This window comes from Pituophis catenifer, unplaced genomic scaffold, assembly GCF_029215685.1.
Source record: "Pituophis catenifer annectens isolate HBS135680 unplaced genomic scaffold, rPitCat1.0.hap2 SCAF_4, whole genome shotgun sequence".
NCBI lineage: Eukaryota > Metazoa > Chordata > Lepidosauria > Squamata > Colubridae > Pituophis > Pituophis catenifer.
Window position 1 is genome coordinate 22,804,953 of NW_027256884.1, and position 144,179 is coordinate 22,949,131.

Consider the following 144,179-nt stretch of genomic DNA (forward strand, 5'->3'; position numbering starts at 1 on the left):
GTTGGACAGTGAGGAGGTTGAGGAGGAACTTGGGCCAGTCCTGGGGTCTGGGGAAAGCTCGGATGTCGGCTCTGTGTTGGAGGCAGAGAGGGAGTTAGACAGCAGTGAGGCAGAGGAACAGCTGGAGCCCATTCCTAATGTGTGCATGCACAGAGCTGCCAGAAGACAAGAACAATTAAGAAAGCAGGGTTGACTCGGGAGTAAGGCCACACCTTGGAGATGATTGGCCCTTCCCATAGGACATAAAAGAGGAGCGATGTGGGCTTTTGCAGGAAGCAATTAGTTCATCTCGTTTCAAGTTTGGAAAGATCTGTTTGTGACTCTAATAGACTCGGTGCCAAGTTTGGCCTTGCTCTGCATATGGAAATTGGTTCTCTGGCAGCGTTCCAAGTGAGATAAGGTGGGGGTTGATAAACATTCCTCTGAAAGACTGTTTGCCAAAGCCTTGTTGACTGTGAATGAACGGAATTCAAAGTCATGTTAATAAAAGAGGTTTTCCCGGGATTAAGACTTTGCTTCATGCTTTCTAAGGAAGCCTAGGTCAGAACAAAGGGTTCATGAATGGGCAAACCGAGGCCAGAAGTCTACATATAGCCTACAGAATGATTTCAAAAGTTTTCTTCTGCCCATAGAAAAGATCAGATAAGGTCAGATAAGAACACTCTGTCATTTGCTTGTAATGCATTCAGGAGAGAAAAAGGTGGGGTGAAATGGAATATCAGAAAAAGATAGGAGAGTATGCTAGAGCAAAAATCAATGTTACCGCCCATTTTGGGCTTTAGATCTATTCATTTGTTCCTCAGCCGAACCTAGGGATTACTCATGAGGAAAGGAACAAGGGAGCCTTTCCTGCATTATAACAACACTTGCAATTGCTGGGGTAACCTAATGGTGTGATATAATAAGTGGATGTGTCAGACTGAACAAAACTATGTGTCAAAAGAATCAGTTAAACTTTTTTGCAAAAAGAACAGTAAGACTTGTACATAAATCAGTTAAGTCATCTGCTGAATTTCTTTCTGATCCTTGCTGTAAATCATCAAAACTAACACATAAAGTACGCAGATTTCTCATCTGATATAATTATAATTGCTAGACTTTCTGTTATTCACAACCTGAATTAGAGTTCCGTTCCATTCTAACTTGAATCGCCACTTCAAATATATTATTTACTTAAGGAATGGGGAAGGAAAACCAAAGCCGTTTGCTGAAATCGACAAACAGCCACAATGACACTTTCTTGTACTTTCTTGACACTAGGAGACAATTAATTTTAAATCTGTAAGGCCAGTAATGCTAAATTACTTTTGAGAACATGGCAATACTGATATAGTGCAGGGGTGGGCTTAAAATTTTTTAGCAAGGGGTTCTCTGCCTGGTTGCTGGGTGGGAGTGGCCATGGTGGATGTGGCCTAGTCGGCCTCATGCACCACAGTGTGGAGGGGGGTGGTTTTGCCTTCCCTGGGCTCTGGAGGCTTTCCTTGAGCCTCTGGGAGCACGAAAACAGCCTCCCCAGGCTCCAGAGGCCCTCTGGAGGCTGGAAACGGGCCCGAATGTACAGTAGGTCCATTTTGCGCCCTCTCCAAGCCTCCTCGTGTGCCCTGCACTTACCTGCATCCAAAATGGGCTGCGTGGGGACTCCTAGGAGGGGCAGGTGGGATGGGTGAGGCCATCCAGGAGTGGGATTTGGGGGTTCTCCGAACTGTACAGAATCTTATCTAGAGGTTCTCCTGAACCTCTGCAAACTCCCAGCAGCCCACCCCTGATATAGTGGCAAAAGGGTACATAGCATTTCCATAATTTTAATGGAAAGATAGCATGTTTAACTGTGCATTTTTCCAACTTGAACATCCAGCAAAGCAGAACTGATTGGATTTCTGTATTTAATAATTTCTACAACACATATACATTAAAAAAAAAGTCTGAAGAAATTTGGTATTCCTATATACATCAGAGGTTATAATTGGCTCTAATTTGTGAAAATTCCCTCTCCTTCGTTATGGGTCTATATCTCAATAATTGCTGTATAACATGTTTAAAAGATCCACCTTGAAAGGCATTAGTTGTGCCCATGTTAAATGTCTGGGGGGGAAAAGATGGATTGCATGAATAATTCATGAAATCTAATTTAAATAAGACTTCTGAACCATTTGATTATTAGGCACCTTTGAAAATGATCACAGAAGATCATTTGCTGACAACAGAACACTAGAAATTACGAGCTGACATTTGCTAAATTGGGATCCTAACAAAACTAAAAGGTGTTATTCAGAAAAGTAAAGAAAAATACATACATACAGATGTGAGAAAAAAACATCTTACAATAGTTCTTAGGTTTTAGGAGTCATTGCTTTGCTATAATGAACTTGCTATACCTTTCAACTGTCAGCTTTGCAATAAAGCTTTCAGAATTAATGTATCCACACAACTTGTATTAATGTAGTTTAGAATATTGTCAGAATATTCATGAATTGGGATAGACATGGCAACAGGTTAGCCATTGGGGACTGGCTAGAATAGGACATGGTAACAAGGTCAGCCAATATAGCCATAGCAACTAAGTCAGCCAATGAGGGCTGTTTGGGAGCTGAAACAGCTTGGAGCCTGGACGTGGTTTAGGCTTAGCTTAACTGCCCTGTATAGAGGAGGTTCTCTTTGTCTGTATTAAGCTCTGTATTAAGCTCTGTGCTCAGCTCTAAAACAAAACTAGTCTGCTTTGCTGAATTGAAACTGAAACTCTTCTCTCCTCTGCCTGTGTTTGCTTGTACTCTCTACCATGTTAGAAGAATCTGCTGTTGGTGTTGTATATATTATTATGTATATAAAGAGAAGTTAATGAATCCTGCTGAATCAGTTATCTGTGTATGCTTTCTAGATGTGATTTCTGCAACAAACTCTGACAAATATTAACAAGCCCTCTGGTTGACTCACCTAAAGAAATGTCACCCTCCCTAATTTCTAGCATTTTTCTTCTAATTACAGAAACAGATGAAGGAGGAGGATGGATTACCTATATTTGATAATAGTTTCTAAAAATTCTCATTTCCCCTTGCAAATGGACCTACAGAAGCTATTCAAGTGGATCATTTTTAAGCAGAATGCTGGCTGGTTAAAAATAGAAAAGAATAAAAGATTTTTTTTAAAAAAAGGAAGGCAATAATCTCACTGGAGGACAGTACAGGTAGTTCTTGGCTTACATCCATTTGTAACATGGGAGGTCTTGGGTGGTTTACCTGCAAATTTTGCTAAAGAAAACATATTTCTATCATAGAACTGAGTTTAATTTATACACCATCAGGCTGCCAGATGACAGTGAAAAGGTGGAGGTTGCCTGCCCATTCATTACAACCTCCTACTTTGATAGAAATTGAGTTCTAAGGGGGAAAAAAAGATATTTAGGTCATAGGGAATAACTCAATGAAGTTGTTAACTTAGTATGTGGCAGTTGAAAAAAAATGCAAATTCCATGCCATGGATCATTATGAAAGTGACTGAAAAATGAGCTGCCAATATTGCAATGCTATTATGCAAAGCCACAGTAGGTCTGCATCTAAGAAATTCTGGCTGTCACATTTGAAAATAGATACTATAGACCTGGAAGATGTGCAGAAATGGGGATCGAAACGAGGGTGACACAAATACCGTCTGTACAAGAAAAGGCAAGGGTGTTTGAGATTCCAGCTCAAAAAACAGGTAGCTGAGGAGAAACAAGATCAAGGTGCATAAAATAAAGGTGTTGTCCCTTTCTCAAAATACTGGAGCTATGACTCATTCAAATAGAGTTGATTGGAAAGAGATTTAGAATAGACAAATGAATTTTGTCTTTTATTCCATTCATACTTGTCTTGTGGAATTTATTATCATAAGCATATTGATGGCCACTAACCTGCATAAAAGAATGTCTTTTCTTTTAGTATGTCTATTCGAGTGCAAAGAAGGACTGGAGTGACATCATTGTTCTAATATTTGAGGGGCTGCCACAAAGAGGAGAGAGTGACGCTATTCTCCAAAGCACCTGAAGGCAGGACAAGAAGGATGGATGGAAACTAATCAAGGAGAGAAGCAACCTAGAACTAAGGAGAAATTTCCTGACAGTTAGAACAATCAATCAGTGGAATGACTTACCTTCAGAGGTTGTGGGTGCTCCATAATTGGAGGTTATTAAGAAAAAACTGGACAGCCACTTGTCTGGAATGGTATAGGGTCTCCTGCTTGAGCAGGGGGTTGGGCTAGAAGACCTCCAAGGTCCCTTCCAACTCTGTTATTCTGTTAAGAAGAGTGAATATATTCATGAAGAGCAGATCTATTTGTTTGTTTGTTCAATTTCTATGGCCGTCCATCTCAATCAATGACGTTGAGGGCTATTAAGTCTTGACAATGAGTATTAGCTTTAGTTTGGGGACAGCACACCTCCAAAATGCCAATGGCAGAAGAGAGATATGTCTCTATTTCCTATTGGAAGCACCCTAGAGCAATGGCCCCCAACCTTTTGGGCACCAGGGACCGGTACCGTGGAAAGAGATTTTTTCACAGACAGGAGGGACTGTGGTTTACTGTGCTGCCTGCATCCCGCGGATGGGGTTTCACTTGTTTGTGCGGTCTGGTTTCTGGCATGCCACAGACCAGTGCCTGTTCATGAAACAGGGGTTGGGGATCCCTGCCCTAGATGCATATGGCTGGCCATATGAAAAAAATATGATGGATCATGGATTGGCCTAATCCAGCAGAGTTGCTCTTACGTTCTTAAGAAAGTGTGCCTATACATTTTCTGTATTGCCTATTGACAAGCAAGTTCAAGACCAAATCCACCATAAATGACATCATCACTAGAAAAAAAACAACCTATGTATTCCCTAGAACTTAGTTTTACTGATTTCTTATTTGTTTAAACGTCTAATACCACCTGCATTTTATAATCTGAAAAGAATCCTTCCACCCTACTGCCCAAGGCTTTACAAACCACCTACCACTTGAAAGCAGCCATTCAGTTCAACTCCTTAATTCTAATCCTTAACAATAACAGCAAGAACCACAAGAACAAAGGAATTTATTCTACCCTCCAGAAAGCTTTGGTGAGAATAGTTAAGATGCTTATGGCTTTACTGCTGAACCTGATTTCATATGGAAGCAGCAATTTAAGGAAATGGTACGCTTACCTTTCACACCATGAAAACAGTAAACACGGCCTATCACATTAGATTGCATAATCTTTTGGATCCATTCGCGATTCTGTGACCTAAGAAGATTTGCCTAGAAGTCAGATTTAAGAATGAAAGAGACCACCTGCTATTGTTTCTTATGATCTGATAGATGTGAAGTAAGAATTTAATCAACTCGCCAGCAGCAAAAACCTTAAGTAGTTATAAACAAATTATAACTCAAAATTCTTTGAAAATCAAGGAAACTTTTTAACATTAAATGGGATATAAATCTAGCAAGCAAATGCATATACATATCTGGTGTAACATATTGCACCAATTTTCTGTGCAGAGAGAAAATTACCTGTACTTTTCGGAGTATAAGATGAACTTTTTCCCCCCTTAAAAGAGGGTGAAAATGTTGGTGCACCTTATACACCAAATTTTTGGCCTCCAGAAATCCACCCCGCACATTCCATTTTGCCAAAAACAGGCCTGTTTTTCACAAAAACAGGATGCGCAGAGGGTTTGGGAGACCTGCAGAGTGCTCCTGGGGACTGGGGAAGGCAAAAATGTGACACATTGGGGGTTTGTGATGCCAAAAATGGGCCCGTTTTTTGCAAAAGGGGGCCCATTTTTTGTGAAAATGGGGTGTGCAGAGGTTTTGGGAGGCCTGCAGAGTCCTCCTGGGGGGCTGGGGAGGGCAAAAACATCTTTGCGAAAAATGGGCTTGTTTTTGGCCTCCCAAACTCTCCATGTGTCACGTTTTTGCCCTCCCCAGCCCCCAGGAGCACTCTGCAGGCCTCCCAAACCCTCTGCGCACCCTGTTTTTGCGAAAAAACAGGCCTGTTTTTCACAAAAACAGGATGCGCAGAGGGTTTGGGATACTGAAGCAGTTGTAACATCCAGGTGGCCTTTAAGGGAGACCAATCCCCGCTTTGCAGCAATCCAAATAGAAAGTGACCAAGGTATGAGTGACCATAAGGAAGGCCTCCTATCCAAGAAGGGCATAATTGGTGTGCAAGATGCAGTTAATGAAGTTAGGCAATTTTTCATGTATCAAACAATGTCTGCCTCCATTGTCTTTTGTTTTAAAGGGACCTTGTCAGAATTTGTTGTAGAAATCACATCCAGAAAGCACACACAGATAACTGATTCATCAGGATTCATTAACTTCTCTTTATATACATAATAACACATACAATACCAACAGCAGATTCTTCCAATGTGGTAGAGGCAAAAAACACAGGTTGAGGAGAGAACAGCAAAGATGAGTTTCAGTTTCGGTCAGCAGACTAGTTTTGCTTCTGCAGAACTCAGAGCTTCAGTTTCTGGCTCCTTCCAGTTTCAGTTTCCAAACAGTCGTCATTGGCTGACTTAGTTATTATGCCTATTCATTGGCTGACCTTGTTACCATGTCTCTGCCAGTCATGAATTCTTTGACAGGCCTTGCTTTGAGACAAAGGAAAAGAACATACCAAATGTGGTGGATAGGGAGAATATGGTACCAGGAATTGGAATTCAGGAGAGATCAGGGCCGTTGTCTGAAAGTTCTCCAATTGGCCAAGCCACCCAGGTGCCACTAGGAAGTCCAATCAGTTTTCCCCATCAGTCAGCTGATCAGCCAATTCAACTTGCAGTGAGGGATCCAATCCCAATTTTTCCACTGCTGGTAATGATGGGAAACCAGTGGTTTGCAGCAAAGTCACCAGGAACAAGAGACGCAAACATTTACCAAGTTCACTGATGTTCTCTGTGTTTGAAGATAAATGTGGGCGTTGTGTAAATGAACGGGAAGATGCATGATGAATGTTCCTGGAGGTAAAAAGTTTGGTCACGTTTATCACTGATGAAAACTTCAAAGCATTCCAATATGTTTGACATCATTTGTGTACCTTGGAGAAAACTCTTCATTAATTCTTCACAATAACAAGGCATAATATAACAAGAAAAGGGATGTTTTGGATGTTAGACTGAGTGAAAAAAGCAGGGGGGAAAAATATATTGAAGCAACCTGATTGTTGTACTGGAAAGAGTGCAGTCAGTTCCTATATGTGAATGGAAATGAGCTACGTATCTGTCTCTGAACAGCATTTGGACATGGTCCCTAGTTGCATTTCTTTTTTTCTTAAAATAACGGCGGTACCAAGTGCCTGCTTGACTGTTGAAATAGCCAGTTAAAAATTATTATTATTCTGAAGAAGCTCCCTGTAAACTAGTGACCCATTTGAGCGACTGTAGTGACATGCTCCACAGGTGACCAGGCTTAATGTTCCTCTCAAGGGCTTTTAATAGGTAAGCACAGTCTGACTGCAGCCACAGAGAAAAATGGGACAAGCAATCAGGTTGCCATCTTCTCCTACCTGAGAAGAATCCAAGAAGGGGAGTGGGAACAGCCATCTCCACTAAAATGACACTGGAACTTTACTTTTTATCTCTTTTCTTTATGAGGTTAGTTAACAGGACAAAATAAAAGAACCTAAGCTAATAAGAATCTTCATAGAAAAAATAATCCATTATCATACCGAAGTCTGCAGACCAAAAGAAAAAAAAGAAAAAAATATGGACCTTGACATGAAGGATTTGCTGTGTTCTTCTAACTAAAAAACATCAAAAGCTCTCCCAAAGTCTTTGGGTATTTTATGATAGAACTCATACAGAAAACACATTAAAACCTTAATAATGCTTGCTTGCTTCCCTTTTCTCCTTTTTGATCATTTAGTGTTAGAGCCCGACAAACAGGGTTTTTTTAAAGTAGAGTTTGTATTCTGTAGAAATTGAGTTTTTTTGGGGGGGAATACTTACATCAATGGTGGACAAAGTTCCACATTACACACATACACATTGCGCAATCCATCTATTTTCTCTATGTTTAGTTTCCAAATCAATTTTTAAAATTAATCCATCCATTCATTCATTCATACATACATCATTCATTATCCCCAAATGCCCTACCAACTGTGCTCTTGATTTTTGGCAGTATTAATGATAGAAATCATCAATTTCAACATTTTGAGTAGAAAATAAATTGTAATGCAAGCCAAAAAAAAAAGAATAGGCATAGTAAAACTTTAAAGAGAAAAGAATTATCCCCGTTTTCATTAAACAAGCAAATAAATAATTTGATCCTTCCTTTCATTCTAGTGTCCCAATAAAAACTGGTCAAATATACATTTCCAAGAGGAAAAAATATATTCATTGGTGCCATTAAAATCTTTCCTTTTAGAATCAATATGGCAGGGAAGGCTTCTTGAAATGACTAAAATATGAAGAAAAGAATTCTCTCTTCTTTCTCACCTTGAAAAAACCACCCCTCCATGCCTGCTATTAGCAACTGAAAACCAAATGACACAGAAACAAGTGACACATTCAGCACAACATTCCGTTCGGTGTTGAGGCTTGATCCCAGCCTCTTAACTGTCAGGTTTCCAAGTGATGAAACCAGTGGTGAAATCTGAACCGGTTTACTACTGGTTCTCTGGCTGTGCATGCACGCTGCGCACCAAGGGAGTGCTGTGTACATGTATGCACAGTGCACACCAAGCACCAAATGCAAGGTGCAGGTGCAGTGCATGCCAAAAGGAGGCATGGGGTAAGTAGAGCAGCTTGTGTGTGTGGGGGGGGGAGTGATCAACTGTGGTGCACAATCTTCAGAGGATTTCTTTTTTACTTTTAAAAGCATTTTTTTACAACCTATTCGTAAAAAAAAAATGCTTTTAAAAGGTTAAAAAAGGCTCTTACAATCGCATGGCACAGCTCTGATCTTCAGAGCCTTTTTTTTTTTTACTTTTTTACTTTTTTAAAGCATTTTTACTACTGGTTCTGGAAAACCAGTAGTAAAAAAAATGCCGAAAAAGTGAAAAAAAAAAAAAGGTTCCCTGAACCGGTAGTAAAAAATGTAAAAAAAAAAAAAAAATCCAATGATCAGCTGAGCGACACGCGGTCTTCGGAACTTTTTTTTTTTTACTTTTTAAAGAATTTTTAACTACCAGTTCCAGAGAACCAGTAGTAAAAAAATGCTTAAAAAGTTGGGGGGAAAAAAGTTCGGATGATCACGTGTCGCTCAGCTGATCATTGGAAATTTTTTTTCTTTACACTTTTTACTACCGGTTCAGTGAACCAGTAACCTTTTTTACAACCGGTTCGGACGAACCGGATAGGACCTGGAGCATTTCACCCCTGGATGAAACCCATTCAAAAAGAAATAGGTAAAGTCCATCTTCCAAAACAAATTTCTTTTATTTAGGTAGGCATCAAATTGGCAAGGTCTGTTGTAATTCCGGATCTGACACAAACCGGAATTACACCACATAATATTGTAAATTAGAAACATCCCTCAAAAGTCACATTCTCCAATAAACACTCAATCCACATTTCACACTCCACCTTCCATTCTCACCAGGAGAAGCCTCTGTTCCCATGGGAAAGAAAGTCACCTAGCCAAAACAATCCTCAGTCTATTCGCTCCTTCCCCCCACCTTAAGAATATGGCGAGCCTGAAAACCCCCCTTACATAGTAAAGAGAAAGAAAAGGCATAAATGAGTATAACAGAGAGCAAAATAAAATGGCTACACATATGTCAAATTTGGGCACAACAATATGGTTATAATAAAAGTCAAGGAACCCAGTGAAAAATAGGACAAAATTAAATCTAAAGGAGACCAATTCTCGGCTCTTCTGATCCGCGACCGACACCAATCTAATGGCAACAGGTACAGTTACCAATTAAGGGATGTGTTGGCTCAGTGGCTAATACGCTGAGCTTGTCGATCAAAAGATTGTCAGTTCAGTGGTTCAAATCCCTAGTGCCCCGTAATGGGGTGAGCTCCCGTTACTTGTCCCAGCTTCTGCCAATCTAGCCATTCGTAAGCACGTAAAAAATGCAAGTTGAAAAATAGGGACCACCTTTGGTGGGAAGGTAACAGCGTTCCGTGCGCCTTTGGCATTTAGTCATGCTGGCCATATGACCACGGAGACATCTTCGGACAGTGCTGGCTCTTCAGCTTTGAAACGGAGATGAGCACCACCCCCTAGAGTCGGGAATGACTAGCACATATGTGCAAGGGGAACCTTTACCTTTACCTCTATAGTTACCAGCCTTAGAATTCACAATCAAGATATGGAAGTGCTAATAGCTTCTGTTTTTTTATGATCAACTATTAACAACAAGCAATCAAGAAATTCAGTGCAGACTTGGTAGAGCAGCTATGAAAACCTTGGAAAATATATTCAAATGCCATGAAAAGCCAAGTCTTATAACTCACCTAAATAACAATAGACAGGATCTCAGAGGAAGCTCATTCTGGAGGGCATTCTGCTATGACAGAGACAGCACACGTCATGGATCCTGATGGATGACATTGCTTAATCAAAGGAACCCCAAGGGCAGCAACCCTTCAAGATCAATTTGGCCAGGCAGACACTATGGGAGCCTGGCAGTCCCTCAAGTAAGCAGGCCACATACTGCTTTACAGATAACAACCAGCATCTTGAATTACACATGGAAGCAAAGTGAGAACCAGTGTGTGAACTCAAAGAACTCAAAGTGTGTGAACCAAAGTGTGAACTCAAAGAAGAGCAACTAAGATGATTAAAGGCCTGGAGACAAAAACATATGAAGAATGGTTGCAGGAATTGGGAATGGCTAGTCTAGAGAAAAGAAGGACTAAGGGGTGACATGATGGCAGTATTCCAGTATTTGAGGGGCTGTCACAAAGAAGAGGGGCTCAACTTATTTTCCAAAGCTCCTGTAGGCAGGGCACGAAACAATGGATGGAAACTATAACAACATAGCCAAAAAGGCATTAAAGGGTTGTAAACCTAATCTTGCATAGCTTCTTCTCCAGTAATATTACACTACTGACCAGAGCATACAAAACATTTGCTAGACCAATTCTCGAATTCAGCTCATCAGTCTGGAACCCGCTGCATATCGGACATTAATACAATTGAGCGTGTCCAGAAATATTTCACAAAAAGAGTCCTCCACTCCTCTGCTCGTAACAAAATATGCCACCAGATTTGAAATTCTGGGTTTAGAAAATTTAGAACTACGCTGCCTTTGGTATGACCTAAGCATAGCTCATAAAATCATCTGCTACAATGTCCTACCTGTCAATGACTATTTCAGCTTCAACCACAACAATACACGAGCACACAATAGATACAAATTCAAGGTAAACTGCTCCAAACTTGATTGCAGAAAATACGATTTCAGCAACAGCGTGGTCAATGCCTAGAATGCACTACCTAACTCTATGGTTTCTTCCCCAAACCCCCAAAGCTTTAACCTTAGACTGTCTACTGTGGACCTCACCCCATTCCTAAGAGATCTGTAAGGGGCATGCATAAGAGCACCAGCGTGCCTACCGTCCCTGTCCTAATGTTCCCTTTAATTGTATTCATTTTATGTACATTCAATTCATGCTTACACATATATATTATCTAATATGTACTCGACAAAATAAAAAAATAAAAAAAAAATAAAAAAAATAAATCAAGAAGAGAAGCAACCTAGAACTAAGGAGAAACTTCCTATCAGTGAGGACAATTAACCAGTGGAACAGCTTGCCTCCAGAAATCGTGGAGGAACCTCATCACTGGAGGTTTTTAAGAAAAAACTGGACAGTCACCTCTCTGAAATGGTATAGAGCAGTGATGGCTAACCTTTTTGCTGTCACGTGCCAAAAGTGGGGGGAGCACGGGGAGGTCACGCACATGCGTGCCCACACCCATAATTCAATGCACACTGCCCCCCCTCCCCGCTTTTGTACGTGATGGCACGGTGGGCCTGGAAGGCCTGTTTTTCACTCTCCCCAGGCTCCAGAGCCTTTCTAGGAGCCTGGAGAGGGTGAAAACAGCCTTCCCCACTCCCCCGGAGGCCCTCCAGAGGCCGGAAATGGCCCGTTTCCCAACTTCCAGTGGGCCCAGTGTCACTGCGTTCTGTGTATTTGCCAGCTGAGCTTCCATTCTGAGCATTACGGTAGCCTGGCCAGAGAACCTTATCTGTAGTAATTGAGATAAGACTGGTCTTGTGAGACATTGGACTACTGCACATTTCTACATTCTTTCTTTTCTAACTTCCTGAACTTCCTTTATTCATCTGTGTGATAAGACTGCCGGTAAGATGTAGTTAGCTAGATTTTTTACTTTTATAATAAAATGTTTCTTAGAATATATACTTTGGGTTTTCTTTCTTTGAGAGTATACACCATGGAAAACAAGATCCATTCACCTCTAATTAATTACAGTTTCCCCAGGGGGGTAACGAGGCTGATTCACGCTTCGACACCCGGAAGGCCTGAAAATCAGCTGGCCAGCATGCACATGCACATCAGAGCTGAGCTAGGGCAACGCTCGTGTGCCCACTGGTATGGCTCTGCGTGCCACCTGTGGCACACGTGCCATAGATTTGCCATCACGGGTATAGAGTCTCCTCTATAGGGGACTAGGAGGGGGTTGGACTAGAAGAACTCCAAGGTCCCTTCCAACTCTATTCTATTCTGATTCTAATTCAGTGCAGCTCATGAAGCAGAGGTGTTACATGGACATACATGCCAATCATTGCTTGTGCTGCTGTATTCTGGTCCAGTTGATGTTTCCAAGTAGTGTTCTAGGGCAGGCCTATGTAAAGTGTATTGCAATGGTCAAGTCATAAGGTGACTATGGCTTATATTACTGGAATGATATTTTCTGTAATGCTCTAAGGAAGCAATAGTTGGACTTTGAAGGAGTAAAGTCTCTCTCTGTCACACACACACACACACACACACACACACCAGTGGTGGGTTGCCCCCAGTTCGCATCGGTTCTATAGAACTGGTAGTAAAACCAGCGGGAGGCTCCACCCACTGACCCCGACGTCATCAAAGTGCCTCTGCTAATGCGTGTGGCCCCGCTGCAAACTGGTAGTAAAGGTAAGTAGAATCCACCCCTGACACACACACTCACACACACACACACACACACACACACACACACACCTATCTCAAGTTATATAGAAATGTTACAGTGGAGCTACCTCTACTTACTAAATCTGGCTGTTTCTGAGAGGTGAAAATTGCCCTTAATTCATTTGAGGATTAGAAGTTCGGAAAGGTGGAAATTTGTGCTCAAACTCCAAATGAAGTCCAAACTATGCTTTTAGCCAGAAAGCTTCTACCTTCAAGCTAAAATGTATAAAAATATGATGAAAGGCCATAAAAATCCAACTGCACTTTCCGCCTAATTATTGCTTCTATCCTACCATACTGCATGCACAATATTTGCATGATAAAAATACATACCATTGATTCTGCCCAAGTGAACCTTTAAATATTCAGGTAGCTCTGTGGTATACAAGCTACATAAATTGTGAGCATCCACTCCTTGTCGCACAAATATAGCTAGAAGGCTAGACGATGAAGCTAAACTGTTGCATCCTGCAGGTAAAAATAAATAAATTCAAAATCAATTTCGGAGTATCCTACTCACAAAAGCATATCTATTTATAATCGAGGCTGTGGATTATTATAATGTCAGGGTCAGCCTCTGTGGTTTGCCATTGGTCTAGCGACAAATAAATGGTTCAGTGAGATACCAAGGCTCTTTTATGTTTCCACGTTGTTATTTTATTTCATTTTGAATCATTCAATTATCCGGGCTATTTTAATGCACACCATACAATTTCCCAGATCTAAAGTAAATAAGTAAATAAATAAATAAATAAAAGCAGAGTGGTACTAATTGCAGTGGATGGAATGGCATAGCTTATTGGGTTTGCAACCTCGGTGTGCTTCAAAAGTTACATAAATGCCCAGCACTATAAAAAGAAACTTCAGACTTCGGTATTGCTCAGCACTGAACTGCGAAGTAGAAAGGCGAGAGGTTGCTAGCTAACAGGTGAAGGAAAACGGGATGCTCTTGGCACGTATGTTAGCAGCTGCTGCCTTAGCTCATATGGAAAGTTTGTCCATATCCATGGAAACATTCATTTTTGTTCATCTACCTGCTGCAAATACAAGCTACATGTCCATAGCCTAAGTCATATCTCCAAGGAGTTTAGATCTGGGACCCGGCTCCTGTTCGGAAGATCTTATTATTATTCCTATTGCAATTCTCCGTGCTGCAGACACAATTCAAAACCATCTCAGGTAGATTTTTCAGCAACATGCAGTGATATGATAGGAAAAAGAGACACATTGAGCACATTGAATGAATGATATGGTGACTTCCCACGCTGGAACTATATTGCCTTTAAATTTCAGAGCAAGAGAGATGAAGAATGTAAAGTGATCAGTGTAAAGGCTGATACGTGTAAAAAACTGTTGTGCTTTCTTAAAGATTTGAAGATAAACTAGAAGCTCACCAATTCTGCTGCAGTTTGGTTCAAGAATATACTTGGACTAGACAGGCAACTGTCTTTCTCTCAATTCTAAAGGGGCACAAGAAATGCCCAGAGTAATATTAGTATTTTTCCTTTATTTGGTGATACAGGAATTGGCGATTTAGGGTGAAAAATTGAAACTTCTGTATGTGGCCAGGAACCATGTTGGGGTCAGTGGGCGGAGCCTCCCACTGGTTTTACTACCGGTTCTATAGAACCGGTGCGAACCAGGGGCAACCCACCAGTGGTCCAGGGGTCATGTGATCCATTTTTGCAACCTTCTGACAAGCAAAGTCAATGGGGAAACCAGTTTCACTTAACAATCATGTAGGGTTTCCTGTCTAAGCAGGGGGTTGGACTAGAAGACCTCCAAGGTCCCTTCCAACTCTGTCTATTCTATTCTATTCTATGCTATGCTATGCTATGCTATGCTATGCTATGCTATGCTATGCTATGCTATGCTATGCTTTGCTACACTACTCTACGCTACTCTACTCTATTCTATTCTACTTAACTGCAGTGATTCACTTAAGAACTGTGTCAAGAAGGTCATAAAATGGAGCAAAACTCAAATGTTAACAAATTTTTCACTTAGTGACATAAACTTTGTGCTCAATTGTGGTCGTAGGTTGAGGACTACCTGTACATCTCCCAGTGTCATATCAATCCCCAAACACACATTCTAAGAGGCATTTTCTTAAAAGCTTCCTATGTACTCCGTGGGAAGATGCAGTTCTTGTGTCTGGTGGCTGAGCTCTAGGAGAAAAGTTCCTGTACAGAATGCTCACCTCTGAAGCTTCTATTCTGGCACTTTTCAGTGGGTGGAGTATCTCAGTAAACGCATGCCTTAGATAGTACATTCTATTTCAAGTAAGTGGTCTGGAAAGCTGCTTTTGTAGAGGAGCTGACATAGCAGTAGCCATTTCAATCAATCAGAATAGAGATGGGAGAGATCTTGGAAGTCTTCTAGTCCAACTCCCTACTCAAGCTGGAGACCCCACACCATTTCAGATAAGTGGCTGTCCAGTCTTTTCTTACAAACTTGCAGTAATGAAACACCTACAACTTCTGAAGGCAAGTCGTTCCACTGGTTAATTGTCCTCGCTGTTAGGAAGTTTCTGCTTAATTCTAGGTTGCTTCTCTTCTTGATTCGTTTCCATCCATTGTTTCTTGTCTTGCCTTCTGGCACTTTGGAAAATAAGTTGAGCCCCTCTTCTTTGTGGCAACCCCTCAGATACTGGAATACTGCTATCAAGTCACCCCTAGTCCTTCTTTTCTGTAGAATTGGGCCATTCCTGCAAGCGTTCTTCATATGTTTTTGTCTCCAGGCCCTTAATCATCTTAGTTGTTCTTCTTTGTACTTTTTCCAAAGTCTCAACAAAGTCTTTTTTGTAATGTGGTGGCCAAAACGGGATGCAATATTCCAGATGTGGTCAATTGAGACCCACAATCAGTCATTTTCAATTGAATGCCTAAAGATTCCCTTGAGCTCAAATTGGCCCGAGTGATACATTTTGGCTTGATCCCTTCCCAGCCCCTTGTCTTAAAATGGCCCTGTCTACAGGTAAATGGAAGGGCCTTATAAGCACCATTGACCTCTAATAATCTTGAGTCTAAACATGTTTTTCAGATTTTATAACCCCCAGGCACCAGGAAAATACAGTTTGGAGAGGACGTATATAATTGGGTTTTGTTGGCATATTTATTTCTGTTTTCTTTTATTTCCTGACAAGAGTAAAAAGTAACCCAAATCTGGCTGAGTTATCACCCTCTGATTTTCATTCACATATTTTGTGTGTGGCAGAAGCGATATTTTAAATGAAAAGACTTTGGAGAGATAACAAGGAGAATAGTTTTCAAGGAAGGTCATTTTTATTTCATAAACTGAAAATGTCAATAAAGGAAGCTTGAATTTTGGAACAATTGCTTAGTCTTTGTGGTGATAACAAATGAAATGGAAGCATTGTCCTTACTCTTCCCAAAGAGATTCACAAATTCTAAAATAATATTTTTAAGCATGAAAAAAATATAGCATTGAAACGAATAATCAGCTAAAAGAAAATTCATTGCGGTTTTTAATGTTCCATGAACAGTTTGAAATAAGAACTTTAATTTTAAAAATTACCTAGTTTATTTGTCTAATAAGTGGTCTATACCAGGGGTCTCCAATCTTGGCAACTTTAAGTCTGGAGGACTTCAACTCCCAGCAAAGCTGGCTGGGGAATCCTGGGAGTTGAAGTTCTCCAGACTTAAAGTCACCAAGGTTGGAGACCCCTCGTCTATACTGTCCTTAATCTGTCTAAGTATGAAACACAATCAGATCTAAGCTTTGTTCCACAGAATATAATCCCATCAAAATTCCCTTTTTATAAAACCTGAACCCCTCCCTCCCCCATATAATTTTTCATCTTCACAAAATTCAAATATTTCTATCTTTATATAATACTTTCAGTGAAAAGCTATTTGATACTTCCTAGTTTGATATTTGTTCTGCACATAATCTATCCACTTTTTCCATTCCCATTCATAAGTCTCTTGTGAGCGATCTTTTAAATATGCTGAAATCTTCACCATCTCTACAAAGCTGGCCATCTTCAAAGTCCATTCCTCGATAGTGGGCAAAGCTTCATTTTTCCAATATTGACCTATCAATAATCTTGCTGCTGTTATCATATACAATATCAACTTTGTTTCATCCATTGTAAAACCCTTAACTATACCCAGTAAAAACAATTGTGGGAAAAATTGAATTTTTTTCCTCAAAACATTCTGCATAACCCACCAAATTTTTATCCAAAAAGCCTTCACTTTCTTACAGGTCCACCAAACATGATAATATGTAGCATCTAAACAATCACATCTCCAACATTTTGGCTGAACATTAGGATACATACACGACAATTTCTTAGGATCTAAATGCCATCTATAGAACATTTTATAAAAATTTTCCCTCAAATTCTGCGATTGTGTAAATTTAACATTCTGAACCCAAATTTTTTCCCATGTTTCCAACATCACTGGCTCTGCAAAATTTTGTGCCCACTTAATCATACAATCTAAGCTTTGTTAATCAAAGTGTCTAAAGCACGTAAAATATTTTCATGATTTAAAAGTAAAGTAAAGGTAAAGGCTCCCCCGCACATGCATGCTAGTAGTTTCCAGCTCTAGGGGTCCCTATTTGGTCTCTATTTTTTCTACTTGCATTTTTTACGTGCTTTCGAACTGCTAGGTTGGCAGAAGCTAGGACAAGTAACGGGAGCTCACTCCGTTACGTGGCACTATGTTGTGGCCCGCCAGCGGCCTGCACAGATTGTGGCTGATCCTAACGAGGAGGAGGCTGGTGTTGCGTCGTGCCAGCAGCCTGTGCAGCCAGCGCTCAAGTCGGACAGCGAGGAGGCTGAAGAAGATGTGGTGCCAGAGGCAGGGATTCAGCCAGGGCCTTCAGATCCTCCAGAGGCTCCTTCAAGTGAAGAGAGTGAAGTGGAGGATCCTCTTCTTAATGCACGAGCACGCAGAGCTGCCAAAAGGCAGGAGTGGTTACTCAGGAGGAGGTCTCCTCGAGAGTAAGACTTGGGGCTAATTGGCCACTCCCTTAGCCTATTTAAGTTTGCACACAGCTGGCAAACGTTGCAGGAAACAACGTGTGTTCTTCCGGTCGTTCGTTGAGCATTTGAGAGTGAATTTTCCTTGCAAACCTGGTTTCTAGGCTAATTGCCAACTCTTGTAAGCCTTTATCTAATCTTTGGAATTTCTGGCAGGCTGTTAAGGACATTTTTAGTAATAGCCTGCATTTGAAAAAGACTGTGTTTGTAGTAAACAGAGTTGTTCAGAGTTTTGTGTGTGCTACATTTCTTGGGTTCCGTAGCTGGGGCAGAACACACTAGGGATTCGAACCACTGAACTGCCGACCTTCTGATTGACAAGCTCAGTGTCTTAGCCACTGAGCCACCACGTCCCTTGATTTAAAAGTAGCAATGTGCAATTAAATTTAAGAAGCTGCTCCAAAAATAACTTCATAGTGCCAAGGGTGAACAAACTTCAATAAACCCTCTGCACTTCTTTTCAAATGGGAACAATGAAATGTAACTGATAAAGATCTAATTTTGAGGTTAGAAAAGGTTGGTTAGACTCGTTATTATCACCACCGATTTATAGCAGTCTGGCTATTTCTGACTTTTTTTTTTGTTCCATTTACTATGGTAAATATAGTCCCCTGTGAATGAATTGGAGGAGTATAACCAAGGTTATCTCAGCGTTATGGGTACTGAATCCCTAAAAGTTTATCTTTAACAAAGATTCAAATTAGACTCCACATTTAAATTTGCAGAGCTGCTAACAAATCATCCTCTGGAATCTATTTGTAATTCATCAAGAGATGCTATCTGCTTTTTAAAAGAATTAGTTTTCACTGTGAAAATTATTTAATAAATCTTTTTTCCTCCAGTGTTAAACACCTGCCATACTTAGACAAGACAAGGTAAGGTAATAGAATCTGCATGTTTGCTGCATTTCTGGTTAAACGTGGATTCCCCCACCCCAAACAAGCTAACAATAATTCTGTAGTTTTGCATAATGACACTTTTCCTGCACTGTAGATCAAGAATATGATCTGTAGCCTTTAGGAGCTACTGAGTTTTTCTTGGCATCTTAAATATGATAGTTTCTTCTATAATAGAATTATATAATAATTCTGCCTGAATTACACCAGAATCTACTTGTTTGCAATGCTAAGATGAAGAACGCATTCATCAATTCCTGAACTGACAAGTAGCCCCATATTCTATTAAAAGGCCATCATCTAAAAGTTAAATGTTCAGATCACCTCTCATTTTCAAAAAGCGATCAATCTGATCCATGCCCAGTGCCAGTGGTGAAATCACACATGCGCAGTGCGCGCCAAACACATGCTTTGCGCAGAAAAAGAAGGCTCAACAAGGTAAGTAGAACAGTGAGGGGGGAACTGCTGTGTCGCGTGATTTAGATTCGCTAGAAAACAGGATTTCCTGCTTTCTAGCGAATATAAACCGCGTAGCACAGCTGATAGTCAGAAATACCAGTTCAGATGAACTGGTAACTTTTTTTAACTACTGGTTCGCCCAAACTGGTAGCTTTTTAACTACCAGTTTGCCCAAACCGGTGCAAACCTGTAGCATTTCACCTCTGCCCAATGCTCAGTCTTATTTAAGATTGAGAGATAGATTAGGTCAATGAATATCCTCCCAAACAGCATCTGATTCTCGGAAAGGTTTCTTTTCCCCTCGTCCACTTAAAACTGCTGTTTCATTTGCGGTAAATAATTGAATTTAAACATTTGCAGACAGTAGCATGTCTTTGACTAAAGCCTATTAGCATTCATTGTTGCTAACAAATTGAAGGGGATGAATCTTCATTTCATGGGCTTGTTTACTTCTGATCCACTCAGATGCTCATTTTGATCTCGTTTCTCAAATGATGCAGTCTTTGTTGTTGGGTAGGTTTTAAAAATGAAAATAAAAAGAAAGACAGCCTGTCCGTGGTAATTGCTTCAGATGTAAGCTGGTGGAATCAGGTGTCTGCTAACAGAAAAGCAGTTTACAGTTTGAAAGATCTGATAAGTATACTTGGGTTCTTATAATTAAACCAATATGTTTCTCAACTCCAGCTTTCAAGAGAAGATCTTAATTATGTTACACGTCTATATAATTTCCTCCATTTTGTATGTGTTTCCATAACCCTCCTCCCCACTGTATTCCCCAAAAGTTTTCCTCAGTGATCCTTTCAGAAAGACATTAAAATACAGTGATATTTTCACCCTATTCTTCTACCCCATTGCTGATGCAAACGTGTAGTAGGTAACTATTTTTTAATTGTTCAGTAAATGAAGAACATGATTTTAACTCTGCAGATTTGTTCTTTAAGTAAAAGTAACTTTCAGATATGAATAAGTGAATAAAGAGAAGATGATTTTTACTTAAACTTTATTTTAATATTTTAAAATCTTCTTTCATGTTTGGACCCATTTTTAGAATTGAAGTATTACTATTGACGCAGGTACCATTTAACTTATACCAATGCATTTGGTATTTTGTTGTCTAAGTGCACAACCTTATATTTTTTGCAGTTGAACTGCATATTGTTGGGTAGCGCCTTTTGAATCTTGAGAGTGTCTTCTGAGGTGTTAGAAATTCCTCTCCCCCTTTCCATGAGCTTGCATCATTTGTAAATGTGTTTACTTGCATCATTTGTAAATGTAAGATGCTCCTTATCCCCCTCTTACTAAAGACATTTAAGAAAATTTTATTTTTATTTTTTATTTTATTTCAAATTTATATACCGCACCTTCTCCCGAAGGACTCAGGGCGGTGTACAGCCAGATAAAAACATACAATACAAACATTAAATACAATTAAAAGAATATATATTAATTTGGCCCAGTTTAAAAAGACAAACCAATTAAAATATTTAAAAATATGTTAAGCCAGCCCGGCTTGCTGAAAAAAGAAAGTTTTAAGGGCACGGCGGAAGGCACCGAGGTCTTGGATTCTCCTTATCTCTGGGGGCAGCTGGTTCCATAGGGTAGGTGCCTCCACAGAGAAGGCCCTCCCCCTGGGGGTCACCAGCCTACATTGTTTGGCTGATGGCACCCCGAGGAGTCCCTCTCTGTGGGAGCGCATGGGTCAATGGGAGGTTGTCGGTAGCAGCAGGTGGTCTCGAAGATAACTAGGTCCTATGCCATGGAGCACTTTAAAGGTGGTAACCAACACCTTGAAGCACACTCGGAAGACCACTGGGAGCCAGTGCAGCTCGCGCAGGAGAGGTGTTATGTGGGAGCGCCATGCAGCTCCTGTAATTACTCGCACAGCCACATTCTGGACCAGTTGGAGCCTCCGGGTGCTCCTCAAGGGGAGCCCCATGTAGAGAGCATTGCAGTAGTCCAGGCAGGAAGTAACGAGAGCATGAGTGACCATATTTAACGAGTCCCGATCCAGAAAGGGATGCAACTGGTGAATCAGGCGGACCTGATAAAAAGTCCCCCTGGCCACGGCCGTCAAGTGCTCTTCCAAAGACAGCCGTGAGTCGAGGAGGACACCCAAGTTGCGAGCCCTCTCTGAGGGGGCCAAAGACTCGCCCCAAATAGTCAGCGATGGAGTCAGCTGACTATATCGGGATGCTGGGAACCACAGCCACTCAGTCTTGGAAGGGTTGAACTTGAGCCTGTTCCTCCCCATCCAGATCCGCACAGCCTCCAGGCACTGAGACATCACTTCAAGGGCATTGTTGGTGTGGCCTGGGGTGGAGATATACACCTGGGTGTCATCCGCATACTGGTGGTACTTCACCCCAAAGCCATGGATGATCTCACCCAGCAGCTTCACATAAATGTTGAACAAAAGGGGCGAGAGGACCGACCCCTGAGGCACTCCACAAATGAGAGGCCTCGAGGTCGACCTCTGCCCCCCTGCCAACACAAACTGCGACCGGTCAGAGAGAAAGGAGGAGAACCACCATAACACGGTGCCCCCCATCCCCAACTCTTCCAACCGGTGCAGCATGATACCATGGTCGAAGGTATCAAAAGCCGCTGAGAGGTCTAACAGGGCTAGAACAGAGGAGCAACCCCTGTCCTGAGCCCTCCAGAGATCATCTACCAATGCGACCAATGCCGTTTCCATGCTGTGCCCAGGCCTGAAAACCCAACTGGAACGGATCTAGATAAGATGTTTCCTCCAGGAATTGTGGAAACTGTCGTGCGACCACACTCTCAACAACCTTCGCCACGAAGCGAAGGTTGGAGACAGGACAGTAGTTGGCCAATACTACCGGGTCCAGGGAGGGCTTCTTGAGGAGAGGCCTCATCACCGCCTCTTTCAAGGCAGTGGGGAAGTGACCCTCACTCAATGAAGCGTTAATAAAATGTTGAAGAACATTAGACTAGTCCTAGGTAGAAATTCTGAAAAACTATATTCCATTTTATCAAGAAAGAGACTATGGTCAACTTTGTCAAAAAAAAAAAAAAATATTGAAGTCTAAGTAATTTTCTTTTGATCAATTAATCTGGTTATTTTGTCAAGAAACATAATAAGGTACTAATGTCAATCTGACAAATCTATAGTTTAAATCTAAATGCTATTGCTATTTTTCTTAGAAGTTTCTTTCCTTTTCAGTCTTCAGATACTTCCTCTGCACATCAGAGACTTAAACTCACTCAAAGTAGCTTGATGTTCTCTTACCAATTCTTTACTTATTTTAACCTGAACTTCTTTTCTACATCCTTTTGTATTCTGAAAGGTTGGACTTCAGCAAAAAGACAGATGCAAAATAAGAACTAAGCAGTACAACCTAAGTCCTGTTGAAAATCTCGCCTTCTTCTTCAGCCAGCAAACCAACCATTTCCTTGACTTTCCTCTTATTCTTGCACATATTTAAAACACTTCTATTGTTGATGGTGGTGATACTGTTCATTATAAATCTCAACTCTCCGATTCAGAGCTTTAGGCTTCATAAATCCATTCTTTCAGATTAAGATTATTCTCTGATATTCTGCTTTGTTGCAGCTACCTTGCAGCTACAACGGTTTCATTGGATGTCCCATTTTTCTTTCTCTTTCATATCACTTCTGATTGGGCCTTAATTATCTTATTTTGTTACTATTCATTATATCATTACTCATTATTATTATCCTTTCCCCACATGGCTGATGCCTGAGGAGCAATGTTGCTGGTTTACAAAAAAGCAATGAAGTGTTCCTGAAACACTTTTTACTATTATCCTGCCTGTAGTAGAAAGAGATATACTGCAATTAATACTACCACAACCAAAGAGACATTATCTCAATAAGCTCATTTCAAAAGGAAACAAAATTTCAAGATCACTAATTCAAAGCCTTTTTTAATCACAAAATCAAAGGCTTGTTGAATTCAGCATTAAGCAACCACACATAATATACACATACATTTTCTATTCTTATGGTTTTTGTTCTTTTTAAGTTCAATAGCTGTATGTTTTTATTTTTTTTTTTAAATGTTGATGCCTGTAAAAAACATTGATGTCCACATCTTCACTTTAGGAAGGGTGTTAAATAAGTAGAGGTTTGGGGGGGGGAGAGAAAGAGAGAGGGGGGAGGGAGGGAAAGATTAATCACTCACTATAGATGAGTTATTGAACCGAGAAACTAAAGCTTTACATCTTCCCACTTCAATTCTCTTCAGCCAATTGGAGGTCAAGAAATCAATAGAGCCATGATATAGCCACAGTATGTGTTAAAAATTGATTCATTTTCAATACGTCTCACGTTATGTTTTAAGGTAGGGTGTTTCCCCCCCCTCCCCCAGAGTTTATGTCAAGTAGTATCTCAAAATCACTGCCTCAACAGACTTCAGTTGCCATAAAATCTGACCTTGAATTGATCCTTGAGTTAAGCCATCCAATCTCTCACAATTTCCCACAATAGATCATCTAGTAAATAGTTGGAATTGAAAATCAATAGTCCAGTGACTTTTCTAAAAAAAATTAAGGGAACACTTCTCTCACTTTCTTAAACCACTATAAAACTCATTTCCAACTTTACTTTGTAATACAGAGGGTAGCTATTGTTTAAGGAAGGGGAAATCAAAGAAACCTCTTTAGACTCATCAAAGTAGGACTGGCCCATTCTACACTGGAAAGAGGCGATTGAATCTTGAGAACTCTTATTTTTAACTTTCCACTATATATAAGAAGTGCCTGAAAATACTTTCTGTAAAATGATTTTTTTTTTCAAATATCACTTAGAAATGTGATTTCCCTCAATTTCAGCCTGAATTAATGTAATCCATTTTTACCAACTCTTTCTGTTGCACCATTTTTCTAGCGTTTATAATGTTAAGAGTTGTGATTTTTCAGAATGTGCATTGTGAGAGCTTTTCATTCTTTATTTTTCACTTACCATCCTATTCATTCAGATAATGTCAAGAGATATGCTTTTATGGCATCAGGATTTGTTTTTAAATCTGCAAACAAAGATTTTGCACATTGTTCTGCATATTTAAAAAAAAATCCTGATGCCAGCTTTGTAAATCCTGATGCCAGCTTTGTAAAAATGTTCTGGGTTTCTAGGCTGAGTTAGGGTTTGACCATTTCCAATTCTAACCAGTTCACAGCTAGGTATAAGTCATATTGATAGATATGTATATTGAGTTCACTAGAACTGGACTGCAACAATCCAGATTGCCACAAGAAGTAGAAGGTGTCAAGGAGTTGTGTCCTACTCTAGGGAGTGGTACTCATCTCCTTTTTCTAGCCAAGGAAGCCAGAGTTATCCAAAGAAGCTTCTGTGCTCATGTGTCTGGCATGTCTATATGCCAAAGTACATGGAATACTGTTACCTTCCCACCAAAGTGGTGCCTATTTATCTACTTGAGCCACAGTGGTGCAGTGGTTAGAGTGCAGTACTGCAGGCTACTTCTGCTGACTGCCTGCTGCCTGCAAGTTCAAATCTCAGCAGGCTCAAGATTGACTCAGCTTTCATCCTTCTGAGGTGGGTAAAATGAGGACCCAAATTGTTGGGGGCAATATGCCCACTCTGTAAACCGCTTAGAGAGGGCTGTAAAACACTGTAAAGCAGTATATAAGTCTAAGTGCTGTTGCTACTTGCATCTGCATCAGTGGTGGGTTGCCCCCGGTTTGGACCGGTTCGCAGAAACTGGTAGTAAAACTGGTGGGAGGCCCCACCCACTGCCCCAGATGTTGTCATCGGCGATCTGCGCATGTGCAGAAGCATCTGCAATCCAGTTTGCAAACCGGTAGTAAAGGTAAGTAGGACCCACCCCTGATCTGCATACTTTTGAACTGCTAGGTGGACAAACGCTAGAGCAAGAAGAGGATCTCATCCCATCACACGGTGATTGAGATCTTGAACTGCCAACCTTCTAGTTGACAAGCCCATGATCCAATGCACCCCCTTTCCATAACAAGTAGTGAAGCCTTTCTGTCATCCAATGGTTCTCCAGATTTTTGCAATACAAATTTAGTAAGCCAAGTTTCTGTGAACAAGTTGAAATATTTATAGCATCCTTCTTCCTCTTTTCTTAACTGTCTCTGGAACAGTTCAAGTCTGTCACCAAGCAGAGAACTGGTGTTCACATCGTTGTATATTTTGTTGAATTATAAGATAAATCATTTTTTTTTCCTTTGGGAACAGATGATACAGTTGGTAAATAAACCTGTTGAAGAAGAATTTGATATTGAATATCCTCCGCATTATCATAGAGTGATTATGAATATGATTGTGCTGATGTATTTATTTACATGATTATTAAAGTACTTCAGACCATTTTGTCATGAATTCCACAATTATCATAGTTCATAATTTATTGTAGCTATTATTGATTTTGTGGAGGGGCACTGTAATGATTTTTCTCCTTTAATTTGATGGAAAAATAAGCTGTTTTCTATTGTTTTTCCCCCTCCAAGAGATGAGTAATTTCAGTGACTTTCTCCTGAATAGGATCTGAAGTTATCTCTAATGTTAAGTATCCATCTAGGACCGTGATGGCGAACCTATGGCACATGTGCTGGAAGTGACACACAGGGCCATCTCTCTGGGCATGCCAGCTGTCGCCCGTTGCTCTTCCGGTTTCCGACGTGCACATGTGCTGGCCAGCTAGTCTTTGCGCGCGCAGAAGCACAAGAAACTCTAAGAGCAGCTCCCTGGCGCGCATGTGGCCAGCTGGTCTTCGCACATACCGGTTCTGTGGGTGTGGCTTGGTGGGCGTGGCATCACTTGGTGGGTGGGGTTTGGTGGGCGTGGCAGGGGAAGGATACTGTAAAATCTCCATTCCCTCCACAATCCAGGGGAAGGTTACTGCAAAATCCCCATTTCCTCCCGATCAGCTGGGACTTGGGAGGCAGAGAATAGATGGGGCCGGGACCATTCAGAATTTTTACTACTGGTTCTCTGAACTACTTAAAATTTCCGCTACCAGTTCTCCAGAACTGGTCAGAACCTGCTGAAACCCACCTCTGGTACATGCATGCCAGAAACAGGAAGACCAGATGACCATCGCGCATGCCGGAAATCGGGAGTTCAGTTTCCCGGCATGCGCATGCGCCCTGGGGAACTGCTCTTCCAGTTTCTGGTGCTCCCCTGTGCTGCCGAAAAGGTTTGCCAACACTGACAACTAGGAAGAGGGTGGAGTAATATATACTTCAGGAAGAATGAGGAAGAAATACAGAAGCCATTTGCAGAAAAATAAGACATACTGTACCTGAAATAGGAGGACACATTTGTTATCTATATATTCATGCATTCACAGATAAATGTACAGATGCATATATACATAAATGTTATCCAGTGATATTTATGGATAAGATTTCACCCATTTCTCCTAGAATCAAAGCCTCAGAAAAATCCCTACAATTTCAAATTTTAATAGCGGACATCAACTGTTTTTCTCAAATGTTACCAGGTTTTTTTTTTTTTTTTTAAAAGCCTTTTGAATTATGCAAACATCTAAACCACAAAATGATATTTGCCCTTTTCTAGCTTTTTGAAATATCTGGCTACATTGGATAGAGTATGCAATGATATTTTACCACTTTGTCGTTTAATAGCTGACTATGATATTTAGCAGCTGTCGACACTCGGTGCATGATGCTTAATGATATTTAGAAGCTGTGTTTGACAGTTTATGATACTCCATTTCTGATGCTTACCAACAGATTAGATAACTAAAGCATACACATTGCGAATGCTGAGGGAAAATGTCCCAATTCAGAGTGCAAATTTTATTGGCAAAGGAGGCAGATTTGAACTGCTATTTCAGAAAGATGCTTAAATGGTTGGGATGTCACTTGGTCTCATATTGGTGCTAGAGACCCAAAGCCAGTGGTGGGATTCAGCCAGTTTGGGCTGGTTCTGGCAAACCGGTTGTTAAATTGCTGGGTTGCCTGCCCTTCCCTGCCCCTTCCAGGAGTCCCCACGCACCCCATTTTGATTCCCAGGTAAGTGCAGGGAGGCCTACTAGGCCCAAAATGGGGCATGGTGGTGTGTGCGGCGTGGGCCCCCCACAGCCTGTTTTTGCTACCAGGAGGATGCAGGGAGGCCTACTAGGCTCAAAACAGGGCACAGGGGTGCAGCGCCCCCTCCCCATGGCCCGTATTTTCTCCCAGGAGGCTGCAGGGAGGCCTACTAGGCCCAAAATGTGGTGCGGGGGACAGCGTGCCTCCCATGGCCCATTTTTGCTCCCAAGGGTGGGAAGGAGGCTGAGTGCTGCTTGTCACACCCCCTGGCCATGCCCATCATGGCCACACCCACCCAGCTGGTCATTAGGGCAGAAAACCAGTTGGTAAATTATTTGAATGCCACCACTGCCCAAAGCATGTAGGTCTAGGAACTATATGAAAACAGCACAGTTTCTTCCTCAAGTCCCTTACTCTCTTTTGGCAACAATGTAAGTCTAAATAGTTGCCTGTCATGGGTCTCTTGTTTTGCCACAATTGACAGTGGAGCATAGAGCATAGAACAATATGGTTGGAAGGGACCTTGGAGGTCTTCTGGTTGAACCCCCTGCTTGAGCAGGAAACCCTATGCCATTCCAGACAAACAGTTGCCTAATCTCTTCTTGAAAACTCCAGTGATGTAGAACCCACAACTTCTGGGCGCAAGCCAGAGGTGGGTTTCAGCAGGTTCTGACCAGTTCTGGAGAACAAATAGCGGAAATTTTGAGTAGTTCGGAGAACTGATAATAAAAATTCTGACTGGCCCTGCCCAGGGGTGAAATGCTCCCGATTTGGACCGGATCGCCAGATCCAGTAGTGATGGAGGCGGGTGGTTTGGAGAACTGGTAGCAAAAATTCCTGCCCCCCCCCGCCCAGCTGAGCCGCACAATCATCAGAGGCTTTTTTTTTTACTTTTAAAAGCATTTTTTCTACAAACTCTTCGGCCAAAAAAATGCTTTAAAAAGTTAAAAAAAAAAGCCTTTGATGATCGCGCAGCTCAGCTGGGATTGTCAAAGGCTTTTAAAAGCATTTTTTCTACAACCTCTTGTAGAAAAAAATGCTTTCAAAAGGCTCTGTCAATCCCAGCTGAGTTGCCTGATCTGCAGAGGCTTTTTTTTCTTTCAAATGCCTCTGATGATCAGGCAACTCAGCTTGGATTGTCAGAGGTATTTAAAAGAAAAAAAGCCTCTGCTGATCAGGCAACTCAGCTTGGATCGTCAGAGGCATTTAAAAGGAAAAAAAGCCTTTTTTTTCGCCGAAGAGGTTGTAGAAAAAATGGTTTTAAAAGTAAAAAAAAAATTGGCCAAACCCACCTAGTCACATTACCCCCACCACCAAGCCATGCCCAGAGAACCATCTATTCTCTGCCTCCCAAGTCCCAGCTGATTGGGAGGAATGGGGATTTTGCAGTAACCTTCTCCTGGGGACAGAATGGAGATTTTATAGTATCCTTCCCCTGGAGTGGGGTGGGAATGGAGATTTTACAGTATCCTTCCCCTGCCACGCCCAACAAGCCATGCCCAACAAGCCATGCCACACCCACCAAGCCACACCCACAGAACCAGTAGTAAAAAAAATTGAAACCCACCACAGGCGCAAGCCATTCCATTGATTATTCTCACTCATTTCTCCTTAGTTCTAGGTTGGGTCTCTCTTTAATGATCTGCCAGCAATTACTTCTTGTCCTGTAATGTGCTATGGAGCATGGAAGTAGTTTTGTTTATTTTTGGCAAAATTTGGCAGGAAGTGTAGGCATATCAGCCACCCAATTGGAAACATGGATAGGGTCTGCCTGGCCTCGCTGTTGATTTTCAGCATTGTCCAATGAACAACATTGCTTGTGTAATGATGATGTGGTTGGCCTTAATATTGCCACTGTTAACAACCACAATTGAGGCCAAAATTCATTTCCTAAGCAAGACAGTTGCTAAGTGAGTTTTGCCCCGTTAAGCTAGTAACACCGTTGTTGAACGAATCTGGCTTTCCCATTGACTTTGCTTGTCAGATGGTCGCAAAAGGTGGCCACGTGACCCCAGGAAACTGCAACTGTTATAAATACAAGTCAGTTGACAAGTCTTTGAATTTTGATCATGTGTTCATGGGGATGCTGCAATGGTTGTAAGCGTGAAAAACTACGATAAGTCACTTTTTTCAGCGGCATTGTAACTGAATGGTCACTAAACAAACTATTGTAAGCTGAAACTACCAGTACTGTACTTAGATATAGTAGAATAAAGATTTGGAAGGGACCTTGAAGGTGGTCTAGTCCAACCCCCTGCTCAAGCAGAAGACCCTATCCCAGTCCAGACAAGGGGCTGTCCAGTCTCTTCTTGAAAATCTCCAATGATGGGACACCCACAACTTCTGAAGGCAACCCATTCCATTGATTGATTGTTCTGACTATCAGGAAATTTCTCCTTAATTCTAGGTTGCTTCTCTCCTTGGTTAGTTTCCAGCCATTGCTTCTTGTCTTGCTTTCTGGTGCTTTGGAAAATAATTTGACCTCCTCATCTTTGTAAGAGCCCCACAAATATTGAAACACTGCTATCATGTGACCCCCTAATCTAACCTTTTCTGGACCAAGTGCCCAAAGCACGTGCAAACCCTCAAAATGCAATGTGCGTGCGGCCCCCCGCATGTGCTCTGCCCCTGCATATACATGCGCAGCCCCCCACATGTGCCCTGCCCTCCCATGCATACACCTCATCCCCCATGCATACGCACACGGCCCCCCACACATGCCTCAACCCCCCTCGCAGGCAAGGCAGAGATCCAAAGTCCAGCTGGCTGGCAGGAGGCATGCACACATTCGCAGCGGAGGTGAAATGGGGCGACGGCTCCTGTGCCATCAGAGAGGGCGCTGTGTGCCACCTCTGGCACACATGCCATAGGTTCGCCATCACGGCCCTAGTCCTTCTTTTTTCTAGAGTAGACATATCCAATTACCTATAGCTGTTCTTTGTATGTTTTAGCCTTCAGGCCCCTAATCATCTTTGTTGCTCTTCTCTGCACTCCTTCTAGAGTCTCAACATCTTTTTTTATATCATGGTGATACTCCAAGTGTGGTCTTACCAAGACATTATAAAGTGGTACTAATACGTCATCTGATCTAAATTGTATCCCCCTGTTAATGCAGCCTGTGTTGGATTAAATACATACCAAATAAAAGCATTACTAAATTCTAAAAACAAAGCCACTCAGTTTCCTGTTTAATATGGGAAAGTCCAAGACGTATCAGCCCAATCTTTCTGGGCTGAGGACCAGGTTTCAATCTTGGATGGTAGGCAGAGGTCCATGCTCAATATGCATGGCTAACGATGAAAACACAGGATGTAAATTAAATTAAATTCATATCCTTAATTTAGATTAATCCACATCCTGTATTTTCTTTTCTTGTCATGCCCACTTTTTGAGGTTTACCTACATACAAGTTATCCATTACATCTAGTAGTATAACTCCTATTTTTTTTGTAAACAACTTTTTCTAATATTTACTTACTAACACTAACCAGTGCTATAAAAAGTTTCCATCAACTATTTGTGTCAAACCACCCTGCCAAAGTTTTGTGATGAAGTAATTGGGAACAAAGTAGCCTTGGTAGTACAGTGGTCTAAGGCACCCTGTTATTAAGCTGGTTATTAAGACCAGCTGCCTGCAATTACTGCAGGTTCGAATCTCGCCAAGGCTCAAGGTTGACTCAGCATTCCATCCTTTCTAAGGTAGGTGAAATGAGGACCCAGTTTGTGGGGGCAATAAGCTGACTTTGTATAAATATACAAAAGGATGAAGGCTATTGCTGAGCACATTGTAAGCCGCCCTGAGTCTCCGGAGAAGGGCAGCATATAAAAAAAGAAAAAGAAAGTGTCCTATAAATTTCACATCCCTGCTTTCAATTGTACAGGACTTAATTCAATAGTTTCATTTTTAGTAGAACGGTATAGCATTCTGCTGTCATTTGCTTAATATTGCTTTCTTAATATTAAAGAGAGTATTTCATTTAAATTACTGCTTGTTTCAAAATTATTGAACCAAAACAATCTAAGGCTAATCATTGTGAAACAAAATCACTATTTGGGGGGGGGGATAGAAAAATGTTTATTAAGGATACAGTATAATTTATTTAATGTGGAAATTCTGTTCCCTTTGGACTTTGGTAACATTTATCCTTTACGGATAATCAAACATGAATTACTGGTACTTTTTCCCCCCTATTCTCTGTCTCCTACTTATACAACAAGATTCTGTGTCAGAATACCGAAGCAATTTCTTTTTTAAGTGTATTTAACAATATAACAGGTTTTTAAATTAACATTAATGTTTGCAAAGAGATACATTTTTGTTTTTAAGATATTGTTATCTTCAGTGGTGGGATTCAGCCAGTTTGCACCACTTCGGGAGAACCGGTTGTTAACTTTCTGAGCAGTTTGGTGAACTGGTTGTTGGAAGAAATCATTAGGGCAGAGAACCGGTTGTTAAATTACTTGAATCCCACCATTGGTTATCTTGCATTTAGGTCCTAATAAGAAACCACCTTGTCCTATTTTTAACTGATGGATTAATATAAATGGATCAGAGGTATCCTTTTTATACAATATGTGAACTGCTGACATTAATTAAATAGAAGCTCTCTGAACAAGATGATTTTCTTGAACATAAATAGATGGTTAAAATTAAAAAGAAGATGGTCCATCAGAAGCACGATGGTGGAGAAGGCTATACAACTGAACCATGTTATTAGTCATTCTGAAAGGAACATCTATAATCCCTTAGATTTAAGTTCAGTGTTTTAATAAAATGTTCAGACATAAATTTGCCAATCCAGTTCAAGGATATACTTACTTCAGAAAATGTATGAAATTGAAGGGGCTCTCGGCTCTTCCCTTCTTTTCACAGCTAAAAAAATAACTTGAGCACTTTGTGTGGTTCTCTCCATAGAGTTCAACTGGTCTGACTGTAGAATTGTAACAGGGCAGAAAAAAATCATATTATGATTTATAACTAATGTGAGCATTGTCTTCTGAGGCCCACCCTGCACAGGTCCCACTGACTGCAGACATTCTGAATTCACATTTTTACCTCAGGGTGGGAAAAAGATGCTTCCAGTAGAGCGTCTTCTCCTTTTTTTTCTAGAAAAACAAAAAGCAAAGCCTGCTAAAATAAATGGACTAAATAAAAGTAAACCAGAAAGTTACATCTGGCTCAAATAATTGTTGCTTGGATAGACAGACGTAAAATGTCCAGTTAACATTCCAGTATGTTTATTCCTGATTTTCTGGGTTCATTGCAGTTAATGTTTTGACTCGGATAGCTTCAATGCAGGTGGAATTTAATATTTCTACACAAGCTCATTGACTGTATTTTATGCAAATTGGAATCTCTCTCCAGCAAAGTGCTTCTAAAGAATAGCAAATCTATATCACCTCGGAGTTTGCTCAGAATCTTTCTATTTTCCTATATAGTTTCCTCTGAGTTATTGTCCATAATATTATTAACAATGCATTTTTATCTCCTTCAGAATGATAGTTTTTGCATGTGATTGTTTAAAGGTCCTTTTAAAAAACCCATGTATCTCTGGTGGGAGTGATTTAAACTCCAAAGATTGTTAAAGTGACATACCTCAAAAAGCTAGGAAACTAGGCTAGAAAGTAGCAATAGAATTTATTCCATTTTCACATACTCTTCTTTCTCATTTCCCCAACTGAAACTGTCAGATGTAAATGCCTTATTCTATAATGTGTAAATAATGTATAAACGGGGTATCAAGGGTTAACTTATTCTTCACTTCTTAATGTATTCATAATTCACCACTCCCATATCTAACTCCACCCATTGTACATATATAAGGAGCTGTTTGCCCCCACTTACTTGCTTCTATCTGTGAATATTCAGTGAATATAGAATGCCTAATGTAAATAAAGGAAGATATATTTAAACCTTTAACTCTTACTAAATTTATTGAGTCTGATCCTGAAAATATTGCAACAAGCTGGTAGCAGAGGATGGTTAATTGACTCAATAAAAACCTAAAAATGTCTAAGAAAGATAGGCCCAACACCAGGGCATACAGCAAAGAAATGGAAACAGAACAAGAAATAATCAACGAATCCACAAACGCGATTTCGAGAGAATCCGAAGAATACACCACTGAAGACGAAGAAATAATAGATGAAAATGATGACCAGGAGGAAATCGAAATAGAGAATAACGAACTCAGGTCAGAGATATTAAAACTATTGAAGAGCCAGAAAAACGATGAAAGCCTCATCGCGAAACTCCAAGATATGCTGAAGAACAGCGGAGCAGCGAGAGAGAAGCACATCACTAATGAAAAATCAAAAGACCCAAAAATAGTGAGTGATATGACTACAGAAAAAATTATTGTGAAGAAGAAAACCGGTGATCCCGCGCGAAATTTTGAATGGCAGCCATCTTGGTTTCAACAGACCTCCAGGGTGAGCGAAGCAGAGCCAATCAGAAAGCTCAATTCAAAATTTCTGGCGCGAAAAGCATTACCAGACAACGAAAATGAAAAAGAAGATTCAAACACCTCAGAAGAATCAGAATCAGAAAGTGAAGGTGACTCAACAAACAATCAAATAAAATCAGCAATGAAAACGCTTAAAACAAGGGAAGAATTGATGGAACAAGGTATTTCTATAGACTGGTGGCCATATAACCAAATTAAATCCAGATATAAAAAAGATAAGGAGGAATTCGGCATTGAAATGAGCATAAATGGATTTGATAAGATATGGATGGGTACGGACGACAAAATTTTAGCTAAATTATATAATTATTTATTGGAGTATGATATGGCAGAGGAAGTAGTTAAAGAACCGATGTTAGCATGGGCCAAAAATATAGGACAGAATATAAATTTGAACGAATGGGATTCAATATGGAATAATAACCTTAAAATGACAAAGGCGACGGCTTATAAGGAAAACCAATACAAGCTGTTTTATAGATGGCATATGGCCCCAGCCAGGATAGCGAAGATCTACCCCAATTCGAGCCCTAAATGTTGGAAATGTGACCATCAGCAGGGTACTTTTTATCATTGCTGGTGGACATGTAATCAGGCACAAAAATTCTGGAGGATGATATGGGTGTGGATTAGAGAAATAATAAAAGAAAATTTTGATTTTGACCCAAAAGCTTTTCTCCTGGGAATTTTGAAAACTGAATATGCAAAAAAGAAAAAGTATTTAATTATACATATTCTGACAGCCGCTAGAATTTCCTTTGCCCAGTATTGGAAAGAAAAACAAATACCACCTCAAGAACATGTTATTGGAAAAATATTGGAGTGCGCCGAAATGAACAAATTGACTTCAGAAATTAATGACAGAGAAGATTCAGAATTTTATAGCGTGTGGGACATGTGGTACGAATGGATGGGGGAAAGAAATAAAGAAGGTAATAGAGATTAAATTTTAACTAATTAACAAAATCTATATGAATAGTATTAGATTTAGTCTGAGGGAGCTGAGCACTATTATTTTTAAGTGTTTGAAATTAAATCTAGCTCCAAGAAACAATATCAACAAAAGACAAGCAATAATGTATGCAGATGTATATATGTATATAACTGCACCAATGAACCGAAAATGTACCGATTGTATTACTATATGTTATAATAAAATCTAATTAAAAAAAAAAAAAAAAAAAAAAAAAGAAAACGCTTTTTGCTGCTTTTGGACCAAGACTAAAAATTACAAAGAAGCTAGCGAAGAAGCGAGCGGGCAAGTCAATGCCTCAAGACCTGCCCGCTCCCATTCTGACTACGAGAGCGCCGACGCCCGAACCCAGAGAGCCCTGCCGATACCGCCCCACGCCACAGACCGAAGCAAGCACCAACGCCTTCAAAGGAAGAAGAAGAGCAGCTGCCATCGTTAAGACTCCCAAAATCGAGCCAGAGACCGATTCGTCTGAGGAGGAGCAGAACGAGCGAGCCGCAACGAGGAGAACCTCTCACGACGACTCCATGGAAGAAATGAACAACGCGCATGCGCAAGACTACACAGACGGTCCGGGAAGACATGAACTGGCGAGGAGACCGTGCAGGCTCGTTGCGAGCATCCCCATGCCGTTTTGTAACTTTCTGCATTTGCGAGACCACGGACTACCTCAGGTTGTAAGTAATGGACCTAATAATGTCGGAAACTTACCCAGTGACTTCCCAAAGCTAAGGGTAGATGGCATTAATTTGCAAGAATGGTATCAGCAGCTCCAGGTTGTCTTTATGAAGGAAAACTTACTGTTTTTCATCACTAGTCCCCCAAAAAGACCTTGGACTCTAAAAATAGACTGTTTACACCATAGAGCATTTTTCTTATTAATATCTAGTGTGTCTCCTGCAATGTATCATAGCATTAAGCAAAATCTGACTGTCTCAGAAATCATTCAATGCATGTTCAATTTGTTTCACAGTGACAGTGTAGCTACCACCACAAGGATGTCTAAAGATTTCTTTTCATCTAGGATAAAACCAGGGGTTTCCATAAGTGAGCATTTATTATCTTTAAACAAAATAAGAGCTGAGCTGCATTTAAGGGGGGAGGTGATTTCAGATCAAACAATGAAAAGTGTTATTATCAACTCACTTGATCCATCATGGGACAATTATATGTCACATTTAGACACAGTCAATCTAGGATACTTATCCATAGAAAGTCTATCCAATAAATTAATAGCAGAAGACAATTCAAGAAGGAATCGTTCTAACAATCACATAGAACACAAACCATATAGGAAAGTAGCTTTCCAAGAAAAATATAATGAAACATTTAAATGTCACAACTGTGGATCCAGGGAACACAATAGAAGAGATTGCCCCAAAATTTCAAAAGAAAGACATAGGTCAGAATATAGAAACAAATACAATTATAGACAGTCTTCCATAGATAGACATAGATACAGAAGCCCACCAAATTACAAAGACAATAGAGGGGGCAGAGATAATTCAAAGGATAGAAAATCTGGTTCACTGAATGGATTAAATAAACAAGATAACACTAACACACAGCAGAATGAGAACAGTAATTGGCTTATTGATTCTGGAGCAACTAATCACACCACTAATAACAAAGATATATTGTCTTCATTTGTAGAAGATAAATTTGTAATAAAGGTAGCTAACCAAGAAAAGGTTCAAGTATTAGGCAGAGGGAATGTAACACTGCCAGGTCTAGGAAAAATAGAGGGGGTATTGTTAATACCTGAAATACCTCATAACATACTAAGTGCCATAAAACTGAGTAGAGATTCTGATATTAACATTGTTTTTTCTAAAGGAAAGGCGACTTTAGAGAAAAATAAAATAGATATAGGCACTGTAATAATTAAAGGAGGCCTACCTTATCTAATAACAAAGGAAAAATGGTTGCACAACATTGATTCAAATATGGAAGATTGTATTGAAGTAGATGATGGAAACATTAGCAACAGTGACAATGATGAATGTAAAATATCTCATGATCACAAAGATGTACACAATGAAAAAGAACCAAAAATAGGTAAGCCAATTCATGATGAGTGTGCTCACATCTTACATAGGAAGTTAGGACATGCCAGTTTTCCTGTAGTACAAAAAATGACTGAACACGCAGAAGGTGTCAAAATAAAAAATTGTGAAAACTATTTGGAATGCTCAGTATGTAAATCTACAAAACTAAAGACTAGCCCCAGGCCAAGAAAATCCACCAGATCAACCAAACAAATTTTTGATTTAGTACACATGGACTTAGTTGGTCCACTAACTCCATCAATCACTTATAGAAAACGTTACTTCTTGACCATAGTAGACGATTATAGCCGTTATGGATTTGTCTATACATTAAAACACAAAGACGAAACCTTTCAAAAATTTAAAGAATTTTATAAACGCATAGAAACACAACATAATATCAAAATAGAACAAATTATGACAGATAGGGGATGTGAATTCATGTCTAAAGAATTCTCCCAATGGTTAAAGGATAAAGGAATGCTACATTACACGTCTAGTCCATTTTCTGCGTTTCAGAACGGGATTGCAGAGAGGAAGAACTCAACATTACAAACCATGATTAGATGCACATTGGAAGATGCTGGCTTAAGTAAACAATTCTGGTCAGAAGCATTACATTATTCCAATTACACACAGAATAGAACCTGGTCCAGCATTGTAAATAAAACACCATATGAAGTAATGTATAATAGGAAACCAAAATTGGCACACATGCACATATTTGGAGTCACTGCAGACGTACACATACCTAAGCAACTGAGAAGAAAGGGAGAAAACGAGTCCAGAAGACTCAGATTTATGGGATATGAGACAGGCACTAAGGGGTACAGATTCATTGATAGTAATAACAAATTTATAGTCTCCAGAACAGCTGTGTTCCATGAACAGGCCAACTGGTCTAAAATACATCTTAATGAAATATTTCCAAGTAACAACAAAGATACAAAATCTCAAGAGGAAGGGACTATAGAAAAGCAAAATATCAACAAATATAAAAACAAAACCAAAACATGGACGAATAGCCAACACAAAATAAAGACAGACACACTAACAAAAAAGGAAGCAAGATATTTACATGATAACAATAGTAAACCTGAAAAAACAATTAGAAACACCAGAAATCAGATGCCAAATAAATACAAGGACTATATAATGCATATGGATGGTGAATCAACGACACCTAATACATATGAGGAAGTGTTAAAACTCCCTCGTAAAGAAAAAGAAAAATGGGAATTAGCAATGAAAAAAGAGATGGAAAGTTTACAAGGATTAAATGTATTTACACCTGCAATCGCACCAAAGGATAAAACAATTATTGGTACCAGGTGGATATATAAAATTAAGAACTTAGAGGGAGGCAATACCCTATACAAAGCTAGACTAGTTGCACAAGGTTATGCACAGAAATATCCAGAGGACTACACTGATACGTATTCCCCCACAGTAAGAACCGAGAGTGTCAAAACAGCTCTAGTGGTAGCATCAGCACTTAATCTCGATGTATTCCAATATGACATACAGACTGCGTATCTGCACGCAAAACTAGATAAGGAAATATATGTAAGAGCACCTCACAGTCAATACACAAACAAGAATGAGACTTGGTTGTTAAACAAGAGTTTATACGGGTTAAAACAATCTGGTAAACGATGGTATGACTGTTTAGTAAAAGTACTTAAAACCATGGACTTCAATGCCACCACTGCTGATAACTGTTTTTTCGTTAAAAAGGGTGATGATTACATAGAATTTGTATTGATCTATGTGGATGACATTTTATATATAGGAAAACATAAAGAGAGAAGAGAAACTTTTGTAACTAAGCTAAATGAACATTTCTCATTGAAATCATTAGGCAAAGTAAACAAATATCTTGGTGTTCAAATTAATAAGACTAAAAGAGGATTCAAACTTACTCAGAGAGATAAGATCATAGAACTCTTAAACAAATGCAATCTAAGTAATGCCAAACCTTGTGATACTCCTATGCAGACTGACTTTCTAAGAAATACTGATGAACCATCTCCTGAATTCAAAGATAATACATTTTATAGATCAGTCATAGGTTCACTTCTTTATATATCTAATTGGACAAGACCAGATATCGCTTTACCTCTCAATTTATTATCCAGACATGTCAGCAAACCAACAATGTACCACTGGGAAGCTGTTAAAAGAATATTAAGATATCTAAAAAATACACTAGACTTTTGTTTAATGTTGGAACCTAACAATAATAAAGAACCAAAGCTTACATGTTATGCAGATGCGGACTGGGCTGGAGACATCTCATGTAGAAAAAGTACATCTGGTTATATATTCCTCTTAAATGACTGTCCAGTTTACTGGTACACTGGTAAACAAGAATTAGTGGCCACTTCAACGACAGAAGCAGAATATGTTTGTTTATCTAAAGCTGCAAATAACCTTGTATGGTTTAATGATTTGATTTCAGATGTTTGGAAAAAACCTGCTTTACCTTTTGTTATGCATGAAGACAATAAAGCGGCTATTGAAATATCCAGATCTGACGCCATTGGACAAAGGTCCAGACACATAGATATAAAATTTAAACATGTGAGACAATTATCTCAGGATGGATTTATTAAAGCAGTACATTGTGAAACTTCAGAACAATTAGCTGACATATTGACAAAACCTTTACCTGCTAAACAGCATAAATACTTAACTTCTAAGTTGTATGTTTTGTACTGTCCTGAATCTGAATGTAATTGGTGTTGCATAACGAATCGGCATTTAGAGGGGGATTTGTCAGATGTAAATGCCTCATTCTATAATGTGTAAATAATGTATAAACGGGGTATCAAGGGTTAACTTATTCTTCACTTCTTAATGTATTCATAATTCACCACTCCCATATCTAACTCCACCCATTGTACATATATAAGGAGCTGTTTGCCCCCACTTACTTGCTTCTATCTGTGAATATTCAGTGAATATAGAATGCCTAATGTAAATAAAGGAAGATATATTTAAACCTTTAACTCTTACTAAATTTATTGAGTCTGATCCTGAAAATATTGCAACAGAAACACATTATTATCTCTATGCCAAGTATCTCTCCAGGCTATAGTCAGCAGGAACTATCCCCAGACCTGTAGCAAGGTAAGAAAGGAAGTTAAGGATATATAAATAGCTTGCAGGAAAGGAAGATGGATTGTCCAACTTTTCATATTCTGGGCTTAGCCTTGCCCAAACTGACTTATTATCAATTTAACTTCTGGACACATTTGACTTGTGAAGCAGTCAACTTTGAATTTTCTTTCCAGCATCTTGTATCCTGAGCAACATCAAAAAAGAGGACATACTTTCCAGAAGAAATTCTGGAAGTTTCTGCATGTCTCAAGTATTGCCTCGCTCCATATTTTGGTATCAGAGATACCAATAAGAAATCGGAGGTCATTGGTATTTGCCACCGGCAAGATTGGCAAAAATGTTTAGTAATATGTCTGCCAAATGTTGGAAATGGAATCAGACCCCAGGTACTTATTATCATATGTGGTGGACTTGTATGAAAGCAAGAAAATATTGGAAGAAAATACACATTTGGTTGGAAAAGATGATTAAGCAACATATAGATCTGAAACCAGAAATATTTTTGTTGGGTATAATGCCAGAGGATTATGTTAAAGGGTCTATATATTTAGTTTTATATGTACTGACTGCAGCAAGGATTGAATTTGCACAATATTGCAAAAATGAGAACACTCCACCAGATGAGGATGTAATTCGGAAAATATTAGACTGTGCAGAGATGGACAGATTGACTTTAAAAATAAAAGACAAAGAAGACACAGAATATTACTTGATATGGAATAGATTTTATCAGTGGTTAGAGATAAGAGGTAGAAATTAGATGAAGAAAGATTATTGCTGTATATGAATTAAATATAAAGATGGTTTATAATTATAAATATGCCAGTATAATTAACAGAATTATAAATAAGCTAATATAAAGAGAAACGTAGCCAAAACTATTCTGTTATATTATTACTATTGTTACCAGTATATGTGTTAATATTTCTTTTGGTTCTCTCTTTGTTGTTCTTTTGTAAATGATATACCCTGACAATACACTGTATTCAAAATGTTTATAGGGAAAAAAAAGAAAGAAAGATGAAAGATCAGCTCAAAAAAGAAAAAGAAAAAAGAAATCAGAGGTCACACTCAGTGGTGGGATTCAAATAATTTAACAACCAGTTCTCTGTCCTAATGACCAGCTGGGTAGGCGAGGCTGGGTGGTCATGTGACTAGGTAGGCATGGCCAACTCAACATCACTCACGTCAAGGGGCGCTTCACCTTGCCCCACCTCTTGTGACCGTGGGGTTAAGTGTGAAAAACTGGCAAAAGTCACTTTTTTCAGTGCCGTTGTAACTTTGAATGATCACTAAATGAACTGTTGTAAATCAAGGATTACCTGTACAAAAATACATAAAGCTTCTTTGCTTGCAAAAAGCTGCCCTAAATACCAATCATTAGATTAGAAATACCTGTAAACCAGAGTTACAAATCAGGCAGGGTGCCAGAGCACCTTGAGGAATTAAAAGAGTTAAAATGCAATGATAACTATCAGCAGTCAACTTTTGCTCATAAAGTGAAACCCTTTAGCAGAGAGTTGATTTAAGCTCTCCAGAAAGTGGGTGGGCATATTTGGACTACAAAATGCCAAGCTAAAGAGACAAATTAACAAATTATATAGGGGACCCAGGTTCAAGCCTCCCAAGCTTGTCAGGATCACAATAAAATTAGTACACGCCACAGATACCTTAAAAAAACTTCAAACCTGGTGCCCTGTTACTAAGCTTCATTATCATGAGAGAAAACTAAATAAATTGGAGGATCCACCCCTCTACTTCCTATTTTTTAAAATATCAGTGATATCATGTGATATCAGTGAACAATATCATTGAGCAATCATATGATATCAGTGAACAGTATCAGTGAGCAATCATGTGATATCAGTGAACAATATCAGTGAGCAACCACGTGCCTTGGCCACTCCAAAGCAATGAAAGAGACTCCTGTCCCAAAGGTGCTTTTTCAAGAGGCAAGTGCACTCTCTGGAAACCAAGAAAGTCCAGTTGCCTCTTGAAAAAAGCACCTTAGGGACAGCAACGACTCGCAGAGTAAAATCTGCAGGGACTCCTTTACCTCTTTTTTTTTAAAAGTGAATGGGAGGTTGGGAAAAACAGCACTATAAATCCCAATTCATCCATTATATTTACCAGACAAAAAAGAGAGCATCTAAAATCTTTCATCCTAATTTTTGGAAGTTTGCTTCTCCCAATGAAGAGGTTAAAATGATGTTGGAAAAGAGAACTTTGTATGCAGTCCTGAACTCCTTGGAGATAAGTTGAAAATACAGCTAAAGTGAAACAAATAAATATATCGATTTAGCAATAGCAATATCATAGTGCTTGGCAGCACTCTCTAAGTGGTTTACAGAGTCAGCATATCGCCCCCAACAATCTGGCTCCTTATTTTACTGACCTCAGAAGCAGTGGTGAAATGTAAAATTTGTTCCTACTGGTTCTGTGGGCGTGACTTGGGGGTGTGTGGCCAACTTTTTTTTTAACTTTTAAAAGCATTTTTTCTACAACCTTAAGAGGTTGCAGAAAAGAATGCTTTTAAAAGCCTCTGACAATACCAGCTGAGCCGCGCGATCATCAGAGGCTTTTTTTTTTACTTTTAAAAGCATTTTTTTGGCCGAAGAAGTTGTAGAAAAAATGCTCCTAAAAGTAAAAAAAAAAAAAAAGCCTCTGATGATTGCGCGGCTCAGCAGAGATTGATGGGGGGAGGCAGGGATTTTTGCTACCGGTTCTCCAAACCACCCACCATCGCTACCAGATTGGGCGATCCAGTCCAAACCGGGAGCATTTCACCCCTGCTCAGAAGGATGGAAGGTCGAGTCAACCTTGAGCCAGTCAGGATCGAACTCCTGGCAGTGGAATGCAGAATTAGCCTGCAATACTGCATTCTGACCACTGCGCCACCAACACTCAATTGATTGAATTGATTTCACCTGGCTTTCCTTCTGTAATGATTTCCAGGCAGTGCTCGGTAATTTCTTTTCCTCTGATTTAATGCTTAGAAAGAGAAGAATAGAGCAGAAAGCCTACTGTCCTTTTTAAATAATGATACACTTGAGTATTACTCATTTAAGATATTATCCCAAAGAAAGTTATATTTGTTATGTACAGCAGGGGTGTCATTCACTTGGATTAGATCAATGAAACTTTGAGTGCCATTAGTTATTGACACAGATCTTTGCCAGCTTCAGCACTCTGTGAATGGGAGGGGTGAAAGTTGAGTTGACCCCTTTGAGGATGAGAAAATGTCCTTTCCTTGCATATCACCTCCTCTAATTCTTCATAACTCTGAAGGAAAACATTCCCTGACTATTAAGTTTGATCTTGCTGGATTTACTATTGGTGTGTTTTTTTTTAAAACGATGGCAAGAAGCCAGCCTTTTCTTCAAAACGAAGTCACCTTTTTATTTTATTTAATATTTTATTTTACTCTTTCATGTAAAATGATTTTTACTTAGGGCAAAAGCAAACCCAGAAGCATTTACTGATTCATTTTGTACTATACAAAATAAATCTGACAAGGGCTCCTTTTTTTTGCCAAGGCATAAGTGGAAACAGACTGGTACGAAGGGGGGAAAAAATAGATCATTTTATCTTTTCTTCCCTTGCTTTTAAAACCTTTAAAAAAATACATTCATTTAAATAGTTTGATTTGGGAAACTTCCCAATAGTGCTTTTATTTTAAAAATGCTTATGCTCGGGTGGGCTTATAGAGGTTCCCACCACTCACCATAAAAAAAACATGTCAGATTCTTGTTGCTTTGATAAGATGCTTAGCAGATGACAAGAGCTTAGTTTTCTGTTGTGGCTTTTTTCTCTGTTTACATCTGGAAAATGTTTATGTTTCAAAACTTTTTCACAGAATAAAAAGGAAATGGCAAATTGCCATTGGAACAATCATAATAAAGACATGGGAGGGAGACATAACATGTCTCTCATTAGAGACATAGTTGATACTTGCAAAAAAGTGGCCCTCACTTTTGCAATCAGGCAGGAATATTCTGTGCATATTAAGCATAACCTGATGCCTCCTGAACTCCATTATATGTGCAAACTGATTGAATTTCTTATTGAAATATCCCAGTTTTAATCAGAAAGGTTATACTGTGAGACCACTTGAACTGATGGATACTCCTCAGGACACATCTGCAAGGCATCCCCTCCGTTTCACAAAAGAGCTGAAATTGATCTAAATGACAGGTTATTCATATCCATTAGAACCAGCTTGATGTCTGGGGGAGATACCAATCACTGAGGAACATAGGACAACATTTATATGCTAAAAACTTGAAAGACATAACATGTCTTTCATAACATTTGACCAGTGGTCAAATTCACATCCATGTCACACATTACTCCAGGGAGGAAAAAAAAATATCCTTGGGTTTACTACTCAGTGGACACCCAATAACAGCGGACAGTTGTTGTTGTTAGTTGCAAAGTTGTGTCCGACCCATCACAACCCCATGGACAACTTTCCCCCAGGCCTTCCTGTCCTCTACCATCCCCCGGAGACCATTTAAGCTCATGCCGACTGCTTCAGTGACTCCATCCAGCCACCTCATTCTCTGTTGTCCCCTTCTTCTTTTGCCCTCAATCGTTCCCAGCATTAGGCTCTTCTCCAGTGAGTCCTTCTTTCTCATTAAGTGGACAAAGTATTTCAGTTTCATCTTCAGGATTTGGCCTTCTAAAAAGCAGTCGGGGTTGATCTCCTCTAGGACTGACCGATTTGATCGCCTTGCAGTCCAAGGGACTCGCAGGAGTCTTCTCCAGCACCAGAGTTCAAAGGCCTCAATTCTTTGTTGCTCAGCCTTCCTTATGGTTCAACTTTCACAACCATACATTGCAACTGGGAAAACCATAGCCTTGGCTATACAAGTGGAAAGTAGTGTAATGTTTAATTTCTAGACAGACAAAATGCCAAGGTTCAAGTTTGTTTCAAAGCAACAGTCATGGAAATGAAAGCCCTTCTCCTCAAACATGGCAAGCTGAGTGTGTGCAGGGCATGGCCAAAATAGTCCAGACAGTGACTGCAATGGTGTGACTGAAAATCTGTGGAGTTTTGATTGAGCTACTGCAGTCATCATCTTCACTTTTCTGATTATACTCTGCAGAGCTCTTTGATGCCAGGCATGGACTCTCTGCAGCTAGGCAAAGAATACAGTCATGCACAACCTCTTCAGGAGATCCTGCATTCTTATTTAATAAATTACAGAGCTCACACACGAACAGATACATACTCCTACCAGATATCCTTCGCCCAAATTAATTGAATGGAGAGAAACTGCTATTGATCCCACATTTTTGGGAGGTCCAGAGGTCCGAAGTGAGAAAGTTCTGTTTTTCCATGTTAATGCCAATACCATTGATTGGCCTTGAGCTGATTCCCTTCCATTTTCACATTGCAGGAATATTTAAAGACATAGTTGTTCAGGAGAAGCTTCTGTTGATTTTTAACAAACCATCTATACTTTCTATTTTTATTTGCCTGTGGCTTTTGTTTGCGTAGGTGAGTTTCATTGGTTGATATTGGTATTGATGTTTTGTTTGGAGTTGTAAGCTGCCAAGAGTCTCCAAATTGTGGCGGGGTAGAAATGTGGACAATAAATAAAGATAAATTAATAAACTGATTACAGCCTTGTCCCAAAGGTGTTTTTTCAAGAGGCAACTGGACTTTCTGGTTTTTCTTTGAAGATGTTTCTCTTCTCATCCATGAAGCTTCTTTAGCTCTGACTGGATGGTGGGGAGAATTAATTCTTCCATTCCAGTCAGAGCTGAAAAAGTTTTTTGCATGAGAAGTGAAACATCTTCAAAGAAAACCCAGAAAGTCCAGTTGCCTCTTGAAAAAGTACCTTTGGGACAATCATGACCTGGATGACTGAGAATCTCCATACACATTTGACTACAACCTTGTGCTTAATAAACACCTGTGACAAGTATGGCTTCTATATATGATACAAATAAACCATCAGTGAAATTCAAATTTTTTTACTACCAGTTCTGTGGGCGTGGCTTGGTGTGTGTGGCAGGGGAAGGATACTGCAAAATCACCATTCCCACCCCACTCAGGGGCCAGCCAGAGGTGGTGTTTGCCGGTTCTCCGAACTGCTCAAAATTTCCGCTACCGGTTCTCCAGAACCTGTCAGAACCTGCTGGATTTCACTCCTAAAATAAGCACAGTTAAACTTTATATTTATATTCACATGTGCCCTTTTTAGCTATATCTCTAAAAGAAAATGAATTGATGTTTCTACAAGGTTGTGGCACAGATAATTTTTAATTTCAATTGTGCCTATTGAGGTTTTCAGTCTACCTTTCCTATATGCATTTGTGAAAAAGTATAATTTTGTCCTAGAAATGGAAATCTGCCCTCCCCTTTGTATTATTGTACTTCCATTCATAGTTGTGTATATGGCTTGAAGGAAAAATCCAAGGGCATACACTAACTTTTAGTATGGACTCTCTAAAAGAAATGTATTACAGTTAATAGTGTGCATTCAACTAGAAATATGTGAGAAACAATACATCTGACATTTACTGAAAGTTAACTGTCTGTAATAATAGATCTATCCAGGTCATTTATAACCCACTGCATTATCCAATTGAGTCAAATAACTCACTCTGCTAGAAATAAGTAAGTTTAGGTGGGATGAGGTCTATTATATGTGTGTGACTTGATGGATGTGGGAGGGAGACCCATCTCTGGAATCAAAGAGTGATAGCTTAACCCGAGTAGCTGGTTTAGAAGAGCCCAGCATTAATGAAAAGGTTACTCATTTTAATTTAACCAATATCTTCATAGTAGAAACAAGGTAGAAGAGTTTTTAATTTCAGAATTTAATTTTAATTTCAAAGGGGGGTTCAGGATTTTCCAGGTAAACTCAGAAAGGATCTTTTCTGGAGTGCAAAACAGCTAGGGAAACATGCCATAAAAAGCTAGCAGTTAATTTAATAGCCACAGATGAAAAATGTTAGGCAGGTGAAGAAAAAAGAAGTTTATGTAAAAACAGCACTTTGACTAGCAATAGCACTTAGACATGATAGGGCGGGAGTGGGTGAGTGGGGCCAGCTGATCGTTGGAACTACTGGTTTGCCCAAACTGGTCCGAACTGGCAGCAGCCCACTGGCAGCAGTACTCTCTGGGTGGTTTACAATGCCAGCATATTGCTCCCAACAAACTGGGTTCTCATTTTACCAATCTTGGAAGGATGGAATGCTGAGTCAACCTTGAGCCCTGTTGGGTTCAAACTCCAGGCTGTTGGCAGAGTTTGCCTGAAATACTGCATTCTAACCACTGTGTCACCAGGGCTGAATGCCACAATCGATCAGGTTCACATCAGATGCTAAGCCATTAGAAATAAAACAATACCTTCCTATAGCCTTAGTGTCTGTCACACCTCTCAAGTATCACAGATGCTCTCTGCAAGATGTTTTCTCTGACAAGCTGAACTTTCACTTCTGTGGAGGCGATTATATCCTTTGTCAACAGGTATGTCTGGTTTGTCCTTAAGCCGATCAGTTTGAGAAAACACCCTGAACACCTCAAGAGTTTGCTCAGTGCCTTGTGTGCAAAAGGCTCTAATTCAACTCCCGATATTGAGGAGATAAGAAAAATGTTCAACCTGAAAAGCTGGAGAATAATGGCCAACCACTCTTGTCAGGATTCAGGTCAAAAGCATAAAGGTCAAAACTAGAATAAAATGAAACTCCAAAGGAAATAGTGTTCTATTCACAATAAACATTGTCAAATCATTCAACTTGCAGGTAATTGAAAACAGTAAAATCATATTCTAAGCTGGACTTATAAATTCCTTCTTCTGGCTTTGTAATATGTGAGATTTCTGCTAACTCTCTTCCTTCAACAGCTTCTTTGCAGTGTCACTAGCAAACAAAAAGAGATTGACCTCTTTGAGGCCAGTGTCACCTTGTAAAAATTAGCTGTGTTCCGTCACTCGCTATTATATGAGGTATTAAAATTCCCGATGAGTGGTAGACAACTAGATTGCATTTCAGTACACACACCTAATGGACTTATCCATAAGTAATTTCCATTCCAAATTAAATGTAATCCATTTCCATGTGGATTTTCTGGAAGACAGTAACATTTCATTTAAATTCCTCTCTCTTTCTTTTTAGCCCACTGTTCAACAGTATTTTCCTGTAGTTTCTTACAACACTTTTCACTTGCTTCAGTGCAACTTCCAAACTCAGACATGTTCACTATTTACCAGACACTGAAAATGACACAGTTGCTTTAAGGAATTACAGACAGATGCTGTAAGCACTTCTACACACTCTGAAGCACCTTCTTGCCTTCCAGTGTGAAACTGCACTGTGTATTTTAATTTGTAGTTGAAATCTGGATCAAAATGTTGGAAGAATGCCATAAACATTTCAATAAATCACTCAACACTCCTTCAAGTCAGTTTTGACCATAGGTCTCTGTCTCAGTCTCTCTCTCTCTCTCTCTCTCTCTCTCTCTCTCTCTCTCTCTCTCTCTCTGTGTGTGTGTGTGTGTGTGTGTGTGTGTGTGTGTGTGTGTGTGTGTCTATATGTCTGTCTCTCTCTTTGTCTTTGTCTTTGTCGCTATCTCTCCCTCCCTCCCATCTCTTGAATGAAACTAGTGAAAGCATTGGTTTCTGAAGAAGTGATAGTAGCCAGATTTATTTCTTTGTTGGATTCAATTCCAATAAGATATTCTAATGAAGAGTATGAACACAAATAAACTTGAGCTCAGCCTGAGGAGATGAAAGTACTTTCTCCGAATGGTGACTGTGGCCAGAGAGAGGAAAATCCTACTGCTCTGAAAGAATAGGTTCTTCCATTCTTCATGCTACCTAAATTTGATAAATACTGACAATGATTGTGGAGGTCCTTCTCACTGGCCTATAGCCTCTGAACCCAAGCAAGTGACTATTGAAATCTATAATAGGGCCTTCTTTGCAATGTTGCACCACCAACAGTGGTGAAATTATCTTTACGGGAGCGCTTTCCTAGTATAGGTTCTACTAATGTAACTCGTTAAAAACAATTTTATATATCTGTGCATTTAATGGAATAGTTGACTGACTTCTACATTTGCTAGTCTATATTACTTCATTTCTCACGTGACTTATTTTACGTAACTTACAAAATATCTACTTTTTATCTGAAAGTCTCCCACTTCCCCCCACCCCCCCAAATAATAATAAGAAATACAAATTAATGTAATTGCTGTTCAGTTAGACTGGCTTATTGCTTCTCGTTCTATGAAATTGAGAAATAATTAATCTGAGTGAATACTTAAAGGTTAGCTAGTCCTTTGTCTCAGCTAGAAATATATAGATGATCACAAAGTGGCGGTAGTGAGATCAAAGGTGGGCTTCAAAAATTTTAGCAAGGGGTTCTCTGCCTGGTTGTTGAGTGGGTATGGCCTAGCCGGCCTCCTGCACCATGGTGGTGTGTGTGTGTGTGTGTTTGCCCTCCCCAGGATCCTGAGGCTTTTCTTGAGCCTCCGGGAGGGTAAAAATGACCTCCCCAGCCTCCGGAGGTGCTGGAAATGGGCCCATTTCCAGCCTTCCTGAACTTCCAGTAGGCCCGTTTTTCCCGTTCCCCAAGCCTCCGCACCTGCCCTGCACTTATCTGCATCCAAAAAGGCTATGTGGGGTGGGGCAGGTTGGGCTGGGCTGGGCTGGGCCAGCCAGGAATGGGATTTGGGAGTTCTCTGAACTGCACAGAATCTTAGCTAGAGGTTTTCCTGAACCCCTGTGAACCTCCAGCAACCCACTCCTGAGTGAGATACAGAACCCCCCTTTCTTGCCATCTAATGGTTATCTGAATTTTTGCAGAACAGACATAGCAGACCAAGGCTTGGCTAGTACCAGTATCATAATATGCTCCTTTATGGCCCCCATTGTAACTGACTTCAGAAATCACCAACCAGGTTGGTGTTTAAACTCAAACAGGCCACGTTATACCAGTGCTAAATACATTATTAACTTTATCACTTTAAAGCCCTCTACAACTTGGGTCCAGACTATTTCTTCATGATTTTCCCACGTTCAAGGAAATTTGCCTACAGCTGCTACGGGCTGTTGCCATGGCAACCTGAGACCCTGCCATCTTGGCAGCCAACCCAAGTGTTTCCTTCTGAGTTCAGTGGACTGACCTCTTTCTTTTTCTTTTCATTACATTTTTAAGGCCCTATATTGTACTTTTCTTTAATTTTTAATTGTTGGCTTTAATATGTTTGGTTTTATGTTCAACTATATGTTGCTAAGATAACCGGATGATATAACAAGTTTAATAGGTAAATAAAATTATGTGTTCTTCCAAAATTTTGCAATATTATGTCTTCATCTACTTTCTGTAACATTATAGTGACACTCCTATTAAGCCCTCTCTCACATGCAATGCCTTAAAAGCCTGCCGGATAGTGAAAGTGGGGCTCCCCTTGAAAAGCACCCGGAGGCTCCAACTGGTCCAGAATGCGGCGGCGCGGCTGGTTATGGGCGCAACTCATTGTGCCCACGTGACACCCCTCCTGCGCGAGCTGCATTGGCTCCCAGTGGTCTTCCAGGTGCGATTCAAGGTGTTGGTTACCACCTTTAAAGTGCTCCATGGCATTGGACCTGGATACCTTCAAGACCATCTTCTGCCACCAGTAGCCTCCCATCGGCCAGTCTGCTCCCACAGAGAGGGTTTCCTCAGGGTGTCATCGGCCAAATTATGTCGGCTGGCGACACCCAGGGGGAGGGCCTTCTCTGTGGGAGCCCCTGTCCTTTGGAATGAACTGCCCCCAGAAATTCGTAAAATCTCTGATCTCCGTGTATTTCGCTGTGCCCTCAAAACCTTGTTGTTCCGCCAGGCTGGTCTATCAATGTAAAGATTTTAATTGGTTTTTAAATATGTGATTTTAAATTTGGGGGTTTTATAATTGAGCCTATCATTTAATAATTTTAATTATTTTTAAATTTTGTCTGTCTTTGTGCTTTTAATCAGGCTGTACACCGCCCTGAGTCCTTCGGGAGAAGGGCAGTATAGAAATAAAATTAATAATAATAATAATAATAATAACAATAACAATAACAATAATAATAATAATAATAATAATAATAATAATAATAATAATAATAATAGTATAAGGAACTAATTTTAGCAGACCAGTACATCTTCTCTGTCAATGCCAAGCACAATAGTGCAAACAGAACTAGGTGAGAATTAGGTTATCTTTGCTGAAAATGCATTACTGCAATGTTCATTATTCATAGTTATGTCTATATGATAAAAGCTCCTTATGGCTAAATCTCTGTCCAGAATCTCAAGGAAATGAGAGGGGACCTTTCACAAGAACAACTTGGAGAATTGATGAATAGCAGAGTGCAATACCATTCAGGTGTATGACATGGGCAGAATGAGAAATGTTATGGAAGCTTTGGATATGGGGGAAAGTGCATTTTGCCATTCCATCAACCATGGACTTGTTATAAGGCTATTTTGAACAGAGATTTCCCAACACAGATTGTCAGCTGGGCCATTCAAGGACAACTTCACTATTATCACATTCTCCTGCAGAAAAGGAGCCAGAAGATAAGCTTGGATTGTCCCTGGCTCAGCTTTTAGCCCCCAGTACGCTTGGACAATCTACTACCTTACCCTACAGTCAACATTAATGAGAAGCTAAATTGGAGCCTATAAAGTAGCAGGAGCTCCATTATTGTTCCATGAGGTCCCAATAAACTAAGACTTTGGTAAATGGTACTTTGCAGAAGCTATAGACACAGCAACTCCATCTGTTTACATACAAAGCCTTTCAGAGTATCTGAGTCAGAGAGTTGGAGCTTGTGGTATATTTGTGCATTGGCATCAGTGGTGGGTTGCTCCCGGTTCAGATTGGTTCTATAGAACTGGTAGTAAAACCGACGGGAGACTCCGCCCACTGACCCTGATGTCATCAGAAGGCTTCTACGCATGTGCAGAAGAGCGCACGCATGGCCCCGCTGAAAACCGGTAGTAAAGGTAAGTAGAACCCACCCTTGATTAGCACCTATACAGAACAGTTCAGCTGAACATCCCTTAAGGAGCAAGGCAATATTTAATCAAGGAGCCAGTATCATTATGGCAATTAATATATTTTGAATCAGTTCAATGTGCTGTTATTTAAGGTGTCCCCTTTTATTTTGAAAAGGGGAGAAAGGCATTGAAGGTATCTGCCATTTTGAGAATATGTTGTCAAGCAGGCAAACAAAAATGGCTTTTTCGCTCATAAAATGGGCGCCATACTGAAAATGGCCACTCACAAAACATTAATGTATCTGGAACTAACCTTAACTACCAACCTCCATCTCATTAACCTTTATTTTCTTTCAGAGAAACTAGACACATTTGTAGACCAAGTCATATGTTTATCTATTATGTGCAAACCAGGATCTTTTTAATCCAGTTGACCCTCATTGTTTCTGTCCATCCTGCCATATTTAGCATGAAGATCCCTTCCATCAAACGATGCCATCTTGTTGGCCCCTTCTCTGTCACAACACCTGCCCTGCCGAGCAACATTGCCCCAGAAACCTAGGTGGTCCACATCCTATTGCCTTTTTATAAGACTCTAAAGCACGTTTGTCAAACTCATGATGTCATGTTGCCATCATATGACATTTCACAATGTTTTTTCCTTTTGTAGAGCTGGGGTGGGTGTGGCCTGTTCATGACGCATCTGGCCCGCGGGCCGCCAGTTTGACACCCCTGCTCTAAAGATTTGGCTGTCCCCCCTGGACACAGGCCAGGAGGTCAGGTGAGGTCTCCTGGCTTTTTATTTGTTCATATCCCCTAGATTCTGTTGTGAGATAGATGGCTCTATAAATCAAATCTAGTCACTCACTCAATCAATCAATCAATAACCTTCTGAATAGTAGAATTTTACATTGCAGAAGGTCAACATCCTCATTTCATTTGTTTAAAATAATGAAATGAAAGCAGGGTCCCCTGCTTGACCAGGGGGTTGAACAAGGAGACTTCCAGGATCCCTTCCAACTCTGTTATTCTATAAATATTTGAAACATTTATGAAGAGCAGAACTTCATAGCTTTATGGGAGGTGTCTAGGACGGGCTCCAGACAGGTAATCTCAAGATTAGGTTAACCATCAGAATCTTTTAATATTCTACATATCCCAGGCAATACCCAGTAAAATTATGGCTATTTTGAAACACTGAAGTTATACCAGTACATTTTATAGGTCAAAACGTTTGTTGATAAGATAGTATCAGAGTAATTATTGAAATCTCAGTAAAGATCCCTTTAAGCATAAAATGTTTGGCATGTGTATAGTTTAAAGTTCTAGGAATCATTGGTGAATGTAACAAAGCAGAAAATGAAATAAAAGGGAGCATCCTATGTAGGTTAAATTCCAGAAAATATTGCTGAATCCCAGAGAGGCTTTACCTGTATATGGAAACCAAAGTAAATTTAAACTTCTTGTAAGGCTTTCTTTATTCTGCTCACAGGAACATAAGGCTCTGACAGAAAGTACTTCATGCACTAACTGAGGAATACAATAAATTAGGTATTGTAGTATCTGTCACATTGCACCTGTTGTGAGTAAAAAGGAATGAGGCAGCTGTTTCCTGCACAGGTATAAAAGTAACATTCATATGTAGCTATCAAAGAATGCATTATGACATTTAGATTCTTCAGTGTCATCCTGACATTTCAACATATGTTACAGCTATTCAAAAATGGCAACACAGGCACTAAAACGATCGTAACACTTTGCAAAGGACTGACTGTTTGTTTCCATTGTAACTGAAGTACATAAAAACATTTCAGCTGCCTTCAATCTCAGGCTACCAACCTGCTATGGAAAACTACAAGTATAAGGCTGCAAGTGATTTTAACATAGTGAGCTTGAGTGTTGAAAACCATTGTATACCTCATTTTGGAGTTTCTTGGAGCTGCCGTTGCAAAAAATAATTGGCTCTCTTGTAACTGGAATTGCTACTTTTTAAATCAACAAAATTCAAACCACGGGGGTGGTGAAGGGAAAGCTTGTTGGCCAAAACATCAGACAGATTTTTTTAAAGAAAATCATTGTTTTGATGAGACCAGCCGTGCTCTTCATGGGAGTTCTTCAGTTTTTCAACAATGGTGGATTTTTCCCAAAATGTACACTGAAATAGTTGAAGCATTTCTTCTCAGCTGAAGTGCCTGAGAAAATTCTAAGGATGCCAAAAGAGCTTCAAGAAGGTCAATAAAATCTCTCATAGTTCATTTATGCTCATTTCATGTAGAGTAACTGTTGGCCTAGTTAGCTGCCAATATTCTCAGACTACAAGGAAAGATGCCATGAAAGATATAATGATATCTTAGTGTGTTACCAGGCGTAACTTACTTTTACTTACTTTCCCTTCTGGTTCGCAAACGTGAGCGTCCACGCATCCATGCATGTGCCTGGCCTTCCATGCATGCACTTTGCTGCCGCGTGCACCTTCAATGCATGCACCTGGTCTCAAAAACATGCCTAAATAGCATGACTAGCAGCAGAGGTGAGTAGGCAGGCCCACCCGTGTTTTCCGCTATCGGTTCGGGCGAACCAGTCTGAACCGGATGAATACCACCTCTGGGTGCTATTGTGTGGTAAAGACACCATAACTATCTCCCATATTTCTTCATTAAACATTTGCGTATCATAGTGGGAATGAACCACTTAGAAACTATATTGCTGAGTTAATGTTCATGATTTTCTCTCCAACAATTGTCTCATGCTGGTGAATAATCCCATGATAGATTATTCAGATGTCAAGCACAGGAAATCAAGAGTCAAGGCATTTCAAATGAATACAGTTTTATTGCATGCTTACACTCTCTACAAGAATCTGAACTACTAACAATCAAAGCAAATTGGGATAAGCAATCAATGCTAAGAGTCAATGTAATTCAAGGTGAACTTAGATCTCTTGTGGACATGAAGGGACTGATGATGCAGTTGACCCTTCCTGCTGTGGTCCGCCAGCAGCCTGCGGTCCTGGCAGTGGAGTCGGACAGTGAGGAGGCTGGGGAGGACAATGGCCCAGTCCTGGAGTCGGGTGAAGGCCCGGATGAGGGCTCTGCATCGGAGGCAGAGATGGGGCCAGGGCCATCTGGGAGTGATGTGCGGACTCCGGAGCCTCCAGAGGCTGACAGCAGAGAGGCAGAGGAACAAGAGGAGCCTGTTCCTAGTGCACTCAAACGAAGAGCTGCCAGAAGGCAAGAGAAGCTGAAGAAAAAAGGACAACTTGGGAGTAAGGCCAGAAGGTGATTGGCCACTCCCATAAGGCTTAAAAGAGCAGCAACAAGCCATTGGATTCTTTGTAGAAAAGTAACATTGATACCTGTGCTTCTTGTCAGCGTCTCTTGAACTTTGTGAGGTTTTTGCCAAGAAAAGCCTTTGGCAGTTTGCCAAAGACATCAAAAGTTGGTGATAAGGCCGATGGACTGATTATTAAGAATTTTGTTTTGGACTAAGCTGAGAATGAATTAATTCTCAGCTGTTTTAATAAAATAAGTTTGTTGAGGACTGAATTGTGTTTGGTAATCACTACTTGGGCCTTGGTCACAACACTTCCCTTGCGCTCAGTCTGGTCATTTACAGTCTCTATTTATAGAAGAGAAATGCATTGTGGGAAAAACCATGATTCTGCAAGACATTTAAATTTCCCTCTCTCTTTTCCTGATTTGGAGGTTTGCTGATCATTGTACCAAGGATGGGTCACCATTTTAAAGTCTAGGGTCCACTAAATTTTCTCAGGAGTAGTTGGAAGATCAAAATAAACAAAGGGGCTTTTTCTTCTTTCAAGCAATCCTGCTTTGGTTTCTGCTTTGTCTCCCTTTGTCAAGGAAACTAGAACAGAAAAGTGTAAGCATACAAGAGGCTTACATTTATTTCTTATGAAGACAATTTGAATTAATAGAAAATACAAGAGACTAAGTCAGTAGCCATGAGTTGCTTTTCACTTCCAATTGTTAAATTTCTGTGAGAGTTGAATACAATAGACTTCATTGCCAGCTTATTTCAGTCCCAGCTAAGATCTTAATAACACAGAAAAACATGACTTATTTTTTATGCAAAACTTTTCAGAATGGTTCTGATTTTGTCAGGCCCAAGGAACCAAGAACAACACTTCAGAGTAGTTTTATTGTTGCTTGCCCGGAGACAGAAATCAATCTATCTATCTATCTATCTATCTATCTATCTATCTATCTATCTATCTATCCATCCATTTATTTATTTAAGCAAAAATAAGATTACAGATATAAGTATAAACATGATTATGAATACATGAAATGAATATGAATAAAAAGGGACATTAGGACAGGGCGGTAGGCATGTAGGTGCATTTATGCACACCCCTTACAGACCTCTTAGGAATGGGGTGAGGTCAACAGTAGACAGTCTAAGGTTAAAGTTTTGGGGGTTTGGGGATGAAACCACAGAGTCAGATAGTGCATTCCAGGCATTGACCACTCTGTTGCTGAAGTCGTATTTTCTTCAATCAAGTTTGGAGTGGTTTACCTTAATTTTGTATCTATTGTGTGCTCGTGTACTGTTGTGGTTGAACCTGAAGCAGTCATTGACACATAGGATGTTGTAGCAGATAATTTTATGTACTACACTCAGGTCAGACCGAAGGCGGCGTAGTTCTAAGTTGTCTAAGCCCAAAATTTCAAGTCTGGTGGCATAAGGTATTTTGTTGTGAGCAGAGGAGTGGAGGATTCTTCTTGTGAAATATCTCTGGACTCGCTCAATTGTATTAATGTCCGATATGCAGTGTGGGTTCCATACAGATGAGCTGTATTCGAGAATTGGTCTAGCAAATGTTTTGTATTTCTTGCCAGATAAAAACACTTATCTGCATAACTATTAGATATACCCTTTATATAATATATATAAAGAGTTGGGGAGACACATTCATTCTTTTCCTTCATACCAAAGATTCCAAGATACGTAGTCTCTTTGTTCCCCAGGAAAGAGCCCCTCCCTCATGCAACTCTGAGCTACATTCCACCAAAGATTCGGGGTTGTGGTTGAGATTAGCTATAGCTATAGAACTGATATATGCAATATGCTGATCTCTCTTTTTATCATTTAAAGGGGTTACTATACATTAAAGCTAAATCTGCCAGTAAAAAATTTGAACAAGGGGGAAATGAAGAGTTTATTTGACAATGATTTTATCATTCCTTTATTCAAAAATCATACCGTAGCTAGAATTTTTCCTGGCTTGCACGCACCTAACCAAATCATAGTGCAATCTATGCCTAGAGATTAAGAAGTGAATAAACTGAATTAAACATTTGAGCTATTTCAAACTGGAATACCCACACTTGGAATATTAATTTAATTTAATTTAATTTAATTTAATTTAATTTAATTTAATTTAATTTAATTTAATTTAATTTAATTTAATTTAATTTAATTTAATTTAATTTAATTTAATTTAATTTAATAATTAATTTAATTTAATTTAATTTAATTTAATTTAATTTAATTTAATTTAATTTAATTTAATTTAATTTAATTTAATTATTTAATTTAATTTAATTTAATAATTGCCACCCCTCTCCGAAGACTCAGGGTGGCTCACAATACATTTAAAAAATCATTATAAAAAGACATTGAAAAATTAAAAAACATTAAAAACATTAAAAACTCTTTCACACCATCATGGCCGGATCACGCCAGATCACAAGAGCGAGATCAATGGCCCCAGGCCTGCTGGAAAAGCCAGGTCTTCACCGCTTTTTGGAAGCCAATACGGTGGGGATGGTCTGGACCTCAGGAGGTAACTGATTCCAGAGAGTTTGGGCAGCCACAGAGAAGGCCCTCTCCCGCGGGCCCGCCAGCCGACATTGTTTAGTTGACGGGACCCGGAGGAGACCAACTCTGTGAGATCTTACCGGTCGCTGGGAGCTATGCGGCAGAAGGCGGTCTCAAAGATAACCTGGCCCTGAGCCATGTAGGGCTTTAAAGGTAATAACCAACACCTTGCATCCAATTTTGGTCACCACATCATAAAAAGATATTGAGACTCTAGAAGGAGTTCAGACAAGAGCAACAAAGATGATTAGGGACCTGTAGGCTAAAACATATGAAGAATGATTGCAAGAATTGGGTATATCTAGTCTAGTGAAAAGAAGGACTAGGGGTGATACAATAGCGGTGTTCCAATATTTGAGGGGCTGCCACAAAAAAGAAGGGAGTCAAACTATTCTCCAAAACACCTGAGGATAGGACAAGAAGCAATAGGTGGAAACTAATCAAGGAGAGAAGCAACCTAGAACTAAGGAGAAATTTCCTAAAAAGTGAGAACAATTAATTGGTGGAATGCCTTGCCTTTAGAAATTGTGGGTGCTCCATCACTGGAGGTTTTTAAGATGATTGGATTGCCTTGTGTCTGAAATAGTATTGGATCTCCTGCTTGACCAAAGGATTGGACTAGAACATCTTCAAGGACCCTTCTAACTCTGTTATTCTGTTATATTGCTGTCAGGAAAACTCCATGAAATTCCCTTTCAGCTGTGTTATTTTGTTATTCTGTTTGGATCTTGATGTATTTATATAGAGATTAAGTACACTGAATTCACTGGAATTTAGGCATAATTCATTTCCTATTTATTAAAAAAAATTAATTCAGGTTTGACCAAGTTTGCATTAAGTGGTTCAGGATTTCTAAACCATGCTTTCTTCCTTCAAACAATATTTGTTTTTTATTCTCTGGAAAAAGAAGAAGAAAAGGTCTTTGGGGAATACTGAAAAATTATTTTTTTAAAAAACAGATCTTTGAAATCGTATAATATGGCTTTGTTTTTATTCCAGTGGAAGCCTTTGATCTTCTTTGTTTGCTGTGCCTTAAACAATTTGAAACAGATTTGCTGAATCAATGGATCTTGAGCAGTTTTGCCCAGCAACAATTGTTTCATGACAACTTTGAGCCCTTCTCATTCTTTTTTCTTTGGGAGAGTTTTGTGATTTGAATGCCACTTGAGACTTATTACAAAACACAGTCTAGAATTAAACACCATTGCTGTGCATTAGATAATATCGGTAGTGCTTCTCTTGAACTCTTTCCAAAAAGCTTTTCAAATGACCACTTATTTCAGCTTAAAACTAAAATATTAAGCTAATTATAAATGTAAGTAATTGTCAGTTTAAACTTTAAAGCCATTGGGAAACCAGTACATGGGCTAAAACCTTAAAAAATGTTCTGTAATTGCCTTTTCTTCAGTTTTACAATTCCATACTCTATTTAAAAATTACAAATAAAAAAGCATAAATTAGTCAAAAAAGCACATGAAACAGAAATGTTTGTGAAAGTGCACTATTGCATTTTGATTTTTAAAAAATCTTATAAAAATATATATGTTGGAAGAAATTTTGTAGTAAGGGAATATTTAATCCTGTGGGAACTTATTTTAAATGTGGGAACTGATTGAGAAATGGATTAAAGTGAATTTAAAGGTTTTTATAAACCATAAAATCAGTTAAGATTGACATTTGCATGTTTTTTTCAATCCAAACTTTTTACATTTCTTGAATATTTTGGAACATAAGTAATTCCTGTGGTTGAAAAAAAGATATGGCCATTCTCTTACAGTACCCAGTTCTATATTTAAACCAAAAAAAATGTTTAAAGTATTTTCTGTTTCAATTATTGTTTAGAGTTTTAGTACACACAATGATATCTATTTTCTCTTTGCAAGCTCCTGTTAGCTTCTCAAATGCTTTAGATATACTATAGAATAGCTTCAGCTGGCATCCAGCACAGAAAGTAGAAAAGAGAGGATATACCTATAGTGTTTCTGTGTGAGAAAAATCATGTGGCCCTCATTATTGTAAATAAATAGCAGCTGTATTCCAGACTTACACAGTGGTCACATCTAAGTCTAAAACTAGTGTTTAAAATATCATACATTTATCTGCCTGAGATTGCTGGGTGTTTTCAAAGTGCTATTATAACTTGGATGTTCCAGAAAGGGCCTGAAATAACAAAAAGGATGAAAGAATACAAAAATGTAAGAATGTTGTGTTAGGTCATACTGGTTTAAACCAGGGGTGAAATGCTCCCGGTTCGGACCGGATCGCCCGATCCAGTAGCGATGTAGCAATGGCAGTGGGTGGTTCGGAGAACCGGTAGCAAAAATCCCTGCCCCCCCTCCATGCCCAGCTGAGCCGCGCGATCATCATTTTTAAAAAATTTTAAAAAAACATTTTTTCTACATCTTCAGCCAAAAAAATGCTTTTAAAAGTTAAAAAAAAAAAAGCCTCTGATGATCGCACGGCTTCAGCCAAAGAGGTTGTAGAAAAAATGTTTTTAAAAGAAAAAAAAGCCTCTGACGATCAGGCAACTCAGCTGGGATCGTCAGAGGCTTTTAAAAGCATTTTTTTTTACAACCTCTTTGGCCGAAGAGGTTGTAGAAAAAAATGCTTTTAAAAGTTAAAAAAAAAAAAGTTGGCCATGCCCACTCAGTCACATTACCACCACCAACACCACCAAGCCACGCCCACAGAACTGGTAGTAACAAATTTTACATTTTACCACTGGTTTAAACCTATAGAAAGATTAATGATCAATCTTAACTCTATTGATTTTTGTACATCTATTCTAACAGACATTCATCTATCTATTAGTAAATCTGAATGCAACCTATAGAAATAGGTTTATTAAAAGTATCCTAAACAGAAGAATTTATGTTTTCACCATGGTACAAAAGAAGATGTTGAGACCATAGAAAAAATGTAGAGAAGACCAACAAAGATGGTAAGGCGTCTTGAGGCTAAACCATATGATGAACAATTGAGAGAACTAGGCATGTCTAGCCTAGCAGAGAGAAAGACTAGGGCAGATATCATAGCAGTCCTCCAGTATTTGAGGGGCTGTCACAGAGAAGAATGGATTGACCTATTCCCCAAAGCATTTGAAGGCAGATCAGAAGTTATGGGTGGAAGATCATTAAAGAGAGATCCAACTTAGAACTAAGGAGAAATTTCCTGACAATGAGAACAATAAGTAAGTGGAATGGCTTACCTCCAGAAGTTGTGGATGTTCCATAACTGAAGGATTTCAAGAAAAGATTGGACAGCCATTTGTCTGCAAGTTCGAATCTCACCAGGCTCAAGGTTGACTCAGCCTTCCATCCTTCCGAGGTAAAATGAGGACCCGGTTTGTGGGGGCAATAAGCTGACTTTGTATAAAAAAGAACACCGCTTAGGGGGAGCGAAAGCCCTACTAAGCAGGTGTATACAAAAGTATGAAGGCTATTGCTTAACTTATTGTAAGCCGTCCTGAGTCTCCGGAGAAGGGTGGCATATAAATCGAACCAATAAATAAATAAATAAATAAATAAATAAATAAATAAATAAATAAATAAATAAATAAATAAATAAATAAATAAATAGTATAGAGCAGTGATGGTTAACCTTTGATCTGTCCCCGTCCCCACCCACACACACACACAGCCAGTCGAGGGTTAAGGAAACACTTTGGAACGCACCCAGTTCTTATCTCCGACTTGGCAGCGATAGACACACCGTCTGCCAAGTTACTTTATTTTCACAAACAGACAGATAAGATACGAACGTTCAAGAAAGTCCAAACAGAAATAATATTCCTCCCAGCAGTTCCGGACGAGGCTTTAGTGACTGTCCAAGGTTTTGCTTTGTTCGTCACAAAAGATCCTTGACCACCACTCTCTATTATATAGTCTCTGGGGTGTGGTCTCTGGGGTGTGGTCCAGTGACTCAGTTCTAATCCCTAGCACGCCTCCCAAGCTGCTGCAAACGTTTATCACGCCTTCGGAGGCGTGCGTCCAGGAATGATGTGTCATTATCACTCTGATCGGAAGCAGCTGTTTCCTCTCCCTCGGCCGGCACTTGAAACAATGCCAGAGGGGAGGGGCCTGGAGAGGGAGGCCTGGCTGACTCCTCTTCCTCATGCTCGGAGCTTTCTTCCTCCGATGGGACAGGCTCAGAGGGCGGGGCCACAACAACCTTTTTGGTGCTGAGTGCCCAAAGCGTGTGGTGTGCGCGAATGCACGCGTGTGTGCTCGAACCCCCAAAATGCAATGTGAGTGCCCCCCACATGCATGCACCCGCTGTGCATGCCCCCCCGCACATGCTCAACCCCTGCACCCCATTTTGGCTTTCAGGTTGGTGCAGGAGGCTTTCCAGGCCCAAAACAGGGCATTGGAGGGAGCTCACGCGGCATCCCCATGCCCTGTTTTGAGCCTGGAAAGCCTCCTGCACCAACCTGGAAGCCAAAATGGGGCACGGGGTGCAGCACGAGCCCTCCCATGCCCCATTTTGGGCCTGGAAAGCCTCCTGCACCAATCTTCACCCCCCCGCTCATGTGCTTCACTTCCCATACATGTGCACTCACGTCCCCCACATGTGCCCCACCCCCGTGCATGTGCGGTGGAGACCCGAAGACCAGCTGGCTGGTGGGAGGCGCACACACATGAGTGATGGAACTGGCCTGGGATGACGGCTGGTGTGCCTGCAGAGAGTCCTCTGTGTGCCACCTGTGGCATGTGTGCCATAGGTTCGCCATCACGGTATAGAGTCTCATGCTTAAGCAGGGGGTTCAACTAAAAGTCCTCCAGTGTCCCCTTCAACCTATCATTCTATGTTTTCAACTCAGTTTACACCAGGGGTGGGAACCAATGGTCTTCCAGATATTCTTGAGTTACAACTACCAGTATTTCTCACTATTGACTACTCTAGCTGGAGAAGCTGACATCTGCAACTGTAACAAAATCCATCTGAAAGGGCAATGGATTGATTTTCTAATAAATTTGGGATAATCTTGCCAGAGCCTAGTAGTTTTACATTACATTACACATACCTAGTCTTCCCATTGAAAGATCTGAGTCTTTCAATGGGAAGACTAGGAAGACTTCAAGGGGCAGACTTCTTAAATGGAGATAATATTTTAAGGGGTGAAAGGAATCTTTATTATAAATTTTCAATGACTACTATGTTAAAAAAAACTTTTCCAAATTAGCAAAAACATGACACCTGTGACACTGGGGCAATTTTACACTTCCATTTGCAAGTGTAAAATTGGCGCTTTCTTAATTCTGAAGCAGCTAAATTTCAGAAGCAAAGAAGGATGATCAATAACCATATTAATAAAGTATATCCCACCCCAGTCCAACCCTAACCAGTTTTAAGTTGTGTTAAAAAAGTTTTTAAAAAATACTCAACACCACAAAAATCAATACACACAAAGATAAATTTACAATCCCCATAAAAATAACATGCAACTAAAAAATCCTATACTTATAACCTGACATTTGCTATCTGACTTTGCTATTAAAACTTATAACAGGATAGCCTACTATTTAATTTTACTAACTGCAATCTTCAACATCTACTCATGCATTTAAAAGAGATTCCCAAACTGAGAGTGAGATTGCTACCGCTTGTGTGGTATTGTACACAGTATTACTGGAAAATAGTGGGACTCCTATCTTCATGCTGAAAGATGGAGTGTTTTTGAATAAGTGGTTTGTAGACTGTAGTTAGAGAAATAAACCTGGTAAAATAAATAAACAGGACAGTAAACAGCAGCTACTGGAAGGCAGGGTTTCAGTAATTCTGTGGTGCTTTAAGACTGTAACACTAATAAAACACCTTTAGAAAAATCATTTCCCCTCCCCAAAAAGAGTAATATCTTTCTTGAGCATTTCTTGGTGCATAGAGCAGAATGCTATGAATGCATTTTACTTCAGAGCTTTCACTGCAGCACGCAAAAAACATTTATTCCATTTTAAATGGTCACTCCCAACTGGCCAAGTTGTTCACTTTTCCAGTTCTTTAGCTAAGATTCTACCAGTGTTTTGATTTGATTTTGGACTCCTTCAAACCAGGGGGGAAATCCAGCAGGCTCTGAAAGGTTCTGAAGAACTGGTAGCGGAAATTTTGAGCACTTTGGAGAACTGGTAGTGGAAATTTTGAGTAGTTCGGAGAATCGGCAAATGCCACCTCTGGCTGGCCCCAGAGTGGAGTGGGAATGGAGATTTTGCAGTATCCTTCCCCTGCCACGCCTACCAAGCCACGCCATGCCCACCAAGCCGGACCCACAGAACCGGTAGTAAAAAAAAATTGGATTTCATCACTGCTTCAAACTAAATAAGGTCATTCATGGTCAATATTATGTATTATTTATGTACTTATCTTTTTGAAAACTGAATTAATTTCTGGCTATGCAATCTTACCTCTTCATAAGGAACATTATATAAGTTCCAGGCATAAAAAAAACCCCAATAAAAATGTGAATCTTTTTGAAAACTGAATTAATTTCTGGCTATGCAATCTTACCTCTTCATAAGGAACATTATATAAGTTCCAGGCATAAAAAAAACCCCAATAAAAATGTGAATGTCAAACATAGCAAAGTGACTAATCCCATTTCAGTGTCTTTATTACATGATTTAACTTGAGTGATGATTTCTGCATATATAGTTATCATTACACAGATATCAATCTTCTGATTTGGGAATAGGGAATATGGCCTCCAGATACAGTTGTCTTACAATTCCCAGCAGCTTCAACCAGTATGGTCAATAATGATGAATGCTGGGAAATGTAGTTCAACAACCACAGCATATATGTTTCAAGGGTGCTTTTCCAAAAGGCAACTGGACTTTCTTGTGTTTTTCCTTGGAAAAAAATCACTTCTTATCCAAGAAGTTTCTTCATTTCTAACTGAACTAAAGAAAAGCGCCTTTGGGATAATCATGACCTGGATGATTGAGAATCATCACAATTGAGATACACCACGGCATATCCTTAATGGGTATAGCTTTGATCTTAATTTAAGATTTCCATCACTTGAATCATTCTTCACAGCTAATTAAAATATTATTCAGAATCTGCTCACTTGTAGAAAGATGTATAGTACATGTTGCATTTCTTTCCAACATACATTCTTCCTCTCTCCTTGACTTGAGTAGACAGGTTGAAATGTAATACACAAGCCATATGCATTATTTTTTTTCCTTTCAAGATAACATAATGCACAGACGGTATATACAGAATACACAACTGAGTTTTTTTTTAATGCGTCATATTTATTTACGATCTTAGAAATCTAATTTGAAAAATGGGTTTCCAAATAGTTCACACCCTGAGGTGTGACAATAAAAGGATTATATAGTTAGAACTCCTCTTCATTTTCCAAACATCTATAAAAGGGAGAGAAACTACCTTTGCTTCATTACCTATATATCAGTCATTGGTTTCAAGCATTATAAATGTGACACCCTTTTTTTTGTCCTTGAAAAAACGACCGTGTTGTTTATGCATCTGTCCCAGATGGTATTAAATGACAAGGAGAGAACCGCAGTTGCAGTTTAAGAAAGCTGCTAAAATCTCAACAGACACATCCTGTTTGCTGTACAGGGATGTTTCTACCATATTAGAATTCCAGGTGACCCGAAAGGTTTTCCAGCTCTTTCATTTTCTTCTCTTTACATGCTTAATAACAATAAGATTTTCTGGTCTTTTTCTTCTTTCCCACAAGCTTATATATTAAATATTAACTATATACTTTGTAGCTCAATGAACTAATCAGTAATAGAGGCAGAACTGGTGGTCTGAAAGATAAGAGCTGTTGAGGGAATGTACAAGGACTGGGCAACTGAATTCTAACTTGAACAAAAGAAAAACCAACCCAAGAATCTATACTGTAACTCTGGTGGAAATGATATAATTCCTTCCTTTGTATGATATCTAGAGGGTAGAAGAAACAGTAAATTGCCTTCACATTGTGCTGAACTCCCGTGACAGCATTGATACATTCATGTAGGTTTCCTGACAATGATATAATAGAATAACAGAATTGGAAGGAATCTTGGAGGTCTTCTAGTCCAACCCCTGCTAAAGCAGGAGACCCAATACCATTCTGGGCAAATGGCTGTCCAGTGTCTTCTTTAAAACCTACAGTATTGGAGCACCCACAACTTCTGAAGGCAAGCCATTCCACTGGTCAATTGTTCTCACTGTCAGGAAATTTCTCCTTAGTTCTAGGTACTTTCTGTCTTTAGTTAGTCTCCATCCATTGCTTTTTGTCCTGTCTTCTGGTGCTTTTGAAAATTGGTTGACCTAAAGATGAGGGAGTCAACCAATTGCTTTGGTTGACCCTTTCGTCTTTGTAAGAGCCCTTCAAATATTGGAACACTGTATCATGTCACCCCAGTCCTTATTTTCATTAGACTAGACTTACCCATTTCCTACAACCATTCTTCGTATGTTTTAGTCTTCAGCACTTAATCATCTTTGTTGCTCTTTTCTGCACCCTTTCCAGAGTCTCAGCATCTTTGGAAAATGCCTTACCATTATTTTTTTCTGAATTTACTTTTTTTACTTCCAATGTATATTACAGCTCTGTTTTGTTTGTTTTGTTTTGGTGATCTACCACCCAAGTACCACTGGGAGTCTGACTTTGTGTTTTCAAGATCAGTCAAGGTCAGGTAAATGTTTTCATCCAGCTTGGCTAAAGCTGCAGGGATACTACTAGTTATTTGCAGTAATGAGGCTGAATTGTACACGAAAGGGCATAAATTGGAGGAGCCTTTGGTTTTCTAGATAGTGCAAAATTGGATCTCTCAGCAATCCTTTCCAACGTTCATCAGAAAAGGGGGTTTCTGTATTCCTGACCCAAGAAGAAAGCTTATCCAACATCCACAAACCTACCACAGGATACAAGCAATTTATTTGGACTGTGTAAAATGGCCATACTGCAGAATTCACTTCACTGGTGGCATGTTTAGGCATGTTAGAAGTCACAGTGGCAAAACCCCTGCTTGTGTGTCAATAGATTTGTGACAATGACTTATGGCAGAGAAACGTAACTCATTTTCCCAGGGTACATAACCCAAGTTTGTAACTCCCAGAACATGAATAGCTTCGTCCGTTCATGACTTTTGAAAAGTAGCAGTGTGTTCTGACCAGAAAGAAATCCAAGTCTTAATCTTTGTCCAAATTCAAGTCCAGGTCCAGGAAAAGCCAACAAGACAAACCCAAGAATCACAGCACAAAATCAGGATACAGGAAGCATGGAGCTGAAGACGATGCACAAGAAAAGGAATGGCCAAGCTCTTCTTCCCAGGGGTGAAATGCTCCCAGTTCAGACCGGATCGCCTGATCCGGTAGCGATGGCGGCGGGTGGTTTGGAGAACCAGTAGCAAAAATCCCTGCGCCTCCCCCCCCACCATGCCCAGCTGAGCCGCACGATCATCAGAGGCTTTTTTAAAAAACTTTTAAAAGCATTTTTTCTACAACCTCTTCTGACAAAAAAATGCTTTTAAAAGTAAAAAAAAAAAAAAAGCCTCTGATGATCACACAGCTCAGCTGGGATCGTCAGAGGCTTTTCAAAGCATTTTTTTCTGCAACCTCTTGGCCAAAGAGGTGGTATAAAAAAAATGCTTTGAAAAGTCTCTGATGATCCCAGCTGAGTTGCCTGATTGTCAGAGAGGCTTTTCAAAGCATTTTTTAAAAAGCCTCTCTGACGATCCCAGCTGAGTTGCCTCATTGGCAGAAGCTTTTCAAAGCATTAGAAAAAATGCTTTGAAAAGTTAAAAAAAAATTGGCCATGCCCACCCAGTCACATTACCCCCCAATCAGGCCACACCCACAGAACTGACAGTAATAAATTTTATCCCTGCTTCTTCCCATGTGCCTGACTAAATAAGTCAAAGCCTGGTGTTCCTCATTAGGAGGGATGAGGCTGCTTCCTCCTGAGCAACTTCGCTGACCTCCTTTGAGCTTCCCCTCTTCTGCTCTTCATGCCATGCAGGGGTGGCACCTGTTCCTCATCAGAGGCAGCCTGTTGCTGATTGTCAGTGTTAACTGGCAGCAGCTGAGCCTCCCCTTCCTCTTCTTGAGGTGCAGTTGTCCATCTGGTTTATTGAGCCTGAAAAACCCAGGACTGTGTCTTCCTCCAGCCCTGAGCTCTCTGGACACAACCTGTGCTGAATGCCCTGGTTCTGACTCATCCTCCTCATCTAAGTCAGCAACCAATGGAGCCATCACACAGTCTGTTGTTCATTGTTGGGGTCGGGAAAAACAGAGAAACTATAATACAATGATTCAAAACAGGCTTAGACTTAAAATAGTTTTTTAAAAAAATCTTCAAAAGTCCACTCCACAGATCCAAGGGGAAAAACGTTCCTCACGTGTGTGATGCAGCCTTATTTACTTGTGCTGTGCTTTCACCCTAAATACTATAGTCCTTCTTTGCATTTCCACACAACCCTCATGAATTCAAATGCAACTCTTGGCCGACACAAATTTGCTCATCTCCACAGGATCAGGCCCCGCTGAAATCTGTCAAGTCTGATTTTGTCAGAAAGCAGGAGGAAGCAGATTGCTTGGCAATTTTAAAGTCCAACTAATTTTTATAGGAAATCACACACAGGGAACGACTAGTTAAAAATCTTAGGGGGGGGGGGGGGAATCTTCATGTTTAAAACTTACGGGAAGAATGTTTTGCTTCTTTGTTTTCTAAGGCCTTTCTGAGTTCATCAGCCTGCCATTTTGATATTATATCCTGCTCAGAGGGATTTTTTTCGCCCCATTTTCTCTCTCATCCTTGTGGAATGGAGAAAAAAAAAACCCAACACCTGATCAAAAGTAAATATGCCCACAGCTAAACTTTTATGGTGAAGAGGGAGCACAGTTTCATTTTTTTAATTGCTGTCATCCAGATGGTCATTCTGGGCCAAATGTTACTTCTTCCATACATCCATATGGATATCCTTCATAAAGGTTTTAAGACTCTGAGCCATGACTTAGCTTTAATTTATACATGCATTTTAATTTGATGGGCACAACAGCAAGCAGTTCAGTTGCATGTGTAAAATAGTCTTCATAGATCAACAGTTCAAACACAAGAGATTTCCTTCATTGTAGAAATCAAACACAGTGACACTCAAAGAAGGCAAATCCAACCATCTGTTATTGGCTATTTTGGGCATCTGCGGTGTGTGGGATGGGGGTCAAAAAAAGGAGTCATTGCTAAAACTACACACACTTAACTTTTTTCACTCTACCCCACGAGCAGCAAAACTTTTAACATTGTGATTCTGGAATGAATCAATATATTCCAAAAGATATGGGATAATAAAATAATAAATCCAGTGCTCGCTTCAGCAGCACATATACTAAAATTGGAACAATACAATAATAAATCCAATCTGGGTCGGTCACTGGGACCAGAGGTTGAATATTCTGAAATTTCGGACTCATGCTGGAGCTCATTCTCAGAGAACCTCTCTCTACTAGAATGTGTGGTTTTGGATCTTCTAGTCCAACCCCCCCCCCACCTCCAGCTTGGGCAGGAAACCCTATACCATTTCAGACAAATGGTTGTCCAATTTCTTCTTCTGGAGCCAAGTTGTTCCACTGATTAATTGTTCTAACTGTCAGGAAATTTCTCCTTAGTTCTAAGTTGCTTCTCTCCTTGATTAGTTTCCGCCCATTGCTTCTTGTCCTGCCCTCAGGTGCTTTGGAGAATAGCTTGATTCCCTCTTCTTTGTAGCAGCCCTTGAGATATTGGAACACTGCTATCATGTCTCCCCTAATCCTTCTTTTCATTAAACTACACACACCCAGTTCCTGCAACTAGGAATGACATGATAGCAGTGTTCCAATATGTGAGGGGCTGCCACAAAGAAGAGGGGGGTCAACCTATTTTCCAAAGCACCAAAAGGCAAGACAAAAAGCAATGGAAATTAATCAAGGAGAGAAGCAACTAGAACTAAGGAGAAAATTCCTAACAATGAGAGCAATTAACCACTGGAACAACTTGCCTTCAGAAGATGTTCCATAACTGGAGATTTTTAAGGAAGAGACAGGATAGCCACTTGTATGGAATGGTACAGGGTCTCCTGCTTGAACAGGGGATTGGACTAGAAGACGTCCAGTTTTAGCCTCCATTCCATTAATAATTTCTGTTGATCTTCTCTAGTTGTTGATTGGGGTGTTGATGGCTGGCTATTAAGTCATTGGGTGTTGTTATCTTGTGCTGCCAAGTCCTCGTCTCCTAAGTACTTGATAAGCTGGTGGTAAATCAGCAGTCCTGTTGACTGACAAGGAGCCTGTTTCCCAGGCTTTGGTCATTTGTTATAGAATAGCCCAAAGTGCACATTCTGGCCCAGAGAAGTTCTCTAAGGATGGGCTCCAGTATGAATCTGAAAGCTCAGAAGACTAAACTACATGAGCCAATCACCGAAAAATATTGGAGTCTACAACATTATTCTGAGACACGTATATTTGTCTTCATTTGTAAAATAATAAATGTTTATCATTTTGCTGGAATATTTGGCTGAATTACAGTACTATACACTATATGAAGTGTTTCAGGAGGGACATGGTGGCTACGATGCTGAGCTTATCAATCAGAAGGTCGGCAGTTCAGTGGTTCGAATCCTTAGCGCCGCGTAATGGAGTGAGCTCCCGTTACTTGCCTCAGCTTCTGCCAACCTAGCAGTTCAAAAGGATGTAAAAAATTGAAAGTAGAAAAATAGGGACCACCTTTGGTGGGAAGGTAATAGTGTTCCATGTGCCTTTGGCATTTAGTCATGCCAGCCACATGACCACGGAGACGTCTTCGGACAGCGCTGGCTCTTTGGCTTTGAAACGGAGATGAGCACTGCCCCTTGAGCCGGAAATGTTTCAATGGGAACATTTTCTCTTTTGGAAAAAAAATAGTAAGATTTGTAGGATTTTGGCTCTGGGATTAAAATGTTGACATTTGTGTCCTGCAATATTTTGGAATCAGAGAGAAAATACAATTTTCAGGTGTTTTTGCTTTATTCTGTAGCTATCAAAAAAAAACCACCCACCCAAAAAAACCACCCCAGTTTGGAGGAGGATGTTATATTGAGGGCAATTGCTCTTAGTAGTAGTAGTAGTAGTAGTAGTAATAGTAGTAGTATTTTCCTGCAAAGAACATCAGGTATTGTAAGCTTCTGGTATTGCTGATATCAGATTTGTAGATTGTGTGTTGTTTTATAGCAAAAAAGGCATGACTGAACACCTTACACAGAAAAATGATTGAATGACTTACATAGATAAATATAGCTCCACTGATTGCCTTTATTGCTTTGTAGTGGGAAACTTGATGTATTGCTCCCATATAAACAAACAAATGCATTTTGTCTTATTGCTATAACCCATAGCCATAGAAAAGGCAATCCTTATCTCTGAATGTTGAGTGCATCTGCAGGTTTTATTAAATTTGAGTCTTCAGCACTGTTTATGGTCTTTTAGAATAATGAACAACTAGGAGAATATCGTGAATAACTGAAGATAAATTGCACAAGAAAGCAATGAATTAACACATCCTTTTTTAAATCCAAAGTATGCTTCTTGCTTCGTTCATATCACTGGACTAAAACTCCCATAAGTCCCTGTAAGAAGCCATGCTGCTTGTAACTGAATGGAGCCAAAGTCTAGAAGCTCATTATTTATTTCTTTGTCACATTCCGCTTTTGCCCACTACTGAGATTCTATGTCGAAAAACAATGAAGATCTAGGAAAAGTCATACAATTCCTTCCAACTTTATGAACAAAACAGATCTGTATAACAGAATTGGAAGGGGCCTCAGAAGTCATCTATCTTGGAAGACTACTATCCAAGCAGGAAACCCTATACCATTCAGAGAAATGACTGATCAGCTCTTCTTAAAAGTCTCCAGTGATGGACCACCACACCTTCTGAAGGCAAGCCATTCTACTTGTTAATTGTTCTCACTGTTAGGAAATTTCTCCTTAGTTCTAGGTTAATTCTCTCCTTGATTAGTTTCCATGCATTGTTTCTTTTCTTGCCTTCTAGTACTTTGGAAAATAGGTTGGCCCTCCTCTTCTTTGTGGCAGCCCCTCAAATACTGGAATACTATTATCATGTCACCCCTAAACCTTCTTTTCAATAGATTAGACAAACTCAATTCCTTCAACCCTTCTTCATAATTTTTAGGCTCCAGGCCTTTAAACCTCTTCGTTGCTCTTTTCTCTTTTCTGCATTCTTTTCAAAGTCTCTACATCTTTTTTATAATAATGTGATCAAAACTGCTTCTGGAAGCCTTCCATTCCATGTATTGCAAACTAGTCAGGGTAGAATCTGTGGTTTTCTTTGACTGTCTATACTGTATGTTGAATTAAATATATGTATAATTTACTTTTTGTCTCACAGGGCATTGTTTCTCTGACTCACAATTTTTGGGGGGAATTTCTTTTCCAAAGGTTGCATTCTAAGAAATGTACAAAAGATACACAAACATGAAGCAATACAAGGTCTAAAAGAAATGATGGAGAACCAATATAAAAAGGAGACTGCACATGGATAAATTCAAATTAATCTTCATCTGGAGGGAATTTTATAAAGTAGATGGCAAGCCAGGAAACACCTTAAGAATATAGTGCTCTCTACAAAAGTGTGTCTGTAAAGACATTTATACTTATGAATGTTTATGGGCCAGGGTGGGCTTCAAAAATTTTAGCAAGGGGTTCTCTGCCTGGTTGCTGGGTGGGCGTGGCCATGGTGGGCCTAGTCAGCCACCTGCACCACGGTGGGGGGTCACTTTTGCCCTCTCCGGGCTTTGGAGGCTTTCTTTGAGCCTCTGGGAGGGCGAAAACGGCCACCCCAGGCTCCAGAGGCCCTCTGGAGGCCTCATTCTCAAACTTCTGGTAGGCCTGTTTTTCACCCTCCCCAAGCATCCATGTGCACCCTGCACTTACCTGCATCCAAAATGGGTCATGTGGGAACTCCTAAGAGGGGTGGGATGGGGTGGACGGGGCCAGCCAGGAGTGGGATTTGGGGATTCTCCAAACTGCACAGAATCTTAGCTAGAGGTTCTCCCGAACCCCTGCGAACCCCCAGCAGCCCACCCCCGATGCGGGCCACAAACTTATTGGGTTACAACCTTATTTAGTTCGACTGCCAGTCATGTGATTTAGATAAACTAACTGTGAATACAATTGCAGCCATATAAAATGTATATTTCTGCATTTAATCCATCCTATTCAAAGTACGGACTTTCACACAGTTCCAATCTCTTTGCGTCGTCCTCTCAACTGGAAAGTTTCTTTTACAATCCAATCAAAATTTTTCAATTCAAATGCTGCCTTTAAAATGTAAATATCATACTTGGGTGTTTTCTTTTATGCACTACATATTTTATTGCTTATTAGATCAGCAGGAATCCTTTCTAAAATAAAGTATCAAAAGATGGCACTAGCTAAATCCTAATTGCTATCACAGCAAGACTATCCTATTAAATAATCATTGATTATAATTAGAATGTTCTATATTGTGCCACAGTAAAAAAATGTATCATCCGTAATTTTATGGTATAATTTTATAGTATTGCCATCCTGACTAAAATGAAAAGTGATGTGTCCCTCAAGTCAAGCTTAATTAGTTTTCTTGGTATAAGTGGTATATTGCTACCTTTTTCTGGGGTGCTTTACCAATTTTCTAGGACTCCTGCTGTTAATAATCCAGTTATTAACATTTCTTAACTTTTTTTGAGATCAGTTGATACTTTCTGAGACAAAACAATGTTTCTGCTGCGACAAAACACTGTTTATATGCAGACAGTCATAGATATATACATTTAAAATTGCACTACAGTTGATAGAACTGTGTAAGTATTACATCTAAGGGGCCTCTTTAGAAATGATGGGTGAGGTTCAGCTACCCACATATCCTGAAGCAATTTGGGAAATTGAATTGTAAGGGGGTGCCCGACCCTAAAATTTGGTAATTTCCTCTTCCTGTTTGAGACCCACGATCTACAGGTTTGTTGTCTGAGATACAGAAATATCAGGAAACATACAAGAAAACAATATCGTATTTCTTTGAATTGTATCCTTCCATGATTCTGCACTGGGCATTGACTTGATCATCTATGATTGTTGAGATTTTAGAAAATATCAATGCTTTGTTTGACCAGGTCTCTGTAATCATGAAAGCTAGAAATCTGAATTCTAACAGTCTGTTTTGAAGTTTCTCAATGCAGGTGAAAATGCACATCTGTTCTTCCGGAAGCAAACCATGCATCTTAATGAAAAATGTTGAATCTCTTATTTACAGACTGATGCACTAGCACAGATAATGCATTCCTGAACCAGCTTATTCTTCTCTGGGATATCAACATAAAATAAAACTTCATCTTTTCTCAAGAAGCATTCCTATAATATAAAAAGTAATTATATGTATGGACAGGCCAGGAAAGCATATAAGCAACCACTGATATCGTGGTGCTCAAATCAGTTACAACTGCCCATTTACATCCATTTGTTTTATTTTCAATCTGCCTTTTACAAACTGCAATATATCACCTTAAGTAGCTTCCCTGAATGATGAATAAATGCAAAGCGTTAAAAATATATTTAATTTAGATGATGAAACCCATGTGTTGATAATTGATTCCCCTCTCCCCTTAAATAGGGAAGTCATTTCCATGCGCAAATTCCCAAAGCCTCTTTGGAATAGATCTTGAATTTTTTAGAATTCTCAGGGCTCTGAGGATTAGCTACTTAATTTGCTCTTCATTAATAAGGGAAGTTCCAATTCCATTTAACAGTATTTCTTCATTTCTTTCTGAGCGTAGGGACGCTACATCATGTTGTAAAATGAAGTCCTCTTGGGTGTTTCTTTTTAAATATCAGATTTTCAGGCTTGCCATAGTTACAGTTTTGTCTGTTTGGCAGGGCTTTGCCTACCATTGAGCTGAGTGAGATGCTGGGAAGAATGGAATTAATTAAAATTAAGCTTTTGATTAAAAGAGCCATGTAGGCACCCCATTAGCTGACTGCCCTTAGGCACAGAGAATAATGCTATTCTGTTCCTAGATAAAAGAAGATTCAAGTACTAGTGAAGTGAACTTTTATATGTGAAGGAAGTCTTCATGGTAGGAACCATAATTTCTGAAGGGATGACTCTTTTGGAGAAGGGAGGGAGGGAGGGAGGGAGGAAGGAAGGAAATATCTAAAGCAGGAGTGCTATTCAGCAGGTTCTGACAGGTTCTGGAAAACTGGTAGCGGAAATTTTGAGTAATTCGGAGAACCAGCAAATACCACCTCTGGCTGCCCCAGGAGTGGGGAGGGAATGGAGATTTTGCAGTATCCTTCCCCTGGAGTGGGGTGGGAATGGAGATTTTGCAATATCCTTCCCCCAGGAGCGGGGAGGGAATGGAGATTTTGCAGTATCCTTCCCCTGCCACATCACCAAGCCACGTCCACCAAGCTACACCACGCCCACCAAGCCACACTCACAGAACCAGTAGTAAAAAAATTTGAATTCCACCACTGAGAAAGGATGACTCTTCTGGTGTATATTTACAGTATATCAGAGTAATCATCTAAGAAAGTCCTGCTGAAAAACTTTCAATGTAACACCAAGGCTGGCTGGGGAATTCTGGGAGCTGAAAGTTGCCAAGATCTTAAAGTTGCCAAGATTGAGAAATATGAGACTGAGAAAAATGGTACAATGAACCTTGAATGAATCCACTCATTAAAATAAGGCAACATTAAGAGGGTTTAAATGTAATATAAATGTATTTGATGGTTTTCATCTCTTCAAGGAGATGAACAGATATTAAACCAGGAAATTGATATAGATTTTTTTCCCCTGGATATACAAAAGAGTCCTGCTAAGATTTGGAAGGACATTTTTAGAAGTGACAAATAAAAAGGTAATTTTTACTTTTTGATACAAAAAACGTTCTGAAGGATTTTCGCTTTGAAATGACAGTAAATTACCTCTGAGGCTTTTGTTTGTGAAGGAATTAAAGAATATTTTTTTAAAAAATCAGGGAAGATTTATAAGTTTGGCTTGTTCAACCAGGGTTAAAAAAAAGAAAAGAAAATACTTACGTGTAGTTCCTCTTATTGAGCTTTTGCTGACAAAAATTATTGACATGGCATTTGGACTTTGTTTTCCTTATCTAAAAATGAGCAATGGGAAAAGAAAGATTATTTGGAGAAGGTGATGAGTTATTAAAATTATTTTTACCTGCTATTACTTTACCTACCTCATTTATTATTCTTAATAAAATTATTCCAAAAAGAAGCAACTTTTAAGTGTCACCTTTTTTCACACACAAATAAATGCCCCCAAAAAGTTAGCTACCATATTTTTCAGAGTATAAGACACACCTTTCCCCCCCCCAAAAGGGGGTGAAAATTTATGTGTGTCTTATACACCGAATGTAGCCCCACCCACCCACTGGCCCCCACCCTTTGGCCTCTGCCTCCCAGAAGTTTACCTCCATGCAGCAAGCAGCAAGAAGAAACAGCTCGTTTCAGCTTCAGCACAGCCTAATTAGCACAAGTTGATTAGATCGGCCTCCCAACTCTCAGCTGTTTTGCTCTCAGCTGTTTTGTGGGGGCCTCTGCTGCTTGCTGAGTTTTTTTTTTTTTCTTGTGCTAATCAAGCTATGCTGAAAATGAAAATGAGAGTAAAGCAGGCTATTTGCTGTTTGCTGCAAGGAGGCAAAATTGCTGGGAGGCAGAGGCAGATTTCTTTTTCTTGTTTTCCTCACCAAAAAAGGTAGGTGCGTTTTATAATCTGGAGTGTTTTATACTTTGAAAAATATGATACTTTAAAATAGCTATCCTCATAGTATGCTCAGCATTGCAAAACATATTTTTAAAAGAATTGTTTGTTTCCACCAGACAAAGAAAAATGAATACAAAATTGCTTGGTGCCAAAAAAGTTCACCAACACTATTGCTGGGATGTAAGAAATAGGACTACCGGAGCTGGGTTGCCAAATCAGAATGACATTAGGTGGCAGTAAACACCATTCTCTTTGCTGCCATTTAGTAACAAATTGTTCCTATCAGTCACATTCTGATAAGGGGTCCTTATTTCAACCCTGAGCTACCAATATTCTCCTTTATTGGTACATTCTGATAACCCCATTCAAAGGGTATAACCCCATCTCCAAAGGGTTCACCTCTCAAATTAATCCCATTTAGACTAGAATAGAATAATACAGTTGGAAGGGACCTTGAAGGTCTTCTAGTCCAACCCCTTGCTTAGGCAGGAAACCCTATACCACTTCAGACAAATGGTTATCCAACATCTTCTTAAAAACTCCCAGTGTTGGAGCATTCGCAACTTCTGCAGGCAAGTTGTTCCACTGATTAATTGTTCTAACTGTCAGGAAATTTCTCCTTAGTTCTAAGTTGCTTCTCTCCTTGATTAGTTTCCACCCATTGCTTCTTGTCCTGCCCTCAGGTGCTTTGGAGAATAGCTTGACTCCCTCTTCTTTGTGGCAACCCCTGAGATATTGGAACACTGCTATCATGTCTCCCCTGGTCCTTCTTTTCATTAAACTAGACACACCCAGTTCCTGCAACTAGGAATGACATGATAGCAGTGTTCCAATATTTGAGGGGCTGCCACAAAGAAGAGGGGGTCAACCTATTTTCCAAAGCACAAAAACGCAAGACAAATGCAATGGATGGAAACCAATCAAGGAGAGAAGCAACCTAGAACTAAGGAGAAAATTTCTAACAGTGAGAGCAATTAACCACTGGAACGGTTTACCTTCAGAAGATGTGGATGTTCCATAAGTGGAGATTTTTTAAGAAGAGACAGGATAGCCACTTGTCTGGAATGGTACAGGGTCTCTTGCTTGAACAGGAGGTTGGACTAGAAGATCTCCAAGATTCCTTCCAATTCTATTATTCTGTTCTGTTCTAGATGCCAAGATGAATTGATAATACCTAGCCCAGTATTGAAAACTCTTCAAAAAAAAAATAAAAAAAAATAGTGAAGCTGAAAGAACATAAAGAGTTCAAATCACTAGTTGTTGTGATAAACAACATAAACATAAAAGGTTTCTAGGCTATAATCTTAAGGATAGTTGAAATGTTTCTTATCTTTGTTTCTGTAAATGCAATGGGAATTAATAGCAATAGCAGTTAGACTTATACACTTATATTCTGTCCCATGGTGCTTTACAGCATTCTCTGGGAGATTTACAATTTCAGCATATTTCCCCCAACAATCTAGATCCTCATTTTACCAATCTTGGAAGGATGGAAGGATGAGTCAACTTTGAGCCACCATTTATGGATTGCAAATTTCAATTACATAATAACAATGTTATTATGACAATAATTAAAAGGAGACAAATACCATGTATAAAAACCACCATCAGAAAATTGTTGGCATATTCAAAAATGATAACATATAATATATAAATTCCAAAGAAAGCCTGTCCATAGAGGAGTCTTCCTTCCTTCCACTTTTCTTGGTAAAACAAAGGGGATTGGCTATAAGTAGAGCAAGAGGTAAGTTATTTTAATGCTTTGCTTGACTGTTCTGGCCTAATTATACCTGTCTAGCTTAATTCCTTCCCATCAATTCTACCACCAGGTTTCAAGATGTGTGAAGTAAGAAGGTTAATCCCTGAACCTTTGCAATGAACAAATAAAAGAAGTATTGATAAATCTGATCATACCCATAAGTCCTGGTGTAGTAAACTAGAGCAGTTGGAGTTGTGTGATTATTGAGAAGTGATCAATTGACACATTTAACTAACCCCAAAGTATTTACATTTAGTTCAAGGCTTAAACTAAAGCCTTCATCCAATAAACCAGCTTTCCTTGGATTCTATAACCTTAGCAGAGGGATAACTGACTCTTCCATCATTCATGGTCAAGAAAATGTCCTACAGCAGCCTTCTAACACAGGGTGTCCCTAAGCACGCCATCACTGTGAACTTTTCAAATGTCATGTATGTAATGGGGGAAATGTGTTATTCTGAATCCAGAATAATCCATTTGGTCCCAGAGGTTCAGGACCCAGAGCCATGGTTTGGCAGAAACAAAACCCAGAATGTTAGGTTGCTTGGGTTATTCTGGTTTTGGGCAAAACAAAGTCACTAGTAGGTGAATCCAAGGCAGGGGTGAAATGTAAAATTTGTTACTACTGGTTCGGTGGGCGTGGCTTGGTGGGGGGGTGTTAATGTGACTGGGTGGGCGTGGCCAACTTCTTTTTTTTTTAACTTTTCAAAGCATTTTTTCTAATGCTTTAAAAAGCCTCTGCTGATCAGGCAACTCAGCTGGAATCGCAAGAGACTTTTCAAAGCATTTTTTAAACCACCTCTTCCACCAAGAGGTTGCAGAAAAAAATGCTTTGAAAAGTCTCTGACAATCCCAGCTGAGCCACAGGATCATCAGAGGCTTTTTTTTTTTTTTTTACTTTTAAAAGCATTTTTTCGTCGGAAGAAATTGTAGAAAAAATGCTTCGAAAAGTAAAAAAAAAAAAAAAAGCCTCTGATGATCCTGTGGCTCAGCTGGGCATGTGGGGGGGGGCACAGGGATTTTTGCTACCGGTTCTCCGAACCACCCGCCACCATCGCTACCGGATTGGGCAATCCGGTCAGAACCGGGAGCATTTCACCCCTAATCCAAGATCTCTTCCAACTCTATTATTCTGCATTCTATTCTGCATAGGACAGGATGGTGTGCATTGAGCTCGCTCTCCCCTTCACAGTTGCCAGAAAAGTATATGCTAGCCTATCGATTGTATCTTCCGTCCCTTGGTTGCTGATGTTCTTGGCTTTTTTTTTTTTCCTGCTCCCTGAACGACTTCTAGCTTCATGCCATGCATGGGTCATGGCTTCCAGGTTTAGCTTCGAGGATCTTCAAGCACACAACTGTTCATATGCAAAAAATATATTGGAATCTCTAGTTCCTACATCTCGGAGAAAATATAAAAGGAGCAGAATAAGATGGTGATGGATAATTCCCCCTTCAATTTGTCTAAAGTAAAGCCAAACCCAGTTGTGTCACTGCAGATGTTTTACATTTTCAGAAGGGAACAAGACTATAAGAGGGTTGCCACCTCTCTACTAAGCCACTTCAGATTAATTCTCTACATCCTTTTGTGTCCTCAGTTGCCCTACAGAAATAAATCAAATTCAAGACTAGGCAACAATATCCACTGACAGTCAGCCAGTTCTTCTCATGTGTGTCAAATATATCCATCAATTTTCCTTATATGGGAACAGCTCTTAGAAGTGAGTATTAAGTAGTGGCATATTAAACACTGCCTGTCATTAACTCACTGATGCACAAACTTCTCTTTCTCTCACACACTCCTGCCAAATCCCTAATGCTGCTAGATTGTTCTGCTGAGATCTTAGGCTGTGTTTGTTAATTATGGTAAAAAGGTCCTTGAAACAGATACGACTGAGAAACCATTCAATAAAAAAACACTCTTTTCCAGAAGCACCTTATGAAAAAGAGGCACTTTGTTTTGGTTAGCAAAGTGTTACAATAATAGTTATGTTTCCACCCAGCTCTCTTTCTCTGGGCCAATTATGCATCAATAAGGTGAACTAAAATAAGGAGGCTAAAACATATGAAGAACGGTTGCAGGAACTGGGTATGTCTAGTTTAATGAAGAGAAGGACTAGGGGAGGCATGATAGCAGTGTTCCAATATCTCAGGGGCTGCCACAAAGAAGAGGGAGTCAAGCTATTCTCCAAAGCACCTGAGGGCAGAACAAGAAGCAATGGGTAGAAACGAATCAAGGAGAGAAGCAATTTAGAACTAAGGAGAAATTTCTTGACAGTTAGAACAATTAATAAGTGGAACAACTTGCCTGCAGAAGTTGTGAATGCTCCAACACTGGAAATTTTTAAGAAGATGTTGGATAACCATTTGTCTGAAGTGGTGTAGGGTTTCCTGCCTAAGCAGGGGGTTGGACTAGAAGACCTCCCTTCCAACTCTGTTATTCTATTCTATTCTATTCTAACTACTGGAAAGTCCAAAAAGGGACTGCTGGAATAGATGATGATTAAATTTCAAGAGAGGAGAGTTTTTCCCATTATCCCATAACCCCATCGACCTGTCTATTACCTGGGAGGGAAAGCACATATCTGAAACAGCTACCTTCAACCTCCTACTTCCAGTTATTATTATTTTTTTGTGGAAATGTTGCAGTTGTATTCATCCTTGTGAACCACTCTGTGACCAGATGCATAAACCATAATGTGTGAACGCTAGGAAGTACAACTCTTACTGTGATTTTGTACCATGGAAATTGCTGAGACCCCATTCTAATCCACCTGGAAAATGTATAAATATAAAACCTCTTGAATGAATATGTATACCTGGACGTGATTTGGATATTATGGTATGAACTCCAGACTGAGTTATATTTGGAATATATAGTGCTATAAATATCACTGCAGCTTAGGACAGCATGACTGTTTTAGACCGACTGATTTTAATGGACTGGCTCAAAGTCTGACCCAAACCTATTCTGTAGATTCAGCAACATACACAATTCTATTTTCGCCTATTACTTTGTGCACATCTTTCCTCTCTTCACATGAAGCTCTGATGCTTTGTCCATTTCTCCATTCAGTACACATAAGCCTCAGCCTGATTCAATTATCTAAATTTTTCACAGTGATAGAGGGCTGGAGAGATGCTGCTGTGAAACTTCTGATTCCAAAGATGCTCTTTGTTTCTCTTATACCTTGCCTCCATTTATTCAAGGGAAGACCTAGGTCAAGGACTCTTTAATCTCTTTTTTCTTCAGTGGAGAGGCCTTGGCAGGGCTCTTCCTCTTGATATACACTTAGCCCACTCACTTGAAAAGTACTTAATTTCTTCTTGTAGAATCCATGCCATGTGAAGTAGGAGAAGGGTCTGGGAATGTATCCACTGATATTCAGATTGGAAAGGAAGGAGCGAAGCAGCACTTTGGACTCAGCTCCAGGGGACGGCATAATTTGGTGACCCTTTATCCATGCTCATTTGAGGGAAAATGTTAAAAAATAAAAAGTGGATATATTTATTTAGAAAATGATTTCTAAATGGTGCTTTTACTTCCTTAGCAATGCTATATGTTTTCAATGAAGGAAGCCGCAAGGATTTGAAGCTGGAAAAGGGTGCATGCATACACACACACACACACACATATTTGTCTATGTAAGTTTTCACGGGTATATATGTGTGTATAGTTAATATTTCGGGTTTCTTCCCTTTTAGGGATATATCCACAATTACACAAGAAGAAACCCGAAATATTAACTACACACACACACACACACACACACACACATATATATGTGTGTGTAAATATAGTAGCTGAATACCCATGCTCCGCTACGAAACTATGTGATCGGGCTTGATAAATCGACACTTAGAGTTTGAAAATTAATGAGTAGTTACAATTGGCCTCTCCTCTCCCCTTTTCTCCCTCAGGTTTGCCCCACAGAAGCCTCTCCTCTCTACCTCCTTCTCACCCTCAGGCTTGCCCCATAGATCCTCTCCTCTCCCCTTCTCTTCCTCAGGTTGGCCCCACAGAAGCCTCTCCTGTCCTGTCCTCTCCTCTCCCCTTCTCTCCCTCAGCCTTGCCTCTCAGAAACGTCTCCTATGCTATCCCATTCTGGAGATTTCGTGATTAATGTGCGAATGGTTTTTGCTTTTATATATTTAGATTTAAGATTGGCAAAGTGGTCAGAAATTGTACCAGACTTTTTAAAGTATAAAGGGAAGTCTAAGAGCTCAAGCAATATCTCAGAGTAACTCACCAGATTTCCATTATCTTCTTATGTGTGCATGCACCCTCATCTATGTGTATTCATCTTTGAAAGGTAATTTAAACATCCAAAGAAGAGAAAAGAAAAAGAATGCAAAGATACAGACTCTAAAATCAATATGTCAGCTTAGAACTGTGCTTCCCTTTAATGTGTCTCTTGCAGTATATTAAAGTTTATCTTTTGAATCACATATGTATTGACTTAATTACATAAATATTGACTTAGCTTTACATGAAGCCCTTTTCAGGCTCGATATAACCACAATGTCAATATTTGTTGCATGTAGCAATGCTGAACTTCAATGCTAATTTTGACTGATATTATTACCCACTGAATATATAATACAGAGCAAAATATGAAATGACATCCTGACTGTAAAAAAAAATGCATCTAATTAGGAATTACTGAAGAAGCCATTTGCTGAATCACGGGCTGCCATTAGCATGGTTTATCATTCTACCGTTTCTGGTTTAAGACACTTTATTCTTAATATCTAAAAGAAATAGTCTGGGGGGAGGGAATAAAACAGGTTGAAAACAGGTGTTTTAGAGCAGGGGTCTCCAACCTTGGCAACTTTAAGATTTGTGGACTTCAACTCCCAGAATTCCTCAGCCAGCAAAGCTGCCAAGCTTTGAGACCCTTGTTTTAGAGGACAAGCCTATATTTTATTCGTTGTAGTCCCAAACGTGCTTTCCAAAAGGTAACTGGGTTTTCTTGGTGTGTTCCTTGCAAATGGTTCAATTATCATCCAAGAAACATCTTCAGTTCTAAACTGAATGGTAGGGAATGGGCCAGTGCATTAGATAGGACAGTGTCTCCTTCTTTTTTGGTATCTTGAGAAACTGAGAAATAGTAGCGCAGCGATGATGTCAGCAAGGAGACAGGCAAAAGTAGGAGGAAACACCTCCAATCTCCCTGCATCTTACTCGAACTCTCCTGGCAGCTATTCTAACTCTGCATCTTCCCTTGCCTGTCATAGACTGATGACCAGCGCAGCCACTGACTCTCTTTCCTAGCGGGCGTGGCCAAGTAGCCTGAGGGACATGGGATAGGCCAGGCAGATGCTGGCTATTGAATATTGTAAATACTTCTGGATCACATGGGAGGGGATTGCGCGCGTGATTGGGTGATGGGTGGGCAGTGACTAAAGTATAAAAGGCAGTGGGAAGCACTGGTTGATAGCCCTAACAATAGTTTCTTTTGGATTGTCAGTGAGTGCCAGAAATAAAAAGGCAGCAACAGACCAGGTTTATTTGTGACCTTTATCCTCCTTAGCCTGGAATCTGACAACTAGCATGTGGGAAAAGACAAAGGAATCCGAACAAAATGTCATAGTTATGGTTGATGAGCACAGATGAGCTTCAGAGTTTCGAAGACATACCAAATCTGAAGAGGGTCACATTCCTTTTACAATTTGAGAGTCATCCCGGCGCCCCGATATAGTCAGCAGGTGCCATCGCTGACTATTGGGGGTGAATCTTTGCCCCCCACGGAGAGGGCTCGCAATCTGGGTGTCCTCCTGGACGCGCGGCTGTCTTTAGAAGAGCATATGACGGCCGTGGCCAGGGGGGCCTTTTATCAGGTTCGCCTGATTCGCCAGTTGCAGCCCTTTCTGGATCGGGACGCCCTGCGCACGGTCACTCATGCCCTTGTTACTTCCCGGTTGGACTATTGTAATGCTCTCTACATGGGGCTCCCCTTGAAGAGCACTCGGAGGCTCCAACTGGTCCAGAATGCGGCCGCGCGGGTGGTTATGGGCGCAACCCGTTATGCCCATGTGACACCCCTCCTGCGCGAGCTGCACTGGCTCCCGGTGGTCTTCCGGGTGCGATTCAAGGTGTTGGTTACCACCTTTAAAGCGCTCCATGGCATAGGACCCGGGTACCTCCGAGACCGTCTTCTGCCACCAATAGCCTCCCACCGACCAGTTCGTTCCCACAGAGAGGGTCTCCTCAGGGTGCCATCAGCCAAGTTATGTCGGCTGGCGACACCCAGGGGGAGGGCCTTCTCTGTGGGAGCCCCAGCCCTGTGGAATGAACTGCCCCCGGAAATTCGTAAGATATCTGACCTCCGGGTGTTTCGCTGAGCATTGAAGACCCTGTTGTTCCGCCAGGCCGGACTATCAATACAATAGTTTTAAATTGGGGTATTTAAATTTATTGGGGTTTTAAATTTGAGCCATTTATTTAATTATTTTAAATTTTATATCATTGTTTTGTTTGTATTTTTAAATAGGCTGTACACTGCCCTGAGTCCTTCGGGAGAAGGGCGGTATAGAAATAAAATTATTATTATTATTATTATTATTATTATTATTATTATTATTATTATTATTATTATTATTATTATTATCTTGGATACACCACAGATGATCAATAACAAGAAGGGCACTTTTACCAATATTGTTAAATTAGCAGTTCCATTTCAGAAGGGCAGAAATGTGGAGCCAGTAACGAATGTGCGAGTAAACTAAAATTGCATTACAATAATCTATTCTTCTTAGGGCATCTTTTGAAGATACTCTGGAAACTCCCAATAATCCAGAATTAAGGACTATGGGTGATAGATGGCACTTCTAATAAATGCCTTGTCTTCTCTGGTAACAGCTTCATTAATTACCAGATGGTTTCTGGGTCCAATTCAAGTTCCTCAAATGGGCTGTCTTATGGGACCAGATAACATACAAAACCTATTACCCCATATTGCTCACTCTATATGTTTCAAGCTTAGCAGGTCTCATTATGGAAATGCTTAACTATTATTGCTATTTCCCTCATGGGATCTTGACTATGAAGCGGTCCTTTTTTAAAACTTCTTAATAGAATAATTAATATAAGACCACATTTAAATATTGCATCCAGTTGGGTCACCACAATATAAAAGAAGATGTTGAGACTCTAGAAAGCATAGAGAAGAGCAACAAAGATAATTAGGGGGTTGAAAGCTAAAACATATGAAGAATGGTTGCAGGAACTGGGTATGGCTAATGTAGAGAAACGAAGGAGTAGGAGCAGTGGTCGGTTGCCCCCGGTTCGGACCGGTTCTATAGAACCGGTAGTAAAACTGGCAGGAGGCTCCACCCACTGATCCTGACGTCATGAGAAGCAATCTGCGCATGCGCAGAAGCAAGGCGTGTGCGTGAGCGTGAGCGAAGCGAGCGCACGAGCGTGATCCCATTGCGAACCGGTAGTAAAGGTAAGTAGAACCCACCCCTGAGTAGGGGTGATGTGATATCCTAATATTTGAGGGGCTGCCACAAAGAAAAGGGGCTCAACCTATTTTCCAAAACACCCGAAGGCAGGTCAAGAAGCAATGGGTGGAAACTTATCAAGGAGAGAAGCAACCTAGAACTAAGGGAAAATTTCCTGACAGTGATAAATATTAACCAGTGGAACAGCTTGCCTCTGGAAGTTGTGGGCGCTCCATTACTGGAGATTTTTAAAGAAGAAAATGGATAGCCATTTGTCTGGAATGAAATAGGGTCTCCTGCTTGAGCAGGAAGTTGGACTAGAACACCTCCAAAGTCCCTTTCAACTCTGTTATTCTGTTTTTCTATTTGGACCTTCAAGATCCCTTCAATTCTGTTACTCTAATATACGAAGAAAAGAAGAAGAAGAAGAAGAAAATGAAGAACAAGGCATACTATGACACACACACAAAATCATTTACCTTGATTTTTAAACACATAATAGAGCCGAGGTGGCACAGTGGTTAGGGTGCAGTACTGCAGCTACTTCAGCTGACTGCTAGTTCAGCAGATCAGCGAATCAAATCTCACCGGCTCAAGGTTGCCTCAGCCTTCCATCCTTCCGAGGTGGGTAAAATGAGGACCCAGATTGTTGGGGGCAATATGCTATTTAGTATACTGTCTTTGGTGTAAGCCGCCCAGAGTCCTCGGAGAGTGGGCAGCATAGAAATGTGAATAATAAAATAAAATAAAATAAATATAAAATAAACCTAACAACCTTAAAACATGTTCATCATTCATTTCAATGCAATGGTAAAGAGCCAGCCCATAAACAGAAAGTGAACACATATCCAGGCTTATATATCTGGGACAGTTCTATCTTCCCAACTTAGAACAGTGATCTTCTAAACTTTTGCCAGATCTAATAAATCCATAACTGTATAAAGAATTATGAAATATTTTCCTGCTTGAACTGAGATTGGGCCTTCCTTTGTTATAGTTTACAGTAGTTTCACCTAGGAGGTCTTTCAGTTTTTAAAGGGCTTTTAGCTCTTTAGCTTTTTAATGGTTTTTACTTTACACAAATATTTATGTACTTCAGAAAACCATCAAATGGGAAGGATACACGAAATGGAGAGTATGCAAAAAAACATTGTTTAAAAATAAATAAAACAAAGATGCTTTTTCGTTCCCTTAAAACACTGGGTGGGAAGAACACCTAATTAAAGCTTGCTTTATGAGTAGAAAACAGAGTTGCCAGTTATTCAATTATTCCCCTCTCTTTGTCATAGACAGAGTGGTAGTTTTGCTTTTTGGAGACTAAAGTCTTCTCAAGAACAAAATGGCCTGTGAAACTTCAGCAATATCTAGATCAGAAATATTTAGCCTATAGCCCAGGATGATATGTACCTTATCAGATACTATCTCTGTCCCCCTGAAGTCCTCTAATTTGCAAGATTTTTGAGCCTGGATAGCTCAGCAGACTAATGCATTGTAATTTAACTCTAGCTGTCTGCAATTAGTAAGTTCGAATCTTGCCAGGCTCAAGGTTGACTCAGCCTTCCATCCTTTCTAAGGTAGGTAAATTGAGGACCCAGTTTGTGGGGGCAATGAGCTGACTTTATAAAAATATACAAAAGTATGAAGGCTATTGCTTAATGCATTGTAAGCCACCCTGAGTCTCCGGAGAAGGGCGGCATATAAATCAATTTAAAAAAAAAAAAAAGTGACTCTCACCCACCATTCTGCTTGCAATCTGCCTAAGAAGGAAAGCAGTAGTGGTATTCACTTACCTTTGCTACTGGTTTGCAAATGTGAGTGCGTGCCACTCTGTGCATGCACACAGCCTTTTACACATGTGCAGAGTGTCCATGATGATGTCCGAGTGGGTCACAAATCATGGTCATGTGAAGTCCTCACTTGACAACTCATAGTCCTCACTTAATGATGGCAATGGGAACTGCAGTGATTGCCATCTCTAAGTGGCACAGTCGGGTGACATTGCATTTACAAGTGTATGGATTAGTGATGGAAATGCCAATCCCAATTACCATCATAACCTTGGAAATTAAAACCTGTATGAGCAACTTCTGACTTGAGTAATCTTTGGTTCCTTCCTTTCCTCTGAATAAGGCTTTCTAATGTGAGAAACCAGTTAATGCCAGATGCCAACAAAGAGAGGCCTACAGAGAAAACACTTGATAGTGTGGGAAAGAAAATCTATCTGGTTCAGTTCCAAGCTGGGAGAAAGACACTGGAAATAATGTAGAGGCTGATTGGAAAGAAAGACTCTGTTTATTGATGAGCAGAACCAACACACACACAGCATGCAGTTCTGGGGCAGCTGACCAAATGGTTGAATGAGTGGATGGATCTTTATAGGTTTCTGTGACTTTGAAGTTTGAACTGTTCTGGGGATTGTGCAATGAAGGAGTTTATGCCTTTTGCTAAACGATGGTGGGTTAATCCTATTATGTCCTAAAAGGTCATGTCCTACCCGTCCTAATCCCATCACCCTGGAATTGAAGATGTTTTGTTTATGAATAGATTGGCCCAGATTTCTTAATGGACTCAAAATCTCTATCTCTAAAGATAAATAGCTTCTGCTGGAAGCTGTTTTACTATGCAGGAAATTGGGGCTGGAACATGTTTCTCCATTTCTCCCTTTGGGGAAATATAATATTCTGCTTCTTTTAATATTCCCCAAAATATTTCATTTTTCAAGCAGGGGGGGCTTCCCACAATTGGTTATCCTTTTCAGCGTATATAAATGGACTGTCCCACCATTCTATGCTCTCTGGCTGTAATTTAGCAATGAGCAATGAGCTGGGCAATGAGCTTAGTTGCAGCCTGACAGCATAGAAGGAGTGGGACAGTTCATTTACTGAAGATATGCCAAAAAAGGATAACATATCAAGTGTTTTCTCTGTATGCTTCTCTTTGTTGTCATCCTTCAACCTTCTTCTCCAACCTTCCCATTCTTGCCTTTTTTTTCAGAGCACAGTTTATGCTTAGCAAGCACTTGAATCTGCAACCAAATAATTCAACATAAATAATAAAGTATATATTCACATTTATATAAAAAAAAGAGTTGTGCTTAACTTTATATCGTATACAGATTGTGTCAGCTTCTGTTCAGTAAGCTGAAATATATCATTTGAGTAAAGGTAAAGGTAAAGGTTCCCCTCGCACATACGTGCTAGTCGTTCCCAACTCTAGGGGGCGGTGCTCATCTCTGTTTCAAAGCCAAAGAGCCAGCACTGTCTGAAGATGTCTCTGTGGTCATGTGGCCAACATGACTAAATGCCAAAGGCGCATGGAATGCTGTTACCTTCCCACCAAAAGTGGTCCCTATTTTCTACTTGCATTTTTTATGTGCTTTTGAACTGCTAGGTTGGCAGAAGCTGGGACAAGTAACAGGAGCTCACCCCCATACGCGGCACTAGGGATTCAAACCGCTGAACTGCCAATCTTTTGATCGACAAGCTCAGCGTCTTAGCCACTGAGCCACCACATCCCTGTCATTTGAGTACCTAAATTTCCATACAAGTGGATGGTCCCAAGAGGATATTGCCCCCCCAAAAAAGTCCCATCAACCCCAATCATTCATAATCCTGGCTCAGTCTAAAAGACCATATTTTCTTACTCCTATATTTTTGTTCCTTTAAATGTTCTTCGTGTCTAGGCCTGATAATTATTAGATTAAGGCTAGATAAGTAGTTTTCATCCTCTGATCATTCTAACATTTATTAAGGACTGTAATTAATGTATGAAAATCATCAGCACATGTGGTTCACTACTGATTTTAGACAGCTTTAAGGAAAGATTAGGGATAAAAAGCATTAGCAATTAGGTGCCAGGGTTATTAGCCATGATAAATTGTTATCTCTATATCCAAGCTCTTTGCCACTGGGTGTATGAAAAGCAAAGCAAGGCTCTTGATAAGAAGGCATCTGTTTGATCATGATGCAAAGAAGGAAACTGACCTCTAAAGTCCTTTAATCTCTGCAGAAAGATTGCTATGTGCTCAAAAGTGGAAAGCTCTGACACGATCCACAACAGAAGAATGTTAGTGAAGACGATGAAACTTTCACAGATGGCTAAATTGACATCCCTGATTAGAAAATAGACAATATCTACATTTATGGTGAACTGGGAGCCCCTTATAAAATTTTTGCATGAAACGGAAAAAGGTACTATGATTTGTGGGTTTGATTCTTAGAAACATAATTAGATAACTGGAAAAAAATGAACTATTTTTATGTAACTATGGAAAAGGGATGCTGTGGCTCAGTGGCTAAGACACTGAGCTTGTCGATCGAAAGGTTGGCAGTTCAGTGGTTTGAATCCCTAGTGCCACGTAACAGGGTGAGCTCCCGTTACTTGTCCCAGTTTCTGCCAACCTAGCAGTTTGAAAGCACGTAAAAAATGCAAGTACAAAATAGGGACCACCTTTGGTGGGAAGGTAATAACGTTCTGTGAGCGTTTGGCATTTAGTCATGCTGGCCACATGATCACGGAGACATCTTCGGACATGTTCTGTCCCCGTCTCACACACGCACACAAACAGTCAGCCAGGAGTTAAATAAAACTTGCAGACAATAAATTCCTTCGATAACAGGATTGGCAGCAACCCAGTAGCTGCTTGCCAAGAACTTTACTCACAGAGGGAGGTGTTCCTCCTCCGTCAGATAAACCAAAACAAATACACAAAGCCACAGAATTGTCAAGTCCAGTCCATATTAAATCCAAGGCAGGCAGATAACGTAGTTTCAGAGATACAATGTGACTCACTAGTTGTTTAGTTTTGTCCGTCACAGAGCCTGAATGGCCACCACACCCCCTTTTATCCCCTGTGGGGTATGGTCCAGTGACTCAGCTTAATCTCTGGCACGCCTCCTTTTCTGCTGCGTGCACTTGTCTCTCCGATGCTGGCATGGATCCAGCCAAGATTTATCTCCATCACTGTCCGACTGCGACTGTTCGGAGATACCTGGCTCCTGGCCAATCTCTTCTCCTTTGGGAGACACCTGAGGCATTGCCAGAGAGGAGGGTCCTGGAGAGGGAGGCCTAGCCAACTCCTCTCCTTCACCTCCCTCCAATAAGATGGGCTTGGGGGTCAGAGTCACAACAGGACAGTGCTGGCTCTTCAGCTTTGAAATGGAGATGAGCACCGCCCCCTAGAGTTGGGAACTACTAGCACATATGTGCGAGGGGAACCTTTATCTTTACCTTTATAGAGTAAGAGATAATTTACTAAATGCACTTATATTTGTGGCAAAGGAAATTAGAAGCTTCCTTTATCCCCTTTTCTCTCTTTTTTCCTGGTCTTTTATTCTTTCCTTTATTCTGCATTGGTGTTTGTTAGGTTTAATAAATAAAGTTTGTTAAAAAGAGTGTTCCTTTCATCTGATTCTTCTGCAGTTATCTTATGTTCTCATGAATCCTCATTTCACCCCTTTCTCACACACATATAAACACATTGCGTGCTAACTACAATTCCTTATTCAGTTCAGGATTGCTCTTTCTCAATTATTCACTCAAAATTTTTTAAAAAAGAAATTGAAGCATTTTTGGCTCCAGTTATATCTTTTTGGAACTCATGGGTTCTTTTAATATCTTAGAAGACATTAAATTCAAATTAAAGTTACTCAACATTTTGTCAAAGAGATTGGCTGTAATTGCTCAGAATATAATGAGGTGGACGAAGGATAATGGCATATTTCAGTTTAAATTAGAGGATGGCAAAGAGGGAAAAATGAGACACTAGAAAAGGTGCTGAAGTTCACAGAATAAAATTTAAAGAATCGGGAGAATAATAAGGGCCAGTTCTGGCAAAAGCGATTATGAAGATAATTACTTTTGAGACAGTTACCACCAATACTGTGGTTGTGTGTGGTGGCCATTCCTATTAGCCACTCTGATTTTATGGGAAAAAAGTGTAAGGATCTTGATTCTGGCTTTAATCACTGTCAGTGTTCTGTAATGCACAGTTTTGCCATCTCAACAATTTTTTTTAAATCATTTTCAGCTTCAGGTTTCTTTATGATAATGTCTGAACAAGCAGATTAAACTCAGTGAGTTCAGATTGCAACAACCATTAATTGGTTCAGAAGTCAAACAACTCACTACAATAAAAGTAATATCATATATTTGGATGTATATTTCCTAACAAGCCATTTTTGTGCATGGCAATCCTAGCATGTTTCTTCAGATATTTCTGAGCCTAAAATTGCATCCCTGTCCCTTGATGGCATGAACTAAATATAAAGCAGTCAAACTAGCGTTGATCACATTAAAAAAAAACTCTTGCTTCTCTTGACCATACCCTGCAGACACCCTTGGCTCAAAAATATATCACTTTCTTCTCAAAACCTCATCGAGCACTTGTTATCTTTTTGTAATCTGTTACAATTACGTAGCTTCTTCTCTGGTAATATTCTACTGCTAACTAGAGCATACAAAACTTTTCTTGGACCAATTCTCGAATACAGTCATCTGTCTGGAACCCGCACTGCATATTGGACATTAATACAATTGAGAGAGTCCAGAGATATTTCACGAGAAGAGTCCTCCACTCCTCTGCTCGCAATAGAATACCTTATGCCACCAGACTTGAAATTTTGGGCTTCGACAACTTAGAACTATGCCGCCTTTGGTCTGACCTGAGCATAGTACATAAAATTATCTGCTACAATGTCCTACTTGTCAATGACTACTTCAGCTTCAACCACAATACACAAGCACACAATAGATACAAACTCAAGGTAAACTGCTCCAAACTCGATTGCAGAAAATACGACTTCAGCAACAGAGTGATCAATGCCTGGAATGCACTACCTCTGTAGTTTCTTCCCCAAAACCCTAAAACTTTAACCTTAGACTGTCTACTGTCTACTGTTGACCTCACCCCATTCCTAAGAGGTCTGTAAGGGGCATGCATAAGTGCACCAATGTGCCACTGTCCCTGTCCTACTGTCCCCATTTATTCGTATCCATTTCCTGTATTCATAATCATGTTTATACTTATTATCTGTTATCGTATACATGCTTGACAAAATAAATAAATAAAATAAAATAAATAAATAAATCTTTTCCTTCGCATGGAAGTTATTTCTATTTATTTCAATTGAATTTTCATTCCAAGAAGCATGCTTTGGACCAAAGGCTTTATCTTATAATCCATTAGGTAGTGATTGTAATGCGGTGGTCCTTTTTGAAGAGATTCCTGTCTTGTATAAGCTCCTTTCTATGCTTTTAAAGATTTTTTTTCCCCTACCTTGTGACTTACTCCTAAGTGCTCCCTGCCATTACATGACCCCATGAAGCGAGGAATGCTTACCATGCAATGCTTTGAAGCTTAAAGCACATCTAAATCTTGTTAAGGTTATTTAGAGAAGATATTGATACAATAGAAAACTCTACAAAGTATTGCTATTGCAACTTAAGAGTGCAAAGGCCTTTCATGTATTACAAGGCAATAAACCTATCTTTGCCCATGACTGAACATTTAATGAGATGACTATTCCTTGCTCCTTATACTTTTATGGCATATATTTTGAACACTTGTTGATTTCACGCTTGCAATTTTAGTGTGAATATGACTGAACAATTCTTTTAAATAGAATCACCAGAAACCTTTTATATGCTTGAAGGATCACATTACAGCCTTGTAGCCATATTAGAAGCAAAAATTACCAATTAATGGCCTATGTATCTAAAAAAGAAAATGTAATCCTAATGTAATAAAGCATAAACAATATATTGGTCTCTGTTTTTCTCTTTTGGATGGATTTTTGTTATTTTCTAATCCTGACTATATGGGGAAGTGTTGTAGACCAGTGATGGTGAACCTTTTCAGCACCGAGTGCCCACACCAGAATGTGCATGCGTACATGCGCCACAGCCCCAGAAACTCAAAGAACACTTGGTCTCCTAGTTTCCGACGTGCGCATGCATGCTAGTCAGCTGGTCTTTGAGTATGTCGGAGCCCCAGAAACCTGAAGACCTAGTGTATCTTCGTGTTTCCAGGGCTCCGGCACACACGAAAATCAGCTGGCCAGCCAGCTGGTCTTTGTGTTTCTGGGGCTCCGGCACACGTGAAGATCAGCTGGCCAGCCAGTTGGTCTTTGTGTTTCCAGGGCTCCGGCACACGCGAAGATCAGCTGGCCAGCCAGCTAGTCTTTGTGTTTCTGGGGCTCCGGCACACGTGAAGATCAACTGGCTGGCTCACATGCACTCACCGGAAACCATAAGAGCAACTGCTGATGGTGCGCGTGCCCACAGAGAAGGCTCTGCGTGTCACTTCTGGCACACATGTCATAGGTTCACCATCACGGATGTAGACTAATAATACCAAACCATGTACAACCATTATAAAACACATTCCATATTCTGTGTACAAAATATCAGAGATCCAGTTCAATGACAGCTTTTGTAAATGGAAAACAAATTATTGGTACAGCTTTCAGTTCAATTCTTGAAGCAGCTGTTGCTGTAACTCTTCATTTATTTTTTATTTAAAATTTATCAAACTAAACACCAGTTGACTATCTCCCCATCCTCAGGGAAAGAATTCTTTATGATTATACATCTACATCAGGGATAGTCAGATGTACTACTCATGAACAGCAGCAGAGACCTTCCAGGTCTTTCTCTCTATCTGAGCTCCATCTAGATGAGGCAAAATAAGAAGCCTTCTGAAATATTCTGGCCAATTGCCTGAGGAACGAAACTGAGGTGGTCTGCAGATAACGTTTTAATGCATATTAAGACAACTTAACAATAGGCACGCCATTCGCTAAAAGGCGCACAAACCTCGGCTTGACAGCTCTTATATATCGGCAGTCAAGCGGCTAACCAATCCGTGAACAGAATGTTACTTAACTGCCCGCTAGGGGGCCTGCTCCGGGAGCAGACTCAATACGCTACACCTTCCTCCTCCAGGAATAAGATTTTAAATTAATGGCTCATTTTTTCCTTTGAAACAGTTGTGTGGCCTATGACTTTGGAGTAGAGACATTAGCAAATCCAAAGAAACAAAGGATATGGGGATTCTAGTTTAAGAAAGAAAACAAAGGAAAAACTCAGAAAATGGTGGTACGGTCTACCATACATTGTTTTATCTTATCAACAAGTAGTCTGTGGTCAACATTATCAAATGCTTTACTGAAGGTCAAGTATATTATATCGACAGGATTTCCTTGCTTCACTAATTTAGTCACATTATCAAAGAAGGCAATATAGTCGTTTGACATGCCCTGCTTTTAAGAAACCCATGCTGGCTTCTAGTAATCAAGTTGTTTATTTCTAGGTGTTCAAAAATCCACTGCTTTTATTTATTTATTTATTTATTTGTTTGTTTGTTTGTTTGTTTGTTTGTTCGTTCGTTTGTTTCTTTGTTTCTTTATTTCTTTATTTATTGAATTTATATTGCAGCCTATTCACCCATGGCAAATCAAGGCAATTTACAGAATATAAAAACCACATTTAAAAACAATAAAACTAATTTAAAAAATCAAATAAATTAATGTAATAAAATCATAAATTCCTTGTGTGTCCAATCACACTTGGCCAATAAAGAATTTATTCTATTCTGTTCTGTTCTGTTCTGTTCTGTTCTGTTCTGTTCTGTTCTGTTCTATTCTATTCTATTCTATTCTATTCTATTCTAAATTGATCTAATTTTCAGTTAAGAAATTATTTTCTCCTAAGGAAGGACTTGAGGTGCAGGCTGTGTGATTTAGAAGTCATTCTTTGGTAGGACTTAGCTTCTTCATCTACCTGATTGTATATAGAAGTTGAGGATTCAAACTCAGGAAAGCAAACTTTAAAGGCAAGAACTCTAAGAGGCTGGGCCAACTGTAATACAAACTGTAGATGGCTTCCAATTACTTTAGGCAACCACTGAGAAAACATATTTTCATCGCTCCTCTAAGGAGGACAGCTTCAATCAGCAGAGCTTACCTACTGCTGGTTGTAACATCTGTTGTCTGTGGTCACGACTTCTGCTAAAAGCAATTTACTTACTGTTCTATAACAACTTACTTGAGATTAAACACCATTCGATTCATTTGGCAGTCCTAGAAACAGATGCATTTTGCTCGACACATTTTCTATTTCTGTAAGATTTTCTGAGCGCAGTTTCGATTGAAGGGAGGGCACTGAAAAATGAAGGAAAATACAAATAGTAAAGTCTATTTGCATGTCAGTTTTTTAAAATTATAACAGCTCCAGCCTTATTTACAAATTAAGACAAGATTCAGAAAAGATCGGGAACAATATGGCATTTATGAGAAACAATTGGAATTGGACAAAATATTGCAAGGAACAGGAGGAAAAATGATTACTAAAATATATAACTTTCTTTTAAGGTACAAAATGGAGGAAAAGATAGTAAAGGAGACAATGATAAGATGGCCCAGGAATTTTGGCTATAATATTGAGCTAGAACATTGGGACAAATTGTGGGAAATAAATTCTAAGCTTTCAATGGCAGTAGCCTATAAGGAGAATCTGTATAAAATGTTCTACCAATGGCATTTACCCCCAGCGAGATTGGCCAAAATCTTCCAAAACCTATCCCCTGAGTGTTGGAGAGATATATATAAATCTGGAATGTTTTGTCATATGTGGTGGACATGTCCCAACGTCAGGAAATATTGGCTCAAAATTAAGGAATGGCTGGAAGGAATCACGGAACATAAGATAGAATTGAAATCAGAATTATGTCTCTTAGGCATACTAGATCCAAAAATGGATAAGAATTATCAATACATAATATTACATATACTTACCGCTGCTAGGATCACTTTCTCACAAAATTGGAAACAAATAAATACCGCCTCAGATGAAATGGTAATTAGAAAGATACTTGAGTGTGCTGAAATGGATAGGATGACCATGGAGTTAAAAGAAAGAGAAGAATCGGACTATTATAAAACTTGGAGTAGACTGTACAAGTGGCTAGAGAATAGAAGCCAAAACAAGAAATAAAACTTTCAAAAACCATTGACTATAATATAAAGATATTATATATGTATAATTAGAACGGTTATAATCAGCATTATATTATTATAATCATTATACTATTATTAGAATTGTTAAAATCTATAAGAAGGCAAATATTGAATAGCGAATTACAAAAGCAGAATATACATGCTGATACGGAAAGCTGTAAAATTGTAATATATGTTGTGTTGTTTGTTTTTTTCTATTTGTTTGTATTTGTCTTATTATTTTTTGTTGTTCTTTTCCCCCCCTTTTTTTTTACTTGTGGTTTTTAAAGTTGGAAAATGTTCAATAAAAACTATCTTTAAAAAAATAAATAAGCAGCATTTAAGCATCATCGACACTGATAAAATCACCATCAGTTACCAAAGACAGCTTTACTTGGAGCATATCCTGTGATGATACTTTTAATACAATCAAATAACAACATCTACCTATCCTAGATCCTTGGGAAGGGCTTGATATGTAAATAGAATTGCCAAATCCAGTCTAAATACCTGGCTGACTGTGCAACAAATTGTAACAGGTTCAGAGCTATGCTGGTGATAATATATCAGAAGATGCCAGATATCATCCATGCCAAATAGGTCTTTATAGAAGAGCCAGACTAAGTCTATCCATCAATCTATTTAATATGATGAGAAACTGAAACAGAAACCTATACCAGATCATTGCTCAGATCAACAAGGACCCTGTCAGATGTTAGAGTTATTGGGCATCTTTTGATAAGTGGGTAACGGGACTCAAGAGCTATGGATGGGCAACCAGGGGTTAGCCCTTTAGAATTACTGGGAAAAATAACAACTACAGAAAATACAAAGGTATGCTATGTTTGAAAATTGCATCATTAGGGTCTGCTTCCATAAATCAGAACCAACAAATTGGAGATACCGAACACTGGAAAAGAATTAAACCAGAGTCAAATATCACTGAACAATTATTAGCAGATCAAAGCAGACTTGTTACCAGAAATAAAATATTCAGGGATGCAGAACTGGAAGAGATTCAAAAACATGAAAATAGAGGACCCCAAAACAATGTTCTAAAGTTTCCTGCTGTTGTCCCTTTTATTGGGTCTTCTTTTAATCAGATACGTTTTGCCAATTATTAACCAATCACTGATGCCTCCTTTATGTAATGCTTCTTAAGCTATTGAGCTATAATTGGATGTAAGCTAGACTGATATTTGAGCCCAAAGCCATGCAACTGATCACATACACAGATCAGAAACTGTCCAGTTTTTAATCCTTTCCCTCAATTTTTTTTTATAATTTCTGCTGGTATTATTAGGTCCTCCACTTGCTTTTTTATTAAATTCATCTTCAAATGAATGTACTATCAAGAGCCTTGATAGCACAGGGGTTTAGTGCACCCTGTTATTAACACAGCTGCCTGCAATTTCTGCTGGTTCGAATCTCTCCAAGGCTCAAGGTTGACTCAGCCTTCCATCCTTTCTAAGGTAGGTGAAATGAGGACCCAGTTTGTGGGGGCAATAAGCTGACTTTGTATAAAATATACAAAAGAATGAAGGCTATTGCTTAACGCATTGTAAGCCGCCCTGAGTCTCCGGAGAAGGGCGGCATATAAATCAAATTTTAAAAAAAAATTCATTTCCTGGTGACAGTAGAGTGGATGAACCCAGATCTCAGGAGGAACCTTCTAGAAGGCCTGTGTCTATTTGGTCAATACAGGCTTGCTTTGCAATAAACATGTATTAAAATGCAGAAGTGTTGGGGATGAAAAAAAAGGGGGAGAAGCAAGTTTCTTGGCTGTGACAGTTGAGAAACGGAGAGAAGAGAAAGCACTGAGAACATCTGGAGACCCACGAGCTATTGAATTATGCCATGCTAGGAAGTGCTCATGAAGAGGAAACCATGCTGCCATCGCTTAACTTCGTCTCTGAAGGAGAGAAGGCAGCCAGACACTTTACCCTACTCAGGCAGAATCCTGTGACTTTTGTTTCAATTAAAATGTGAGACAAAACAATTCTGGGTTTTTGCTTCTACTAGTCTGTGGCCAATCCAGAACAGTTTGGCTGAACTCCCAGAATGAGAATTGTTTGTTTCAAACCAAAACTCATTTCCCGTTTCATGCAGAGACAGACACCTTCCCCCTGGGATATAAATCTGACAGACCAATTGCTGAATACCACAAATGTCTAACACTGCTCCCTAGGAAGGAATTAAAACTTCTGTTAAGGGTTACTAACTTCTCTTTTAATTGATGGGCTTCATCTTCATCCTGGGAGATTCTCTTTAATTCTTCTCATCGACTGTAAATCATTGCCTCTCTTTACAAGAGGTTACAGCAATATGTTATTCAATCTGATTCAGCTCTGCCTTGTAACTGGTTCTCATTTTAAGAGCGCTTAGCACGCACAAGCAGATGAATGTTAAGGCTGCTACGTAAAGGATGCGGTTGGTGAATTTTATGACCCAAGGACTCTTTTTACAAGAACAGAGAGCTTTAAACAGTGGAGGTTCTCCAAGCACACAATACAAGAGCGATTACTTTCTGAATAGGCTCTAGCAGGAAACGTGTTATCTCAAACACTGAAATAGAATCTGTGCTTCATCAAAGAGAAGCTAGCGGCACAAAAGATGCTATTTCCTAAGTCCACATTTTCACAAACTTAAAATTTTGGATTTTGCCTATTATTAAAAATCACTTTATTTTACATGTGTATTCATGGCACAGATTAATTTTAAAAAATGTTACGTGTATTCACGGCATAGATTAAAAAAAAAAAAGTTTTACCTGCAAATAATACATATATTTGTAAACCCAGTCTACTGTATAGTCTAATGTGAGTTGTAAAAGTGGCTAAGGTAGAAAATGAAATGAGTCCTTTCATTGCATTTGTAGAAAATGTAAAGCAGTGTATGAAGGAGCAATAGGAAAGATTTGGAGAAAAAATATTATTCTTTTTTCTTTATTCCACTATTCCACCGTGGCTCAGTGGTTAGAGTGCAGTATTGCAGGCTATTTCTGCCGGCTGCCTGCAATTTGGCAGTTCAAATCCCATCAGGCTCAAGGTTGACTCAGTCTTCCATCCTTCCAAGGTGGCTAAAATGAGGACCCAAAATTGTTGGGGGCAATATGCTGACTCTATAAACTGCTTAGAGAGGGCTGTGAAGCACTGTAAAGCAGTATATAAGTCTAACTGTGATTGCTATTGCTGTTACTGATATGACTTACGATTCTAGATAACTTAAATGTCAAAAACAAAGCAAGACATATTTAGGGTCAGATTTACCCTGTGGCTTGACTAGCAGCTGAGTTAGTACTTGGATGGGAGCCAAGGTTTTATTCTAGAACCAAAGCTAACTCCTTCTTCCTGAGCTAGACATCCTCAATTATAGGCTGCATTAGAGAGTCAAAACACTTCAATATTATTTCCAATAAAATTGCTTAAACTTAAACCAAGAATTTGAGGACATTTTTACATTTTTATTTAAGTATGTGCCAAAAAAAAAAAACCCAAAAAATCCTTTACTGATGGAGAGATAGTAATATACTTGGAATATTTGATAATAGATGCAAACCATACAGACCTTATAAATGCAGCCTTCATAAAGCCAAGATAATTAAGCATATTTCCTACTATTTGATAGCCCTATCCATTAACTTATTTAAGCACTTTCCTTACCAATTTTAGCTCAGGCAATATAAATCCATCTCATAAAAGCTTTAGCAGTGAATTAAAAATGTACAACCCTATTCAACATTTAAGCCTAAAAACAGCTGCAAAACAATTCAGTAATGAAAATATGCATAGGACCAACATGAGCTGAGCCCATGTCTAACCACAGGGAAGTAAACTGTAGATTTAGAAGATTAGGAAGATCTGACTTCTGACTTTTGACAGCAGCTTCTGAACAGTTCTGGAGAACCGGTAGTGGAAATTTTGAGTAGTTCCGAGAACTGGTAGTAAAGATTCTGACTGGTCCTGCCCCCATCTATTCTCTGCCTCCCAAGTCCCAGCTGATTGGGAGGAAATGGGGATTTTGCAGTAACCTTCCCCTGGATTGGGGAGGGAATGGAGATTTTACAGTATCCTTCCCCTGGAGTGGGGTGGGAATGGAGATTTTACAGTATCCTTCCCCTGCCATGCCCACCAAGCCATGCCCATAGAACCAGCAGTAAAAAAAATTTGAAACCCACCACTGGTATTTCAGAATCATAGAGCTGGAAACAACCTTTGAGATCTTCACATCCAGGCCTAAGGCAGGAGTACATTTCAGCCATCTTTCTTTAGCAACGAGACCCATATGACTAAGATATTAAATTAAAATGTTGGATACGAGGAGTCCCAGGTTCTGTATCTATCAATCAGCCACAGAAACTCCTGGCTGATGTTAGGTTACTCACAGTGGTGAAATCCAAATATTTTTTACTACCGGTTCTGTGGGCGTGGCTTGGTGGGTGTGGCAGGGGAAGGATACTGCAAAAATCCCCATTCCCTCTCTACTCCTGGGGGAAGGATATTGCAAAAACTCCATTCCCACCCCCACTCTGGGGCCAGCCAGAGGTGGTATTTGCTGGTTCTCTGAACTACTCAAAATTTCCGCTACTAGTTCTCCAAGCTGCTCAAAATTTCTGCTACCGGTTCTCCAGAACCTGCTGGATTTCACCCCTGCTTAGTCAACATCTCTCAGCCCAAATATCTCAAAGGAGTATCATGGAGGAGAAGGTGCTATTAGAAGGAGCAGGTACTTTAACTCCTCGGAGGGAGGGATGATGTGGGAATCTAACAAATACATAAATAACATTTTCCTAGGAAACGAGTGAATGACTTCATATTTATTTAAGGAGAGGACATTGAATCACAGTGATGTCAGAGGTACCTGCTCCAAAAATAATTAAATGCAGCCAATGCAGCAAGTAATGGTCGTATTCTAGAACCAAAACTAATTCCTTCTTCCTGAGCTAGAAAAAGGCCACCTCTAAGTCATTTAGGGGAATATGAAACACAAGCACCATCGGCCTTCACGGACAAATCATTTTAATTGCCCTTCATCTCTGCAAGGATTGCTGAGTCTCATAACCCCGAATTTTAATAGGCAACGAAAGGATTTGCATGAGCAAATTCTAGGCAGCAGAGATGTTTAACTCACCTGCTGCTTCTCTCCAGCCCAGCATGAAATGTCTCCTTTCCCCCATACTATATCCTTGCTTTGACGGTACTTGGGAATACAGTCTAGCCCTTGCATTTAATTTTATTGTGCAGAAATCATAAATAAGCATAACCAGATCAGTTATAGACCCAAACAACTGAACTTGCAGAACTTATTAGACTCCATTAGGGTTAACCTTCTGTTTATGTTGTGTTTTATTGTTTTATACATGTATTTAGCACGTTTAGCTGTACAGCAGTCTACCTACAGCATAAATACAGAAAATAGCTGTTAATCAGTGGTGAAATTCAAAAATTTTCCCTAACGGTTCTGTGGGCGTGACTTAACGGGTGTGGCTTGGTGGGGGGGTCATGTGACTGGGTGGGCGTGGCCAACTTTTTTTTCTTTCTTAGTATTTTTTAATTTTAAAAAGTTTTTTAAAAAGGTCCAATGATCAGCTATGATGATCAGCTGTGCCTGTGATCATCAGAACCTTTTTTTTTTACTTTTTTAAAGCATTTTTTTTACCACCGGTTCAGGCGAATAGCTAGTAAAAAAATGCTTTAAATTTTCTTTTTAAAGGTTCCGACAATCACGCGGCACAGCTGATTGTCACAGCTGATCATCGGAACCTTTTAAAAACTTTTTTAAAGCATTTTTTTACTACCGGTTTGAGCAAACCAGCCCAAACCGGTAGCATTTCACCCCTGCTGTTAATTCAATAATTGGGACAAATGTGTTGTTTAAATACAGCTGAAAAAGAATGCTTTAAGCTCATAGTAACTTTTTTGTCACACAGACAAAAGCCAGCCCTGGACTTGATTCTGAGTAGACAAACATAAGAACGGCTTTTATTTAATTGTTTGCTTGCTTGCTTTATTTGTTTTAAGATTTTGCTCCCTAAATAAGCAAAAGAACTTTTTTTTTTAAAAGCAACTTGCTTTTATTCAGAGCATATATTTTACATATTATGAATATTTACATATTTAATGCTGGTTGTTTGGAGATACTCTGATTTTGTTTTCCAAACCTTAAATATTGCATAAACGGAATAAGCTTCATGAAGTTTGCAGAAATAGCTGTTTCTTCCATGCAGTCTTTTGTCTATGGAGGTTTCCAACTCAGAGAACATTTTAAAGACAAAGAAGGAGCCTAATCTATCTTCTTGTAGAATTTTTATGGATCTTAAAGGAGCAGAAGGAGGAATTTTTCAGGACCCATCTAAATTTCATCTAACCTAAATAATTTTTGATACAGATAAGATGTGTACAAAACAGCTCCATCATCCAGCTGAATCGCAAATAAGGGATATCACAGAAGTTATCAGGTTTAAAAGGTTATTCTAAGTAGTGGTGATTTTTTAAAGACCTTTCTCAACCTTCTGAAAAATTCCCAGTTTAGATCAACTCCCACAATTTCTTATCAGAATTCCACACACACACACGCACACACTTCTCCTCTTCCATTTGCTGATGGACTCCTCCTCCCGAGGGATTGTGCCCAGGGGTGGGTTCTACTTACCTTTACTACCGGTTCGCAACGGCGCAGAAGTGTTCTGATGACTTTGGGGTCAGTGGGCAGAGCCTCCCGCCAGTTTTACTACTGGTTCTATAGAACCGTTGCGAACCGGTGGCAACCCACCACTGATTGTGCCCCTTGCTCAGATGCACTGGATGACGCTTCCCCAACTTAACATCATCCCCAAAATTCTCTAGACAATGGGAAGATGTCAGGTTAAGAAAGCTGTGCGCATGTGCAGATGGTAGGGTTGTGCGCGCAGTACACAGTGGAGGTGCATGTGAAAACTGTGCACATGCACAGATGGTGCAGTTGCATGCACAGTACATGGTGGGGGCATGCACAAAAGCTGTGTGCATGCGCAGATGGGGCAGTTGTGCACGCAGCACATGTGGGAGGAGCCGCGCTTTAGCGTAGATGGCACATGCATGTGTGAAGCGTGCAAAGCACGTACCTGTTTGGCACTCAGTGAGTAAAAGGTTCACCATCACTGCCCTAGACATTGGGAAGGCGTCAGCTTGGGAAAGGCTGTATCACATCCCAGAGAACCTGCTAAAGATCAAAGAGTAGAACGATATGGAAAATCTGCAACCTTTCAGTTCCCGAAACTTCTCCAACTCAACTGCCAACTTTCTAGCTCCCCAAAGAGACTGCTGCATTCATTGGCTTGGAGGTAAGCCACAATGGGGACGATGGCAGATGCTTCTACAGAAAGTTATATAGGAACAGGATGCAAGGATTTGGGATGTGGAAGAGATCCGTAACAAGTTTCTCACTTTCTGCAATATGCAAGATTTCTGCTTCCTATCTAGTTAATTGCTGCCTTGATTTGGTACAAGATTTATGCATGCATCTTCCCAAAAAAACAAATGTGCCTTTTTATTTATTTATTTAAGAGATCAGCCTTACTTGAAACAACTCAGGGCAGCTCACAACAGCAATAAAACTACAAAAGCCATTAAAAAGGTATTTTTTAAAAAACTGGCACCTCAATCAACCTTCCAGAGTTCCTCCCAGAGTTGGGCTGCACATACTTTAACAACGGGTTCGCCCAAAATGTGAGTACGTGCGCAGGCCCACTTTGTGCGCTTATTGTAACTTCTGGGTGGTCTTGTGGTGCAAGTAGTAATAATCCACGGGACAAGTGATTAAAGCATGAATGACCATGAGCAAGGCCTTGGCTTGGAGCCACGTGCAGTTCTGTTCTCTGCATCTATGTAAAAATGAAAGAGAGAGAGGGGGAGGGAGGGAGGGAATCATTTTTTTCTACTCTATTTCTATGCTGATTATTTTGAAAAATTAATCATTTTGCCAGATTAGCTGTCAAGCAAAGTTTATTTCATTTGCAGTAAATGTCCATGGACTTGTACCAGGAGTGAAATGCTCCCGGTTCGGACCGGCTTGGGCAAGTAGGTAGCAATGGTGGCAGGCAGTTCGGAGAACCGGTAGCAAAAATCCCTTCCCCCCCCAGCCTCCAGCTTGCTTACTTTAGCTGCTGGTTGGAACACCTGCTTTGCTTCACTTGCTGTAATCCCTGCAATCCATTGCATCAGCAAGCAACTGAATCTCCCTGCCTGCAATCAAGCTCATCGGTGAGCAGCTCTATCTGCCTGCTTGCCTTGTCCCGGTAAGTTTTTTTCCCCTTTGGGAGCTTTAAAAAAAATAGTTAATTGGGGTTTTTTTTAGTTGTTCTTTTTTTAGACCTAGCCATTTAAAGTTTAGGAAGTTTTAAATTTAGCTGCTTTTATATAAAAATAAAAATAAAAATAAAATAAAATAAAATAATATTTGTGCAGGTTTCTGAGAGTTTGTGTGTTTCTGTAGAGTTTCACTCTAACTACACAAACATACAAAATCTCACAAAGCTGTACGTGGAATTTTGTGTGTGTAAAGTGTGAAAGTTGGTTTTTTGGACTTTTTGTGGCTGTGTGAGGTTCCTGCTTGTTGCAGGGGCCATTTTAGGTCTAGCACAGCTGCTTTTACATTGTGTGAGCCAGTTGTGTTGTGTTGTGTTGTGTTGTGTTGTGTTGTGTTGTGTTGTGTGTGTGTAAAGTGTGAAAGTTGGTTTTTTTAGCTTTTTGTGGCTGTGAGAGGTTCCTGCTTGTTCCAGAGGCCATTTTGGGTCTAGCACAGCTGCTTTTACATTGTGGGTGAGCCAGTTGTGTTGTGTTGTGTTTTGTAGGTTAAAAAAGGGCAAAGAAGTGACATCGACCTGGCCACGCCCACCTGACCAACAAGCCACGCCCACCCAGTCACCTTACCATCAAGCCACGCCCACTAATTAAGCCACGCCCACAGAACCGGTACCGAAAATTTTTAGATTTCACCCCTGACTTGTACCACATCTAAACTGCAAAAATTTGGATGACCTTTAAGTGGCAGAAAAGGGTTGGAGGTTTCCTAGAAAATTAGAATTACAATGAGCTTACGATATGCTTATGAGCTGGGCACCGAGCACCTGTTTCCTGAACAATATACAATATACAAGCACTTGACTAGACATTGCAGATAACTGGAGGATGGCTGGAGTGGGGAGGAGAGGGAACTTTCATTTGTGTTGTTTGCATGGGAAAACCCCAGATTCAGCTTTCTGTAACCATTTAAGCTTAGGAAGGTATAGGTAAAGGTAAAGGTTCCCTTCACACATATGTGCTAGTCGTTCGTGACTCTAGGGGGAGGTGCTCATCTCCGTTTCAAAGCCGAAGAGCCAGTGCTGTCCGAAGACGTCTCTGTGGTCATGTGGCCGACATGACTCAATGCCAAAGGCGCATGAAACGCTGTTGCCTTCCCAGCAAAGGTGGTCCCTATTTTTCTACTTGCATTTTTTACGTGCTTTTGAACTGCTAGGTTGGCAGAAGCTGGGACAAGTAACAGAAGCTCACCCCATTACGCAACACTAGGGATTCGAACCGCTGAACTGCCGATCTTTCGATTGACAAGCTCAGCATTTTAGCCACTGAGCCACAGTGTCAGGAAAGTATAGAATTGCCAAACCAAATGGCCAAGAGTCTTTCTTTGCTAGATGACTGAATGGGACGTTGACAGTTGAGATATAGCTGCCTTGCCCTCTACCAGGCTTTTCAAACCTAACGAATTGTAAATCCATCCAGGATCCCTTGGAGTGGCTGCACATCCATGCAGTCTACAAGAATAGTTGTAACAAGAAACTGTTTGAAACAGGGCTGTCAAATTTGCGGCCCGTGGGCTGGATGCGTCACACGCTGGCCATGCCGGGTTTAGCGAAGGGGGGGAAAGTCGCGATACATCACGTGAAGCCACTGTGATGCCATGGATTAAAACAAACATTTGCAATATAAACATGGGAGTTATTGGAAGGAGGAGGATAGCGGAAAAGCAAGAGAAAGCAGCAATCCTGAATGTAGAATTTCAAATTAAATTCAGTACAAATCAATCTAAGTGTCTACCCTCTTGCTTAAAATCATGGATTGCAGAATATATTCAGAGTTCATTGCAGAACTCTAATTTAAATATTACCAAAAAAAAAAAAAAAGGCCATCAACTTTTTCCTTCTTTTTTTTTTTCCTCCATTAGTGGAGAAAGAGAAGGAGAAGTCAACTTCTGGGAGATGAAGTCCCCGTATCTTAATGTTGCTGAGATTGAGAAAGGAATAATTTCTCATATATAGTCAGGTGAAAGAAATTTTATGGATGCTTTCAATAAACCATTTTGACAGAGGGCAGGTGACCACTTGGGGAATTGAAGCTGATGAGAGATAATATAAAATGAGAGAGTTGGTCAGTGGAGAAAAAGGAAGATGAACTGACTCAAAAGCAGATTTGATTCGTGAATTAGTATTAACCTCCTGTGTCAAAAATCACAAGGATAGCTGAGTGGAATTATTTTCACATTCCCTTTAGTCTGACTGATCAGAAGGGTAAGGATATCCTCGTGATAAGGAATACACGAGGATTCTGGATCCTCATGCATTCTTTATCCTTGTTTTGTTCGATATTTTAATTTTAATCGCTTTTTAATCTGAGTATATATAAGTTACATTTGTGTTTCCCTTTAAAAATTATTTCTGTATTTGTTCTTGATGTTTTATATTTTTGTTTTAATATTTTCATACTGTTCTGTCCTTTCATTAGGAATACATATTGTTCCTTGATATTCAGGGCTGTTTTAGATATTTGTTGAATACATTGTAAAAATGGCATTTCAATTTTTTTTTTCTGTCCCCTGACCAAAGAGGTATTCCTTCAAAATGAATTGGGATGTTTGGTACAGTAAAGCATGCTTCCCCCCCCCCCCCGTCACCAATTTTCCCCTTATCTTCCAGCATTTGGGTGGGATTTCTCCAGCTCTTTGTATGTTCAACATGCTCCTTGGAAATTAAAATGTTAAGCTGCTTAATTTGCATTTGTCAGGCTGTTTTTAAAGACAGTGGAGGTGAATGAGAAGCAGATGGCAGCCTTACTTACCGAGAGATGCCAAGTTTCACTTGCTCCTGCTGAGCTTTTGAAGAAGAGAGCAAAAGGAGGAATTTCCTTCACAATTAAGCATCATTCAAAATTATTCCCTCTCCATGACCAACCCCGCTTCTTCAAAGGATGTATAAGGGAATTATTCCTATTGCTGGCTTCTTGATTAATGATCCCATTCTCTTTTAGTAAACAAGCCTGATTGGCTAGATGAGTTTTGATTATAGAGTGTTAAAGCAAAAATACCCGCTGAGCCAAATACGAAAAACATGGACCCAGCTAGCCTAAAGAGGAACTAATGTGTAAATGTAGATCTTACTTCTACACTGCAGGTCTTCCAGGCCCAGTCAGAACTATCAGTGGGTAGTCAGAAGATCAGATGGATAATTTCAATAATCTCATTTTAAGGAAATAGCTGCAAGACATGTAAAGAACAATCTCTAGCCCCTGTTGCTTTATTAAATAAACAGTCTCTCTCCCATTGTGGGAAATCTGAAGACACCAGTACCTAGCTATATTTTTTCCAGATTTTTTAAAATAAATACAATATTAATGTTATTGGAGGTAATCCTCAATTTACAACAGTTTAGGGACTGTTCAAAGTTACAACGGCGCTGAAAAAAGTGACTTATGACCATTTTTCACACTTACGACCTTTGCAGTATCCCCATGATCATGTGATCAGAGTTGCAACTGGTTCATACTTATGACTGTTGCTGTGTCCCAAGGTCACGTGATCACTTTTAACCGCCTTCTGACAAGCAAAGTCAAAGGGGAAGTCAGATTCACTTAACAATCGGGTTACTAGTTTTTATCAACTGCAGTGATTCATTTAACAACTGTGGCAAGAAAGGTCATAAAATGGGGGCAAAAGTCATTCAACAAATGTTTCACTCAACAACAGAAATTTTGGGCTTAATTGTGGCCGTAAGTCGAGAACTATCTGTATATCAACCCTAAAGTGTCCAGTTGGAACATAGGAACATTTTGTGAGACTTGGAAAGTCAACATTTCAAAAAAGGGATGAGACCACACCTACAATATTTTATTTGGTTCCAAATGCTGCATTTTTTAAAAAAAAAAGACATTTACAAATTGGAGTGTTTGGAGAGGAGAGCAAACAAGAAGTTAAGGGGCCTGTGGGGAAAAGAATGTTATAAACAGCATTTGTGGATTGTTGAACCTGGACAAATAATGAATTGTGGGAAAATACTATAATTTTCTTTACCTAAAGACCATATAAAAGATGGAGCAGAATTGTTCAGAACTATTCCAGAAGATAGGGAGTTGGATTTTGATTGGAGATCAGGAAAAAATTCAAAAGAGCTATTTAACGATGTTATAGGTTGCCTCAAGATGTGTTGGACTCATCTTCATTGGACATATTGAAATGAAGATGGCCAACGGTTATCAATGCTAGAATATAAGATTTCTGCCCTGGACAAGGGGGTTCAATGAGATGATCTCTCAAGTCGTTCCCAACCTTTACAGGCCACAATTCTTCCACAATCTGAAAGACATCCAAATTGGAGATGTCTGATTTACGTGTTTAGGGTTTTTAGGAGGACCATCTGTCCTATGGGAAGAGGGGATTGCTTTACTGGAGTTGAAATTGTCTCAAAATAAATTAATGTAATCACAATAAAGCAAGACTCATACATTCTGAAGTCCTTGTCACAGAGTAATTAATGTCACTTGGCTCGAGACAAAACATTGGGCCGGAGCCATGTTCTGAGAAGCTCTTTGCCTTCCTCACCCTTTCTCTCTAATTTGTTCCCACAAGTACTTGGTGCCAATGAACCATTTGTAACACAGAGAGGGAGAGAGAGAGAGAGAAATTCAGCAGGTTTGAATTTTCTTTGTCCTTCTATCATGTTTATTGAAATGTGCATTCTTCTCACAAAATATGGATTGGAATATTCTATCCAGCTATCTCTAATCAGAAAAGGGGGAAGTGTGATATCAAAGTCTCCTTCTATTGCCCTGATGCTTCTGCTATTGGCTGTTTCTAACATTGGAACATTCAAATATCAAAATCTAATCAAAAGGAATAGTTCTCAATGGTCAATTAATGTCTGGAGAATTCCAGGACTTATCTGAATAAGATCACAGGAATCAAAGAATGTAAACAAGCAGCCATCATCAATGGCCACTATGAGGGTTTGTATTAAGAAAAAAAAATCAAATGTCCTCCTGGTAGGGCTCTGCTAAAAAAGCGCAGTTGATTGCTTTACCTATAAACTATCATATTCTGAATTTTGAAATGCAATAAAGTTATAATTTGAAGCCATATCATCCTTGCTCTGTAGAAAGTTGTAATAACCATGGGAAGCAGAAGTGGTATTCAGCAGGTTCTGACCAATTCTGGAGAACCGGTAGCGGAAATTTTGAGTAGTTCGGAGAATCGGTAAATACCACCTCTGACTGGCCCCATCCCCATCTATTCTCTGCTTCCCGAGTCCCAGCTGATCAGGAGGAAATGGGGATTTTGCAGTAACCTTCCCCTGGAGTGGGGAGGAAATGGGGACTTTACAGTATCCTTCCTCTGGAGTGGGGAGGGAATGGAAATTTTACAGTATCCTTCCCCTGGAGTGGGGAGGGAATGGAGATTTTACAATATCCTTCCCCTGCCATGCCCACCAAGCCATGTCCACCAAGCCATGCCACGCCCACCAAGCCATGCCCACAGAACTGGTAGTAAAAATTTTTGAATCCCACCACTGATGGGAAGAGATGTCACCGTAGACTTCTCAGCTCTTCCAACTTCCAACCTAATACCAGGTAGAGCTTGACTGTTACAGTGATTGAAATATGTACTTTCCCAGTGTGATTAATGGCATAATTTAAAAAAGAACACAAAAGAACAAAACCAGAAATCAGCAAGATTTGTTGTTCATTTCTGTCATGCTGAGAGGACAGCTAAAGGCAGCTTAGCCTGAATCACCTAATTGCTCTGTCCAACTGTCAAGAATGATGTCTCAACATTTGAACACTACTAAATAGATTGGATGGTTAAACTCCCATATGCACACTTGTTGATTTAGAAAACTCTACAACCCACCCACCCCAACCTGTTTTCTTGAAAAGGTGGGGAGGGGGGGACTTGATGTTTAAGGAATATGTTTGAGGAATATTCAGAACAACAATAAAGTGAGAACAATTAATCAGTGGAACGGCTGTTTAAGTTGTGGATACTCCATCACTGGAGGCTTTTAAGAAGAGATTAGATTCCTGTAGAGGAACTTGATAAGATCTTGTTGGGGAAGGATGAGAAGGTATTATCCAAACTCTATCAATTCCTCTTAATGGACTGGATTGGAGAGGAGGTCATCAAAGACTCAATGATTGCCTGGGGGAGAAATTTGGGATACTCGATTGAACTTGAAAAATGGGAAGAAATCTGGGGGACAACCTTAAAATTAACAATGTCAGTTTCCTATAAGGAAAATATATACAAAATGCTATATAGATGGCACCTGCCCCCGGCTAGATTATCGAAGATGTTCCCGGGGACCTCTCCGGTTTGCTGGAAATGTAACGCCGCTATGGGAACTTACTTTCATAGTTGGTGGACCTGTCCCCGAGCAAAAGAATATTGGGTTAGAATTCAAAAATGGATTTTAGAAATCATAGGATGTAGAATAGATTTGAACCCGGAAACGTTTTTACTAGGCATGAAACCAGAGAATTTAAACAAATCTAATTGGTATCTCGCTCTCCACATCATCATTGCAGCCAGGATCTCATTCGCGCAAGAATGGAAATCTAAAAATATCCCATCGGAGGCTACGTTAATTGCAAAGATCATGGACTGTGCAGAAGCAGACAAGCTTACTGGACTTTTGCGAGATAGACAAGAATCGGGGTTATATAGGAGCTGGGACAGATGGTATGCTTGGCTGCAAAAAAAGAAATCTTAAGAAGAACGAAAATATTAACCTTAATGTGAACGTGGGTAAATACTTCCAGGAGTACTGCATGACGATTGAGAATTTTTTTTCTGGTTAAACCTTCCTTTCTTTTGATGAGTTAGTTTAATGGAAGTTTGTACTTTCTCCAGGCGAAAATTGATACTTTAAAACTCTATATGTATTATATTACTCTCTGCAATTCTATCCATATTATTATATTTTTTTCTGTATTTTTTAATAATTTTCAATTAAAAATTCAATTAAAAAAAAAAAGAAGAGATTAGATAGCCATTTGTACAGAATGATATAGGGCCGTGATGGCGAACCTACGGCACGGGTGCCACAGGTGGCACGCGAAGCCATATCTGTGGGCACGCGAGCATTGCCCTAGCTCAGCTCCAGCACACATGTGCATGTCAGCTAGCTGATTTTCGGGCCTTCTGGGCCACCAGAAGTTGGGAAATGGGCCATTTCCAGCCTCCAGAGGGCCTTTCGGGGGGGAGGCAGTTTTCGCCCTCCCCAGGCTCCAAGAAAGCCTCTGGAGCCTGGGGAGGGCGAAAAACAGGTCTACCGGGCCCACCGGACCATCGCATGCCAAAAGCGGGGGTTGCACGGGGAAGGTCACGTGTGCATGAGTAGGGGGTGGGGCGCATTGAATTATGGGTGTGGGCACTCACGGGCGAAACCACCCTCTGCTCCCCCCACTTTTGGCATGCGACAGCAAAAAGGTTAGCCATCACTGAACTAGACATATCCAATTCCTGCAACCTTTCTTCATATGTTCTCCAGTCCCCTAATCTTCTTTGCTCTTCTCTGCACTCTTTCTAGAGTCTCAACATCTTTTTTCACATCGTGGTGACCCAAACTAGATGCTATATTTCAAATGTTGTCTTATCAAGGCTTTATAACAATACAGTTTTAAAAAATATATTATCAGTAAAGTATCAAAAATCATTTAGAAAATCAAAAAGCTTTACTTTTTTTTTTTTTTTTAAAGAAGAAGCCATGATGTATAAACATTGCCTCTTGTGTCTTCAACAACATGTCTTGTTCATCTGTCACTATCTCAGCAATTTTCAGTCATGGCTTATTATAAATCAGTGTTCTTTGTCTAATGAAAGAAAAGTTGGAAGGAGCCCAGCTCCACAGCAATGTCTGTAAAAAGGGGAGAGTATGTAGAATAACTCTATCTTTCTGAACTTTTTTGAACCTATACCAGATAGGATGCATTATGCCCAGGACCCAAGATCCATACCAGATTCTTATGATTGCCAATCATGCAAGAATTGTGGTATGAAATGTAGTAACATGTTCCAGGAAACACAAAGTCCTTACAGCTTGTTACTTAGTCTCCTTCTCTGAATTTCTGAATTCAATTCAACTATAGCAGGTCTGTCAAAGGGCAGCCCGTGAGCTGGATGTGTCACGCATAGGCCATGCCCACTCTGGCTCCGCAAAGGCAAAAAACATTGTGATACATCACGGTACATCACATGATGTGATCGAGTTTGACACCCGTGAACTATAGGATACTATACTGATCATCTCTTTCTCAGAGCTCATAATGGTGCATGTTGGCTTATTGGGATGCCAATACATTTAAATAAATGTTGGGATGCTACCAATTTAATCACATCAGCTAGCTACTATGGTGCATAAAATATAGTATATCTGGAGAGGGTGCTGTAGCCATCATGCAGAGCTATGTTGCAAGTTAACACGAAGAGCATATTCATCCAACAGTTTTACTTTGCCTATGTTATCCAAAGCAGTAATTTAAACCTGAGACAATGAAGAAGAAACGTATCATGAGAAAGAATATTCCTGAGAAGGAACATTTCTGAAGTTCCATATAGTTATTGCAGCAAACTAGTAGCCCACTCTATGTATCTGTTCTGACCTAGACGTTCCCAAACCATGAAGCAGATTCCTTATCCCAACAAAAATCTCTTTTTGTTAAGTTACTGTGAATTTCTCTCATTCACACTCAGCAAAGTCTTTCAAGGGAGAATTTACAGTCACAGGCTTGGAGAGCTGCCAGACCGATATCTTCAAAACTTGGCAAGGAGTCTCGGAGAGTCACAAACCAATTAGGCAAACTAATTGTCTCCTGCAAACTCCACTCCCCTTTTGCTCCTCTTTTATTCCCTCTGGAAGGGGCCATTCATCGTCCACCTGTGGTCTTACTCCCAAGTTGACCCTTGTTCTTTAGCTGTTCCCTTCATCTGGCAACTCTGTGCATGTGCACACTGGGAACAGGCTCCAGCTGTTTGTCTGCCTCACTGATGCCTGACTCTGAAGGCAGCTGATAACTGGCATCGGCCCTGGCCTCATCTCTGCCTCCAACAGAGAGCCCTCATCAGAGCCTTCCCCAGATTCCAGGACTGGCCCATGTTCCTCCCCAACCTCCTCACTGTCTGAATATGCTGCCAGCTCCACTGGCCGCTGGCGAGCCACAACATTATCACATCCTACCTTTAGGGTAGTCAGTGAAACTACAGGATTACAGGAAGCATTTAAACCTTGAATAAATTAGTTAGACCAGGGGTGTCAAACTCTCGTCATCACGGTGGTGTCATGTGATGTGTTGCGACTTCCCCCCCCCCTTTGCTAAACCGGGCGTAGGCGTGGCCAGCACATGACACATCTAGCCTGCGTGCCATGATTTTGACACCCCTGAGTTAGACTGTGAGACTTTTTTAAAAAAAAAACTTTCCAGATGCATGGGAAATCTTTTCCTTGTGCTACCTGGATAGAGCCACAAATTTATCAGGGGTGGAGCTCAAAGGCTTTCTGGGAAATATCTGGGAGATGTCCCCAGGTGTAGCAGAGGTCATGGTGCAAATTAGATGGATTGGGGTGCCTGAAAACTGTGTCAAAAAGTCAAGAGAGTGATCATGCAGGTGTGATTGAAGCTGTTTCTTTTTAATATGCAATCATAGGTAGAGCTTCTTGACTTTTTAAAGATTATACAGTAGTGGCCAAAATTGTGGAAACCTTTTGAGAAAAATGTATTTTTGAAGTTTGATGGTTAATAACACCACTTTTTTGGGGGGGTTTCAAGATAATCATATTCCACTGCTGGAATGGCCTGGGAATAGCCCAGATCTTAACCCAATTGAGAATCTATGGAGCCAACTAAAGAAACTTGTTAGTCAGAAGCGACCCAGCAATAAAACCCAGTTAATAGAAGCAATCATTCAATTTTGGTTTCACATTATAACAGCTGCAGAACTAAAAGAGTTGGTTCACTCCATGGGAAGACATTGTAAGGCCATACTTCATGCTAAAGGTTTAAAAGATTCTTTTAAATCTTTTAAATTTTTAAATTGAAATTTTAATTTGTTTTAAATTATTGGGAGTTTTAATTGTCTCAGGCAAAAATTATTTAATTGGGTTTTAATCATGTTTTTTAACTTTTGTATTTATGTGTTTTATTTTGTGCCTGTTCACCGCCCTGAGTCCTTCGGGAGTAGGGCGGTATACAAATTTAATAAAATGAAAATGAAATGAAATGAACTAAGTATTAACTGACATGGTGATAATTTTTGTATATCTCGCTTTTTCTATGGTGATAATTTTTGTATATCTCATTTTTTTTCTAGTGTTTCACTTTTCTCCTTTATACTGTAACTGCTATTCTAATAGCAAATCCTTCATAAAAGTTATTGCATTACATTCTTGATTAAATTATCCTACCATTGATATATAATTTTGTGGTACTATTAAAAAAAGTGATGTTATTAGCTAGTTTTAGAAAATACACTTTTCCCAAAAGGTTTCCACAATTTTGGCCACTACTTTACCTTGCAAACTACTTAATGGTTTTCAACTAGTCCTCTCTCACTACATTCTGGCCTTACTTCTTTTTGGTTCTTTCTCTGTTGGAATTCTGGTGACATCACATCATCTTCTTACTTTTACTCTAAGGTGGCCCAAAAGGAGCTGTCAGCCGTGAAGCCATTTTTTATGCTGGAGCCATTTTGGGAGCATCTTCAGGGCTGCCACAGTCAGGCCGGTTGGAGCTGTGAGAACTTAATGGGGGAGATAGAGATAGCTGGGGATGTGTAGCCAAAACAACATTCTTTCCCGTGGGAGCCAAGGATGTTCTACCAGGTGTTGGAGCGGTGTGGACCAAAGCCAGCCAAGATGATGACTGCAGCCTGGTTGGACCATGTGATGGATGTGTGATCTGAGGGGAAGAACTTCGAGGTTTGATTTGGGTGGGGAAAACTTCGGGTCCTCCAGAGTCAAGTTTTATCCAGATGTGCCAATATGACATGCCTAATAAATATTTGAGGAAGATGTCTACCTTGGAGTTTTGATTCTATTGGGTGTGTTAACTGGAACCCTGACAGGAGCTTTCAATTCCCAAGGGAATCCAAAAAAGGGTCAGGTCACCATAGGATAGCAGTAAGATATTTCGGCATTTCTGATTGTTCATTGTAACAGGCAGGGGAACCTCCTGAAATTAATTCCATCAAAATGCTGGATTCTTTTTTTTTAACCAAAGCCATCATCAAAGGAAAAAAAGCCGATGGAAATAAAGCAGTCTAAGGATGAAATCCAACCACAATGTCTTGCCCCAAGGAGTAATTGACAATTTATTGACATAATGTAGACCAGGCAATCCAAACTAAGTAGAACAGGACTCCAAGGGACAGTAAAAGAATAAAGCTGAAGCAGCTGCTCACCTACCTGACAGAAGGGCTGGCCTCCTGCTTGAGGCTGCTGAAAAGCTTGATTAAAATGAGAGAAGAAGCCAGCTCAAGTTGTCATGGTAGCCCCACCAGCCTGGATGAAGCTCCCTGAAGGTAGAAGAGAATCCTGTCAATTTACTTCAATCTATTTTTCAGGATGGGGTTTGTAATCTGGCATTTCCATGTAATCGTCTACAGTGGCTGTAGACAGTTTTTACTCTCTTTTTTTAGATCTGAAACACTTAGAAATACTAAGCAAAGAAACACAAAGCAAAGAAAAGATTTCCTGAGGGATGATGAAGGACTAGTTGACAGTGGTATTCCGTTGAAGAGGTCTTGAAGGAAATATGGTTAAGAGTATTTTTGAAAATCACTGCACACAGTTCCTAAAAACACAAATCTTAAGGAGCTCTTCAAACAGCTGGAAGGAGACTTCATTGCATCGAACAGGAAACTAATGAGCCAAACACAAACTAAAAATGAATTATGCATTAACTGGGTCAGGATGCCAATGAAAGTTACGTTTCTGTGCTGTTGTTTGAAGAACCCATACATGATCTGAAATGAAAAGTTTTGTTAGCTCATCCCAAATGTCTTCCCCTATGCTTGTTTTTCAAGATGAAACACCATGAACAATATTGCCTAGTTTCATAGAAACAGGCACTGAAAAAAAAAATGAATTGTATGCCTGACTGTTATCATTCCTGAAGCCATATACCAGGAATAGCCTCCAGGTGTGGCTGAGATACTCTCAGCAATAATAGGTGGAAAAGGCTATGCTATGAAAAGAGGTTCACTGGCTTTGGGGAGGCAAAAATCCAGTAAGAGGAGGAATTTTTTTCAAGCGATATCATGGAGGCAATGCACTATATGATAATAATAATGGTATAAAAAGCAGGGAGTGTGCTGTCCCACTCATGTGTGCACGCACACACCACAGGTGTAAGGAGTCTTTATTAAGGCTTCTGAGTCTGAATTGGTATTCCTCAGCAATTGCCTCTGCCGGCACCAGCTCAACCCCAATGAGTTCCACAGGCTGCTCAAATGAAGCCGACACTAGTCCTCCAGTCCACTAGGCAAAAGCAAGTTCCAAGACAAAGGCAAATCCACAGGCAAAGGCAAGGCAAAGGCAAAGGCAACAGTTGAGGAGACATAAACCAAAGTTCAAGGCAAGAACATACAGCAAGGAAACATACATATTGTTCCCAGGGTCACCTCCAGGGGTGGGTTCTACTTACCTTTACTACCAGTTCGCAATGGGGCCACGTGCAGAAGCTTCCTGATGATGTCCGGGTCAGTGGGCAGAGCCTCCCGCCGGTTTTACTACCGGTTCTTGCGAACTGGTCCAAACCGGGGGAAACCCACCATCATGATCACTTCCATCTGTCTGCTGTGCTAAATAGCCAGCTTCTGGTGCAGCCCATCAAGAAGATTGAGGCTTTCTCCTCCTGAGCAATCTGGTAGACCTTCTCTGTTCCTGCCTTTTCTCTGCCCTATGTGTTCTTGGATCAGGTGCAGAAGGCAGTTCCTCTTCCTCATCACTGGCTTTTTGCAGCTACATGCTTTCCCCACCTGAAATCTCAGGGCTGTCCTGCTGCAGTGTGCTTCAGCCAAATCCCTCTCAGACGGCTGCTAGGAGCCATTGACCAACTCCCTTCCAGATGTGCCTGGAACTGGTTCATCCTCCTCGAAGCTGACATATGGAGATGTATCTGGGGAGGCATCCAAGGAGAATCATCACAGGGATCAGGGGGCTGCTTTGCAGACATGGAATTCATCTCAATACAGAAGGAAAGCATTTGTTCATTCATTCATTCATTCATTCATTCATTCATTCATTCATTCATTCAATTTGTATAGCCACTCATCTCAAGCCAATGACTGTGGGTAGCAAACAACCATAAAACCAATTAAAACAAACAGAAAGAAAAAAAAATATCTGGCTGTTATTGTCAGAACTTTAAAGCAGAGTATAAAGGGGTGGGGATCGTAAAAACATTGAAATGTAATGAATTGGCAAGTAATCTGACTGAAGGGCGGCATATAAATCAAATAAAAAAAAAGAATGCAACAACGAAGCACAATGTTTTGGAAATTACATAACAAAGAAACAACAGAAATACAGACATGAAAAAAGAATGAACAAAGGGATCTACCCTATTGTCATACATGTTTCTACTGTACACTGACACTGAAAGTATGGAAAATAGGCAAAATGGGCTGATTGATATGAGGCACAAAGGTAACCACAGTATAGTGAATATTACCAAAATATGATTGAACATCTTCCAGAGAAATAGGTATCCCAAACAGAAGGCTGAACTGAACATGAGGTAGAATTTTATTATATAGAATTCCATTGGGCAAATGGCAACCTACTTTAAAAATAAAATAGGAAAAGCTGTAAGCCATAAACTCAGCCAAAGTGGAAGCCATACAGGAAATGTGTTTTTGGCAATATGATTGTGAAAATACAAGATTTTATATATAATAATAATTCAAACCTGGAATAAATGGCACATTCAGAACATGCTTACAATACATCTTGTAAATTAGTTGTCTTTAGTTTAGGGGTCTAATGAGAAGGAAGGACTCACTAGAGAAGAGCCTAATGCTGGGAAAGATTGAGGGCAAAAGAAGAAGGGGATGACAGAGAACGAGGTGGCTGGATGGAGTCACTGAAGCAGTCGGTGTGAGTTTAAATGGTCTCCTAGGGATGGTAGAGGACAGAGGAGGAATGTTGTCCATGTGGTCGCGATGGGTCGGACACGACTTTGCAACTAACAACAACAACAAGTTTAGGGGTGTTGCATCTGGCCACATTTTGTAATAAGTATAGTGTGATAAATGAACTTATCTACAGAGGAACATGGCCTGTATAATTTCTTCCCAGTTGATTCTGGATATATAGCCTTATTTGTCTGATGTATACTCACAATTTACATAGTAGTTTGTTTGTTTTTTAATGGCATGTGTAAAATTGATACAGAGAACCTTCTTAACTCTCTCTCTCTCTCTCCTTTTCATACCTATGCACTCATTCACAAACCCAGCTTAATTTGCCACTTTTAATGCTTAGTTTTATTATCAAAATATTTTCCCCTTCATTGCAATACTGAAGAAGAAAATCAGTCCCCACCCCGCTCCAAAGAGCCACCTTGTCAATACTTACGTTCCATTTTCCATTTTATATCTCTCATGTCTCATAAAGATAGCTGTGAGGCAGCAGCAAAATACCGTTTTAGACACTCAAAGTCAATGATGCAGAAAATAGAGGACTGGAATATCTTTGTGGGATGAGCAGTATCCTCAATGTGAGGCCCAGATGTTTGAAACAATGAGTAGACTACATTAAAAAAGAAAAAGAAAAAAATCTAGACATATATACAACAGCTTGAAGGAAAGGTCTGCTTAGCTAGATTTATTAGGCAGATCTTCACTTCACCATATGGCATTCTAGTTTTTCCAAAGTTTCATGTTTGTAGGGGATGGTTCTAGCAGATAAATAGATGCCACCTGGCTGAGTGTGTATGGGAGAAGTGTAGACAGATCTATAGACAGATTTCTGATCCATTTTAAAACAATCCATTATGTTCCAATATGCTTTCAGCAAGACGGATGGTCTCTGGTAAGCTTTCTGTTTATTGAAATCTCTAGCAGGAAGTTGGAACTACATGCAAAACTTGTCAAGTTGTTTACAGCTCCCCTCCTTTAATAAAATAGTTCATTTTCAAATCAACAAAAAGATTTAGTGGGATTTTTAAGGCCAATCTTTGTGTCAATGAAATAATTAATGTATACATTGCTCAAAACATTTGTATAAGTGTCAGGCCTGGAAGCCACCTTTTTCGTTGGATCTTCAGGCCTGCCACATTTACTACTGTGGGAAACTGGGAGGAGGGATTGTATGGAGCCAGGATGAAATGTAATCATAATAACATTCCTTTCTCAGAGAGTCAAGGACATCTTGCCCTGCACCTGGACGGCTGGAACTGGGAGGCATCTCCTGTTGGGATGGTACTTTGATTGGACCATGTGATGGACATGTGGGTGTTGGGCAGGAACTTGAACTTTCATTTGTGTGGGGAAAACCTGGAAACTTTCAGATTCTGATTTTCCCAGATGTGCCAATATGACATCTCTAATAAAATGGAACTTTGAAGAACCTCATTCCTCAGAGTTTTCTTTCGTTTGGGGGTTTTACTTGGAACCCTGATACTCCCTCTGACACTCAGAGAACTAATTTCATTTAAATACTAAACCATTCAACAGTCAAATGCATCCATAGCAGTCAGTTGAATAACACTGTACTTCCTCATCATTAACTTCTTTTTTCTTCTTCTTCTTGTGCCATATCAATCATCGGAAGTTGGTGATCATGTTGGCAATCCTATTTTTATCAACAGCCGCACAAAAAAGTGCTGCTAAGTTTTGTCCAAGCCAGTCCCTTAGATTTTGAAGCCATGATGTTCTTCTTCTGCCTGGACCTCGTTTGCCTTCCATCTTTCCCTGGAGGATTGAGTGAAGTATGGCATATTTTTCTGGATGTCGCATCACATGTCCAAAATATTCTAACTTTTGCTTTTTAATGGTTTGATGGTTTCCCTTGGCTTTCCCAGATGTCATTAACATTAACTTAAGTTAATTATCATTAACTCCATGTGACTTCATGAGCCATCAGAAAAATATGCTGGCATAGAATTTGTTGCCCCAAAAGTCAAAGTCCTATTCTGTTTTGGTAACAAAGAGAACATATTTAATAAGGTACCAATTAAGGAAAGTGATTGGTTGGTTCTGCTTGCTTCATTTCCTCTCATATTGAGCATTGCCTGCCAGTGAAAAAAACAGCCATCAATCATGTCATGGATAGGGCTGAGTGAGAGTAGGTAAGTGCTTTGAAAAGCAAATTTTGCCACCTGTCAGATTGTTCAGATAAAGGGATGCAGCCTTGGAAGTGCTCACTGACACCTGTGGCATGTCAGTTAAGCCCTTTTTAAACATGGGCTTAGTATTCTTTTTTAAAAGTTGTAAACCCGTGTCCAAATATTGCTTGGGTGAACGGTTAAAAGCATGGATGATGTGGTTTGAGAACACTGGACACTGGTTTTGTGAGACAAACTGGTGTTTATTCTCATTCTGGGAAGCCAGCTGGCATAGTTGTGAACATATCACAACAGGCACATTATAAGTCGCACAAAATAATAATGGCATCAACATTCTTGAACACCATTGTTCTGAAAACCCTTGGGAAAAAGGAAAGGGAGGACTTGTCAAATAATATAAAGTATGGCAGAGAGGCTTCTTCTCTTTCAGGTGCTCAGCTGGGAATTTGGGGGTTCTTCGTAGGTGAATATGAAAGGAGACGCTCCTTGTTTCTGTGCAAAAGTAAGTTGAACCAGGGCTAGAAATGGACTGGCAGCCATAGAATAGAATAGAATAGAATAGAATAGAATAGAATAGAATAGAATAGAATAGAATAGAATAGAATAGAATAGAATAGAATAGAATAACAGAGTTGGAAGGGACCTTGGAGGTCTTCTAGTCCAATCCCCTGCTTAGGCAGTCAACCCTACACCACTTCAGACAAATGGTTATCCAACATCTTCTTAAAAACTTCCAGTGTTGGAGCATTCACAACTTCTAGAGGCAAGTTGTTCCACTGATTAATTGTTCTAACTGTCAGTAAATTTCTCCTTAGTTCTAAGTTGCTTCTCTCCCTGATTAGTTTCCACCCATTGCTTCTTGTCCTGCCCTCAGGTGCTTTGGAGAATAGCTTGACTCCCTTTCTTTGTGAAAACCCCTGAGATATTGGAACACTGCTATCATGTCTCCCCTAGTCCTTTTTTTCATTAAACTAGACATACCCAGTTCCAGCAACCGTTCTTCATATGTTTTAGCCTTCAGTCCCCTAATCATCTTTGTTGCTCTTCTCTGCACTGTTTCTAGAGTCTCCACATCTTTTTTGCATTGTGGCGACCAAAACTGAATGCAGTATTCCAAATAACAAATCAATGCAATCATTATCAACATTGGATGTCTGCAATGTGTAGGCCTGCTTTTGAGAACCACTGGAAACCTTATTTGCCAAGAATGACTGATCAGTAAGCATTGATAGACCATATAATTGCATTGATTATCCAAGTAATGTTGTGACTGGTGGATCTGCCTAAGTCAAATGAAGAACTACTCTGAAACAGAAATTTGATTTGGAATGGATATATTTATTATCTCTCTTAGAATCTGTTGTTCAGCCTGAGCAAACCAGTACTCGACAATGTTTCATGATTTGGTTATTTTTGTGTGTTGCCACTTCAATGCTGAGAGGCCCTGAATAATAAAATAAATCCCACCCATGCCAATACATTCAATGAAACAAAGCAGATGAGAAAATTGCTCTATAGTTTAGCCACTTGTCCTTTATTGACTTATCAGACTATCTCCCCTAGCATTATAAATTTCGTATATATTCTTCTCTTGTTTATTGGCTTTTTAATTTATTTGACCTTTATTATTTTTTACAAAACTCAAGGCAGTTAATATATTCAACACACTTCCTCTTCCTATTTTTCCCATAACAACAATCTTGTGAGGTGGATTGGGTTGAGAAAGAGTGACTAGCCCAAGGACACCAAGCTAGCCTTTGTGGCTAAGGCAGGACTAGAACTCAGCAAACTCTGGATTTCTAGCCTGGTGCTAAACCACTACTAGTAGATCCTATCTTAAATGTGGGGCCTACTATCCTGTTTCCCCCAAAATAAGACATCCCCTGATAATAAGCCCAATCGGGCTTTTGAGCACATGGCAATAAGGCCAAGCACTTATTTCAGGGTTCAAAAAAATATAAGTTAGGGTTTTATTTTCAGGGAAACACGGTAATAAAGTAGTCATATAAATAAACAGTTCAGAAAATATACTTGCTTTGTTACAACTAAATAAATAGTGGGAATGTTTTTTTAAAAAAAAGCTACATCAGAAAGTAGGCAGAAGGGAATCTGGCAAAATGAATCTATGCAGCCAAATGAAATGTGATGAGGGAAAACATTAAAATCTTATCTGGATTATCTAAAACAGGGATGTCAAACTCACAGTGTCACGTTATCGTCATGTGACATATCACTACTTTTTCCCCTTCGCTAAACCAGGGAGCGTGGCCAGCGCATGATGCATCCAGCCCATGGGCCGCAAGTTTGACATCCCTGATCTAACAGGAATTTAATCTAACAGGAATTTTCCAGAAGTCCTGATCTAACCAGGACTTCTGGAATGTTCTGATTTATCTTAGCCTATCAGGCAACAAGCTTAGTTCCTTCTTTTGGAAAATTTGCTTCAACTCAAGAGTCACATGTTCATCTTGCTTGCCTAGTAACCTCTGCCAAAGTATTTATCATCAGAACAGCTGCTATCCCAACTCTATTTCACCACATCATTTTGCTTTCCTAGTACATCAGGCCTAGGAATTGTGATTGATGGTAACTTCTCAGTGTTATTTCTTTTGTAATCTTTTTTGCCCTTTTCCACTTAAAAGAGTTATGGGGAACTTGTGGTCCTCCTAATGTGATTTCCCAAGCTTTCTAGTTACTACTGTACTGGATGCATTGATGGAAGCTTGGAGCTGTCCCTAAAAATAAAGAACATTATATGCATTATACACCTCCTAGAGGTACTGTTTATAACTTTCAAATATTTTTTAATATTTATTTTGCTCAGTCTTTGTTTTTATAGATTTTTCCTTTCCTTCTCATATAGAAATGGGAATCTCAAATAAATACCCACAAGAAACAGTACAGTTGACAAGTTTGGTTTAGTGGTTAAGGCACCAAGCTAGAAACCAGGAGATTGGGAGTTCTAGCCCCATTTTAACCATGAAAGCCAGCTGTGTGACTTTGGGCCAATCACTCTTCTCTCTCAGTCCAACTGACTTCACAGGGTTGTTGTTGTTGTTGTGGGGAAAAGGGAAAAAAGGTATGTTGGATATGTTCACTGCCTTCAGTTATTTGTAAAAATAATAAAGGTGGGATACAAATAAAATAAATAAATGAGATAAAGAAGGAGAAAACCCTACTGAATTAAACATCTATCTGTTGTTGATCTTAATTATCAACACAAATTATTTCTGCTGTCCCAGGCCTCTGAATTTCATATCTGTGATCCTGAATTATAGCTAGCGATGCGTAAGAGTCATAAAATAATATTTCCAATGAGAAAAGTGGTTAGGCTGAGTTTTCCTCATCTATTTTTACAAACAAATTCAGCAAAGGCAGACAGATGGAAAAGCCAAGCTCAATTGAACATCTTCCCTACCTTTCTCCATTGGCTACTTGTTATGCTCAGCTCTCCTGAAATTATTCCCATGAAGGAAAAAATAGTTTATGTCAAATGGCCCTTAAACTCTTCACATCTGAAATACTCGGGGGGTTGTAGCAGAGTTTGATTGTCCTGATTAATGGAGGCAGTGACTTTGGTTCCCTGCTAGTTTGAATGGCAACGTTTTTGAGATTTTGGAAGGAATCTGCTTTTTTGCACAAACTGAGAAGACAATCCTTTCAGACAAATCCTTTTCTGGTTTACTTAGGATACTGGTGTGTGATGGTTTAAGGCAGTGGTCCCCAACCCCCGGTCCGCGGACCGGTGCCGGGCCGTGGAGTACCTGGCACCGGGCCGCGCAGCGGTCGGGGGACATGAACGCTGCAGCGCAAAGGCTCCTGGGCCGTGCGCAAAAGCTCCTGGGCCGTGCGCAAAAGCTCCTGGGCCGTGCGCAAAGGCTCCAGGGAAGAGAGCCCCGCGCAGGTACGCACGTGTGGCCCAAAGCCCCCACCCCTGCGCGCGCTCAGCGGGCCACAGTAAAATTATCAAAGGCTGATTGGTCCGCGGCGATAAAAAGGTTGGGGACCACTGGTTTAAGGAACTGCTACAGGCAAATGTGAAACCTTGGAGTACAGATGATAATGTTTATCTCTGTCTGTTTAACAAGTTACGTTTCCTATGCAATTTCAGCCCTGTTTTAATAAGATTTGCCAGCAGCAAAAGAGCAGAATTGTCATGTATTGTATTTAAAAATTTTTCTTAAGGATTGGGCTTGATGAAGGTTTCCCCTTCCAACAGAGTTTCCTTTTTAGTGATCCAGTTTTATAATCTTATATATAATCACTATGATGTTTAATAACAGTGCATACCACCTCTGACTGGCCCCACCCCCATCTATTCTCTGCCTCCCGAGTCCCATCTGATTGGGAGGAAATGGGGATTTTGCAGTATCCTTCCCCTGGAGTGGGGAGGGAATGGAGATTTTACAGTATCCTTCTCCTGCCATACCCACCAAGCCACACCCACCAAGCCATGCCACGCCCACCAAGCCACACCCACAGAACCGATAGTAAAAATTTTTGAAACCCACCACTGACCTACAGCAATAACTTAAAGAAAAGTTTCCTTTACTTTTTTCCCCCTCAAGAAGCTGTTTATTGGCCAGTAATTATGTAAGTAAAATTAAGCCCTAACTTAGATAAAACTGAGGGAGAAGTAAGCAGCACCAAAAGTCTTCATTTAGCTGGCTTAGCTCCAAGGAAGAAAGGAGCTTTTCTCCTCTATCTTTGCCTACTGCTGTGATAATTCCATCTAGTCATTTTCAGTCACTGGAAATGCTAATCCAGTAAATTGTATCTGATTTTATCTGATTCACGTCTTGAAGAAATGCAACTAAAGAAAGAGACTTGGGACTGATCAAAATGTTCATTCAAACTAAATGATTAGGAAACATATTCAAATATGTTATTAAATAAACTTTGGACGATATTAACCCTCTTGAGTTTCCTTCTGATTTCTACTGATTTCCTGAAATGTTTGTTAAATTGATTGATTGATTATGTGCCATTAAGTCATTGTCAACACTTAGGGACCACATAGATAGATTTTTTTTTTTTGCATAATAATTTGTCCCTGATCTGATCTTTCTATTTTCCAATGGTGCAATCATCAGCATTATAACTTAATCTATTCATTTGTTGCTGGTCAATCTCTACATCGTTTCCCTTCGACCTTTCCCAATCATCATCTTCTTTCTTTCTTTCTTTCTTTCTTTCTTTCTTTCTTTCTTTCTTTCTTTCTTTCTTTCTTTCTTTCTTTCTTTTTCTTCTTCTTCTTCTTCTTCTTTTTCTTCTTCTTCTTCCTCCTCTTCCTCTTCCTCCTCCTCCTCCTCCTCCTCCTCCTCCTCCTCCTCCTCCTCCTCCTCCTCCTCCTCCTCCTCCTCCTCCTCCTCCTCCTCCTCCTCCTCCTCTTCTTCTTCTTCTTCTTCTTCTTCTTCTTCTTCTTCTTCTTCTTCTTCTTCTTCTTCTTCTTCTTCTTCTTCCTGGGTTCTTTGCATAATGTGTCCAAAGCAGGGTAATTTGAGACTGGTCATTTGTATCTTGAGTGATAATTATGGGTTGATTGTTGAATTGGGATAGATATTATATTATATTACCATGTAATAGTACTGGGGAAGCAATTATTAAGGAAAACCATATCCAAAACTCATATTTGAATACCATTTCAAATACATTAATATATGGGATTGCTCAATCAGATGTCACTGGAATATTTGATTTTTTTTTAAAAATGTCACCTAGTCCAAACAGCCCAATCAAATTGTATTAGATACATAAATAGAGATCTTGAGCTTAAGTGAATATGGAGATGGGACTTTCTAGGATAGTAATAATAATAATAATAATAATAATAATAATAATAATAATAATAATAATAATAATAATAATAATTATCATTATTATTATTATTATTATTATTATTATTATTATTTTATTTATATACCACCCTCCTCCCGAAGGATTCGGGGCGGTGTACAGCCAATTAAAAACATAAATATACAATATCATAGTTAAAATTAATTAAAATCATTAAATAGTTTTGGCCAAATTTTAAAACCAAAAGTTAAAACCAAATCATTCAATTAGACAGCCCCGCCTGCCAGAACAGTAGGGTCTTGAGGGCACAGCGAAAGACCCAGAGATCAGAGATGTTACGAATATCCAGGGGCAATTCATTCCAAAGGGCAGGAACTCCGACAGAGAAGGCTCTCCTCCTGGGTGTCGCCAGCCGGCACAACTTGGCCAACGGCACCCTGAGGACTCCCTCTCTGTGGGAGCGAACTGGTCGGTGGGAGGCTGTTGGTGGCAGAAGGCGGTCCTGTGGCATAGGACCATGGCGGTCCTATGCCATGGAGCACTTTAAAGGTGGTAACCAACACCTTGAATTGCACTCGGAATACCACTGGGAGCCTGTGCAGCTCGCGTAGGAGAGGTGTTACGTGGGCGTAATGAGGTGCGCCCATAACCACCCGCGTGGCCGCATTCTGGACCAGTTGGAGCCTCCGAGTGCTCTTCAAGGGGAGCCCCATGTAGAGAGCATTACAATAGTCCAGACGGGAGGTGACGAGGGCGTGAGTGACTGTGTGCAAGGCATCTCGGTCCAGAAAGGGACGCAACTGGCGGATCAGGCGAACCTGATAAAAAGCCCCCCTGGCTACGGCCGTCAAGTGCTCTTCTAAAGACAGCCATGAGTCCAGGAGGATGCCCAGATTGTGAGCCCTTTCTGTTTGGGGCAGAGATTCACCCCCAATAGTCAGCGATGGCAGCAGCTGACTATACCGGGACGCCGGAAGCCACAGCCACTCAGTCTTGGAAGGGTTGAGCTTGAGCCTATTTCTCCCCATCCAGACCTGCACGGCCTCCAGGCAGCTAACCCCTTGGTTGGCTGAATGTCCAATGAATCTCAAAACTCAAATCTTCTTTCTTCAATTTATAATAAAGGTTGACTCAGCCTTCCATCCTTCCGAGGTAGATAAAATGAGGACCTGGATTGTGGGGGCAATAAGCTGACTTTGTATAAAAAAGAACACCGCTTAGGGGGGGCCAAAAGCCCTACTAAGCAGGTATATACAAAAGTATGAAGGCTATTGCTTAACGCATTGTAAGCCGCCCTGAGTCTCCGGAGAAGGGCGGCATATAAATCGAACCAATAAATAAATAATAAATAAATAAATAAAATAACGATAACAGACCAGACCTGAAAGCCTGATATTTGTCATAAATACACCAAAGGGTTGATAAATTTACCAGAGAATTCTGACATCTGCTTTCCTCTCTCAGTTATGATGGGTATCATCTACTTAAATGTCCATATGTTTTAGTCTCTAGTGTTGACTTGGGTGATTAGTAAGGAATCCAGTGGCTTAGTGTAATTTGTGAATCCAGAAACCCAACTGCAGATTCTAAAAGGTGGGTTATAAAGTAATTTGTATTTTGTAAATGTTTGCTTTGTTTTATTTTGGGCCGTCCCCAAAACTGTAACACATTTTGAATAATTACTTTTTCTCAGTGATCCAGAAACTGAAAGGTAATATTTCTCTGGCATCTTTATTAAATAAAGAAAGTATTATTATAATATGGTAGCCAATATCAGTTGCAACCAGATAACTCTCATGCCACTATACCTGTCTGTCCGAGTTTAAACACTGTGTTGAATGTATAGCCATTCAGCCTATTTCACTCAAATAAGTTAGGCGCACAACATGAATTTCAAAATAAATGCAGAAAAGTAGACCATAAAAATTTGCTACTGTGAAATGAATTAAATTAATAAGCCCTTTTCCCCCTGAAAACTATTTAACTGCATCTGTTCTCAGAGCAATTATTTTGGACAAAACGTTTGCTAATTAAATTCCCTAGGTAAAATAAGGAAATATTCTATTTCCTATTATAAGAATCAGAAAAGGTACAGTAGGTTGCAGTCCACACAAAGGTGGCAATCAATAAAAATGTTGGTTACTGACAAAGCATGTGACTTAATGGTTATTTTTAATTTACATTTGAAGTTAATAACCATTGAAAAAAATATTTGGTGGTGGTAACAATTTCTGTAATAGGCAGAAGGATGGAAATATAGGAGAAGAGCAGGCAGAATGGGGGGGGAGTTTAGTGTGTAATTAGTTTAGAATCCTTGTTTCCAACATGAAAGCAATCCCTCCTGAATTCCATTGACCCTTCTCTGACACCAAATTAGTGTTGGACTTTAGTTGACCGGATTCTTGTGTTTAGACTTAAATAAATCTTCTATACTGCAACCTTATGAATAGACCTGATTCTTTGCACCTAACATTAATCAGTGCTTGTGGAAATGCAAGGACTGAAAATTGAGTATGTGCTTAACTCTGCCTCCCAGCAATACTTGCTCTTCTTCTACAGAAAGAGCTTGAAAATTTAGACCAGACTTGAAAGAACAAGGCAAGTTGGTAGTACCATATTTCAAATTGTATGCTCAGGGAAAAAAAGAAGAAGTTCAAACTGCCCAAGGAGCTGCTGGTACAATTCTACAGAGGAATTATTGAGTCTGTTATCTCCACCTCCATAACTGTCTGGTTTGGTTCTGCAATCCAACAAGACAGACACAGACTTCAGAGGATAATTAGAACTGCAGAAAAAACAGTTACTACCAACCTGCCTTCCATTGAGGACCTGTATAGTGCACGAGTCAAAAAGAGGGCTGTGAAAATATTTACAGACCCCTAGCATCCTGGACATAAACTGTTTCAACTCCTACCCTCAAAATGATGCTATGAGCACTACACACCAGAACAACTAGACACAAGAACAGTTTTTTCCCGAACGTCATCACTCTGCTAAACAAATCATTCCCTCAACACTGTCAAACTATTCACTAAGTCTGCATTACTATTACTATTAATCTTCTCATCGTTCCTATCACCCATCTCCTCCCACTTATGACTGCATGACTGTAACTTTGTTGCTTGTATCCTTACGATTTATACTGATTGTTTCCTAGTATAATTGGATTGCTTATTTGTACCCTATGACCCTATGACCAGTGGTGGAATTCAAGTAATTTAACAACCGGTTCTCTGCCCTAATGATTTCTTCCAACAACCAGTTTGCCAAACTGCTCAGAAAGTTAACAACCGGTTCTCCCAAAGTGGTGCGAACTGGCTGAATCACACCACTGACTATGACTATCATTAAGTGTTGTACCTTACGATTCTTGACAAATGTATCTTGTCTTTTTATGTACACTGAGAGCATATGCACCAAAGACAAATTCCTTGTGTGACCAATCACACTTCGCCAACAAAGAATTCTATTCTATTCTATTCTATTCTATTCTATTCTATTCTATTCTATTCTATTCTATTCTATTCTCAAATTAGCTGTTTAACTCAGATTTCAGACTAGATTATAACATGGATACATTGCTTCTATGGAGGAAGCAGACTTCCAGATGGCTTCTGACTTTGAGGCAAATAGAAAGACACAATCTATGAAAGATTGTTTAGTTATAAGCAGTGCCTTAAAAGTAGGAAATAAACATAGAAAAAGAACTAGTCTAGGTCTCCCTTTCCCCCTTGCTTCCATACTAAATATTTGTTTTCATGAATATGAATGTAAAAGGAAATTTGACCAATAGACATATAATAACTCATATGAACTCCAAAGTTTGATTAATATTAAGACAAAGATTAAATATTTTGAGAGTTTTTTCTTTGTTGCAGTAAGAAACATTTTACTGGTTTCAATGTCTCCAAATAAGCAGAGCAAATTAAAGAAATTACAGAAAGAAAGTAGAATACTTAGAGACCTGATTGAATTAAAAGTTAAAAATTCAGAACATTTGCTGCTACCTATTTATAAATTATGGTGAATATGATTCATAAAATGAACAATTCAAATATATGATTAAATGGATGCAGCAATGGAAATTCAGTGGTATAAATATAAATTTGGACTTAATTTGCACTTATCATTACATGGTGCATCTTGTTGATGGTTTCTTATTCCAATACAGGTAGCCACTGGTTAGCGATTGCTTGTTCAGTGATTGTTCAAACTTGTGAATTTGAACTTGAACTTGGAAATACAATTGCTATTATTAGTAGAGGACTACCTGTATTAATTATTACATTGTATTGTTAATTGTTAAAATACATAATTCATTCTGTAGAAAATGTTCAATAATTAGGTTGGATAATGTTTTTATATTTGATGGAAATGCTACAAAGTTCAACAATTCTGTAAAATGATCTAAAAGAGAATGAAACAGATCTTATCATTTGAATTCTCCTTCTAACTAAATGCACAGCTTTACATCTAAACCAGCAGAAAATGAAATTTATGTCAGAAATAAACTTTGAAAAAGTAATATTTTCTTTGAGCTAGTCTTTATGCCTGGGGATTTCATTGCCATGCCATGACAGCAACACAGAAATGGCTTGCAACTGCCTTCTCCTGGGATATTTTTACTTAGTAGTATGACACAGAATGGATAAAAGAAAAAAAAAATCAAATATATGCAGTAAGTATGTACATTCCCAAGGGAACTGTGCACAAACGTGAGGTCTCTAACAATTATTCTGGCAATTGTAATATTGTCAGATCTGCCCCAGGTGGATTCCTAGGAAAGAAAGACCCTTGACTCCATTTGGTTGAAGTAATAGGTTCTTTTACTAAAGATGAGGGGTTGCAGCGAAAGTCAGGCTAGATCCGAGTATTCCCATGCAAAAGGTTACAATTTACCCCTTTCTCTAGCCCATCCCTCTTTAACCAATTCAACAGTGTCCAATGGTATCCCGGTGTGATGTTTCGGGAACTGCTTTGATGCCATGCGTTTCTTGAAGTGGTTTCACATTCCTTTCCCAGGCCAAGCATCCTTGAGGACTGGCTTATTCCAGTTTGACACCTCTGGTTCCTGTCAACATGTTTTCCTCCCCGCTTTCATCAGACTTCTTTCCTCCAACTCAAACTTCCCCAAATTCCTTCCTCTCCACCTCTTTCCATTTATGGCAGGATGCCAACAAAGTAAAGCGAAGCAGCTGAAGATGGCAGACCTGACAGATATGTTTAGTTAAATTTAATACTAAATTCATCCACATTTAATGTTAGCCTCCCGCAATTTATATTTTAATTCTTTGCAGAGTTATGATTGTTCTGTTCCTCTCTCTCTCCGTGCAATATTCTTTTTCAAGAAAGCTTTGGATTCACGAAGGTCAGTGCAAGGAAAAGCTTTACCTAATGCTGTGTCCCACAAGTTCCTCTTAATGGCTCAGCAGTGAGGCCAGCAAAAAGGCTGACATGCCTGAATACAGAGAGACATGCCTGACTACAGAGACTAAAAGCTTGCTGTTAAAGTACAGTGGCACAGAGAGCCATTATAGGGAATTAAGAAGAAGGTCGGATAAGATAATAGTGGTCGGAGAGAAATAAGCTTGTCCTTACAGTCTCCCAAATTTCCTGAAAGGACTGATGGTGAGGCAAAGTATATGTTGTTCAGAGAAGACCTGGGCAGACATGAATACACATTTGGGAGGTATTTAAAAAGAAAGAAACAGAAAGATTTTTTGTGTAAAGGAAAGACTAAGAAAGACCACAGGTTGTGGGAGAAGGCAGTCATTGCTCATTCTAACATTTAAGTGAAGTGAAGCACAGAGGAATTGAGTGGGACAGTCTGTTTAACAATAAATGTGTTTGTTTTCTTTCTCCCGTTAGCTGGCAGATAATAAGTTGAATCTTAAATAGATTAGAAGAAATCGAATAAAACCTTTGAAAACTGGGAAGCAGACGAGCAGCAGCAACAGAAACAAAGGAGATTTCAATCTTTGATGATATATTTAGGGACAATAAATTTTGACTAATATAACATATTTAGTTCAATAAAAAGTAGAGACTGAGGGCTTCATGAAATTATCCATGTAGTTTTCCTTGGCAGCAGTATGGACTTGATATGAATCACCTTCTGAGATTATTTTTCTTTCAATTTCACCTCAGTTCTGAGATTTTTTTTTTGAGATCTTCTGGTGTCCCATCACACCACTAACCAAGTTCAATCCTATTTGGCTTTTCTAAGATAAATCAGTACAGATAGTCCTCCACTTACGACTGAGTCCAGAATTTATGTTGCTAAGTGAGAAATTTATTAAGTGAGTTTTGCCCCATTTTACAACTTTGCTTGCCACATTTGTTAAGTGAACCACTGCAGCTGTCAAATTAGTAACACGGTTGTTAAGTGAATCTGGCTCCCCCATTGACTTTGCTTGTCAGAAGATCACAAAATAGGATCATATGACCCCCAAGACACTGTAACCATTGTCAAGCACCCATATTTAAATCATGTGACCCTGGGGATGCTGCAATGGTCATAAGTATGAAAAAATGGTCATAGGTCACTCTTTTCAGTGCCGTTGTAGCTTTGAATGTCAGGTTTCGAGGTCGTCTCAAATAAATTGCATTTCAAACAAAGTCTTTGATAAAAACTTCCATTTATTAAGCACGACATTCTAATTCCGACTCCATCGCAGCCAACACTGACTTCCAGACCTAAAACCCTCCCTTTCCGTTCCCCACTCCTCTGCACTCATTGGCCATCTTCCAAGTCACTCTATCCCTAATCTACTGCTCCAGCTCAAAGGAATTTCCCCTCTCCCATCCCATCTCCTAGGGGATATTGTCTCCAGGGAAAATAAGTAGGTGAAAAGTCAAACGTCCCTTTCCAGACACCTCCGCTTCTCCTTCTTATGTCAGCACTAGAGTAAATGCAGCTTGAAGTGCTGACATCGAACAGTCACTAAACAAACTGTTGTAAGTCAAGAACTACCTGTATTGGATAGCTTCTGTAATTTTAGTTCATAATCTGCTCAAAGGTAGGCAAGAGGGCAGGTGAAGAGAAAATGCAGGTGGTCCTGGACTTATGACTGTAATGAAGCCTGCCCATTACAGTTGCAGGTCACGACAGTCATTACCTGAAGTGTCAAGCCTAACAACACCCCCCCCATCCCTGCTCTTCCCAATGAATCACGAAACAAATGTGCAGGTCATTAAGTGAGGATTGGGTGACTCATGGGTAGGTAGGCCCTGGGAGGCCTAGCACAATCCTAGGTCCACCTGCTCCGAGCTTCCCAAGGCTTCTTCCACCCTGGAGGCATCCAATGCTCCAGTCTCTGTTCTTTGGGATTCCCCCAGGTCAAAGCCAGATCCCAAGCCGGACATTCAGTCACAACAGGGAGCCTAAAAAAGCTACTAGTACAAATGGCAGTTATGGCTTGTAGGCCTTTGCCAACTGCTCATCCAGCCACCTGAGAATCTTGCAGAACTCCAACTGTTCCTCACCCACCTCATGGGAACTGCAGCCACTGTAACTTTTGAACAGGGTCCTAAGTATCTTTCCAGGGTCTGTTGTAACTTTGGACAGTCAATAAAAGACCTGACATAAATTGAGGACTACCTGTATGGAAAGATTGAAAGGAGAAAGTGTTCTAATTGGAGAACTCGGCAATAATGAGGAGGCTCGGCTGATTAACTCAACACTTTATTGGAACAACAGTAACTAAGGAAACCCACAACAAAGTGCGTCAGGAAAAAACCCAAATAGGTTGCCGTCTGACAGCTGCTTAAATATGGACTGTCAGATCGGCAGTAACCAATAAGAGTGAAGCATTTTCCCGCTGGCTGCCTGCTCGCGTCTAACCCAATCAGAGCAGGGCAGCAACAAGGGAGGTTTCAGCGGAGGTCGTAATAGTGAGGACTTAACACCCCTTCCCACCCGAATGGCGCATGCGTAGTCCTCCAAATACGTTGGCCTACGTCGACTCTGCCCAGATCTCCTTAGTACAGGCGCGGGCACTGTTGGAGGCGGAGCTGGAGTGTCCTGCGTCAGGATTTCTGGAGTTTGCGCCGAGGCGGCGGCCGGAACCCTCAAGGACTTGGGAGAGCCGGATTGGTCAGGTGAGGGTGCCGCCGAGGACGGTTCGGGTGTAGCCAGGTGTTCAGAGGCTGGAATCGTTTGAGCGGAAGTAGGAGGAGGCATCTGGCCGTCATGGGTTGGAATGGAGAGGTTCGGTTGGGCAGAGGCCTCACTGACGACCCGCCGTCGCAGTTGGTTTATGTGCCTCCGGCATTCCCGCCCGTCATCAAGTTAGACCCTATAAGAGTACGGTCCTGTTAGATAGAGTACACACCCCGGTAACCAATGCACATTGGACCCATAGTTTTGAACATACACAAGGTCCCCTGGCGCAAATGTCCGGAACCTGGCGGACGTGTCGTGGAGAGAGTCTGGGGTGTAGGATGGGTGTAGCCGGTGGAGCGGTGTCCGGAGTCTCCGTCCCATAAGCAGTTCCACCGGACTGAACTTGGTGACTGGGCAAGGCGTCGTGTGTTGTGCCAGCATATACTGGTTAAGGGTATGGTGCCAATCGGAGTGGGGTAAGCGCCTTAAAGCCTCTTTGGCCAATCTCACGGCCCGTTCCGCCAATCCATTCGCAGCCGGGTGGTAAGGGGCTGTCGTGGCGTGGCGGATGCCCCTCGTGGCCAAAAACATCTGGAAGGGTGCCGCGGTGAACTGGGGCCCATTATCAGTCACTACTAGATCCGGCAACCCATGAGTCGCGAAAAGCCTCTCAAGGACTTTAACTATGGCCTCAGAAGTGGTGGAGTGCATTACGGCTAACTCCACCCACTTTGAATATGCATCTACGACCACCAGGAACATGCGACCCAGGAAAGGGCCAGCGAGGTCCATATGTATTCGAGCCCAGGGGGACCTAGGGGCTTCCCATTCCCGCACAGGGGCCGCCGGAGGAGCTGGCCTTGATAGTTGGCATATGGGACAGCTGGCCACCCAACGCTCGATCTCGCTGTCCAGGAGGGGCCACCATACAAAGCTGCGGGCTAGCACCTTCATATGCGCTATGCCGGGGTGAGCCTCATGGAGACATGTCAGGACCTGGTGTCGCAGCGCTGGGGGAACTATGACTCTATTACCCCAAAGGAGGCACCCCTTCTGAACGGACAGTTCTTGATGCCTACGATGGTAGGGCAGAAGATCGGGTGGAACCGGCCCCTTCGGCCACCCCCTGCACACGTGATCGAGGACTAGCGAGAGGACAGGGTCAGAACTGGACGAGGTCGGAATGTCCGAAGCGGACAACGGCGACTGCAATTCCTCAACTAGCAAGATAGTGGCTGCAGGGGCAGGGTCCTGAACGGGAGTAGGGAGAGGGCAGCAGCTGAGGCCATCTGCATGGCTGATGGCCGACCCCGGTTTATAGAGTAGTTGATAGGAATAGGCGGAAAGAAATTCTGCCCAACGAGACATTCGTGGGGACAAAATTTGTGGCATCTGGTGGTCTCCGGCCAACAAACCGAGGAGCGGTTTGTGGTCCATGATGATTGAAAAAGAACGACCATAGAGATAGTCGTGGAATCGTTTGATTCCAGCGACAACAGCCAGTGCTTCTCGATCCAATTGGCTGTAGTTACGTTCAGGGGCAGAAAGCGTGCGGGAGTAGTACACAATGGGGGCCTCTGTGCCATTAGGAAATACATGGCTCAGAACGGCCCCCACGCCATAGGGTGACGCGTCACAGGTAAGGGACAAAGGAAGGCGCTCATCGTACTGGACGAGGACAGCCTTAGAAGTTAGAGCATCCTTGACGGCTTGGAAGGAGGAGGCGGCCGCCGCATTCCAATGCCACAGGGATTTGGCATCCAGGAGCCGCTGAAGAGGCTCGGCAATAGATGCCTCATGAGGTAGAAAAACTGCGTAAAAATTAAGGAGCCCTAGGAATGCCTGCAATTCCGATTTGTTAGTCGGGGCGGGGCGCATGCTTAATGGCTGCTATTTTCGATGGAGTGGGGTGGATCCCATGAGCATTGATAAGGAACCCCAGGAATTCAACCTGAGGCACCCCCAGGGTGCATTTATTTCTCTTTAACTTAAGCCCCGCTTCCCGCAGGCGCGTCAGGACAGCTCTCAATTTGGACAGGAGGTCGGAGTGATTGGCAGCAGACACAATGATGTCATCGAAATAAGGCACCACTCCGGGGATTCCCTGCAGTAACCGCTCCATAATACATTGGAATATCCCCGGAGCAATGCAAACCCTGAATTGGAGGCGCGTACATTTAAACGCGCCCCTATGAGTAACTATGGTCTGGGCCATGGCAGTCTCCTCATCAACAGGCGAATACTTTGCCCTGCCCTAAGGAATGTAGTAAATGTTGAACCACAGGGACCGGATACGGGTTTGCCTGCAACGCCTTATTCAGGGTGCCCTTAAAATCAGCGCAAATTCTCACTGAGCCGTCTTGCTTAAGAGGGATCACTATGGGTGTCTCCCAGCTAGAGTGGTCTACTGGTACCAAGATACCCTGCTCTATAAGCTTATCTAGTTCCTTATCGATCCGTGGCCTCAGCGCCAGCGGCACCCTTCGAGGTTTAAGGCGGATTAGTATAACCTGGGGATCCAAATTCAGAGATATGGGGCGCCCAGTATATTTACCCAGGCGGTCATCAAAGACATCTGCGAACTCATGGGCCAACAGGGTAGACACATCAGGCATCGTTGAGTGGACACTGGAAACATTGAGGTGCAGCGCAGCAAAACAGTCGAGACCTAAAAGGCAAGGCAGGTCATCCCGAACAACAATTAGCGGCAATTTGCCGGAAAACGATTGATAAGACACCTGGAAGATGTCATAGCCAATGGTCGGGATTGCCTTTCCCTGGTAATCTTTCAGGACAACCGGGCACGGCTTGAGCCGGCGTCTCGATATCTTGGGCAGTAATTGGGAAAGCGTAGACCAAGCAATAAGGGACTTGGAAGATCCGGTATCTATTTCCATCTTGCAGGAAGCACCCTCTAAGGAGACAGTGAGGTAAATTTTGTTGACAGTTGCCACTGATGCGGCATGGTTCACCGACTCGTCAAGGGGCTCATCGTAGCGGGAGACCTCAAAACAATCATCGCACCCGGCAGCCGGTCGTTTCCCTAGGTGGCGATTCCGCAATGTCTCTGCTGAGGCCGACCTTGCAGGGAGAGTCGCCCGGCAAACTCGGGATAAGTGGCCTCTCTTCCCGCATCGGCAGCATACGGCGGATTTAAAATGGCAATCAGCCCTCAGGTGGTTACCGCCGCAGCCTAGGCAGCCATCCAGCGCATTTTTCGTGGCTTGAGAGTTCTGCTTCCTCCGGGTAGACTTGAGGCGGCCGACAGCCGCCTCGTCCTCGGAAGTGCTGTCCTGATCAGACTCTTCATGATGGATAGACAACGGCTTCCCTCCGGACGCGGCACCTTGCTGGAAACGTTGTATTTCAGCAGTGGACCGGTCTGACATTTCCGCCGCCCTGGCCTCATCTAAGGCCGACTTCAGGTCCAGATCCGAATGGGCCAGCAGGCGTCGTTGAAGTTTCAAGTCCTTCACGCCGCAGACCAGTTGGTCTAACAACATCTCATCCATGTTGCGGAATTCGCAATGGAGGGCGGCAGATCGCAAGGAAGCCATATAATCATTAATTGATTCCTCCACTTTCTGAGATCTCTGCCAAAATGCGTGCCGCCGTGCAATACGCGAGGGAGTTGGGGCATAGTGGTTCCTCAATCTCTCTAACAGAATGTCCCAAGGCACGTCAAACACTTGTTGAGGAGCTGCCAGAGCCCTGGCTGTTCCAAAGATCTCACTACCACAGGAACTGAGGAAGTAGCCCCTTTTCCAGGCACTGGATAAGTCAGTTAGATCGTTAGCCTGCAAGAAACATTTGAAACGCTCAAGGTAAGCATCCCATGTTTCTGACGCTGGGACGAACGGGGCAAACGCTGGCAGGAAGGTAGACATGTTACTTATCATCAGGACTCGCCGCGGTGTGAGTAGCTTTGCCTCTTGTGCTTGAGAGACCCAGGGAGGTCGTCACTGTTCTTATTTTAACGATAATAGCAGTAGCCTCAGAGCGATCCCACCTTCGTCGCCAATGTTCTAATTGGAGAACTCGGCAATAATGAGGAGGCTCGGCTGATTAACTCAACACTTTATTGGAACAACAGTAACTAAGCAAACCCACAACAAAGTGCGTCAGGAAAAAACCCGAACGGGTTGCCGTCTGCTGCTTAAATATGGGCTGTCAGATCGGCGGTAACCAATAAGAGTGAAGCATTTTCCCGCTGGCTGCCTGCTCGCGTCTAACCCAATCACAGCAGGGCAGCAACAAGGGAGGTTTCAGCGGAGGTCGTAATAGTGAGGACTTAACAGAAAGGACTCTGCTATCAGGGCATAAATGCTAAAAACACCATAGCTTCCCTCAGTATTGTAATGACATGCTAGCTTGGTGTGAGAGGTAGAATTCATTTTGCTCCCTCTGCTGTTTTTCTCCACCTCCTTGCATTTGGAGAGTAAATTTATGCGAAAGAAAGACCTCTGTACAGGAAAGCCTTGTTTTATTTAAAACTGTAATGGGCAGTAGCAGTAACCATGAGGTACAGGAGAAAAGAACCAAGGTAATGGTCATATAAAAGAAATTTAAGTCTGAGGCAGAAATGTGATTTGAAATAGAGTCTCAAACTTGCCCTGCCCTAGTTCTCACAAAGATAAAGAACGGAAGAGAAGCATATTTAGACTTGCAAAAACCAGTTACTATTATCTAGGAATAAAAGTAATACTAGCATTCTTAATTTTGGTTTTGTAGTCTGATCTATTTTGAAGGGCTGAAAAAAAAATTACAGTATGAGCAAACTGTCCATTGTCTATCTTTCTTTCTTTTCTTTTTGTCCCGGATTTAGTTAGTTAGTTAGTTAGTTAGTTAGTTAGTTAGTTAGTCAGTCAGTCAGTCAGTCAGTCAGTCAGTCAGTCAGTCAGTCAGTCAGTCAGTTAAACATGTACGAGATAACAGATATAAGTATAAACATGGATATGAACACAGGAAATGGGTACGACAGTAGGTCAGGGATGATAGGCATGCTGGTGTGCTTATTCACATCCCTTACAGACCTCTTAAGAATGGGGTGAGGTCCACAGTAGACAGTTACAGACCTCTTAAGAATGGGGTGAAGTCTACAGTAGACAGCTTAAGGTTAAAACTGTAGGGGTTTGGGGAAGTAACCACAGATTCAGGTAGTGCATTTCAGGCATTGACCACTCTGTTGCTGAAGTCGTATTTTCTGCGATCGAGTTTGGAGCAGTTTACCTTGAGTTTGTATCTATTGTTTGCTCGTGTATTGTTGTGGTTAAAGCTGAAGTAGTCATTGACAGGTAGAACATTGTAGCAGATAATTTTATGTACTACGCTTAGGTCAGACCGTAGGCTGTGTAGTTCTAGTTGTCCAAGCCCAAAATTTCAAGCCTGGTGGCATAAGGTATTCTGTTGCGAGCAGAGGAGTGGAGGACTCTTCTCGTGAAATACCTCTGGATTCGCTCAATTGTATTAATGTCCGATATAAAGTGTGGATTCCTTTCCTCACCCAACAGGTGAATATAAACAAAGGATCCAAAGAAGAAAAGATTGCAATCTCAATTGGGCTCAAACAAGAGTTAGGATTAGGGTCAAAACCAATAATACCCTGGTACGGGAGTGGGGAGCTGTAGTTTAGAAAGGGTTGGGAAAGAAGATAGAAAAGAATCCTGCTGTTGTTTATTTATATCCCACCTATCTATCCACAGTACTGGAAATGTGGAAAAACAGGCTGATGAGAACATTTAACTTTAATTTTGACCTTTAAAGCAATAAGTATGATTGCACCAGTGTAATGGACTGTGAAAACTCTAAAGTCCATATTAGTAAAATTCTGCAAACTGATGGGATGGCACAATTAAGAGGCTGTATAACTATAGAAAGGGGGGGGGAAATAAAACTCATTCTGCTAGCGCATTCTATTTCACTATTGAATATTGGGATGCATAAGACAGATGTAAGCAATATTTTTCAGTGATCAACCCTTCATAGTTTGTAGATTCAGATCATTATGTTTTTATCTTGCCATGAGATTCATGAATGTCATGAAGTCCAGTACCAGTTATTGTTCTTTTTTAACTGAAAGACTAAGGACGTGCAGAAACAAAGGAAGTTTACAAGTATAATTTTAGTATTCACATGCAGTTCATCCATGTTTACTACCCAACTCAAAATCCAGCTCCGTCAACTATATTTAAAATGCATATGAATTGAACTGGAATGTTTACATAGCCCACTTCTTCAATGTGGTGGCTCCAAGGGATTACAGTTCCCATACACTTTTATAGGTTCCAATGAAGTATCACTAGTCCATAAAGTGCAGCTAGTCTCACTGGTACTTTTTTCACATCTTCTATATCATATTGAAACTATTTGCTCTTTTGGGAACCATCTTCAATTGTGAAAATTGTCTCTTCTCAAGCATTCTTTGAAGTATCATACTTCTCATTTGGTAGAGCCCAAAGCAGGGGTGGGTTCTAAATTTTTTTACTACTGGTTCTGTGGGTGTGGCTTATTTTGTGGGCGTGGCTTGATGGTCATGTGAGAATTCTTTAGGATTTAGCAGAGGTACTGGTCTATCAGGCTTTTAACTGCTTGCAGAGCTGTACCGGTCTACTCATTTGTTTTTGGAGGTACTGGTCTACCCATTTATTTTTGCAGGCACTGATCTACTCATTTGTTTTTAGAGGCACTGGTCTACTCATTTGTTTTTGGAGGCACTGGTCTACCCATTTATTTTTGCAGGCACCGGTCTACTCATTCGTTTTTGGAGGCACTGGTCTATCACTACACTGCCTTTTAACACTGATCAGCTGTAGGGCGGCCCTTTGAAACCCCACGGCAAGAGTTTAAACAGTTTTTTTCCTTCTAGCCATTCAGCTGGGACTCAGGAGGCAGCAATAGATTGGGGGTGGGGTCAAATAAAAGGTAAGAATAATGTGGGGGCCTGGGGGGACCGGGGGGCAGAATCGGTTTGGTGACGTCATATCGTCACTGCTACCAGCTCGACAGAACCGGGCGGAACCGGGCGGAACCCACCACTGGCCAAAGTCTTCCTTTCTGACATCTGGGCTGCATTGAATATGTGCTCCATTATTATGTATTCCAACTTTCATACTTATTTATTTGTACCTTCACAGATATACAGTACATTGCATAGAATTACATGCTGTTATACCATGACATTATATAACACATTATGGGCTAGTGAAAATATACTTGGGATTAATATAATTATACCTGGTAAACAATTTGACATATTCTAACAATCTAAGGGGAAAAATACACAAGAGAGAATATAATTCTCATATATGACTATGTTTAGTCCAGAGAGTTAAATATTAGAGCTATGAAAATCTTGTGGTTATTTTTTTTTGGTTGTTTTTGTTTTTTTTTAATTTGATTTATATGCCGCCCTTCTCCGGAGACTCAGGGCGGCTTACAGTGCGTTAAGCAATAGCCTTCATACTTTTGTATATTTTATACAAAATCAGCTTATTGTCCTCACAAACTGGGTCCTCAATTTACCTACCTTAGAAAGGATGGAAGGCTGAGTCAACCTTGAGCCTGGCAAGATTCAAACTTACTTTAATTGCAGACAGCTGATGTTAAATTACAGTGCTTTAGTCTGCAGAGCTCTCCAGGCTCCTACTCTCATATCCTATTCACACCAACTCACACATTGGTGACTCTGGATGGCTTACAAAATTTAAATGATGCTATTCAAGCAGTCAATTTGACTTAGAAAATCATGTCAGGTTGAGTTCTAGACTTAGAGTTCTAGATTTAGAAAATCATATCAGATTGAGTTCTAGACTTAGAGTTCAAGACTTAGAAAATCATGTCAGGTTGAATTCTAGTGGAATCTTTTATTTAGAATGAAAACAGAGAGGGTGTGTTGTATTTGAGTAAAAACATTCAGTTTGTTGTGATCCCAACTGGCATTTTATTTGAATTAAAATATTCTGAAGTGAATATTCACAGACACATAATAAAGTTTTTCATTGTTACATCTTATTTTGAACTCCTGTGAAACCCCCAAAGCCGATTGTTCTCTTCCTTCCATTAACACGTAACTGTTTAGCTTCTCATCTCATCAGCGGTATTGCAATGATATTATGATTTCCGCCCTTGGCTGCCAGTTAAATGCACTCACTCTGGAAAGCATTTATATCAAGCGCTTCCTCAGACCATCCACTCCCCCTCCAAATAAGTCCCATGGAAGTCTATGAAAGCTGAGCTGTACTGTTTATGAGCAATGCATCTCTGGGAAAGCATCCAAATTTATGAGCATTTCTTTACGATCAGCACTTCAAAACAGCCCAGGTTTTCAGAACAAATAACAGACCACATTTTCAAGACATGAGTGGAACTTTTCTAAGAGTTGTTGAATGTTTCTGGAATTTGGAGGAAAATAAAGGTATTAAAGGCTTTGAATTCTTGGAGAAAAGAAAAATAAAATACGCCTGTATATTAGGTTCATATTGTCCTATTAGCCAAAGCAGATCAGAACACCCCTGTTTACATAACTATCAGTGCTGGTTATCACTTATGGTCAGCTGCTTCAAGAGGAATTTTGGCTTCTCATGCAATGGAAAGTTTTCAAAGTCACAATGCACCGTGGTGTTGTTGGTCTGTTTTTTCCCCTTGACCCCTGAGATGGTAATCATATTTGTAACTCACAAACAGATTTTTCTTCCTAGTTCTACTTCACAAAACCCTTTTTTTCTGGGTTCACTTGTTTCCTTTCTCAGATATATTCCCACGTCTACTAGACCAACCCTGGGTCGTGCAAGAGACGGGCGAGCTCATAAAGCTTCATTTGTGCATGTGTGGG